At 45.8% G+C, this 144,179-nt stretch overlaps 1 protein-coding gene across 1 annotated transcript; it reads right to left on the bottom strand.

The window, feature by feature from the left end:
- Nucleotides 1-87,754: 87,754 nt before the first annotated feature.
- GPC2 (glypican 2) lies at nt 87,755-142,418 on the bottom strand. The gene is made up of 11 exons (XM_073551659.1): nt 142,309-142,418; nt 138,654-138,833; nt 138,360-138,518; nt 132,070-132,383; nt 129,322-129,402; nt 128,872-129,037; nt 111,450-111,580; nt 111,235-111,369; nt 111,021-111,157; nt 110,261-110,436; nt 87,755-93,401 (listed from the first exon to the last, which is right to left on the bottom strand). Exons 1-11 carry the CDS (start codon nt 142,355-142,357, stop codon nt 93,154-93,156), a joined length of 1,776 nt encoding a protein of 591 aa, XP_073407760.1. The 5' UTR covers nt 142,358-142,418; the 3' UTR covers nt 87,755-93,153.
- Between the last annotated feature and the right edge of the window lie 1,761 nt (nt 142,419-144,179).

The following is a 144,179-nucleotide window of genomic DNA, read 5'->3' as shown; positions in this document are numbered from 1 at the left end:
TGATTCGTGTCACCTTTTAGTACATTATTGCACTGATGGCATTGTAGACACAGAAAAGTGCCAGTCTTAGGTTTGTGGAGGAAACGCTGTGTAGAAAGATGGACCGGGCGGGTGGTACCTCTCTTACAGTAAAGACTCTGCGTCTGTATGATTAAACCTTCTTTCCTCCAGACGTAGAGGGTGCCCCCTTGTCCCCATCACAGGTCTAAGAGTAAAAAGATCATTAGAACGTCTTCGTACTGTCCCCGCATATATTTATACATTGTAATAATGTTAGGCGTCGGGTTCCTGTCGCTGCACAGCGGGAATCCTGAGCCTTACTTCTGGCGGTCTCGCATTCCTCTCCAGCCGCAGAGGAGGTTGCTCAGCAAACTCGTCGGTCCCAGCGCTCTGCCCAGACCAGCTCTGTGGTTTTGCTGCCACCTCTGGCACAGCTATGGCAATGCATGCTGCTCAGCAGCGAGATTCTCCAGGGACTAAGTCCCCATGTCGGGCCACTGAGCATGCCCATGGAGTGATCTCCCATTGGAGATCAAAGGTCACGTGCTCAGGTCCTGCTCGTGTTTGGATTGGCCCATCCGAGAAGCCAGGAAGGTCCCGGATGCTCGCGGCTATGAAAGGCTCGCATGGCCTCTCGGCTATGCGCTAGGATAGACTGTATTTTCAGACTGTGAGGAGTGAGTGATGTATGCATGTATGAATGTCTCTGGTGAATGACTCATTAAGAAACCCCTACCCTTGGTACGCATGTGTTGTACAGCCTAGCCTGCTAGCGCCCAGGCTTAGGCATAGGTAGGTCAGAGTTCGAGTCAAGCAATAGTCCTCACCAGTGTCTCAGCACGCCTCAGTGCACGTGCTCCACAGTCCTTAGCCAGCGTCTATAACGGCGATCGCGGCAGCGACGCCGAGCGCTCAGTGGGCCTAGAGGGACTCTAACCCCATGTCCTTGGGGTAGAGTTCTGTGGCTGTACACTGTGCGCTCTTTTGGCCGGGCTCTGTGAGCTAAACAGGCTCCGGCATCTACTTTCAGCGGTCGTGCGGCTCTGTGAATTAACACAATTCGCTCTTGTTCACATAAGGTGACGTAACCCACGTGTGACTGTTTTCACACCGCTTAATGCTTCCGCCATTATCTAGCAGCAGTGTACCACCTCTGCACGGTGGACCCTGGGCTGCGAACGCACCTACTACTATTTTATAATTTGGTGCGTTCCGCCAGCCCTAACAAATAAGATCACCCCTAAGCCTTCGATTTTCCAAACTAAAGTGTAATAACCTGTCTTGGTATTGCAGACCCCCCCAGTTCCCTAATAACCTTGGTCGCTCTTCTCTGCACCCGCTCCAGTTCAGCTATGTCTTTCTTATACAAGACAAGGACTGTACGCAGTATTCCAAGTGTGGTCGCACTAGTGACTTGTATAGAGGTAAAATTATGTTCTCCTCATGAGCATCTATGCCTCTTTTAATGCATCCCATTATTTTATTTGCCTTTGCAGCAGCTGCCTGACACTGGCCACTAAATGTGAGTTTGTCGTCCACCCATACACCCAGGTCTTTTTCAGTGACCGTTTTGCCCAGTGTTTTACAATTAAGCACATAATTATATATCTTGTTCGTTCTACCCAAGTGCACAACCTTACATTTATCCCCATTAAAGCTCTTTTACCATTTATCAGCCCAAACTTCTAGTTTACATAAATCCTCCTGTAATATAAAATTGAACTCTGTATTGATTACCCTGCAGAGTTTAGTATCATTTGCAAATATTGAAATTCTACTCTCTATGCCCCCTACAAGGTCATTAATAAATATGTTAAAAAGAAGCGGGCCCAATACTGACCCCTGTGGTACCCCACTGCTAACCGTGACCCAGTCTGAGTGTGCTCCATTAATAACCACTCTTTGTTTCCTATCCCTGAGCCAGCTCTTAACCCACCTACACATATTTTCCCCTATCCCCATTGTTCTCATTTTATGTATCAACCTTTTGTGTGGCACCGTATCAAAAGCTTTTGAAAAGTCCATGTACACCACGTCCACTGCATTCCCTTGGTCCAGTCCTGAACTTACCTCTTCATAAAAGCTTATCAGATTAGTCTGACAGGAACGGTCCCTTGTAAACCCATGCTGATATTGGGTTATGAGGTTATTCTTCTTGAGATCTTCAGATACTCCAGTAAAGTATCTCTTAGAAAACCCTCCAGGATTTTACCCACAGTAGAGGTTAAGCTCACTGGCCTATAATTTCCAAGTTCAGTTTTTGTCCCCTTTTTGAATATTGGCCCCACATTTGCTATACGCCAGTCCTGTGGTACAGACCCTGTTATTATGGAATCTTTAAAGATTACAAATAATCAATCAAAGTCTGTACTTAATTCCTGCAGTACTCGGGGGTGTATCCCATCCGGGCCCAGGGATTTGTCAATTTTAGTGATTTTTAGATGCCGCCGTACTTCCTGCTGGGAACATAAGTGACATTTAATGGAGAATTTTTTTTATCACTGATCATGTTATCCGTCATGGGATTTTCTTGTGCAAATACTGTTCAAAAAAGTAATTTAGCATATTGGCTTTTTCCTGCGACCCTGTCTGTCAAGAGACCCTGATCAAGTGGCGGAGGTACAAGATGCCCCTGAGGTACATCCGCCAAACCAAATAGATTGTGAAGAAGAAGGTCCTGAACAGCCATACGTAAATATATGGGAAGAACAGGTACCTGAAATGCCCGAGGAGTCTGTCCAGGTGGAGCAGACGCGTTTCCATCCTCACCTACACAACCTGATTCGACCACTCATTGTGACTCGACTACTCCTTCTGACTTACGGCGCTCTGAACGAACAACAGCCAGAATACCCCCCAACCGATACAGTCAGGACCAATTTATTTGGCAACAACTTGTCCAGAGAACAGAAGACTGCCCAGGCGTTATACAGGAGCACTCGCCCGTGGAAGGGTAAGCAAAACGAGAGAGGGGGAGTGTAGGAAGATGGACCAGGCCAGTGGTACCTCTTTTGCGCCGGTTCTGGAACCGGCGGGGCTGTCACCATTGTTGCCGTGGGAAAGCTTTCTAACCCGGACAGACCTTTTCACTGGACTGTAGAGGGCATGTCGGGATAAAAGGGATGATGCACGGGAAAGCAAGGGACTTGGCGGGAAGACAGAGTGCGCAGCAGGAGAAGGTTGGTTCACTCTCCTGTCAGCAGAGCGATACCTCAGTTGCATGCTGTATTCCCCAAGCTGATGCACGCACTGATTGTGAGCAGACACTAGCTTTGAGACCCCTCACCACTGACACCGAGAAGACTCCTCTTACCGTTTCGCTGATTGCCGAGGGCTCGCGGCCTAAGGCTGACCTGGTGCTTCACACAGAGCCGGGTAGTTTCACCTCCGCTGCCACCGATAAGCTGAGATATGCTGAGACACTGCATGTACATCAACCCGGTTATGCAGGACCACGCTTAGGAGAGCCTGGACACGGCACCTTCGTCGGGAGCCAGCTCCTCAACTATCTTCAGGAACACGCCAGAGACTTTGCTCGTCACCTACGTGGATGCCGCCGTGGGATTTCAAGCCTTCACAGCCAGGACCCTAGCAGACTAATAAGTTTACCTGTTTCATGAACCATTGTTCTTATATAGACATAATATTCACACTTGCCCCCTATTAACCCATTACCTCCCTGCGTGTAGTATTCCCTTTTAATAAACCCATTAACTCTTGTTCTGCTTCCTGCTCGTCACTCCATCCTCCTTTTCCTGCTATCTCACAGCTGCGTCTGTGTTGTACTTCTGTGACCTATGTCGGCCCTGATTAAGGAGTCCCTAAGATTGGGAGCTCACCTAAAGCAGGGTAGAAAAGTTTTTTTAAATTCAGATATGTCCGAATGTGCCGTCTGTAGTAAACTCCAATGTTTCCTGATCGTTCTGTGGACGATATATCAGTAGAGGTGATGTGTGTACGAAAGGTACACTTTTTGCATTATTCTTGGTTGTAGGAGTAGAGGGTGCCATAGACTTATGTAACAGGGCTGGAAGATATCCTCGGTCCTCAAATTTTTCACACCTCTCGTTTAGTCTCTGCCTTCCTAGTGAAGTGTCCAGGACAATTCTGTTGACTCTCCCAAATTGTGATTTGGGGATTGAATATTTCATTGCTACAGGGTGTAGGCTCTTGTAATGTAACAGACTATTTTGGTCTGTTGGTTTGGTGTAGAGGTCAGTATAGAGAGATCCCTTTGTATCCTTGAGTACCTTGGTGTCAAGAAAATTGACTTGGTGATCGTCCCTGGTCGTGGTAAAGTGCAGGCCTTCCCAGGATGTAGTAAGTTTATGGAAAAACATATCAAGAGAATCCAGTGAGCCACCCCAAATGCAAAAAAAACATCATCTATTTACCTTTTTCTTGTGATCGCATTAGAATGGAACAAAGGATCGGTATATACAATTGTATCCTCAAAATTTGCCATCTACCAGTTGGCATAGGGAGTGGCCACGTTGGATCCCATGGCCGTCCCATAAGAGGGTCCATATATGGAGATTGTAACTATCCTCCCACCTCTCTTCTTGCTCCCTCCTTGACCACTTGCAATCCAGCTTCCGGCCACATCACGCCACTGAAACTGCCCTAACTAAGGTCACCAATGACCTACTAGCCGCCAAGGCCAAACGACACTACTCTGTCCTCCTCCTCCTGGACATGTCCTCTGCCTTTGACACAGTGGACCATTCCCTATTACTACAGACCCTCTCATCTCTTGGTATCACAGACTTGGCCCTATCTTGGATTGCATCATACCTAGCAGACCAGACATTCAACGTCTACCATTCGCACACCACCTCCTCACCGCGTCCCCTATCTGTCGGAGTCCCAAAAGGTTCAGTCCTAGGGCCCCTGCTCTTCTCCGTTTACACCTTCGGCCTCGGACAGCTCATAGAATCTCATGGCTTTCAGTATCATCTCTATGCTGATGACACACAGATATGCATCTCTGGACCAGATATCACCTCCCTACTAAACAGAATCCCTCAATGTCTGTCTGCTATTTCATCCTTCTTCTCCGCTAGATTTCTAAAACTTAATATGGACAAAACAGAATTAATCATCTTTCGCCCATCTTACTTGACCCCCCAACAGACCTATCCATTAAAGTAAATTGCTGCCCACTCTCTCCAGTCCCACAAGCTCGCTGCCTCGGGGTTATCCTTGACACTGACCTCTCCTTCAAACCACATATCCAAGCCCTTTCCGCTTCCTGCCGACTTCAACTCAAAAATATTTCACGGATACGTACATTCGTCAACCAAGAATCTGCAAAAACCCTAGTCCATGCCCTCATGATCTCCCGCCTTGACTACTGCAACCTCCTGCTCTGTGGCCTCCCCTCTAACACTTTCGCACCCCTCCAATCTATTCTTAAGTCTGCTGCCCGACTAATCCACCTGTCCCCCCGCTATTCCCCGGCCTCTCCCCTCTGTCATTCCCTGCACTGGCACCCCATTACCCAAAGACTCCAGTTCAAAACCCTAACCATGACATACAAAGCCATCCACAACCTGAGTCGTCCGTACATCTGTGACCTAGTCTCCCAGTACTTACCTGCACGAAACCTCCGATCCTCACAAGATCTCCTTCTGTACTCCCCTCTTATCTCCTCTTCCCACAATCGCATACAAGATTTCTCCCGTGCATCCCCTCTACTCTGGAACTCTCTACCACAACATATCAGACTCTCGCCTACCATGGATACCTTCAAAAAGAACTTGAAGACCTACCTCTTCCGACAAGCCTACAACTTGCAGTAACCACCGATCGACCAAGCTGCTGCACGACCAGCTCTACCCTCGCCTACTGTATCCTCACCCATCCCATTGTAGATTGTGAGCCCTCGCGGGCAGGGTCCTCTCTCATCCTGTGCCAGTCGTGACTTGTATTGTTTAAGATTACTGTACTTGTATGTATTATGTATACCCCTCCTCACATGTAAAGCGCCATGGAATAAATGGCGCTATAATAATAAATAATAATAATAATAATTGTATGCTATTTCCCCTTTTCTCCCCACCCTTATGCTACCATCCAGTCATTATCAATCTAAATCTGAATGTATATATTTTATTTACTTTATTATATTTTATTTTTCATTGTAGTACACTGATGAAGGTTGTGATCTAACCGAAATGTTTGCATTATATGTACTATGCTTGGATCACATTAAATCTTATCTCTACACATTAAGGTCTGGGACCCTACTTTAGCACCAACCTACGGTTGTGCCACGTTATATATCTATACTACTATTCTACCTTTTTTTGTGAGCTCACAGTATTAATTATGTCTTGTCATACTGTATTTGCTCTTATAATGCGGAGGAAACCTCCAGCATAATTTCCAGATCTAACATACCATGTGACTTCTCGTGTGTTCATGTGCAAATGAGAATAAGGATGATCCCTCTACATTGTAACATCCCTTCAGATATTTGTAGACAGCTATTAAGTCTCCTTTTAGCCATCTTTTTTGCAAGCTAAACATTCCCAGATCCTTTAACCGTTCCTTGTAGGACATGCTTTGCAGTCCGCTCACCATCCTGGTAGCTCTTCTCTGAACTTGCTCCAGTTTTTCAATGTCTTTTTTAAAATGTAGTGCCCAGAACTGAACACAGTATTCCAGATGAGACCTGACCAAGGAGGAACAGAGGGGGATAATTACTAAACTTGATCTAGACACCTGTTTCTCTTTATACATTGTGGTGTAGTGACCACTGTGTCCGCTAGGGGGCGCTGTGTGGATGTCGCAGGACGAGAGTATAAGCATTTCCAGTGTCCTGATAGGTGTAGGATACTGAATGACCATTATGTATTTCAAGGTGGGTGGCCTTGGGATGCAGGCTCGAGTATTGATCAGCAGAGGTACTGCTGACGTTTCCGTTACAATGTGTAGCCTGTGTTTGGCTGTGTGTAATAGGACCTTTAGTGAGGTCATAGCCATGTGATCACCTGTGGGTGTGGTTATGGACCATATAAGGTCCCTGAGGTCTGGTCACGAGTGAATGCAGGGACCCGATTGGTTCATATGGAAGGTGTCGTGCAAAAGAGATGTCTGTCTTCCTGACAGCACATGTGGACGCTGTGTTTAATGGCTGCAAGTGCCTGAGAGTTCCCAGGGAGAGGGAATGAATGTCTGCAGCATGTAGAAGCAGCCATGAGGTAAAACCCTGACAGGGGATATAACTGTGCGGCTGAAAAGCCTGCGTATTGGACATTGCTAATAGAGTGAAGCTCTGTCATGGACGCTATGCCGTTTATATGAACTTTATGTTGCTGGTCATGGTTTATGATGCTTAATAAACCACATGGACTGTTATGATTTTATGGAAACCCGTGCCGGATCTGATTTATTCGCTGCCAAGCGAGTGTCCCCCAACCTGAATGATAGCGCTACCTCACAACATCCTAGAACTATGTTTGCCTTTTTTTGCTGCTTCATCACACTGTTGACTCATGTGCAGTCTGTGATCTATTAGTATACCTAAGTCTTTTTCACATGTGCTGCTGCTTAGTTCTATTCCTCCCATTCTATAGATGTAATTTTCATTTTTCTTGCCCAGATGTAGAATCTTGTATTTCTCCCTATTAAATACCATTCTATTAGTCATTGCCCATTGTTCGAACTTATCTAGATCCTTCTAAATACTTTTTCTGTTATCTCCAGTGTTAGCTGTCCCTTCTAGCTTTGCATCATCTGCAAACTTGATTAGTTAACCTCGGTTCCCTTATCGAGATCATTTATAAAAATGTTGAACACACTGGGGCCAGGACAGAGCCTTGTGGTACCCCACTTGAAACACTTTTCCAATTGGATGTGCAACCATTTATTACCACTCTTTGAGTACGATCACTGAGCCAGTTATGAATCCACCTAATCGTAACCTTGTCAATCCCATGCTTGGTCATTTTTTCAATAAAGATTGTATGAGATACTTTATCAAATGCTTTGCTGAAGTTGAGATATACTATATCTACCGCATTTCCCTGATCCACTCTGTCAGTGATTCCATCATAGAAGGAAATTAGATTAGCCTAGCATTACTTGTTTGCTACAAACCCATACTGGCCCTAGTTAATTACTGTAAAATTCAAGTACTTACATACATGCTATTTAATAATTTGTTCAAAGATCTTTCCTGGTATAGAGTTATGGTTCACTGGTCTGTAATTTCCTGGCTCAGTATTCTTTCCTATTTTGAAGATAGGGACAACATTTGCTCTTCTCCATTCTTCTGGGACTTCTCCTGTTTTCCAGGATTTTTCAAGGATTCTGGCTGGTGGTTCTGCAATTTCCTCTGCCGACTGTTTCAGTACCCCAGGATGTAATTCATCTGGACCAGGAGATTTAAATTATTTTAAATTAGCTAAGTGTTCCTTCACCATCTCTCTGTTTATGGATAGAGTTTCGGCTAGTCCTGCCCCCGCTTTTTACATTGGGTGTCAGGTCAGAAGCTACTCTTGACCAGTGGTGGACACCACGTCAGAGCAGAGACCTACGTATGCATGACACATCAGTAAGCTTAAAGAACGGACGTTTTTTCTATTTTTTCTACTTGTTCCCTATAATTACCACCATTATTTCCTGAGCTTCCGGAGCGCCATGAACTCTATATTACATTACAGATAAAGTGCAACTATTTGTCATTGATACCGAGATTATCACTTCCTATCTTCCTCATTTACAAGCCCTAGGTAGTACTGCATTTTTTTAATAACATATTGTATTCCTCCTTGGGTGAAATCTCTTATTTTAATCCACAGACTGCACTCACCTTCTTTCTTTATTTATCATTAGGACGGATCTGAGTTACAGGACACCTTCATTATTTCCGAATATTCTGAACATACCACTGCAGTCGGTTAGGCAAAAATCCTTTTCCTTTACCCTTTTTTCTCCCTCACTTATGTGCATAAGATGGAGGATAGAAATATTGTTATATGTTATAAATGTTATAATTGTATTAAGTTAAAATATTCTCCAATTTGGCATATATTATGGAGGTACCATGACACTGTTGGTATTGCCCTGTGTGATGTATATAAGGGGCATCAGTTCCTTGGACTCTCTTACCTATCCCACAGGAGGGTCCACATGTGGAGATTGTATGCTATCTCCCTTTTTCTCCCCACCCTTATGCAACCATCCAGTTATTATCAATCTAAATCAGGATGTATATATTGTCTTTACTTTATTATATTTTATTTTTCATTGTAGAACACTGATGAAGGTCGTAATTCGACCGAAACGTGTGCATTATATGTACTATGCTTGGACCACATTAAATCTTTTCTCACACATCCGTTGAGTGCCAAGTTTCCTTCTACTACACATTAAGATCTGGGACCCTACTTGAACACCAACCTATGGTTGTGCCACGTTATATATCTGCAGTATATGTGGTTTATGCACACTGGGGTTCAGAAGGGAGGGGGGCGCATTTGGATTTGGGAGCGGAGAATTTGTTGAATTTCTTTTGGGAAGCGAGACGCCATTTCGCTTTTCCAGAGGCTTTGTAATACCAGTAACTTGGAAGCCCCCTATATTTCCGTTAATAGTTGATAGCCCTGAGTGGGAACTTGCTTTTTTTTTGTGGATTGAGTTGAACCTTTTTTTAGGAACATATTACATAACGTTTGGGATCACATTTATCCGATGCTGTACACTGACCACTTATTTTGGAGTTTCCATTAAAATCTCTGAGTGACGTGATTCAGATGAAACCCCTGAGGGATCCATTCGGGTGACCATGGCAATGATCGTGATCCATGTCACACCGCGGGGTCTCCGATTTGAGGGCAGAGGAGGTGTCATTCCTCTACTGGCTCCCAGAATGCTGTGATCGTGGGAGTGCCAGGAGCACTACTCCTGGCACTTAGTGCCAAGTGTCATCTGTCAGAATCACTTGACACCTGGCGACCTGTGTGCACTCACGATCGCGATGCAGTCAAAATACGTCCCTGGTCAATAAGGCACAGGGACGTTTTCTTACTGCAAATGTCGGAAAGAGTTTAAGTAAAAAAATACATATACATGTTTGTTATCTACGTAATTGTACTGACCTGGAGAATCATTTTTAACGCATAGGGAACATGGTAAAAAATCAAACAAAAATCAGTTGTGCAAGAGCACTTTTTTTTGCTATTTCAACATACTTGGAATTTTTTTCCACCTTATCCAGTACACTACGTGGTAAAACCAATGATGTCATTCAAGAGTACAAATCATCCCACAGAAAACAAGCCCTCAGATGGCTGTCTGAATAGAAAAGTAAGAAAAAGTTATGGCTCTTGGAAGAAGGGGAAGAAAATTTTTTTTAAAAATGTAAAAAATTACCATGTAAAGAAGGGGTTAATCTCTGCATCATAAATGCAATAAGAAGCAATTAAAATGCTGTATATATTCTAGAATAGTATCAATAAAAATGACAAACAAGCCCTCACATAGATCTCAGAAAATTGCAACAAAAAATGTTTGTTTTTTTTACAAATTTCTTTTTTTTATTACTTACTGTAAATAGTGAAAAAAAACACATTACAAGTTTTCTATTGCTGTAATCATTTTCACCTGGAGAATTATTTTACTAGATCATTTCTAACCCAAAATCAATGCCATAGAAGCAAAATTCAAAAAACTACTGAAGAATTGCATTTTTTTTTTTTTTACAACATATTTGGAAATTTTACATATTTGGCATTTTACCACGCTCAAGAGTTCAGCGCTGGTCAGGCTGTGAGGCGGCGCAGCATCAGTGACACCACTGCTATTCACTGAAGCTGCAGGCCCTGGCAGCATCTCCTCATTCATCAATGGTTTACAGCTGGGGCAGTCACATCTTGGCACCATCCTGGTTGTAAACTGTATATATAACCAAAGATATGGATTACGGCATGGGACACACCGACAGATAGGTATGGTATATTGTTGGTTTGTTATTTGTTTACAGGAGATCAAGGGCGTCGCATAGATTAGCTGTAAAATAAATATGGGAAACTGTGTAGTGTTTTATTTAATTAAAATACTTTATTCTGACTATGTCTTAATTTAACCCCTTAACAACTTTTGGATTAGTAATGGATAGGTGTCTAATTGAAACCTCTCCATTACTAAGCAGTGGGCTTGATGTCACCTTACAATACAAAGGTGACATCCACCCCACAACTATTACCCCACTTGCCACCACTACAGGGCAAGTGGGAAGAGAGAGGCTAAGTTCCGGAATTGGTGCATCAGAGATGCGCCATTTCTGGGGCAGCTGGGGGAGACAATAACCATGGTCCCTTCCTAGGCTATTAATATCTGCCCCCAGTCGCTGGCTTTCCCTTTTCTAGTGTTAAAAATTGGGCGGGAGCCCACACCATTTTTTCCTCCCAAAATAATCTTTTATTAATTACATACATGTTCCCTAATTTGCACACACACACTACTAATTGTGTTGGTCACTGACATCTATATATCAAGCTATTCTGCCTCTATTTACTGTATGTAATCCTTCTCTTCTATCCTGTCAGTTCCTGTATTGAGTTTACAGAAGCCGACAAATGAATTACTGGCTAATCTTCTTTCTATCTCTCTATGAAATATAAAGACCTATATATGTGTGTGTGTCACTGACATATATATATATATAGCTGTTCTATGTGTATATACAGTATGTATTCTATCTCTTCTATTATAACCTGTTAGTGTGATTTTACTGTATAGCCATATATGAATTGCCGAGTTTTCAAAGGACACCGGTGCGTAAAAATCAGACAGCACTCACATGGTGTCAGTGCTGTGCGATTTTTTTCTTGCACCCATTGACTTCTCTTGCGGGATGTGATCCAATTTCTGATTGCAATTGCAGCATGCTGCGATTTTTTTTCCAGCCCGATCGTGATCCGATCCGAGCTGGGGAAAAAGAACGCAGATGAACACACTTATAGATTAACATTGGTCTGAATTCAATCCAATTTTATATCAGATTGAATTTGTCCGAACTCATCGCAAGTGGGCATGATCCCTAAGGGGGAAAGCACCACTAACACGTAACAAAACAGCACGTAGTTCACTGACCAAGACGTGTTTTACAGTCGGCCAAAGTAATAAATGAAATGTAAATTACTAAGATGACGAAATGAAAAGGTAATTATCTACAAAAGCAATATATAGGGGCATAGTTCATTTAAAGGGGTTGTAAAACACAGTAAAAACATTATAATCCATAGTGACATACATAGGCAGTCACGAGGTACATTGGTGCTCGACCCTATCTCCTATACTATTTAGGACAGGTCTAGATGAACCCCAGCACCATTTGATTGTAAGATAGCACTATGTGCTGGGTTAAAATTTCCCTTTATCACCTATAATTGCTGCGATCTGTGTGGAGCCATCATGTCATTGTGGTGCTCAGATCTCAGTAATAACCAGCGAACGCTCACCGGGGCTGCGAACCAGATCTGCTGCGATGAGCTCGTCCAGTACACGCAGGCTTGGACTGGCCCACAGCAGAACAGGAGAATTCTCCGGTGGGCCCCTCTGAAAGAATACTTCATTCATTATGTACAGATAAAGGCAGCAACTTATTCATTTAACAATCTACGCTGCTACGCAGTTCATTATTATATCAATTTGAGATTGAGGATATGGTCACATTTGCATGTAGCTGAAAAGTAAGGTCTATGGCACCCCAGTCCAACACTGAGTACACATCACTAAATGAAATTAGCGCCAAAGCCCTGGTGCCCGGACCCAGTGAGCGCTCACCGTTTGATACTGTGATCTGCGTGTTGCTGCAGCAATGAAGTGACATCTCTGCTCAGATCAAAGTAATTGTCCACTAAGCCTTGTATCTAATCCTATCATGTGTGATACAGTGCACAGTCACGTATCTCATCAGAAGGCAAAGAAATTGTGTTATCGCATCAATCCAGACAACAATCCCATTGGAACTGCTGCAGTTTCAAGGATCAGTCCTACAATCTCAAAGCTTACAAGATTCAAAATAGGAAATAAACACTGAAACGGGAGAAAGCTCACCACCCACAACAGAGAAAGGATAGTGTGAACAGAGACTTTGGTTTAAAAATTATTAGTCCAGTAGAAAATCTGTAGTGCTCACAGTTCGGAGTGAAGGGGATAGATTCAGGTGATAGGACAGGAGACCTAAACCGATACAATGGAATATATTGTAGAACCAGTTGTAAGGATTCAGGACTTTCCTTTGTGCCTGTTTGCCCTGATACAATATGGAGTCTTGTAACTCGCCCTGCCATGGAACTTCCTGTCTTTCCTGATTATTTAAGTCCAGGTCGTGTGCTCCTCTTTGCCTGAGTATTCTGTTGTTGTTCACTCCTGAGCTCCTGCCTGTCTGCTGGTGGACGCGCTGCTTCTGCTGCTCGTTACTTGGTGCTCTGCCTCTCCTCGTTCTGCTGCCTACAGTCCTCTGGGTGTCTCCCTGATGCTGTCTGTGCTTAACTACTGTCTGGACATCTAGTTGGAGCTATTCGCCCCTGGAACTGCTGTGGCCTGAAAAGAATCCTGACCTGACATCATCTTCTCCTCTAGGTCTGTGTTTGTATGGGCTGCTGTGCGGGACTTGTGCGGGATTTACAGCCCAAAAGGTACACATAGTGACCTTCTCTTGTTAATCCCACTCCTGTATTAAGCTGGACTTCCATGTTTAAGTGGTGCATTCCCACCGTTATGATTGCTGGACTTGTACACTTTAGTGCTGTGTGCGTGTTCATTCTTAACATTGCTGGACTGCCTCATTAAATGCGGAATGCTTACTCTCATACTTTCTGCTGGACTTCTACGTTTAGTGCCTTGTACACACCTGTGTTATATTACTGTTGGACTGGTTATATTAGCGGTCATGTCCGCTCTTCAGTTACTCTGGACATTTATATATTGAGCTGTGTTTTCGTTACAATTGCAGGTAGTGCTCTGTTAGTTTTGTTACACTTGTTAAATATACTTATTTGCATCAACTTTGGTCTCAGTGTCATATAATCCCACGCAATCAGATTCCATAGTACTCATATAATTGTTCCACCAGTAGACAGAACAATAAGTGAAAAATTATTTGCTATACTTAGAAGAGTAGTTACAACAGTACTTAAAATCAAATGCAGGAAGCAGTCCACCTTATGGCAGACGCCGAATGTGCAGACCAACCTATAGCTTTGTCAGGTGTGGACACTGACAGCAAGAGCTGTGTACGGCCCCCAGGTATATGAGCAAAGTGAGCAACAGTAGTGGTAATCCCCAAATGAACTCTCTGGCAATGTATCTATACACAGGTGCTTCTCACAAAATTAGAATATCATCAAAAAGTTAATTTATTCAGTTCTTAATACAAAAAAACTCATATATTCTATAGAGTCAGTAAAAACAGAGTAATCTATTTCACGTGTTATTTCTGCTAATGTTGATTATTATGGCTTCCAGCCAATGAAAACCCAAAAGTCATTATCTCAGTAAATAAGAATAATTAATAAAAACACCTGCAAAGGCTTTCTAAGCATTTAAAAAGGTCTCTTAGTCTTTTTCAGTAGCTCCACAATCATAGGGAAGACTGCTGACTTGACAGATGTCCAGAAGGCAGTCATTGACACACTCCATAAGGAGGGTAAGCCAAAAAAGGTCATTGCTAAAGAAGCTCCCTGTTCACAGAGGGCTGTATCCAAGCATATTAATAGAAAGTTGAGTGGAAGGAAAAAGTGAAGTAGAAAAAGGTGCACAAGAAACCAGGATAGCCGCAGCCTTGAAAGTATTGTTAAGAAAGGGCCATTGAAAACTTTGGGTGAGATTCACAAGGAGTGGACTGCTGCTGGAGTCATTGCTTCAAGACCCACCACATACAGACCTATCCAGGACATGGGCTACAAGTGTCACATTCCTTGTGTCAAGCCACTCATGACCAATGGACAAAAGAACTGGACTGTTGCTCAGTGGTCCAAGGTGTTGTTTTCAGATGAAAGTAAATTTTGCATTTCTTTTGGAAATCAAGGTTCCAGAGTCTGGAGGAAGAGTGGATGGGCCAAAATCAAAGCTGCTTGATGTCTAGTGTGAAGTTTCCACAATCAGTGATGGTTTGAGGAGCCATGTCATCTGCTGGTGTCACGATCCATTTTTGGATCTGTGTCAGATTCTGGATTCTCAGATATTATTATTATTTATTGTTATAGCGCCATTTATTCCATGGCGCTTTACATGTAAGGAGGGGTATACATAATAAAAACAAGTACAATAATGTTAAACAATACAAGTCATAACTGGTACAGGAGGAGAGAGGACCCTGCCCGCGAAGGCTCACAATCTACAAGGGATGGGTGAGAATACAGTAGGCGAGGGTAGAGCTGGTCATGCAGCGGTTTGGTCGATCGGTGGTTACTGCAGGTTATAGGCTTGTCGGAAGAGGTGGGTCTTCAGGCTCTTTTTGAAGGTTTCGATGGTAGGTGAGAGTCTGATATGTTGTGGTAGAGAGTTCCAGAGTAGGGGTGATGCACGAGAGAAATCTTGTATGCGATTGTGGGAAGAGGAGATAAGAGGGGAGTAGAGAAGGAGATCTTGTGAGGATCGGAGGTTGCGTGCAGGAAAGTACCGGGAGACGAGGTCACAGATGTATGGAGGAGACAGGTTGTGGATGGCTTTGTATGTCATGGTTAGGGTTTTGTACTGGAGTCTCTGGGCAATGGGGAGCCAGTGAAGGGATTGACAGAGGGGAGAAGCTGGGGAATAGCGGGGGGACAGGTGGATTAGTCGGGCAGCAGAGTTTAGAATAGATTGGAGGGGTGCGAGAGTGTTTGAGGGGAGGCCACTGAGCAGGAGGTTGCAGTAGTCAAGGCAAGAGATGATGAGGGCATGGACTAGGGGTTTTGCAGATTTTTGGTTGAGGAATGAACGGATTCGTGAAATATTTTTGAGTTGAAGTCGGCAGGAAGTGGAAAGGGCTTGGACATGTGGTTTGAAGGAGAGATCAGCGTCAAGGATTACCCCGAGGCAGTGAGCTTGTGGGACTGGGGAGAGTGGGCAGCCATTTACTGTAATGGATAGGTTCGTTGGGGGGGTCACGTGAGATGGGGGAAAGATGATGAATTCTGTTTTGTCCATGTTAAGTTTCAGAAATCTAGCGGAGAAGAAGGATGAACTAGTGGACAGACATTGAGGGATTCTGGTTAGTAGGGAGGTGATATCTGGTCCAGAGAAGTAGATCTGTGTGTCATCAGCATAGAGATGATACTGAAAGCCATGAGATTCTATGAGCTGTCCCAGGCCAAAGGTTTAAATGGAGAAGAGCAGGGGTCCTAGGACTGAACCTTGTGGGACTCCGACAGATAGGGGGCGAGGTGAGGAGGTGGTGTGTGAGTGGGAGACGATGAATGTACAGTCTGTTAGGTATGATGAGATCCAGGATAGGGCAAAGTCTGTGATGCCAAGGGATGAGAGGGTCTGTAATAATAGGGAATGGTCCACTGTGTCAAAGGCAGCCGACAGGTCCAGGAGGAGGAGGACAGAGTAGTGTCGCTTGCTCTTGGCGATTAAGAGGTCATTGGTGACCTTAGTAAGGGCAGTTTCAGTGGAGTGGTGTGACCGGAAGCCAGATTGTAAGCAGTCGAAGAGGGAGCAAGAAGAGAGATGGGAGGACAGTTCAAAGTAGACGTGTTGTTCCAGTAGCTTGGAGGCATAGGGGAGAAGTGATATAGGGCGATAGCTAGATACAGAGGATGGGTCAAGAGAGGGCTTTTTGAGGATAGGTGTGATGGAGGCATGTTTAAAGCTTGAGGGGAAAACACCAGTTTTTAGTGATAGGTTGAAGAGATGGGTTAGGGTTGGGATGAAGACTGTGGTGAGGTTTGGGATGAAGTGGGATGGGATCGGGTCAAGTGCACAGGTGGTGAGATGTGATCTTGAGAGTAGAGTGGAGAGTCGATCTTCTGTAATGGTGGAGAAGTTGGTTTTGGAGGTAGAGGGCTGGGAAGTCGGGAGGAAGGGCTCTGGGGGTTGTTGACCAAAACTGTCTCTGACGTTATCAATCTTCTGCTTGAAAAATGAGGCAAAGTCTTCAGCTGAGATGAGTGGGGAGGGAGGAGGTGCTGGGGGACGGAGGAGAGAATTGAAGGTGTTGAATAACTGTTTAGAGTTGTGAGATAGATGAGAAGTAGGTTTGTTTAGCTGTGGCGAGTGTGGTCTTGAAAGTAGTGAGGGACTGTTTGAATGCGATGAAGTGCTTGTTGGAGTGGAATCTTTTCCATCTGCGCTCAGCAGCCCTGGAAGTTCGCCTCAGTTCTTTGGTCAAGCTGGTGTGCCAGAGCTGTCTGTTGATTTTGCGAGCTTTGGTATGTGTAAGTGGGGCAGCAGATTCCAAAGCTACAGCTATTGTGGTGTTATATAGAGCAGCAGCGTCATCCGCATTGTGTAAGGAACTTATATCTGTGAGAGGGAGGAGGGATTCCGAGAATGAGTGTAGGTCAAGGTGTTTAAGATTTCTGCGAGAGTGTGAAAGTTTGTGGGGTGGGGATTGTAGACATGGAGTGGAGAGGGAAGAGAATGTGAGAAGGTTGTGGTCAGAGAGAGGAAGAGGTTAGTTAGAGAGGTTAGATAGGGAGCAGAGGAGGGTGAAGATGAGGTCCAGTGTGTGGCCATCTTTGTGGGTGGCTGTAGAAGACCATTGAGTGAGGCCGAAGGAGGAAGTGAGAGATAGAAGTTTAGTGGCAGCTGAGAGGGAAGTGTCAATGGGGTTTGTTGAAGTCGCCCATGATGATAGTAGGGATGTCCGTGGAAAGGAAATTAAGTAGCCAGGTGGTGAAGTGGTTAAAGAAGGTGGTGGCTGGCCCTGGGGGGCGGTAGATGACAGCCAGTTGGAGGTTGGAGGGGGAGTAGATGCGCACAGAGTGCACCTCAAAAGAAGGGAGGGTAACAGAGGGTGGCAGTGGGATTGGGGTGAAGGAGCAGGTATCTGACAGGAGAAAACCAACTCCTCCGCCATGTTTGCTGCTGGGGTGGGGGGTGTGAGAAAGGTGGAAGCCACCATATGAAAGTGCAGCAGGAGAGGCTGTGTCAGAAGGGGTGAGCCAGGTTTCGGTGATGGCGAGGAAGGAAAGTTTGGTAGTAACAAAAAGATCATGGATGTAGGAAAGCTTGTTGCAGACAGCGAGCGTTCCACAGAGCTCCTGTTAGTGGGACTGGGGAAGCGGGGGCTGGGTGAATGGGTATAAGGTTGGAGTGGTTACGGAAGGTTGTGATAGAGCGTGGATGGGAGGTAGAAATGACTGTGGGAATGTGGTGAGGAGGACCAGGATTTGGAGAGATATCACCAGCAGTGAGAAGGAGCAGAGAAAGTGTTAGCAGGTGGGAGCAGGAGAGGGCATGAGGGGGCTGTCTGTGTTTGGAGACAGAGGATTGTATGTTAAGGAACAGTTTTGAGGAGGAGGTGAGGTGGATGGGGAGGATTGAAGAAGAGATGAACAGTTCCTTACTAGGAGTAGGGATTAGGGGAATTAGCAGAAAGTGAAGGATTATAGGGGTGAAAGTGAAAACAAACAGAAACATTGTTTACAGTGACTATGTACAGTTACCTTCAGTTCCCTTCTGGTTCAATTCTGGTTTTAATTCTAAAATTTATCTTCACACTTCTAGGACACACTTCTAGGAATCACACTGCAGACTGAAGTCTATGCAGACTTGAGCTATGCAATATATGTACAACTAAGTGCAGTCAGGTGTGAAGCAGAGAGGAGTGGTCTCTGCTCATCTTGGCCAGACAATTAAGAGTGGACCAGATGCATATGATCAAGCCAGAGTAAACAAGGTCATAAATGGTCATACATCTAAACTTTTTTCCTTTCAGGCCATCGGGGGTTAATTTCAGTTTTTCCCCCTGTGGCCGCTGGTGAAATTACATGGCTGGTCGATTTGCTGAAGCAGATTGTGACCACTCCCTCCTTCCTTTAAAAGGTCACCTGAGGCATCAGCTGGTGTTGCTGATACACTTCCTTTTGAATACCAACCGTGGTCAAGACAGGAGCTGGCTGAGAGCAGTGGTGCTTCTGCTGAATGCTGATAAGATGCCTTACTCTGCTGCTCGGTGCATTGTAGCAGTGAAAGCTAAGTGTTGTTTGTCTTACCTTGTCTGTTATCTTTCCATGGTGTTATATTAGTGCAGCGTTGGGACCAGTGTCCGCACTTACCAATTCCTTATTGAGGGATAGGTGCAGGGCAAGTGAGGGCTAAGGTATCCTGCTCGGCGATAGGTTGAAAGAACCTGTATAGGGACGTCAGGGAGATCAGGGCACGTCCTTAGGAGAGTGCAGGAGGTTTCCCTTTCCCCGTCACCTATAGCAGGGCCCACCGTCGTAATTGTGTCCCCGGTGTTCCCTTGTTTGTCCAGTTGTTTTGGTGACCGACCGATCGTCGGGTCGTGTCATGCAGGGCCAGTCACATATCGTGACAGCTGGTGTAGGTCCACTGTGTTTTATAAAGACCAAAGTCAGCGCAGCCGTCTACCAGGACATTTTAGAGCACTTCATGCTTCCCTCTACCGACAAGCTTTTTGGAGATGAAAATTTAATTCTCCAGCAGGACTTGGCCCCTGTCCACACTGCCAAAATTACCAATACCTGGTGTAAAAACAACAGTGCTTGATTGTCCAGCAAACTCACCTTAACCCCATTGAGAATCTATGGAGTATTATCAAGAGGAAGATGCCAAATGCCAGAATAATGAGAGAGATAATAAGGCATTTTTATTACTTACTGCAAAGTCAAAAGTTTACATGCACTAAGATTACTATGCCTTTAAACAATTTTGGACGGCCCATATGATGATGTCATGTGTTTGGCAAAAATAGTAGAGGAGCTATGATTGTCTTTGGAGGGATATATAAAATTTCCAAACTGGGGAGAACCCGAAGTAAATCCTCACTAGAAGACCATAAAATTTAACTTTTATTTCCATTAATTAAAATAATGTATATACATACTTTATATAGCCTATGTCCCATCCATTGATGATGCCGCTAGCGCAGTGAAACATGTTGAGGGACTCTGGTGCTAAAATTTGTTGTCCTATTCTGCCAATATGTATTAGCATAGCGGGAGCTATACACTTTATAAATAAAAATTAGCAGGAACACTGCATAAAATAACTGCAGACTTTTGAGACAGATTGAGACAAAACAGTTTATACCCTTTGTCATGTGTTTGGAAGCTTATGATAGGGTTTTTGGCAACATCTGAGTTAATTAGAGACTAGTGTTGAGCATTCCGATGCTGCAAATATCGGGTATCGGCCGATATTCACTGTATCGGAATTCCAATACCGAGTACCGATATTTTTTTAATATCGGAATCTGAAGTTCCCAAAATGCAATGAGCCACTGTTGTGGCTCTGATTGGCTGCCGAAATGACGTCATCATGATGCGCCGTCAGTTCGGGCCTTCTGGGGGGTCTGTGCCGACTGTCCGGGGGTCTGTGCCGACTGCCCGGGGGTCTGTGCGGACTGTCGGGGGTCTGTAACGGCCTGCCGGGGGGCTGTGCCGGCCTGCCGGGGGGCTGTGACGACTGTCCGGGGGTCTGTGCCGACTGCCCGGGGTCTGTGCGGACTGCCGGGGGTCTGTACCGGCCTGCCGGGGGGCTGTGCCGGCCTGCCGGTGGTCTGTGCCGACTGTCCTGGGGTCTGTGCAGGCTGCGGGGGTCTGTGCAGGCATCATCCGATGGGACTACAAGTCCCATCCGGCGATGCCTGCTCCCATGACGGTGATTGACACATTAGCCAATGATGAGACAGTAGTAGTCCCATCATCCGGCTAATGTGTTGAATGTAAAAAAAAAAAAATACATACTACATGCTACATACATGCTACATACATACTACATGCATGCAACATGCATACTACATATATACCACATATATACTACATGCGTGCAACATACATATATACTACATGCAACATGCATACTACATATACACCACATGCATGCAACATGCATACTACATATATACCACATATATACTACATGCATGCAACATACATATATACTACATGCAACATACATACTACATACATACTACATATATACCACATATATACTACATGCATGCAACATACATATATACTACATGCAACATGCAACATACATACTACATACATACTACATATATACCACATATATACTACATGCATGCAACATACATATATACTACATGCAACATGCAACATGCATACTACATATATACCCAGGGCCGCCATCAGGGCATGACAGGCCTTACATGTGTATGGGGCCCGGTGATTAGGGGGGCCCGACCATGCTGGCAGCCCGATCCGCGCTGGGGCCCCCCTACATTTTATACAGGCTTTTGCAGCTTTATTTTAAATTCAGACTCAGCGCCTGCCGGGCCCCCCGGGCCCCTCGGGCAGGCCCCCCCCCGCACCATGGTCCAGCCAGCGCCGAAATCCCCCCCTGCACAATGGTCCAGCCACAGCTCCGCCCTCACCTGACCTCCACTTCCTCATTCAGTCAGTGTGCCACCTGGGACTGGGAGAGAGAGGGAGGGAGCCTCACCGCTGGAGCACAGCCAGATAACAAGGTAAGAAGAATTTTTTTTTTTTTTTTTTTTTTTTTTTGAGAGCGGCTATCCAGGGGGCCTGGGGCAGAATGCTGGACGCTGGGGCAGAATGCTGGGGGCAGAATGCTGGACGCTGGGGGCAGAATGCTGGACGCTGGGGGCAGAATGCTGGACGCTGGGGGCAGAATGCTGGATGCTGGGGGCAGAATGCTGGATGCTGGGGGCAGAATGCTGGACGCTGGGGGCAGAATGCTGGACGCTGGGGGCAGAATGCTGGATGCTGGGGGCAGAATGCTGGAGGCAGAATGCTGGACGCTGGGGGCAGAATGCTGGACGCTGGGGGCAGAATGCTGGACGCTGGGGGCAGAATGCTGGACGCTGGGGGCAGAATGCTGGAGGCAGAATGCTGGACGCTGGGGGCAGAATGCTGGACGCTGGGGGCAGAATGCTGGACGCTGGGGGCAGAATGCTGGAGGCAGAATGCTGGACGCTGGGGGCAGAATGCTGGACGCTGGGGGCAGAATGCTGGATGCTGGGGGCAGAATGCTGGAGGCAGAATGCTGGACGCTGGGGGCAGAATGCTGGGGGCAGAATGCTGGACATGGGGCAGGAATGCTGGGGGAAGAATGGACATGGGGCAGAATGCTGGACGCTGGGGGCAGAATGCTGGGGGCAGAATGCTGGATGCTGGGGGCAGAATGCTGGACGCTGGGGGCAGAATGCTGGGGGCAGAATGCTGGACGCAGAATGCTGGACGCTGGGGGCAGAATTCTGGAGGCAAAATGCTGGACGCTGGGGGCAGAATGCGGGGGGCAGAATGCTGGACGCTGGGGGCAGAATGCTGGACATGGGGCAGGAATGCTGGGGGCAGAATGGACATGGGGCAGAATGCTGCTGGACGCTGGGGGCAGAATGCTGGACGCTGGGGCAGAATGCTGGACGCTGGGCGCAGAATGCTGGGGGCAGAATGCTGGACGCTGGGGGCAGAATGCTGGGGGCAGAATGCTGGACGCTGGGGGCAGAATGCTGGGGGCAGAATGTTGGACACTGGGGGCAGAATTCTGGGGGCAGAATGCTGGACGCTGGGGGCAGAATGCTGGACGCTAGGGGCAGAATGCTGGGAGCAGAATGCTGGACACTGGGGGCAGAATGCTGGTCATGGGGCAGAATCCTGGGGGCAGAATGGACATGGGGCATAATGCTGGACGCTGGGGCAGAATGCTGGACATGGGGCATAATGCTGGACACTGGGGGCAGAATAGACATGGGGCAGAATGCTGGACGCTGGGGGCAGAATGCTGGACATGGGGCATAATGCTGGACACTGGGGGCAGAATGGACATGGGGCAGAATGCTGGACGCTGGGGACAGAATGCTGGACGCTGGTGGCAGAATGCTGGATATGAGGGCAGACTGTGAGACGGGGCAGAATGCTGGACATGGGGCAGAAGAATGCTGGACGCTGAGGCAGAATTCTGGACATGGGGCAGAATGCTCGAAGCTGGGGCAGAATGCTGGAGACTGAGGCAGAATGCTGGATGCTGCGGGCAGAATGCTGGACATGGGGGCAGGCTGTGAGCTGGGGCAGAATGTTGGACACTGCGGGCAGAATGGTGGACGCTGGGGGTAGAATGCAAGAGACTGGGGCAGAATGCTGGACATGGGGGCAGAATGTGACATTGAGACACAGGAGGGGGCAGAATGTGACAGTGAGACACAGGAGGGGGCAGAATGTGACAGTGAGACACAGGAGGGGGCAGAATGTGACAGTGAGACACAGGAGGGGGCAGAATGTGACAGTGAGACACAGGAGGGGGCAGAATGTGACAGTGAGACACAGGAGGGGGCAGAATGTGAGACACCGGGCATGATTGGAGATAGATGGAGCAGGGTCATGGGGCAGGATGGATACGATTTAGACAGATTGGTCAGGAGGGGAGATCATATGGGGCAGAATGGATACTGATGAGGGTGGGATGGGAGAACATATGGCTGAAGCCAAAAATGAGACACACGGGAGTCAGGATGGGGGATATTATTACCATAGGGGCTAATTAAGGGATATTATTACTGCAGTGATGTATTTTATTTTCTTGAGGATACTGTTGTAAATGGGGGGGGCGGTTCCTGTTACTGTGTAGAGTGATACTATGTCGCCTTTTTTTCTTCATGTGGTGTAATGTAGAAGTTGGGAAAAAATAAGTAATGTGTTCTGCAAGCGGAGCTCTAGATAACTGTGATATTTCCTGCAGAGACAAGTCCTGGCTGGAAGACGTGATGGCGATCTGTGCTGGATGAAAGATGAAAAACAAAGATGAAGGACTTCACCTAGAGACACCACTGGTGAGTTAGTGTGTTACCTGTACACTGACACTATGTACAGAGGTCCTGTGTATAATGTCACCGGTGATCACTGTGTTACCTGTACATTATATACAGAGCTCCTGTGTATAATGTCATTGATCACTATATTACCTGTACACAGACACTGCATACTAAGTACAGATCTTGTGTGTATAATGTCTCTTATGGTCATAGTATTATGTTTTTTTAATTAATGTCAGTATTGTAGTATTCAGTCTCCATGTGGTGGTAATATGTGGTCTGGATGTGGTGCAGTGGTATTTGTCCCTTGTATATTCTATTATTTGGTCACTTTGTGGTGGTAATTTGCGGTCTGTTCATGGTGCGGTGGTATTTGTTCGTTGTATGTGATATTATTCGGTCACTATGGTAGTAATATGTGGTCTGGTCATGGTATGGCCATATTTGTTCCTTGTATGTCTTATTATAGGTCACTATGTGGTGGTAATATGTGGTCTGGACATGGTGTAGCGGTATTTGTTCCTTGTATGTGATATTATTGGTCATTTTAAAAAATTGAAAAATAAAAATATACCTAAATTGTATTGCATATTTTAACAAATATTTAATAGGTTACAGTAGAGTAGGGCCTGGCCAAAAGTGTCTACCCTGTTATGGTGGCTGTTACACCGCTCCGCCATACTCACCCGGCCTCCGCTCCCACGCCGCAGTCGCCCTCCGCTCCCACGCCGCAGCCTCTCTCCACCCGACGGCCGCGGCGGTCACCTGAGACAGACCCACGACCGATGCCTTCCCTGCATGCTATGCGCATGCGCCATAGGCCGCGGCCGCGCCTCCTTCCTGCTTCTTATGCTCCGGCTGTGCCCTGACCCGGAAGCACATTTGGACCAATGGCTGACCAGACGGGGCCATATCAGGCCGCTTCCCCCTGAGGGAGGCGCCTGATCGTTGTGTTTCCTGACACTCTGGCCTCGCTCCATCGTGCACACTCTGCTCCTGCAGTTCCTGTCTCGGCTGCTCCTCACAGCAGCTTCTCAGTCCTGCTACCCGTGTTCCTGTCGTCCTACTCCAGTCCTGCCTTGTGTTCCTGCCGTCCTACTCCAGTCCTGCCTTGTGTTCCTGTCGTCCTACTCCAGTCCTGCCTTGTGTTCCTGCCGTCCTACTCCAGTCCTGCCTTGTGTTCCTGCCGTCCTACTCCAGTCCTGCCTTCACTGTTCCTGCCGTCCTACTCCAGTCCTGCCTTGTGTTCCTGCCGTCCTACTCCAGTCCTGTCTTCAGTGCTCCTGCCGTCCTACTCCAGTCTCAGTCTTACTCCGGTCCATCCTGAGCCGCCCCTCTCGGTACCGGCTACCGTGGTACTCGAACCCCTGGGCCTGCTCCTAACGGTCCCTGTATAGGGGTCGGTTCCACCTGGCAGCTCGCCCGGGGTCCCTCGGTGCCACGGTCCAGAGGGTCCACTCTCGGAGCTCCCGCTCCTGACCACCCACGCTAACAGTACGATCAGGCCATGGACTCCGCCGGTACTACGGCTGCTACCCAGAAAGAGTTGCTATTCCTACGGGAGAATCAGGGGCGCATTATGTCAATCATGAAGTCGATGGACACCCGTTTGTCGGCCTTACAGGTGGCCGATCCTGGAAATGCCACTTAGCTGGCCAGTCTCCAACAGGAGCTGGGCCAGCAGCAAGATACTCAAACCCACATTTTGTCCTACATGGCCTCCTTTGATAGTCGCTTGTCGGCCCTCCAGGCTGCCGCTGCAATGCCGACTCCTCCCCCTGCGTCTGCTGCTCATCCGACGCCCCGCCTCGCCAAGCCGCCTCGTTTCACCGGGGATCCCAAGCTCTGTAGGGGGTTCTTAAATCAGTGTAGTCTCCACTTTGAATGGCTGCCGCAGCAATATCCCTCGGACCGGGCCAAAGTGGCCTTCATCATGTCCCATCTGGAGGGAGAGGCCCTTTCTTGGGTAAACCCGCTCTGGGAACGTGACGACCCGGTCGTTTCGAGTCTCCCGGTTTTCCTGGATACGTTTCGTAAGGTTTTCGATGAGCCGGGCCGGTTAGCCTCTCTCACTGAGTCACTCTTTAACTTACACCAGGGCTCTCTCACGGTCGGACAGTACGCTATTCGCTTTCGCACTATTTCCTCTGAGCTCGGCTGGAATAATGCAGCTTTGGTGGGGGCATTCTGGCGCGGTCTTTCTAGTAAAATAAAGGATGAACTCGCTGGTCGAGATACCCCGTCCACCTTAGAGGACCTTATCTCGCTGGCTACCCGCATTGACCTGCGCTTCCTGGAGCGCGCTCGGGAGTCAGTGAGAGACAGGCGCTCCTCCAGGTCAGTTCCTCCTTTCGCTCAGTCGGCCAGCTCACGTTCAGTCGGATCTTCTTCCCTCTCTTCGGGTGAGCCCATGCAGATAGATCATCTCAGGTTGGCCGAGTTACGTCAGAGAGAGAGACGGGCACAAGGTCTGTGCCTCTATTGCGGTCATTCGTCATACTATATCCGCACCTGTCCTAAGAGACAGGGAAACGACTCCACCTAGGTCAGGTAAGAGAGGCCTTCCTAGGTGATGATGATGATTCCTCTCAACCCCTTACGATTTCTGTGCTTTTGGTTTCAGGAGGGAGGCGTGGTTCCGAGGTGGCCTACGTGGATTCGGGCTCAGCGGGTAACTTCATTCGGCCGGAAGAGGTAGACAAATACCAAATTCCTGTAGTCACTCTATCTAACCCAATTCAGATTGCCACCGTGGATGGCAAACCGCTACAGGTGACCGTCACCTTGGTCACTGAAGAGGTGGAATTGCAAATCGGAGCCTTACATCGAGAGAAGATAGCCTTTTACGTTTTACCTAAGCTCTCTCACGCCATTCTACTCGGTCTTCCATGGTTAAGGACTCATCAGCCTGTTCTCGACTGGTCTTCTGGGGAGATACTCCGCTGGGGGCACCCGTGCCAAGCTCGCTGTCTGACTCCTGTCCGCCTGGCGGCCGCTCCACGGTCACCTCCAGACCTCCCGGGGCTTCCTCCAGCTTACAGCTCCTACGCCGATGTTTTTGATAAGAAGGAAGCAGAGGTCCTCCCTCCACACCGGCCGTTTGACTGCCCAATTGAACTTGTTTCTGGTTCAACCCCCCCAAGGGGCAGAATCTACCCTCTGTCTCCCGTGGAGACCACCGCCATGTCCGAGTACGTCCAAGAGAACCTCGCCAAAGGCTTTATACGGAAATCCTCTTCGCCCGCGGGAGCCGGGTTCTTCTTCGTCAAAAAGAAGGACGGGACTCTACGGCCATGCATTGACTATAGGGGCTTGAATGAGATTACCATCAAGAACAGGTACCCTCTTCCACTCATTCCGGAACTGTTTGACCGTCTCAGAGGGGCTCGGGTCTTTACCAAGCTGGACCTCAGAGGAGCCTACAATCTGGTCCGTATCCGTGCAGGTGACGAGTGGAAGACCGCTTTCAACACTCGAGATGGCCATTACGAGTACCTGGTCATGCCCTTCGGTCTTTGCAATGCTCCTGCAGTCTTTCAAGAGTTCGTCAACGAGATCTTCCAGGATCTCTTGTACTCCTGTGTGGTCGTGTACTTAGACGACATCCTCGTCTTCTCGCCGGACCTCTCGTCCCACAGAAAGAGTGTCCGCCTGGTGCTTCAGCGTCTTCGGGAGAACCGTCTGTATGCAAAGATCGAGAAATGTCTCTTCGAACAGACCTCTCTGCCATTTCTGGGATACATTATCTCCGACGCTGGTCTAAGGATGGATCCCGAGAAGTTGTCTGCCATCCTCAAATGGCCTCGCCCCGTCGGATTAAAGGCGATACAACGATTCCTCGGGTTCGCCAACTATTACCGGCAATTTGTCTCCCACTTCTCCGCGATCACAAGACCCATTTCTGTGCTTACCCGTAAAGGGTCTACTTCCAAGGATTGGTCTCCTGAGGCAGAGGAGGCCTTTCTGTCCCTAAAACGGGCTTTCTCCACGGCTCCGGTCCTGCATCGCCCTGAGAGCGATCGACCTTTTGTACTCGAGGTGGACGCTTCCTCGACTGGTGCCGGGGCGGTGCTGTCCCAGAGAACCGCCTCCGGTCGCCTGCACCCTTGTGGCTTCTTCTCGAAGGCCTTTTCTCCATCCGAGTGTAACTACTCGATCGGTGACCGGGAACTTTTGGCCATCAAGTTGGCCTTGGAGGAATGGCGCCACCTCCTGGAAGGAGCTGTCCATCCTTTTGTCATCTTCTCGGACCACAAGAATCTGGCCTATCTCCAGTCTGCCCAGAGACTAAACCCTCGCCAGGCCAGATGGTCTTTATTTTTTGCCCGATTTGATTTCGAGCTCCGATTCCGTCCCGGCAGCAAGAATTCCAAAGCCGACGCCCTGTTCAGGGTCTTCCAACCACACGAATCCACGGAGGAACCGTCACATAGAATCATAGAATCGTAGAGTTGGAAGGGACCTCCTGGGCCATCTGGTCCAACCCCCTGCTCAAAGCAGGATTCGCTAAATCATCCCAGTCAGATGTCTGTCCAGCCTCTGTTTGAAGACTTCCATTGAAGGAGAACTCACCACTTCTCGTGGCAGCCTGTTCCACTCATTGATCACTCTAACTGTCAAAAAGTTTTTTCTAATATCTAATCTGTGTCTCCTCCCATTCAGTTTCATCCCATTGCTTCTAGTCTTTCCTTGTGCAATTGAGAATAAAGTTGATCCTTCTACAATGTGACAGCCCTTTAGATATTTGTAGACAGCTATTAAGTCTCCTCTCAGTCTTCTCTTTTGCAAACTAAACATTCCCAAATCCTGCAACCTTTCCTCATAAGACAGGGTTTGCAGACCGGTCACCATTCTGGTCGCTCTTTTTTGAACTTGCTCCAGTTTGTTGATGTCTTTTTTAAAATGTGGTGCCCAAAACTGGACACAATATTCCAGATGAGGTCTGACCAGAGAGGAGTAGAGGGAAATAATGACTTCACGTGATCTAGACTGTATGCTTCTGTTAATACATCCTAGAATTGCATTTGCCTTTTTTGCTGCTGCATCACACTGTTGACTCATATTCAGTCTGTGATCTATTAGTATACCCAAGTCTTTTTCACATGTGCTGTCACTTAGCCCTATTCCTCCCATTCTATATATGCTTTTTTCATTTTTATTGCCCAGATGTAGTACTTTGCATTTCTCCCTGTTAAAAACCATTCTGTTAGTTGCTGCCCACTTCTCCAGTTTATTTAAATCTTTTTGAATCCTCTCACTCTCTTCTCTAGTATTAGCTATCCCTCCTAGCTTTGTGTCATCAGCAAATTTAATCAGTTTACCCTCAATTCCTTCATCTAAATCGTTGATAAAGATGTTGAACAATACAGGGCCCAGGACAGAGCCCTGTGGTACCCCACTTGAGACATTCTTCCAACTGGATGTGCAGCCATTTACGACCACTCTTTGGGTCCGATCACTAAGCCAGTTATGAATCCACCTAACAGTTGCCTTGTCCATTCCATACTTAGTCATTTTTTCAATAAGGATTGTATGAGAGACTTTGTCAAATGCTTTGCTGAAGTCAAGATATACTATATCTACAGCATTTCCTTGATCCACCCAATCAGTGATACCGTCATAGAAGGAAATTAAGTTAGTCTGACATGACTTATTAGTTACAAACCCATGCTGACTCTGTTTAATCACTTCATTCTTATCCAGGTATTGACATACATGTTGTTTAATAATTTGTTCAAAGATCTTTCCTGGTATAGAAGTCAGACTCACCGGCCTATAGTTCCCTGGGTCCATATCATATCATATCATTGATCCCACTAGGATCATCACCGTGGCTCCAGTGAACTGGCTTACTCCTCCGCCTGGCAAGACGCTTGTGCCAGAGAATCTCAAGCAAAAGGTTCTTCTATGGGGGCACTCCTCCAAACTGGCCGGCCATGCCGGAACTAAGAAGACCCTTGATCTTATCAAACGTCACTACTGGTGGCCCTCACTTCGCCAAGATGTACTCGATTTTGTGGCTTCTTGTCCATCCTGTGCAAAGAACAAGGTACCACGGAGATCTCCGTCTGGCTTGTTGCTTCCGTTGCCTGTCCCTACGGTTCCTTGGGAGAACATCGCCATGGATTTCATCACCGACCTACCCTGCTCTGCGGGCTGCTCAGTCATTCTGGTGGTGGTGGATCGTTTTTCCAAGATGGCTCACTTCATCCCTCTGCCCGGTCTTCCCTCAGCGCCGGAGCTGGAAAAAAACTATTTAATTAATGGAGATTGGAAAGACTTAGTGTACATAAAAATCCCCTTAAAACACAATTTTATTAATAATCATAAAAACACACCTTCCCAGTGACGTTGAAAAAATGTCAAAAAATAAACCTAGTATAAGGTGCTGCATAGCCCTACATTAAGGCCTAACTGATACCTTCCTATCCGTGGAGGTTGGCACCCTAATAGTACGATATTGGCGCCCCCACTCAACGAGGACTATCCCTCACTTCCCTAGTGATCCCTAGTATCACAGAGAGGAAAACAATTTCAAGATAGAACAGTAATGAAAAGATCAGAATGCCCTAGGACTTATGCAGACCAAACAAATAATACAACAATAAAACATAACCCACATCATGATATCATGTGACCCACAAAAAAATAGCAGCTATTCTCACTTGGAGAGATAAACATCCTCAAATACAATCAGCAATAAATGAAAAGGTCACTTATCATGTCTCATGGGGGACCCTCAACGCGTTTCCCCGCCGTAGCGGTTCATCAGGAGGAATAGTCCTATCAAAAATATTGTTGCTGCTTCATGCCTGATACCTTCAATAATAGTGGCCACTATTATTGAAGGTATCAGGCATGAAGCAGCAACAATATTTTTATTGTTGTATTATTTGTTTGGTCTGCATAAGTCCTAGGGCATTCTGATCTTTTCATTACTGTTCTATCTTGAAATTGTTTTCCTCTCTGTGATACTAGGGATCACTAGGGAAGTGAGGGATAGTCCTCGTTGAGTGGGGGCGCCAATATCGTACTATTAGGGTGCCAACCTCCACGGATAGGAAGGTATCAGTTAGGCCTTAATGTAGGGCTATGCAGCACCTCAGCGCCGGAGCTGGCCGAGATCTTCATGCATCAAGTCTTCAGGCTTCATGGACTACCTCGACGCATTGTGTCTGACCGAGGGGTTCAGTTTACCTCCAAGTTCTGGCGTTCGCTTTGTAAGCTTATGAACGTTTCCCTCGACTTCTCCTCGGCCTACCATCCACAGTCCAACGGACAAGTAGAGCGTACCAACCAGACGCTTACGGGATACTTACGCCACTTCTCTAACGCCCACCAGAACGATTGGGTCAGCTTACTCCCCTGGGCAGAGTTCGCTTATAACAACCATGCTGGTGAGTCTTCGGCCAAGTCTCCGTTTTTCATTGTTTTTGGCAGATATCCTGGTGTCCCTCTTCCGATAACCCCTGCCTCTGAGGTACCCGCGGCCAATGCCTTGTCCTCGGAATTTTCTAAGATTTGGGCTGAGACCAACACATCACTCAAGAGATCCGCTGATCAGATGAAGAACTATGCAGACAAAAAGAGGTTGGATTCTCCTCCGTATCGTGTTGGCGACAAGGTCTGGCTCTCCTCCAAATTCGTCCGACTAAAACTGCCCTCCTACAAGTTGGGTCCACGCTACATCGGTCCGTTTGAAATTCTGGGACGTATTAACGAAGTTGCCTACAAATTGAGGTTGCCTGCTTCGCTCCGGATCCCAAACACCTTTCACGTCTCTCTCCTGAAGCCTGTGGTGCTGAATCGTTTCCATTCCTCGCTTGATCTTGGTCCTCAGCCGGTGGGTGCCGACAACGTTTTTGAAGTGCAGGACATCCTCGCTGTGAAAAGGGTTAGAGGTAGGACTTTCTTTCTCGTTGATTGGAAGGGCTTTGGTCCTGAGGAGAGATCTCGGGAGAATATTAATGCTCCCCGTATCCTCAAGAGGTTTCTTGTTAATCTCCGGGGGGGCGGCTTAGGGGAGGGGGTACTGTTACACCGCTCCGCCATACTCACCCGGCCTCCGCTCCCACGCCGCAGTCGCCCTCCGCTCCCACGCCGCAGCCTCTCTCCACCCGACGGCCGCGGCGGTCACCTGAGACAGACCCGCGACCGATGCCTTCCCTGCATGCTATGCGCATGCGCCATAGGCCGCGGCCGCGCCTCCTTCCTGCTTCTTATGCTCCGGCTGTGCCCTGACCCGGAAGCACATTTGGACCAATGGCTGACCAGACGGGGCCATATCAGGCCGCTTCCCCCTGAGGGAGGCGCCTGATCGTTGTGTTTCCTGACACTCTGGCCTCGCTCCATCGTGCACACTCTGCTCCTGCAGTTCCTGTCTCGGCTGCTCCTCACAGCAGCTTCTCAGTCCTGCTACCCGTGTTCCTGTCGTCCTACTCCAGTCCTGCCTTGTGTTCCTGCCGTCCTACTCCAGTCCTGCCTTGTGTTCCTGTCGTCCTACTCCAGTCCTGCCTTGTGTTCCTGCCGTCCTACTCCAGTCCTGCCTTCACTGTTCCTGCCGTCCTACTCCAGTCCTGCCTTGTGTTCCTGCCGTCCTACTCCAGTCCTGCCTTCACTGTTCCTGCCGTCCTACTCCAGTCCTGCCTTGTGTTCCTGCCGTCCTACTCCAGTCCTGTCTTCAGTGCTCCTGCCGTCCTACTCCAGTCTCAGTCTTACTCCGGTCCATCCTGAGCCGCCCCTCTCGGTACCGGCTACCGTGGTACTCGAACCCCTGGGCCTGCTCCTAACGGTCCCTGTATAGGGGTCGGTTCCACCTGGCAGCTCGCCCGGGGTCCCTCGGTGCCACGGTCCAGAGGGTCCACTCTCGGAGCTCCCGCTCCTGACCACCCACGCTAACAGTGGCGACTTAAAACAATCTTTTGGCCAAAGCAAAAGCTGCTGGCTATATGTGTGACCTGGTGATGGGAACTGTTAATGTGTGATAGGTGAGAAGTGGAGTTTATCCAAGAGAGCGGTGGGACTGTGGACAGTTCGAGTGGTGGAGGCGGGGCTGGATGGAGCCTGGGCGGAGTCTAAAGGGGGCCCCGAAAATTTTGCCAGTATGGGGCCCCGAAATTCCTAGTGGCAGCCCTGAATATACCACATATATACTACATGCATGCAACATACATATATACAACTTTATGGCAAAAGCTGCATGGGAAATTTCTCACACAGCAATGCCATAAAATGAGACTAGGGACTTTTTTTTACAGTGGCGGAGGAATAAAGTGCCGAAGGATACCTACCTCCCGTCATTGGTTTCCTGGAGCCCGTAGAGAACGGTAGCATCAACTGATGCTGCTGTTCTCCACGCAAGATCGTCGTGGGACACTCGTGGACGTCTGTGGATCAGGGTTTAGTATATTGGTGGTTTGTTATATTAATATTTATTCCACAGATGACAATGGCTTCAGGGATCAAAATTACAAGTGATGGTGAGTATGTACTCTATGTTATATGTACTGTATATCTATATGTATGTATTGTATGAATGTATTGTATGTAGTATATACTGTATGTATGTTGCATGCATGTAGTATATATGTAGTATATATGTAGTATGCATGTTGCATGCATGTGGTATATATGTAGTATGTATGCATGTTGCATGCATGTAGTATATATGTATGTTGCATGCATGTAGTATATATGTAGTATGCATGTGGTATATATGTAGTATGTATGTAGTATGTATGTTGCATGTAGTATATATGTAGTATATATGTATGCTGCATGCATGTAGTATATATGTAGTATGTATGTATGTTGCATGCATGTAGTATATATGTGGTATATATGTAGTATGCATGTTGCATGCATGTAGTATATATGTTGTATATATGTATGTTGCATGCATGCAGTATATATGTTGTATATATGTAGTATGCATGTTGCAAGCGTGTAGTATATATGTAAGTTGCATGCATGTAGTATATATGTAGTATGCATGTTGCATGTAGTATATATGTATGTTGCATGCATGTAGTATATATGTGGTATATATGTAGTATGCATGTTGCATGCATGTAGTATATATGTTGTATATATGTATGCTTCATGCATGTGGTATATATGTAGTATGCATGTAGTATATATGTAGTATGTATGTTGCATGCATGTAGTATATATGTAGTATATATGTAGTATGTATGTTGCATGTAGTATATATGTAGTATATATGTAGTATGCATGTTGCATGCATGTGGTATATATGTAGTATGCAAGTTGCATGCATGTAGTATATATGTAGTATGTATGTAGCCTGTATGTAGTATGTATGTAGCATGTATGTAGTATGTGTGTAGTATGTAATATTTTTTTTTTACATTCAACACATTAGCCGGATGATGGGACTACTACTGTCCCATCATTGGCTAATGTGTCAATCACCGTCATGGTAGCAGGACGATCCTGCACAGACCCCCGCAGCCTGCACAGACCCCCGGACAGTCGGCACAGACCACCGGCAGGCCGGCACAGCCCCCCGGCAGGCCGGTACAGACCCCCAACAGTCCGCACAGACCCCCGGGCAGTCGGCATAGACCCCCACAGCCTGCACTGACCCCCGGATAGTCGGCACAGACCACCGGCAGGCCGGCACAGCCCCCCGGCAGGCCGGTACAGACCCCGACAGTCCGCACAGACCCCCGGGCAGTCGGCACAGACCCCCGCAGCCTGCACAGACCCCCCGGGCAGTCGGCACAGATCACCTGCAGGCCGGCACAGCCCCCCGGCAGTCGGCACAGACCCCCGGAAGGTCCGTACACACCCCCGAGAGGCTGTACAAGGACAGAAAAGGGTTTTTCTTATTCCGATACCGGAAGTCCCATAGACTTGAATGGGACTTCCGGTATCGGAATCGGCGATACCCGATACTTTTTTCGTATCAGGCCGATACCATCCGATCCGATATTTTAGGGTATCGGATGGTATCGCTCAACACTATTAGAGACACATCTGTGGACACTGCTTATTTGTATAGCACCATGAGAAAGTCTCAAGAAATCAGCCAAGATATCAGGAAGAGAATTGTGGACTTGCACAAGTATGGCTCATCTTTGGGAACAATTTCAAGATACCTGAAGGTGCCTTTACAATTATACGCAAGTACAAACAAGATGGGAATGTCCAGCCATCATACATCAGGTTCTGTGTCCCAGAGATGAGCGTGCTTTGGTCCGACATGTGCAGATCAACCCAAGGACAAAAGCAAAAGACCGTGTGAAGATGATGGCGGGAGCTGGTAAGATTATGTCAATATCCACAGTGAAACGAGTACTGCATCAACATGGGCTGAAAGTCCACTCTGCAAGGAAGAAGCCATTACTCCAAAAGAAACATAAAAAAGCCAGAGTAATGTTTGCAAATGCACACAGGAACAAATAACTTAATTTTTTGAGACATGTCCTGTGGTCTAAGGAAACTAAAATTGATCTTTTTGGGCATAATGACCATCGTTATGTTTGGAGAAAAAAGGGAGAAGCTTGGGAACCTAAGAACACCATCCCAACTGTGAAACATGGGGGAGGCACCATGATGTTGTGGGGTTGTTTTGCTGCAGGAGGGGCTGGGGAACTTCACAAAATAAATGGCATCATGAGAAAAGATTATGTGGCAATACCGAAGCAACATCTCAAGACATCAGCCAGGAAGTTAAAGCTTGGGCGGAAATGTGTCTTCCAAATGGACAATGACCCGAAGCATACTGCCAAAATAGTAACAAAGTAGCTTAAGGATAACAATGTCAATATTTTGGAGCGGCCATCACAAAGCCCTGATCTCAATCCTACTGAAAATTTATGGGCAAAGCTGAAAAGGCCGGTGCAAGCAAGGCGACCTACAAACCGGGATCAGTTACACCAGTTTTGTCAGGAGGAATGGGCCCAAATTCCAATCAACTATTATGAAAAGCTTGTAGAAGGAGATCCCAAACGTGTGACCCAAGTCATTCAGTTTTTGGGCAATGGTACCAAATACTAATGAAATCTATAGAAACTTTTGACTTAGCAGTAATAAAAATTCCATAAAACATTCTCAATCTCTCATTATTCTGGCATGTGGCAAATATTAATAATTATGGTTATCCTAATTGACCAAAAGCGGGAAAGGTTTATTCTGATTTCATGTCAGATATTGAGAAAAACATGCAGATGTGTCTTTTTAAAGAGTGTATGTAAATTTCTGGTTTCTACTGTACCTCACTGACAATCCACTGTAGGCGCAGTTCTGTTTCTGGTGTCCTCATACAGGACGGTGTGTATGTGATGACATCATCAGGTATGTTATTATTTGGGAGGTTTGGTTTATATAGCATTTTTTAGTTCTGGTATCCTCGTTTTTATGGGTTAGTGGGTGTTTTTAATGTTTCTATCAGGATCCTGACAGCGCCGGCGTACAGCCTCCGCTGTGCAGGGACTCACCCGCACTGTAGGGACCCCTGGGGACCAGGATAGCAAGAAAGTATAGGTGCACAGGACCTTAGTGATGAAGTTTAACAAGCCGGCACAGGACCTACGGTCATGTGACTGCCAGGGGGTGGGGCTTAGCATCCTTCTTTCAGAGAAGACAGAAAACTCAGAGTCGGGCAAAAGGGAGGTCATACACAGTATGGACAGCGAGGTACAGAAGGGGTAAACAGACGGGAGGTCAGACAAAGCCAAAGGTCATACACAAGAGGGCGACGCGGTACCAAGGGGATGAGCAGAGAGAAGTCGGGTCACAAGCAGAGAGTCATACACGAGAGGTAGCGCAGTACAAGAGGGACAGGCAGAACTCGTAACAGGGACAGAACCGGATCAAAACCAAACAAACAAGCAAGATATCAGGCACAAGGCACACGTACGCACAAGGTCAACTAACTCAGCCGAGGGCAGGAGTATAACTGACACCGGACCTAGGTCCAGTGAGCATTAAATAGCCGCCCTCTGCCAGGGAGAGGCGGAATAATTAACCCCCAATCAGATCAGGACGGGCCAAAGCGAAACCCCGTCTTGGATCATGACAGTATCTATATGTTCTGTAATGATCATTTTTATCATTCATGTTCTGTCGTTTAGATCTTGCCAGTGTATTCTGTGACCTCTACATCCCCGCTTCATCTTGCAATTCTGTAAAGTCTGGAAGCATTATCGACTGTGAATTAAACACGCTTCCACCCCTTGATGGATGACTTTCATATCTATTACAGTTATATTCTGTCTAAAGAATCTCATTTGTTTTTTATATTTTCCATGGACTTATTTTTTGACTGGTCTGTCCGTGTTAATATATGTATGGTTTAGGTTTCACCTTTTTTCACTTCATAAACGTGATGTTTTTATTGCCCACTTTTTATGTCTATTGTGATAGCATATTAGCTATATAAGTTTTGTCATCTTCACTGCTAGCATTGTATCTATTGAGGAACCATTTATAGTATCACTTTTATTCCTCTATACTTGCCCACATTTTTTATATTTTATACACTCATCTCTTTATTTGTCATATTCAGTGTCATGAACATATACTGACACTTATTGTAATTATTTATGGAGCCACTTATGACATCACGTTGTTCATCTTTTTTCATTTCTATCATTATATTTAAGAGCATCAAAAAGGAGGAAACACAGCGTCTGGTGATGTCCATTGTTCAAGACTTCAGGCAGTCATTGCCAACAAAGGGTTTTCAACCAAGTACTAGAAATGAACATTTTATTTACAATTATTTAATCTGTCCAATTACTTTTGGTCCCTTTAAAAACAGGGTGGCACATGGTAAGGAGCTGAAACGCCTAAACCCTTCATCCAATTTTAATGTGGATCCCCTCAAATGAAAGCTGAAAGTCTGAACTTCAACTGCATCTGAATTGTTTTGTTTAAAATCCATTGTGGTAATGTCTAGAACCAAAATTAGGAAAATGTTGTCTCTGTCCAAATATATATGGACCTAACTGTATATATTTTCTTGATATATTTATATTATATTGTCACCAATATACATCTTGTAATTATTTATTACTTTTAGAACTCAATCATATATTTCCATTTTCACATATACATATATCAGTGGCCCTAAATGCATGTTGTTTTTGGCATTTTTTCTCAGGTAGCCTTTTACTGATCTATGTCATTTTATGCCAATAGATTCCTGTCACTTTTGCACTAATTAATATCTCATACTTACTAGCATTATCCCATTGCCTGGTGGTGCGCATGCGCCGCTGTCGTCACGCCAGACTGTCCTGCTTCTGGCATTAGGTGTTGCGTTGACTTCCGACCAGCGTCAGCTGGGTGGAATGCATGCGTTCCACCGCGGCTGGAAGTGGGAGGTCCTTTATCCAGCGGGAACGTCAGTGCCGGTTGCGCTGTTAATATCCTAGCAACCAACATTGTATGCACATTACATCACGGGGCTTTGTTCTTCAGCTGTACACAGCGGTACATCAGAACGAGGTTACATGACGTGGCGGTTTACACTCTGATTGGCTTGAGGGTTGTTTAAATAGACATTCTGCCTCTCCCATTATACACGCCCCCGGAAGAAGAATTGGCGAAACGCGCGTTGGGGTGATAGACACGTCAATCCTCTGCCTCATTAATAAGGTAAAATGATTTACACGCACTTTTACCATGCGGTTCCTTTTTCTTGCTGCTAGTTTAGGTCTCTATGTAGTTTACAAGCACTAAGACACTTTATGCATCCACTTGGAGAAAAAATTATATTATGACTGATTTTACACTTCTTTTTTGTCTCCCTATTTTTTGTCTAGCATGCATAATGAATGAGAAGGCATATAAGTAATATATACTGCCATTTATTTATTCAATTTATGAAATATTGTAGGCTTATTTTAGTGCTTTTTTCTCAAATATATGAGTATATGAAACCATTTAAGTTTATCTTTATTCTAGTGTAATAACCTGTTTATGTTGCCATCTCTTTGCTTGATGTGAGTCATCCATTAATCTATTTATATGTTTAATAAAATGATTTGTGAAATATACACTCCTCCCTTCCTCTTTATATGAAGGTATGCTGTTTTTGTGCTGTAATATGGAGTGGGACCTTGGTTTAAGGTTATTGGAGGACTAATATGTATGTTCACATACATTTTGGCAAACTGCAGTCTAGCTTCTTTATGTCTCTGTGTCAGCAGTGGGGTCCTCCTGGTTCTCCTGCAACAGCGTTTCATTTCATTCAAATGTTGACGGATAGTTTGCGCTCACACTGATGCGCCCTGAGGCTACAGGACAGCTTGAATTTCTTTGGAACTTGATTGGGGCTGCTTATCCAACATCCAGACTCTCCAGCCTAGCAACCTTTTATCATTTTTTTTCTGCCATCTATGTCCAGGGAGATTAGCTACAGTGCTATGGGTTGTAAAGTTCTTAATTATGTTGCACATGATGGACAAAGTAACACAAAGATCTCTGGAGATGGAATTGTAACCTTGAGATTGTTGATTTTTTTTTAAATTTTGGTTCTCAAATCCTCAGACAGTTCTCTTCTCCTCTTTCTGTTCTCCATCCTTAGTGTGGAACATGCAGACAAAATGCAAAGATTGAGTCAACTTCTCTCATATTTATCTGATTTCAGGTGTTATTTCCAGATTGCCCACTCCTGTTACTTGCCATAGGTGATGTAACGATTATATGGGTACTACGGAATCTGATTGCGTGGGATAATATGAAACTGAGACCAAAGTTGATGCAAATAAGTATATTTAACAAGTGTGAGAAAACTAGCAGAGCACTTCCTGCAATAGTAACGAATGCACAACTCAATATAGAAATGTCTAGAGTAACTGAATAGTGGGACGCGACCGCTAATATAACCAGTCCAACAGTAATATAATGCAGGTGTGTACAAGGCACTAAACGTAGAAGTCCAGCAGAAAGCATGTGAGAAAGCACACCGCATTTAATGAGGCAGACCAGCGATATTAAAAATGAGCACGCACACAGCACTAAAGTGAAGAAGTCCAGCATTATAGAGAAGTGGCATTAATCAGAGAAGGTCACTATGTGTACCTTTTGGGCTGAAAGTCCCGCACAAGTCCTGCACCGCAGCCCAGACATACACAGGCTTACAGGAGATGATAACGTCAGGCCACAGCAGTTCCAGGGGTGAATAGCTCCAACTAGAAGTCCAGACAGTGAAGAAGGGAAGAAGCCATTAAGGTGAAACGGCGCTGTTGGGGTCGGGCAGCGGGCATTACAAGACCAGGACACACGTCTATGAAGGTAATGAGATCTTTTTTACCAACATTGGTTTCTTTATATGTGCACTGAAGCACTTTGCTAATTTACAGGTTGGGATTTGGTTATTCACTGTTGGTTGACACCGCTGCAATATATGGGCACTATGCATATGTAAATTGATTTGCTTTTGGTCGATATCTAGTGATAGCCTTAGCCATTATAAAAATTAACTTTTGCTATGAAAAATATTCAGAATTGAGAGTCCTCAGTGGTTGAGGACCGCTGAGGACTCTCAATTCTGAATATTTTTCTATCTACTGGCTAACACGGTACAAAGATATACATCTTTTGCTATGGTAATTTTACCACTACTAGTCTTTTGTTTTTGCTCATTGTCCCCTTTTTCTTACCTGTTTGAGAGACTCCCTTTGAAATTGTTTTTTTAATGTTATAAATAAATATTCAATTTTATTCTAATTTTGCCTATGCCTCCTTATCCCCTATTTTTGATTGACTGGGGTTGATGTATAAACTATATGGCCTCTGTATGGCACTATATGGCCTTAGTATGGCACTATTTGGCCTCAGTATGGCACTTTATGGTCTCTGTATGGCACTATGTGGCCTCAGTATGGCACTATGTGGCCTCTGTAGGGCTATGTGGCCTTAGTATGGCACCATGCGGTCTCTGTATGGCACTATATAGCCTCAGTATAGCACTTTGTGACCTCAGTATGGCACTATGTGACCTCAGTATGGCACTATGTGGCCTCAGTATGGCGCTATGTGACCTCTGTATGGCACTATGTGACCTCTGTGTGGCACTATATGGCCTCAGTATGGCACTATGTGGCCTCAGTATGGCACTCTGTGGCCTCAGTATGGCACTATGTGGCCTCAGTATGGCACTCTGTGGCCATAGTATGGCACTATGTGGTCTCAGTATGGCACTATGTGGTCTCTGTAGGGCTATGTAGCCAAAGTATGGCACTCTGTGGCCTCAATATGGCACTATGTGGTCTCTGTATGGCACTATATGGCCTCAGGATGGCACTATGTGACCTCAGGATGGCACTATGTGACCTCAGTATGGCACTATGTGACCTCAGTATGGCACTATGTGGCCTCAGTATGGCACTATGTGGCCTCTGTATGGCACTATATGGCCTCAGTATGGCACTATGTGGCCTCAGTATGGCACTATGTGGTCTCTGTAGGGCTATGTGGCCATAGTATGGCACTCTGTGGCCTCAATATGGCACTATGTGGTCTCTGTATGGCACTATATGGCCTCAGTGTGGCACTATGTGGCCTCTGTATGGCACTATATGGCCTCAGTATGGCACTATGTGGCCTCTGTAGGGCTATGTGACCCTAGTATGGCACTATGTGGTCTCTGTATGGCACTATGTGGCCTCAGTATTGCACTATGTATCCTTAGAATGGCTCTACGAGGGGCATTCATTAAAGTTTTCCGCTGACCCACTTCTATTTATTGCAGGACGCTGACACTGCACGTGTGTAATGATATAAGTCTCTATAGGTTACGTGCCAATTTGCAACTCAGAACTGATAACGGTCTTGATGTTACAGGTGCTGAAGTGATGTGAGGTTTGATAATGGACCCAGTGGAATACAGAGCAGTCATCAAGTTCCTTGCTTGAAAGGCCGCACACCAAAAGGAGACGTCCGATGAGACGATAGAGGTTTATGATGATGATTCCCCAACATATGATGTAGACAAGAACTGGCGTCATCAATTCAAATGTGGTCGGATTTCGGTGCAAACAGCTCCAAGTCCAGGGAGATCACACTTTGCTATAGATGAGCACACCATCCAGGAAGTGGAGGTCGCCATTTTGGAAAATCATAGTAGCATAGTAACATAGTTAGTAAGGCTGAAAAAAGACATTAGTCCATCCAGTTCAGCCTATAAAATTCTGTCAGAATAAATCCCCAGATCTACGTCCTTCTAAAGAACCTAACAATAACTGTAAGATACAATATTGTTACGCTCCAGGAAGACATCCAGGCCTCTCTTGAACCCTTCAACTGAGTTCGCCATCACCACCTCCTCAGGCAGGGAATTCCAGATTCTCACTGCCCTAACAGTAAAGAATCCTCTTCTATGTTGGTGGAAAAACCTTCTTTCCTCCAGATGCAGAGAATGCCCCCTTGTGACCGTCACCTTCCTTGGTATAAACAGATCCTCGGAGAGATATTTGTATTGTCCCCTTATATACTTATACATGGTTATTAGATCGACCCTCAGTCGTCTTTTTTCTAGACTAAATAATCTTAATTTTGATAATCTCTCTGGGTATTGTAGTTCCCCCATGCCCTTTATTAATTTTGTTGCCCTCCTTTGTACTCGCTCTAGTTCCATTATATCCTTCCTGAGCACCGATGCCAAAAACTGCACACAGTACTCCATGTGCGGTCTAACCAGAGATTTGTACAGAGGCAGTATAATGCTCTCATCATGTGTATCCAGACCTCTTTTAATGCACCCCATGATCCTGTTTGCCTTGGCAGCTGCTGCCTGGCACTGGCTGCTCCAGATAAGTTTATCATTAACTAGGATCCCCGAGTCCTTCTCCATGTCAGATTTACCCAGTGGTTTCCCATTCAGTGTGTAATGGTGATACTGATTCCTTCTTCCCATGTGTATAACCTTACATTTATCATTGTTAAACTGCATCTGCCACCTTTCGGCCCAAGTTCCCAACTTACCCAGATCCATCTGTAGCAGAATACTATCTTCTCTTGTATTGACTGCTTTACATAGTTTTGTATCATCTGCAAATATCGATATTTTACTGTGCAAACCTTCTACCAGATCGTTAATAAATATGTTGAAGAGAATAGGTCCCAACACCGACCCCTGTGGTCCCCACTGGTCACAGCGACCCAGTAAGAGATTATACCATTTATAACCACCCTCTGCTTTCTATCACTAAGCCAGTTACTTACCCATTTATACACATTTTCCCCCAGACCCAGCATTCTCATTTTGTGTACCAACCTCTTGTGTGGCACGGGATCAAACGCTTTGGAAAAATCAAGATATACCACGTCCAATGACCCACCTTGGTCCAGTCTATAGCTTACCTCTTCGTAAAAACTGATTAGATTGGTTTGACAGGAGCGATTCCTCATAAACCCATGCTGATATGGCGTTACACAGTTATTCTTATTGAGATAATCCAGAATAACATCCCTCAGAAACCCTTCAAATATTTTACCAACAATAGAGGTTAGACTTACTGGCCTATAATTTCCAGGGTCACTTTTAGAGCCTTTTTTTGAATATTGGTACCACATTTGCTATGCGCCAGTCCTGTGGAACAGACACCGTCGCTATAGAGTCTCTAAACATAAGAAATAATGGTTTGTCTATTACATTACTTAGTTCTCTTAGCACTCGTGGGTGTATGCCATCCGGACCCAGAGATTTATCTATTTTAATCTTATTTAGCCGGTTTCGCACCTCTTCTTGGGTTAGATTGGTGACCCTTAATATAGGGTTTTCTTTGTCTCTCGGCATTTCACTTAGCATTTCATTTTCCACCGTGAATGCCGTGGAGAAGAAGGTGTTTAATATATTAGCTTTTTCCTCGTCATCTACAATCATACTTTCCTCACAATTTTTTAATGGGCCTACACTTTCACTTTTGATCCATTTACTATTGATATAGTTGAAGAACAGCTTGGGATTAGTTTTACTCTTCTTAGCAATGTGCTTCTCTGTTTCCTTTTTGGCAGCTTTAATTGTTTTTTTAGATAAAGAATTTTTCTCCTTATAGTTTTTTAGATCTTCAGTGGTGCCATCCTGCTTTAGTAGTTTAAATGCTTTCTTTTTACTGGTAATTGCCCCTCTTACTTTTTTGTTTAGCCACATTGGGTTTTTCCTATTTCTTGTCCTTTTATTCCCACAAGGTATAAACCGCTTACAGCGCCTATTTAGGATGTTCTTACACATTTCCCATTCATTATCTGTATTCTTATTTCTGAGGACATTGTCCCAGTCACCAGATTAAGGGCATCTCTAAGCTGGTCAGACTTTGCCTTCCTAAAGTTCAGTGTTTTTGTGACTCCCTGACATGTCCCCCTAGCGACAGACAAGTGAAACTGTACAATATTGTGGTCGCTATTTCCTAGATGCCCAACAACCTGCAGATTTGTTATTCTGTCAGGTCTGTTAGATAGTATTAGGTGTAAAGTGCTGCTCCTCTGGTCGGATTCTGCACCAATTGTGAAAGATAATTCTTCTTGGCTATTAGCAGAAACCTGTTGCCTTTATGGGTTTCGCAGGTCTCTGTTTCCCAGTTAATATCCGGGTAGTTAAAGTCCCCCATAACAAGGACCTCATTATGGGTTGCAGCTTCATCTATCTGCCTTAGTAGTAAACTTTCCATGATTTCTGTTATATTTGGGGGTTTGTAACAGACCCCAAAGAGAATTTTGTTACTATTTTTCCCTCCATGTATTTCGACCCATATGGACTCGACATTCTCATTCCGTTCGCTAATATCTTCCCTTAAAGTGGACTTTAGACAAGACTTTACATAAAGACAAACCCCTCCTCCTCTCTGATTTTTACGATCCTTTCTAAACAAACTGTAACCCTGTAAGTTAACTGCCCAGTCATAGCTTTCATCTAAATCGCCACGTAACCATTCGCCACCTAGCCCAAAATGTCAAGATTAGTGTGAGGTCAATGGAAAAAATCATCCAAGACCATCTTCACATGCATAAAGTATCTTCTCACTGGATTCCCCAGCTGTTCACACCTTACCAGAAGAAGGAACGAACAGAATGCTGTCAGGCTCTATTGACGATGTGCCATGGAAATCAGGAGGACTTTTTCAACATATTGATCATGTGATGTCACGTGTGACTGGATACACCACCTCCAGCAGGGCGAATTTAAACAGAGTTAAGGGAAATACCGGGGAAACCGTTAGAGGGCCCTGCAATAGGGAACGGGGACGTGGAGACCTTCTGCACTCCCCTGAGTCAGTGTCCCTACACTCCTGACGATCCCTAGGCAGGTTCCGCACCTGGCAACGAGCTGGATACCTCAAATCCCTAGCTTGCCCTGCACCTATCCCTTTCTAGTGAATTGGACGGTGCAGAAACTAATCCCACCACTGCAATAATACACACACAAGGAAAGTCACAAACAGGGAAAAACACCACTTAGCTTTGCTCTGTTGCTATTGCTCCCAGCAACAGAGTACAACACCAAAGTTCAGCTTCACCCCTGAAGCTCGACACCTGAATTCAGCTTCCGCCTGAAGCTATTACACCAGAGCTCCCCTGAGCTGCCAGGAACTCTTCTCTGTAGTTCCTTCCTTCACCAGACTTGGTTGGAAATGAGCAATAAACACCAACCGTGAGTGAGACCACCTGCTACTCCTTTATAGATAGGAGCCAGCGTATCACACCTGCTTCATTATCTCATGCAATAACACTAGCGGCCACCGGGGGCAACTGAACCAAAGTAACCAGAATGCAATGACCCTAATGGCCACCGGGGGCAAAACTAGAACTAAAACAACCACAGTGTAATGACCATAATGGCCACCGGGGGCAAAACTAACTTTAAGCAAAATCTGTCATCATCCAACCTGGATCATAACAGATCACACAGGATGAAAGCTGAGTCCATCACTATGATCCTGAGACTAAAGTCCAGTTGATGCAGTGGAAGCATCATGACTCACCACCTCCAAAGAAGGCACATGCCCAACCCTCAGCAGGAAAGGTCATGCTCACAGTATTTTCGGACTAGCACGGAGTAGTATTGATGGATTTCCTAGCAAAGGGTACCATGATCATTGGGGTATACTATGCTTCACTGCTGCAGAAATTACGGGATGCCATCAAAACCAAGAAAAATGGCATGGTCACCAAAGGTGTCCACCTTCTGCAAGACAATGCTCCAGTTCACAACTCACATGTTGCCCAAATGGAAGCATGCTCATGTGGCTTTGAAATTCTCCCACATCCCCCTTATTCACCCGACCTCGCACCATCGGACTTTCCAACAATGAAGATATTTGTGAAGGGCAAGCATTTTCCAGATGATGAGACTCTGATTTCCGAAGTCAGAATGTGACTTTTGGAGCAACCTGTCGACTTCTACAAGTGAGGTGTTTACAGTTGCTTAACGAGATGGGAGAAGTGTATGTCCCTAGGTTTAACCTACGTAGAGAATGACTAATAACTGTACTGTGCCAAGTTTCATTGCTCTCAGTCCACTGGAAGTGGGTCAGGGGAAATCTTTAAAGAGCGACCCTCATATGTGGCCTCAGTGTGGCACTTTATTGCCTCTGTGTGGCACTATGTGGCCTCAGAATTGCACTATGTGGCCTCAGAGTAGCATTTTGTGGCCTTCGTATGGCACTATGTGGCCTCAGTATTGCACTATGACTATGTGGTCTCTGTATGGCACTTTGTGGCCTCTGTATGGCATTATGTGGCCTCAGTGTGGCACTACATGGCCTCTGTATGACACTATGTGGCCTCGGTAGAGTACGGTGATGCCTCTGTATGGCCCGTGTGGCCTCAGTGTGGCACTATATGGCCTCTATATGGCACTGTGTGGCCTCTGTATGGCACTGTATGGCCACAGTATGGCAATATATGGCCTCTGTATGGCACTGTGTGGCCTCTGTATGGCACAATATGGACTTTGTTCTGAATCTGTGCTCACACAATTTGTTTGCACATGAGCACAATACACCAGTATGGGGGCACTGTATGGTGCTAAAGGCACTGACTGCAGGGAGGGCTTTATGGAACCCAGAAAAGCAGGTGATATACAGAATATTTGAAAAGAACAGGTTTTTTTTTTGTAAGATTCATAAAATACATAATTAATAACCATCATCATGGAATAATCTGACTCCTTATGATTTCAGGAAAATTCAGAAGGCAATTGGCAGAGCTCTCTCAACGGACACAAAGTCAGAAGCTGCAAGGAGCCCACTTGAAGATACTCCAGAATATTCTCCATAGACTGTGTCAAATCCCGGGTGTAGAAGTGAAAATAAATTTATTCTGCCATGTAGGTGACAACTTTTCAACCTTTTAGAAGGTCTTTATCAAGTATATCCACAGTATTAACCACAGCACATGAGGATCAGGAGAAGCAATCATCCGCTAACAGCTAAAGTCACGTCTTGAAGTCTCTTCCGACTTCCAATATTCTATGATTCCATGTTAGAGTTGGAAGAGACCTCCAGGGTCATCGTGTCCAACCCCCTGGTCATTGCAGGATTCACTAAACCATCTCAGACAGATGTCTGTCCAGCCTCTGTGTGAAGACTTCCATTAAATGAGAACTCACCACCTCTCGTGACAGCCTGTTCCACTCATTGATCACCTGACCAAGGAGGAGTAGAGGGGGATAATTACTTCACGTGATCTAGACTCTATGCTTCTCTTAATACATCCTACATCCTAGAACTGTGATTGTCTTTTTTTGCTGCTGCATCACACTGTTGACTCAGGTGCAGTCTGTGATCTATTAGTATACCCAAGTCTCTTTTACACGTTCTGTTGCTTAGTTCTATTCCTCCCATACTGTAGATGTAATTTTCGTTTTTCTTGCCCAGCAGTAGAATCTTACATGTCTCCCTGTTAAATACCATTATATTAGTTGCTGCCCATTGTTCAGGCTTATCTAGATCTTTCTAAATCCTCTCTCTGTCTTCTCTGGTGTTAGCTATCCCTCCTAGCTTTGTATTGTCTGCAAATTTGATCAGTTTACCTTCAGTTCCCTTATCTAGAGCATTTATAAAAATGTTGAACAATACTGGGGCCAGGACAGAGCCTTGTTGTACCCCACTTGAAACACTCTTCCAATTGGATGTGCAACCATTTATTACCATCCTTTGAGTAGGATCACTGAGCTAGTTATGAATCCACCTAACCATAGCCTTGTCAATCCTGTACTTTGTCATTTCTTCAATAAGGATAGTGTTAAGGGCTGGCGGAACGCACCCAATAAATAAAGATGAAATAATAGAAGAGGCGCGTTCGCAGCCCGGGCCCACTGTGCAGAGGTGACCAACGGCTGCTGAACAATGAGGGAAATGCGTGTAAGAGGAAAGCCGGACACCAGTGGGTAACCACTGAGCCAGTGCTAGCAGGCACGAGCTCCGTTACTTCACGTAACACATACCAGCCGGCAAACAACTGCAACCTGTTAGCGTCACAGGTCACGGTGGTGTGAACCACTGCTTGCAACGTGTGCAGTGTCCGCCCTGACGCACTCCACTAACCAGCCAAACAACTGTGCTGGGAAGTGAACACACGGTGCTACTGTAGCCGACGCTGCGGTAGCAGTGGCCAAGGAGGCCTATACTGGCCGACGCCCTAGGCGCTAGCGGTACAAGAGGAGCAACACTGCGGCGCAATGCAGTGTTAGAGCTAATGTGCTGCCTCTAATTCCTAACCCTAACTCATGCGTAATAACCAAGGAGGGGGGAATTATAATGCGTCAGTCACCAGGCTAATTCATCCATCATCATACATACACTAAATACATTAGCCTCAGAGTCTATCATAGCGCATGGTGGGGCGGCCTTGCAAGCCTTTTATAGCCGTTCCCTTCCGGGACCTTCCTGATCCTCCAGATGGACCAATCAGAACTGGAGAAGGACCTGAGCATGTGACTCCCGATCCCCAATGAAAGATCGGCTCAGGAGCATGCTCAGTAGACTGAAGGAAGGACTTAGACTCTGGAGTCTTTTGCTGCTGGACAGGTTGCATTGCCATAACTGGACCAGACAATGCTGGTGTGAGCAGAACGCCGGCATTGTGGAGTCTGCTGAGCAGGCTCCACTGTGGCTGGAGGGGAATGGGAGACTGCCAATGGCAAGGCTCGGGATTTGCGCTGTGCAGAACCTGGAACCCGACGCCTTACAGATAGTATGACAAACATTATCAAATGATTTGCTCAAGTCAAGATAGCTATCTACCACATTTCCTTGACCCACCCAGTCGGTGATTCCGTCATAGAAGGAAATTAAATTAGTCTGTCATGACATGTTTTCTTCAAACCCTTGCTGGCTCTGGTTAATTGCTTTATTATTATCTAAGTACTTACATACATGTTGTTTAATAATTTGTTCAAAGTTCATTCCTGGTAAAGAAGTAAGGCACACTGGCCTCTAATTTCCTGACTCCATCTTCTTTACTTTTTTAAAGATAGGGACAACATTTGCCCTTCTCCAATCTTCTGGGACTTCTCCTCATCTCCATGATTTTTCAAAAGTTCTGGCTAGTGGTTCTGCAACTTCCTCTGCTAACTCTTTCAGTACTCCAGGATGTAATTCATACAGTATGCAATCTACATTATCATCATTTTATACTGTATGCAGACAATATACACTATATACAATCTATACTATATAGACAATATACACTAGATATAACATATATTAGATATATACAAAAAATGTACAACATACTGTACATAAAATCTACACAAGTGATTTATACAATCTGTACTTTATATACAATTGACATCCTCATATTGAGCTTATGAGCATGGCTTAGTATTTGTGAATCAAGGAAATAGGAAGAAGTGCTAACAATCTTTTCCTCCTATTTGTTCTATGAACCCCGCTGAGAAGAGGATACAACAACCTTGGATGATTATGGTTTTCTGTCTAATTAGGCTTCCTGACTTCAAAGCAACATGGCCAATGTCCCAGAATCTGTGGAGCCATGTTTAAAAGATATGAAAATTGGGTTTTACGTGACAGGCGCAGGTTCTATAGATATGGGAGACACATTTTCAGTTTTGTGGTGTAGTGCTGAAGACAAAGCATTCACTTGCATTGTTGTGCGGCATGCCCTTTAGCCCAGTATTGATACTGGACAAGTGGATAAAGATGTATATGCCATGTCCCACATGTATAGGAAGCTAAAATTGATAGAAAATATTACTTTAATATCTTCCGCTGGGGATCTCATAATTTTTGATACCTGAGCCACATCTAATTTATTTATTGGTGGTAGTGGCTGGTTCCTGGTAAAAACAGGTTCTGTTCTAGAACCCAGAGGAAACCTACGTAAACACGTTGTCCTTAGTGGGAATTGAACCCAGGACTCCAGGACTGCAGTGCTGACCACTGAGCCACCAATGTCACCCACAATGTTATCAGTAATGGGCGTCCAATTGGCCTATGCTAAAGGGTTTTGGCAGACAGTTTTTTTTTTGTTATTGCAGCACTTGGTGGTGACTATACCGAAGTATGTACTGTATATGACCCCTGACGAAAGCAGACGCTGAAACACGCGTTGGGGTGGGTGCATCCAAGGGACAACTTTACTTGCATTAGGTACTAAATATAAGGATATTTTCTGTAGCGGCATGTCATATGAGCAATAATCTTTTTCAGGCAATACCATGTGAGTTATCACTGTCCCTGAATCATTTGCATATCCTGCTGCTACCTAACTCCAGGCACTATTTGCACATGCACTTTACTCACCTTATTTTCTCTCCCTGTTCACATTACTTTCACTTTATATACCTGTACATATTTGTTCTACTGCATTACATATGTCATTGCAGCAATAATTATTTAACTAGTATACTGATATTATCAGACTTTATGACTGCAATTTTGCACATAGGCATTTTACTATTTATTTAGTTTATGATATTTAACTTCCGCTGCTTTGTTCATACAATTTTATTTTTGCCTTGTCCCTTCTGTTGTGTGTCGGCTTCTCCCTGGTTATTTTTTCCTACCCCTACCTTACATTATAATGTCTATTATAGTATGAATAAAGTTATATTTCTTTCATATATTCTGGACCTTTGAATTCGTTTTTGTCCTTTGTTTCTAATCAAAGTATGTATATGTCTGTACAGGGTGGGCCATTTATATGGATACACCTAAATAAAATGGGAATGGTTGGTGATATCAGCTTCCTGTCTGTGGCACATTAGTATATGGGAGGGGGGAAACTTTTCAAGATGGGTCGTGACCATGGCGGCCATTTTGACATCGGCCATTTTGGATCCAACTTTACTTTTTCCAATGGGAAGAGGGTCATGTGACACATCAAATTTATTGAGAATTTCACAAGAAAAACAATGGTGTGCTTGGTTTTAAAGTAACTTTATTCTTTCATGAGTTACTTACAAATTTATAACCACTTATAAAATGTGTTCAAAGTGCTGCCCATTGTGTTGGATTGTCAATGCAACCCTCTTCTCCCACGCTTGACACACTGATAGCAACACCGCAGAAGAAATGCTAGCACAGGCTTCCAGTATCCGTCGTTTCAGATGCTGTACATCTCGCATCTTCACACGATAGACAATTGCCTTCAGATGACCCCCATAGATAAAAGTCTAAGGGGGTATATGTCTCTGGACGTTTACTGGTAAAGGGTGGAAACGGATGTGCATATGTCATCACTGTAAAAGTGTAAGGAGATAGACCGGACCGTGGTTACCTGCATGCCGGGTCCGGAACTAGAAAGGCTGCATCCTTTGTTTCCAGGGGAAGCCTGAGTGGGGCAGACCTTCCCCTGATGCAGGAGGGAAGGAGGAGAGAGGCAGAGCTTCCTGCTCACCGAGGAGAGCTTGGAAAGCGCGTGCAGCAGCAGGGGGATAAAAGGCAGAAGCGCGACAAAAAGGTCAGTCTGGCGCCTGCGCAGAGCAGTGCGGAGGACAGCGCAGAGAGCAGCGCGCAGAGCAGAGAATTGCTCGGTATGCTTCTTCCACCAGAAAGTACCGGTGTGGCGACAAGCTGTATAGAAATAGCCCCCCGTCGCCTGCAAAGTGGAGCCGTGCCAGCAGAGCAGAGCAGAGCCAAGCCGAGTGCCGTACCCGGCGTGATATTGAGTACCGCATACGCTCTGCCCAAGAGTGGCCGCATACTTGACAGACCCCTGCCTACAGGTTCACCACTTGTGGATGACTTTCAGCTCCCTGCTACCCTCCACACTAGGAAGTGACCCTAGTGAAGGCAGAGACTGCACTGTGAGTGTGACACAGAGAGAGAGAGAAAAAAGTGACCCTAGTGCGACACGGAGAGAGACCCTAGTGAAGGCAGAGACTGCACTGTGAGTGCGACACAGAGAGAGAGAGACAGCTAGGACAGAGCCTCGCTTTCAAAAACTTGTGTATACCGTGAAGCGAAGTCCCGTTCCTGAGGTTTCCCACACTAGACTCGGTACCGTGCTAGATTCGTTTGAGCACAGGAAATCTTCCTGCCTCCCAGAGACTTCGCCGAGACATCCCACGCTGCTGTTGTCAGTGCCACGGTTGGATCCCCGCCTGTTACAGATCTCACCAAGACATCATGTGCCGCTGTTGTCGGTGCCACCGTTGGAACCCTGAGGAGCTGCACTCAAGGAGACTATAGACTGATAAGTTTCACTCTCCCAGTTCTGCCCCATTCCTTATCCTACAATCCCTCACTCCCTGCGTGGCGTAATTTCCCCTGTAAATAAACCTGTTTAACCCTTGCTCTGCCTGCGTCCAGTCACTGCATCCTGCGTTCCTGCTTGTTACCTTACATTTTGACGTAGGCGACAGGATGCAATCTACGGGCGCAAAGGTGGCAGACCAAGCGGTTGGGGGTGTTCCAAGGGCCAGTATGCCCGCTGGAGACAATTTTGAGTAATCTCCCGAAGTTTACAGGGAGCAACGTTCTATTATGGAGCTGGACTGAGCGGGTCAGGGGAATGAGGAGGATGTATCCCATGACTCCTGCGCTAGCGGCAGAGGTTGCCCTGATGGCTCTAGACAGAGAGGCCAGGAATTCCATCATGCTACGACCTCCCCATGAGCGAGACACCTTTGACAAAGCACTGCAAATACCTGAAGAGACAAATGGAGACCCAACGAACGTAGGGGAGTTACGCACATGCTTATTTAGGCGTATTCAAAGAGAGGGGGAGACTGTGACACAGTATATGATCGCGCTACTGGAGCTACACACCACAATTCTGAAGAAAGACGGCATACCCCCCCCCCCGACATAGTGCTGCGAGACCAGGCCTGAGAGATGCGCAGCTTGGGCGGGCTTTGCTTGAGCACCTAGGAGCTCACCCGTATAATGACTTTTGCAGAAATCGGGGCAGAGGCACGCATAGGCGAGCAGGGGGTGGCAGCCTTGACAGGGATGGTCCGGTGTTGCGGAGTACCCACCCAGAACGAGGAAGAACCAAAGTGGTCCTGCGAATTGCGGCAGAGAATGAGAAGAATTTGGGAAGAAGTCGAAGCCCTGAAGGAAACCCTTGCTGCTATCCTGTAGTACAGCATCCTACCCCGAGGTAACTCACGGCTGAAGGCGGAAGAAGTCAGAGGGGAGGTGCAGAGCAGCAGAAGCACCCCAGCAGTTGTCTCAAGATTTGCTCCAAGTTTGTGGAATGAAGAGCGAAAGGAAAGATGGTATGCTTCTCGGAGAGGTCAACGATCCAGACTGAGGCGCTCGCCAGACAGGCCCAGAAGGAAGCGGGTGCTAGACGTGTGTAAGAATGAGACACCTGTCCAGAAATTGCCCTACCCAAGACAGACGACGGTGAATGTTCGCTGATTCCTCCAAAGGTCCTGCGAGTTGGAGCGAATGCTGCTGCCGCTGGGAGAAACGGTATGGCGAGAAGAGAGCAGCCGCACCCAGAGCCAGACAGAGCCACAACGTCGGGTGCCGAGAAGAGATGGAGAAGGGGTCAACTATATACGGTGAGGTGTCTGCGTTGGTCAGGGGCGTGGAGGCGAGCCCGGCGGAACTCCAACTTGGGTCTGAAGGTTCCGTTTGCGAGACTCAGCCTGAAGAAGAGAGAGCCAGATGTCCCTGAAACTCCCACTCGCATGGTTCCTGTTTGCGAGAAGGAAGAATCACTTAACTTCTCCTCTGAAGTGGACAGTTGCCAGTCGTCAGCTCAAGGGACCCTAATCCGATGGAAGACCTGCAGGGTGCCCCTGAGGTAATCCCTCCATAAACGGTGGACTATGAAGAGGAAGAAGGTCCTGAAACATTACCTCCGGCAGTTCTAGAATATGAAGAGGCGAGTCTGGTGACACTCCAAACTGGATCCAAGGGTGCCGTCCATGAAGACCAACCCGAAAAGGAAGAAGAGGTGTCTAATCGCCTGTTATGGAACCCGTAGAAAGTGAACAAGTGTCAACTGTTCCCAGTACACCCACTTCCACGATTCCCGTTTGTGAAGAGGAAGAACCACTGGCTTCGCTCAGGGCAGGCGTTAGGGGCAAGCAGACCAGGCAGTTGCCTAGGGCCCCTGCTCCTCCAGGGGCCCCCAGCTAGCGGCACATGACGCAGCCGCTATGGGGCCCCTGTGAGGCATGGGGGACCGGCTGCCCCCAGCGCCGACTCCCCCCGCTGTCGCATTGAATTATACCGACGCCATCATTCCCCGCTCTGCCTCTGACACAGCAGGTGCACGATGATGTCATCGCACACTCACTGTGCAAGGCAGTGCAGGAGACAGAATCCAGGAGCAGCGTGGGCACGAGGACAGGTGAGGATTGTGTTTTTGTTTTTTTACTATATCAGTGTGAGTACTGGACTGTGGGGCCATTCTCAGGGTGGGGGTTATATGCTATGTGGGGCTATGTTGTATACCATGTGGTGCTGGGCTATATACCATGGTGGGCTGCCTGTGCTGTAAACTATGTGGGGCTGTGCTATATACCATGGTGGGCTGTGCTATATACCATGGTGCTATGCTGTATACCATGTGGGGCTGCTGTGCTATATACCATGTGGGGCTGCTGTGCTGTATACCATGTAGGGCTGTGCTATATACCATGTGGTGCTGGCCTATATACCATGTGGGGCTGGGCTATATACCATGGTGGGCTGGGCTATATAACATGGTGGGATGGGCTATATACCATGTGGTGCTGGGCTATATACCATGTGGTGCTGGGCTATATACTATGCTGCTGTGTTATATACCTTGGGGGTACATTTTACATTATATTCTATGGGGGAGGCTGTGTTATGTAATATGGGGGGCTACATTATATTCTATGGTGAGGTGGGCTGTATTATATTCTAATTGGGGCTACATTATATTCTATGGGGGGCTGTATTATATTCTATGGTGGTGATTGCATTGTACTCTATGAGGGGGGCTACATTATAGTATATGAGGAGGCTACATTGTATTCTATGGGGGACTGCATTATATTCTATGGGGGTTAGATTATAGTGTATGGGGGCTTCATTATATTTTGAGGGGGCTACATTGTATTCTATGGAGGGGCTACATTTAATATATAAAGCTCAAGTGTGTGTGTGTATGTATGTATGTGTGTATGTCCGGGATTGGCATCCGCACCGTCGCAGCTACAGCCACAAAATTTGGCAGAGTCACACGTCTGGACCCCAAGAGTGTCCTAGGCTATGTTGTGAGGCGAAATTTTAACCCCACGCGTCCCAATTCACCAAACAATTTTGCCCCTATCTACATAATGGGGAAAAAGTGTGTGTGTATCAAGCCCCACCCCTCATTATGTCATAATGGTTGCCATGGCGACGCTGATGTCATCATAGGTTGCAAGCCCCGCTTCTCATTATGATGTCATAATGGTTGACTATGGGATGGAGGATGTGTGAGGGGTATATGGGCACTGGACTATGGGATGGAGGATATGTATGATGGGTATATGGGCACGGGACTATGGGATGGAGGATGTGTGATGGGTATATGGGCACTGGACTATGGGATGGAGGATATGTATGACGGATATATGGGCACGGGACTATGGGATGGCGGATATGTATGATAGGTACGGGACTATGGGATGGAGGATATGTATGATGGGTATATGGGCATGGGACTATGAGATGAAAGATGTGTGGTGGGTATATGGGCACTTGACTATGGGATGGTGAATATGTATGATGGGTATATGGGCATGGGACTATGGGATGGAGGATGTGTGATGGGTATATGGGCATGGGATTATGGGATGGAGGATGTGTGATGGGTATATGGGCACTCGACTATGGGATGGAGGATATGTATGATGGGTATATGGGCACGGGCCTATGGGATCGTGGATATGTATGATGGGTATATGGGCACGGGACTATGGGATGGAGGATAATTATAATTTGCTATAACTAACCACAGTGCCGGGCTCTTCAGCTAGTTATACTACATAAGGGGCTGCATTATATTCTATGGGGGGCTGCAATATACTCTATGAGGGGGCTGCAATATATTCTATGGAGGGGCTGCATTATACCATATGAGGGGAGCTTCATTATAATCTATGGGGGGGTTACATTTTATTCTGTGGAGTAGCTGCATTATACTATATGTGGGCTGCATTATACTGTATCGAGGACTATGGGGAATACATTATACAAAGAACTATGGGGTGCATTATACTATGGGAAGTGAATTGTACTACATGGATGACTATGGCAGTGCATTATACTATATGGAGCACTATGAGGAGTGTATTATACTATATGGAGGACTATAGGGAGTGTATTATACTATATGGAGGACTGAGGAGTGTGAAACTATATGGAGGACTATGGAGCACATTATATTATGTGGAGGACTATGGGGTGTAAACTGTAGATATGCTGCTGATAACATGATACTGTATGGGGACAGATTGATCCATTAGTGATGGTTCTGTCCCCATTATTCTTTCTCAGATGGTGGAAAGAGGCTGAGAAACAAGATTTGAATGATTTCAATATTGTCGATCACAATCATTTAGCATCCTGAACTCAGCGCATGTAAATACAATCAAAATGCTTCTTTGTGATGTGCAATGTGTAAGCATTTGGGGCCCCATTTTAAACTTTGCGTAGGGCCCCACTTTGCCTAAAACTGGCCCTGGCTTCGCCTTCTGAAGTGGAAAGTTTGCCACCCGACAGCCCCGGAGATCTTGACCGGTTGGAAGAAGCAAAGCAGCCGGATGAGGCAGAGAGTATGGCTGAAAAGCCATGGGAAGTGACACCCGCAGTACCCAGCGAGGACGACGAAAGGTCTGATCTGCATGGTCTTAATCCATCCGATTTCTGTCGAGATGGGAGTGCGCCTGTCAAAGAGAGGGGGTTCTTTGGAGAAGGATTGCCAGTACTTATTCCACAAACTGAGGAGTCCGAGCAAGAAGTCCCTAAGGTTTCTGAAGAAGACAAGGAAAAGGACGAACCGTCTGCTGGCAACAAACCTAAGAAAAGAAAAAGAAGAAGAAAGGTGTGAAAGTGACTGATGTTGCAGAAATATTGGATGAGACTGAAGATGTGAGAAAAGTGACTAAAGTCCCGACCACTCCACTCGAAGGTTGGAGAGACCTCTACAAGCCTTACTGAGAGAAGATGGAGCCAGAAAGCAGTTGCGAAAATTGTGGGCAGCTGTAGGCCCTCAGGTGAGCATCCTGGAGTATGACAAATCCTCGCCCGTGGAAGGGCAAGTTAAAAGAGAGGGGGAATGTAAGGAGATAAACCAGACTGTGGGTACCTGCATGCCGGGTCCGGAACTAGAAAGACTATCCTTTGTTCCCGGGGGAAGCCTGAGTCCGGCGGACCTTCCCCTGCTGCAGGAAGGAAGGAGGAGAGAGGAGGAGCATTCAGCTCACCAAGGAGAGCTGGGAAAGCACGCGCAGCAGCAGGGGGATAAAAGGCAGAAGCACGACAAAAAGGTCAGTCTGGCGTCGGCGCAGAGCAGTGCGGAGGACAGCGCAGATAGCAGAGCACAGAGCAGAGAACAGCGCCCTCTGCTTCCTCCACCAGAAAGTACCGGTGTAGCGACAGGCTGTATAGAAGGAGCCCCCGTCGACTGCAGAGTGGAGCTGTGCCACCAGAGCAGAGCCGTGCAGAGCCGTGCCAGCAGAGCAGAGCCAAGCCAAGTGCCGCACCCGGCATGATGTTGAGTACCGCACACGTTCTGCCCAAGAGTGACCGCATACTTGACAGACCCATGCATACAGGTACACCGTTTGTGGACGACCGACTAGGAGGTGACCCTGGTGAAGGCAGAGACTGCACTGTGAGTGCGACACACAGAGAGAGAGAGAGACAGACGGCTAGGATAGAGCCTCGCTTTCTAGGACTTGTGTTCACTACGGAGCGAAGTCCCATTACAGCGGTTCCCCAAACTAGACTCAGTACAGTGCTAGATACGTTTGAGCATGGGAAATCTTCCTGCCTCCCAGAGACTCTGCCGAGACGTCCTGTGCCACTGTTGTCGGTGGCACCATTGGATCCCCGCCTGTTACAGACCTCACCGAGACGTCACGTGCCACTGTTGTGGGTGCCACTGTTGGAACCCTGAGGAGCTGCACACAAGAAGACTACAGACTAAGTTTCACCTCTTTATTACTGAACTTTCATTCGTCTCTCACATACCCTGCCACTCTCCCAGTTCTGCCTCATACCGTAACATCATCCTACAATCCCGCACTCCCTGCGTGGAGTACATTCCCCGGTAAATAAACCTGTTTAACCCTTGCTCTGCCTGCGTCCCATCACTGCATCTCGCATTCCAGCTTGTTACCTTACAAAAGCACCCAATAACCTGCCTGTCACGGTTCCACCCCTCAGTGTGCTTGGGATGCAATTATTGACAGCTCAGCAGTCAAATCTGGTACTGGGGTGTGCTGAAGCTGTCAGTACTTTGATTGATAGCTCAGTGGTTCAGTCTGGTGCAGTTGTCAGTGTGTTGATAAACAGCTGGGCCGTCCAATCTGAGATTGGGAGGTGCTGGCTGTTTCCAGGTGTTTATTATACCATGTGATTGCCGGGCTAATTAACTGGGCTGTTACTCCCAGACCTCTGCCAGATGTACATTCAGCTACTGTTTGGTTTGTCCTCTCTGTGTCTTGCGTTCTGTTGGTAGATTGTTTGTTCCTTGACCTTGGATCTCGTTCTGACCATCTGTCTTTTTAACCCCTTCTGCTCTGATCTGTTATCCTGCTGGTATTCTGACCCCGGAAAGTTACCTGAAAAAACCGTTGTCTCTGCCTTCTGTTTATGACATACCTTCCTTTTGACTTTGGAACTTTTGAACACTCTGCTTCACGTGAGTAGTGACTAACGTCACATTACGTCTGGCCTACATGTTTTTCTTTTTTACTGGAGCATGCTCACACACTCTGTGACCAGGTGGTGAATTTGACGAAGATAACTCAGGATCTGGCTAAGGAAATCCAGAGACTGGGGACATCACAATATCAGTTGCAGGGTCAGAGAACTAATTTGATCTTAGAGTGGCTTACAATTTGATACGCATCCGATCATGACCATGCATACAACTGACACATGGACAAGCGCTTGTGGGCAGGGACACTACATTTCCCTGAAGGCACATTGGGTGAACATTGCGAAGGCTGCGGCTAAGTCTTATGTGCTCCCGATGCCAAGGATTGCTGGCCATACTTCTATCCCAATGTGAAGCGAAAAAAGAAGAAATATGCAGCACTCACCGATATAGCTGAAAAAACTGTGCGTCTTTATTTCACATAAATTCCATCAAATGTGTGGACATGCAGGACGTTAGAGGAATGCTAGGGGAGGGAGGTGCCAGACAACGGCCGTTTCGCGATTACTCGCTTCTACGGGTCCAGGTGAGGGAATTAGCTAATGGTCATTCCCTTTATAGAATCACAGACCTTACTAATTAACATACATAACAAGTTGTGAAACAAACATTTACAAAAAAATATATAGTTATACAATATACAGTACAGAGTGCAAGATACTAGTAAAGAATAAATCTTTCCATATCGATTTACAAGATAATCTATATTTTTACAATATCATAGGAAGATTAGAATCTAAATAACTTTACATACAATTTTTTATATATAACATATTTTATAAAAATATACCCTATGCCTTTATTAAATGAAGCATATGAAAGGGTAAAAAAAATTTCTCCAATGGATTTATTAAAGGAAAGGACTAAAAAATTAAATAGTGTAGTCAAACCTACAAAAAAATTTAATTTTTGTTTCAAACATAGTGCAATGGATAGAGCAATACATGCAGCAGTGAGAAAACACTGGCATCTCATTGATGCAGAAAAATTATATTATTTATCTGAATTATATACCGCAATACTTCAGATAAATAGCTCCGTCTGGTAATGTGGTGATTTGTGTGCCCTAGTATGCCGTTCATCTGTTTGCTCTTTGCTGGGACCATACTTCTATCCATCTCATCATTCACTCCCTCCTTCTCCTCCTCATCCTCCATCTCCGATGTGCCATCTCAGAACATGTCGTCCACATCCAGTGGCGGATTAAGTGGACTATGGGCCCGGGGCTGTTCATAAAACCTGGGCCCCTGTACCCCCCTTCCCACCTGAGCGCTGCGGTCCCCGTGCGGGAATTGACAGCCGTACGGACCGCAGCACTTGGTTTGCTGCGGGTCCATACGGAAAACCCGCCACCATTCCACCACGTGTGGACATGGCCTAAAAAGACGTTGCACATAAGCTGTAGGCCTACGGCCAATACGCACAAAATCGCCCAACGTGATCCTGGCCATAGGGGATCCACTTTAATGTCCCCACTTTAATTTGAAGTCCCCTTACTTCATCCATTGCAGTCCCCTATCACCCACTCACTTCATCTGCAGTGCCGCTTCATCATTTGCAGCCCCTTATCCCCCCTTCCATTTTATCATGTGCAGTCCCCTTCCCCCCCAACTTCATGTGCAGCCCCACTCCCCCATCATCATGTGCAGTTAATTTTACCCCCACATCATGTGCAGTCCCCCTTACCCCCAATTCATCATGTGCAGTCCCCCTTACCCCCAATTCATCATGTGCAGTCCCCCTTACCCCCAATTCATCATGTGCAGTCCCACTTACCCCTTAATTCATCATGTGCAGTCCCACTTACCCCTTAATTCATCATGTGCAGTCCCACTTACCCCTTAATTCATCATGTGCAGTCCCCCTTATCCCCCACTTCATCATGTGCAGCCCCACTTATCCCCCACTTCATCATGTGCAGCCCCACTCACCCCCCCTTCATCATGTGCAGCCCCACTCACCCCCCTTCATCTTGTGAAGCCCCCACTCATCCCCCCTTCATCCTGTGAAGCCCCCACTCATCCCCCCTTCATCCTGTACAACCCCAGTCACCCCCCTTCATCATATACAGCCCCCAGTCACCCCCCGTCATCATATACAGCCCCCAGTCACCCCCCGTCATCATATACAGCCCCCAGTCACCCCCCCGTCATCATATACAGCCCCCAGTCACCCCCCCTTCATCATATACAGCCCCCAGTCACCCCCCCTTCATCATATACAGCCCCCAGTCACCCCCCCCTTCATCATATACAGCCCCCAGTCACCCCCCCTTCATCATATACAGCCCCAGTCACCCCCCTTCATCATATACAGCCCCCAGTCACCCCCTTCATCATATACAGCCCCCAGTCACCCCCCCTTCATCATATACAGCCCCCAGTCACCCCCCTTCATCATATAGAGCCCCCAGTCACCCCCCCTTCATCATATACAGCCCCTAGTCACCCCCCTTCATCATATACAGGCCCCAGTCACCCCCCCTTCATTGTGTACAGCCCCCACTCACCCCCTCCCCCATTTAATTCATTTTATAAATAAAAAAAAATAAAAAAAGTTCCCCATACTTATCTCACAGCCGGCTCGCTCCCCAGCAGCGCCTCTGCTTTCAGCATCCTCCGGGACATGTCGGCGCGTGCACGATGACGTCATCGCGCACGCCCGACATCTGACCCGGAAGTACAGCCGGAGCTGAGCAGCCGTCAAGGTGACGGCCGTGCACAGCTCCCGGCCCCTCATAGAATGTGACGCGGGCGGCTGTCTGCTGCCGGCGGCGTCACAGCACAGGGCACGGCCGGCCCTGTACAGGTGCTGGGAGAGCGGTCCGGGGGGCATTTGCCTCTCTGCCACCCGGCTCAGCCCGCCCCTGCCCCTGGGTCCCCAAAAAACCTTGGGCCCGGGGCGACCTCCCCATCCGCCCCTATTAAGATCCGCCATTGTCCACATCAGTCGGATCTGGAAGCTGTGCAGCACTGCCACAGTGAGGCGGCAACAGGCTCTGCTGAAGCCAATTTGTCTAGGAGACAGGTCACACACCACGGCAAAGATACTTAAAGGAATAACAGACCAGAGAGATTTGTGGTTTTGGCCGCTGAACCTCCAACAGGCATGGTTGTCTGTAATAATGGCTGTAACCTGTTGGTGGCTGTGAAGTTTGGCAAGCTCACACGCATACCATGCTTGGTACATATGCTCAACTTGGTAATTCAGCAGTTTATGAAAACATACCCAGATTTGCCAGACCTTATGGTCAAGGTATGCCACGTCAGCGCCCATTTCAGCAAGTCAGCTACAGCTGCCACCTGTTACGGTACTGCAGCACAGGACTAGGGTAGGAGGAGGAAAACTGACCCTGCACTGTGACTAGGCTGACACCCCACGATGGAGTGGGCGACCCATTCCTTGCGAATAGACCCACCGACGATCCTAGGTTAATCTCAAGTGAAGACCTATAGATAGGGGGTCCCTGAAAGATCTAAGGACTGGGTTTAAAAAACGGGTCACCTCCTAATAGAAAACAAAGAGAAGGCTGCTGAAAAAAACTGAAAACAAAAACTAAGACTTGCAGAATCGGAGGTCCCAGCGCTGCACTAATTTAACACACAGAAGGCAAAGCAAAGCTCCAAGCCAGAACTCAAGCGGATTAACACTGTTGTTTAGCAAGGAATGGGAGACAGGTGCAGGTTAATAAAGGTTGATACAATCACCTGACCCAAAACAAACCGAGCACCAGAGGAAAAAGACCAGCAGCCAGAACACTACAAGAAAATGGCGGATAGTCACAAACTGAACAGATTCTAACACCACCGCTCTGGCATTGCTGCAGCAACGCATGCAAGTGCCAGCTCACTGACTGGTGTGAGACAAGGTTTTGAGAGAAGAGGCCAGTGGTTGAGTACCAGCTCCAACACGTCTGTCGGTATTATAGTCAGCCTCCGCACATAACTGAAGAGTGGGCATGGATGTCTGACATTTGTGCGATTCTCCAAGACTTTGAGGACTCCACAAAGATGGTGAGCAGCGATAACGCCATAGTCAGCACAGCGATCCCGCTTCTGTGCCTACTTAAACTGTGGCTGCTCACAATTAAACATGAAGCTTTGCATGCAGGCCAGGTGGGGAAGGAGAAAGACATAACACAGAGAGATTGTAGCCAGCCCAGCCTCATTTCATCTGCTCAGCATGGATTGGGTAACAATGAGATGATGGACATAGAGGAGGAAGAAGAGGAGGAACAGGAGCTGGTGACTAGCACCACAGAGGATAGTAGCTGCACAACCTTCGTCCTGTCTCTCCTACGTGGATAGGCTGGGGATGGAAATGAGTAGGAGGAGATAGAGAGTCGTAATCATGGTGAAAACAGGGAAGAGTTTGCTTTATGGAGCTTGGCACATGTGGCCAATTTTATATATTGACGAAGCCTCTGGGTGAAACGTGCGTTGGGGTAGGTGGACCAGGACGCATGTACTAAATCCCCTTTCACTGACTTACCATCTTTTGTGTAAGTACTTACCTTATGCATTTTTTCACTAAATTATTTAGTACCAGTCATGACACTTGTTATTTAACTTGGATTATTACATTGATGGGGTCCTTTGCCCTACTTGGAATCACGTTTTCATACGTGGATTTGTCAATTTTATATACTGCTGCCTTTTCCGTGACCTTTGTGTTACATTCTTTTTGGCCAAAAAAAAAAAGTGTACTGGTTGTTTATCCTGATAGACCAACACTAAAACAAGAACATTGTATCTCTTCTTCCTGAGCTGGAGAGATCTTGTAAAATGATGCTATACGAGAAGGCCATTGTGGAAAATATATTGAAACAATTCCCATCAGACAACTTTAGCGGCTGAGGACAAGCTTCCTTTCCCAACCAAGGAGGGGAGGCCAGGGAGACACACATCAGAGAGGGGTACACTCTCAAAAGCGTGGGCCTATTTCATGACACCAGTCCAGCGCCCAGGCCCTGATGATCGGGTATTTTTGACAAGGAGGGAAAGATTTTAAAGATCGTCAAGCAATACCTGGCCGACCAAACCAGTGTACTCCCTAATTCCTTTGCGACTGCTAACTATTGGGTCTCAAACTTGGACAGCTGGCATGAGCTGTCCCTCTATGCCTTGGAGTTTTTGTGCTGCCCTGCCACTAACGTCTCGTTTGAGCAGGTTTTTAGTGCCACAAGTCGGGACATCACAGAGAGGCACTTTGCCTGTCAACAGAGAATGCAGACAGGCTCACTTTCATAAAGATAAATAAAGCCTGGATTAGCCCACATTTTTCCAGACTACTAGGTGACAGCAGCACATAAAGTGTAATATTCAATTTTTCATGAGGCCCACCAGTTGTTGCCTTTCAGGGTTCTATGGATGACCTTCACCATAATTTCTGTCTGGCTTTTGTAGCGCTGCGCCTACTGAGTGTATTGGGGGACACTCGCTTGGCACAGGATTAACGTAGACAGGCACAGTTTTGCACATAAAACAGTCTATATCGGTTTATTTTACACAGCATAAATCACACGGTAGGCCCTGTTGCATGTCACAGGCCTATCACCATCCATAATATTTCAACATATGGCTTTTCCTTGCAGTCCCTAAACACGCTTGACCTCTCTGTCCAGTGACTGTGGGCGACCGCACGCCAAACAGTTCCTTAACGTTAATAAAACAATACAAGCACCAACAGTCTGTGGAGGTACTTTACAGGTGCTCCTGCTCCAGACACCGACTCCTTGTCAGTTCTCTCCCCAACGCAGGGCCGTCACAGACTCTGCTCACACATGGCCTCAGAGGGTGCTATTCAGGGATCCGATCTTACAGCCAGGACCTCCCAACACACCGGCCTCCAGGTCCATGGCCTCACCGTGTGTTCTTCAGGAAGTTAGCAGCTCCCAACACACAGGCCTTCCAGGACCTTGCATTGTGACCACTCAGGTTCAAAACACATGCCCATGTAACCAGACCTCAGTCACATTATATATCCCAAACCACCCCCATATGTGGGCGGTGTATGTGTGGTGCCCCTGAGGCTTCAGTCGCCACAGAGGTACTGCACCTTCTCCTAAGGTGTGGTGCCCCACCATCCAGGTAGGGTGGGAACTCCTTTTCACATTCCAACACCTGCACCCCACACACAGGATAGTTCAGCAGGAACCCATCCATGCTTTATGCTGGAAAGGTCTTGGGATGCTTTTTGTGGTCCCTGGCTTCGTAACACGGGAAGTGCTGGGGAGGCGGGTGGAGTTAGATATAAAAGAGAGGGAAGGTGTAGGATTTCAGGTCAGTCTGACAGAGGTGGAGTAGGAGAGGACAGCCACTCGGTGAGGAGTGGGGATCCCTGGAAGAAGGGATGGAGGAAGGAGTGCTGCAGCTGCCCCAGTGAACTGGGCCAGCTGGCACGGGAAGGAAGAGAAGGAGAAAGAGACGTAGACTGGAGACTACAGATTCCATAAGAGAGATAGAACAGATCGGAACGAAGGAGAATAGAAGGACGGTGGGAAGCAAGTTGAGAAAGAGAGAGAACCCTTCCAGTCCAGAGAGCGCAAAGGCCGGGGCCCGGTCCCCGAGGTTGATTGGATCTTTATGTCCGGCAACAGACACCGGAGGAGTAGTGAGCCACTAACGCCTTACTCCCATCATAGACTTGGGACACAACAGCACTTGGATAGTGAGCCGGGACGCAGAGAGGAGTCCCCGAAGCAGGCCACAGCTGTCTGTCATTCAAGTAGAGACTAGAAACACCTAAAGAGAGGCATTCCAGGGTAACTAAGTCCTGGAGTGCTTCGCACCTAAAGGCGCATTGGAAGAGTCGTTCAGTAAGGTACATGTTGGCGGAGTGTGGAGGGGAGAATCCTATCCGGCCTGGAGGTTGGCTGGGGCCCTGACCTGAAGAACACAGTGCGGAGGCAGGCAGTTGTGTGAACTGCAAACAGTGAGTAAAGCTTTGGAACCGCATACTCTGGTGTCCTCCAGTTATTCCAGCACCGCTACACCTGGGTACCTGCACCTATACCATTCTGCGCCTCTCCTCATCCATTGCACCTACACTGCCCTGGGACTACAGCTCCACCTGTGGGGAGCTACACCATCTTTGCTGCACCACACCACCAGTCCCAGCGGATCTGCACGCAGTGTTGGCTCAACATCTTACTTGCCAAACACCACGGGTGGCGTCACAAACTATTCTATAACACTATTAACATCACCGCCATTGATATTGGGCGCCCAGGGCCTCGGACCGGGTCACCACTGCTGTGACACATCCCCCTGACACCGGCCCGGTATCGAGTACCCCGCTGCCCTGGGTGTGAGGGGCGACCCATATGTGTGGCTAGTCGATCCCGTCCAGCTCTCCCACAAGCCATATAAGCCTCCCTTATAGGTAAATAAACTCATGGACAACAAGTCCCAGCACAACATCATTTTTGGGCTTACAGCGCAGAGGACCTCTGCGATACATACCGGCCATTTACAATCATGCCGGTCACAGTTTCACCACTACAATCAAGGAAACACCCACATGCATATCCTGAGGAGCACATACAGCACCCCCTAGCTGTAACAGGGGTCACTGCATCACACTTTGCACATTCGGCAAAGCTTTTTTGACTGTATAAGTACATCAACTACGCTTTCAAAATATTTTAATTCAAACATTTTTTATTGATTCATTGACTCATCCATACAGTTTAACATGGCTATTGTTGCATTACAGTGGTATGTAAAATGTACAAAAAGCGTAGAAAAACATATCAGGACTAGATTACTAATCCATACAGTATTATGTGCTTTCTGTCACATTTTAGTGGTATATACCAGAGGAAAAAAGCATTTCAAAAATTTGCTTGTTTGTTCACATTTTTTACCTATAAACTATTCCGTGTTCTGGGGTACATTTTTGTGATATATAACACTCAAAAAATGTTAAAAAATTTTGATGGGTACATTTCTAAGCCATACAGTATTACGTGTTCTTGGGTAAATTTCGTTGGTATACAGTATAACTCAAGAAACTTGTTCAAAATGTATTGGTATTATATCGCTCACCCATAGGGTATCATATCTTCTTGGGTACATTTAGTTGCTATACAAGCCTCAAAAAACTTGTTCAAAATTTATCAGTAATATATTGCTCATCTATAGACTATTCTGTGGTCTGGAGCACATTTCGATGGTATACACCCCTCAAAAAACTTGTTCACAAGTTTATCGGTATTATATTGCTCACCTATAGCATATTACATATTTTTGGGTAGATTATGTTGCTATATATGCCTCAAAAAATTGTTCAAAAATTTGGGCTGTGTGAACACGTTTCAGATTTGGTGCTTTTTTGTCTTGTTTTTTCTACGTGGATTTGTGGCAAAACCTGATGCCCTCAAAGTGAATGAGAAACCTGAAGTGTCATGCACACGTTGAGTATTTTTGACTTGCAGATTTGGTGCAGAAAATAATCTGCAGCATGTCAATTCTCTGTGCTTTTTGCCCTGTATTTTTCACCATTCACTCAATCAAAAACGCGCGTTTTTGCAGCTGCGTTTTTCTTGCCAAGAGATGTAGAAATGGTGCAGAAATTTTACTCATCGGTATTATATTGCTCACCCATAGACTATTCCATGGTCTGGAGGACATTTCCTTGGTATAAAACCCTTAAATATGCATAGCCTTTATGAGTCTAGGACGACCAATACATGACAATGTGACGAGCAAGCAGAATGTGTATGAGGCCTCCATTAGGTCTAAAGGCCCTTTTACATTTAGCGATGCACCAGCGATCCAACCAGAGATCCGACCCGGTCAGGATCGCTGGTGCATCGCTAAATGATCGCTAGTGAGCTTTCATACAGAAAGATCTCACAGCGATGCAGCAGCGACGCAGCGCACGATACTTACCATTCACACACAGCGATCCTGCGTCCTCCCGCCCGCCTCCACGCGTCGCTGGACGTCACAGCAGGAAGCCCAGCAGGAAGCAGACGACGAGAAATGGAGCCGGACATTCTCGCGCGATCAGCGATGAGCAGCGGGGGAGCCGGTCGCTGGTAAGTATCACACATAGCGATATCGCTAGCAATATCGCTATGACGTCACAAAACCAGTGACGTTATAGCGATATTGCTAGCGATATCGCTTAGTGTAAAACCCCCTTAATACAGGGTGTATCTGAGTCCCTTATTTTGGCAGTTCTTGCTTCTTTTATAACACAGGTCAACGAAAAAAATTTTTTTTTCTGGTGTCCAAAATATTTTAATGAATTTGGGGTATTTTTGGGGTGCTGATTCTGAATATGTCATCAGTTTTGCCAGATTGGCTCAAGTTTTTGAGATTTTTGGTATCTTATTTATAGCACTTGTTGGTAAATGCGACGCATCATCTCATTAATTTCTTTGGATTAGTACTTGAACTGAGCAGTTCTCAATATAGTTTTGTGTTAATTAGTGTTCTAAAAGTTTGTTCATAGCTTGATTTTTGCACTAACTTTATGTTGTTGTCTGTTTTCCAGTGAAAAGCATGAACTCATCATGAAGAAGTTGTCTTAACGATCCAGACTCATTCTGTTACATTTGTGGTGAATATACACTGCCAAAACATAGAAGAAACATAACAGACTTCGTAAAAAAAGTGTATTTTGCCTATTTTGGGGTTATGCTTGGGGACCAAGACAAGTTTTGGGCACCACACATAGTGTGCAAAGCATGTATCGAATTATTACGAAAATGGAGCAAAGGACAAAGAAAAAGCTTCAAATTTGGTGTTCCAATGGTGTGGAGAGAGCCAAAAAATCATCATGATGACTGTTATTTCTGTGCAGTGCAAGTGCAAGGATTCAATAAGCATAAGAAACGAAAATGGGAGTAACATGGAATCTGCAAGAAGGCCTGTCCCTCATTGTGAAGATGTGCCTGTACCTGTGTTTACCATAAATAACAGTCATCATGATGATTTTTTGGCTCTCTCCACACCATTGGAACACCAAATTTGAAGCTTTTTCTTTGTCCTTTGCTCCATTTTCGTAATAATTCGATACATGCTTTGCACACTATGTGTGGTGCCCAAAACTTGTCTTGGTCCCCAAGCATAACCCCAAAATAGGCAAAATACACTTTTTTTACGAAGTCTGTTATGTTTCTTCTATGTTTTGGCAGTGTGTATTCACCACAAATGTAACAGAATGAGTCTGGATCGTTAAGACAACTTCTTCATGATGAGTTCATGCTTTTCACTGGAAAACAGACAACAACATAAAGTTAGTGCAAAAATCAAGCTATGAACAAACTTTTAGAACACTAATTAACACAAAACTATATTGAGAACTGCTCAGTTCAAGTACTAATCCAAAGAAATTAATGAGATGATGCGTCGCATTTACCAACAAGTGCTATAAATAAGATACCAAAAATCTCAAAAACTTGAGCCAATCTGGCAAAACTGATGACATATTCAGAATCAGCACCCCAAAAATACCCTAAATTCGATGAAATATCTTTGGCACCAAAAATGCTGTTGACCAGTGTAATTGAAACTGAAATTTCCTATTTTTTAAGCAAGAAAAAAAATCAGTTTTGGTTTACTTAAATTATATTTTTTAACATCCTTTTTACATTTTACCTTATATATGTCTCTATGCAGGACAAAATGTTTAACATTTTTTTTTCCTGTTTAATGCAATAGGTTTGGAATGTTTTATTGTCAGTCCTTAAAGTGGAGTAAAAGTGTGACACCATTGTTCTCATCAGCGATCTGGCAGTCAGAGATAGTTACAGGCAGGGTCGGACTGGCTTGCCAAGGTATGGAGGAAATCCCCAGTGGGCTCTTGCAGTGGACCAGATAGATGGTGGTGGGAAGAAGATGGACCTGTAGAGGACGCCGCCCAGCACCGGGAGCGCAGGCAGGTAAGAGGAATCTTTTTTTTTATTTCTCTCTGTGCATGAGGCCAGGACAATGGCTATGTGGGGGAGCCAGGATGGATATACGGGAAGCCAGGTGGGGATGGGAGCAGGACAACAGACATCCAGGATGGATATATGCAGTTGCAGGACAAGGAACATATGGGAGACAAGATGGATATATGGGGGGCCAGGATAGATATAGGAAGGAGGGGGGGTGCAGGACAAGGGACATATGGGTACCAGTATGGATAGCTAGGGGGCAGGATGGATATCTGGGGGCCAGGCTGGACAAGGGACATTGGGTGCCAGGCTGGGTGAGATTATTAAATAAAGGGGGCCAGGATGAGGGGCTTAATTACTTTTTGGGGGCCAGAATGGAACAAAAGGGAACAAAAGGGAGGTCCTGTTACTGTGCAGAGTGGCACTATGTTACTTTTTTCTTCATCTGACGTGTAGAGGTTGGGGAAAAAGTGGGGAATGTGCTCTGCAAGCGATCAGCTATTGATGACTCTGTGCTACTTTTTGCAAAGACGAGTCCTAGTTGAAAAAAGTGATGGTGATTTGTGCTGGATGAGGAAGAAAAGCGAAGATGTAGGACTTTAACTACAGACGTGGTGAGTCAGTGTATTACATGTACCTGCACACTATTCATTATAAACTGTGTACAGATCTCCAGTGTATAATCTCACTGGTGATCAATGTATTACCTGTACACTATACACTATATACACAGCTAGTATATATAATGTCACTGGTGATCACTGTATTACCTGTACACTGACACTATATATAGAACTCCTGTGTATAATGTCACTGGTGATCATTGTATTACCTGTACACTATATACAGAGCTCCTGTGCATAATGTCACTGGTGATCACTGTATTACCTGTACACTGTACACTATATACAGAGCTCTGGGGAATGTCACTGGTGATCGCTGTATTACCTGTACACTTTACACTATATACAGAGCTAGTATGGATTATGTCACTGGTGATCAATGTATTACTTTCAAACTGACACTATATACAGAGCTCCTCTGTATAAGGTCACTGGTGATCACTGTATTATCTGTATACTATACACTATATAGAGCTCCTGTGTATAATGTCAGTGGTGATCACTGTATTATCTGTACACTAAACACTATATACGGAGCTCCTGTGTGAAATGTCAGTGGTGTTCATAACAGTGTTCTTAGTATTGTGGTTTTTATTCATGATCAGTATTGTAGTATTCAATCACTATGTGGTGGTAATTTGTGGTCTGATCAAGGTGTGGCAGTATTTGTCCCTTGTATGTGGTATTATTTGGTCACTATGTGGTGGAATATGTAGTCTAGTTATGGTGTGGCAGTATTTCTCCTTGTATGTGGTATCATCTGGTCACTATATGTTGGTTATATGTGGTATTATTAAGTCACAATGTGGCCTGTTCACGGTGTGGTGTGTTCCTAGTATGTGGTATTATTCGATCACTATGTGGTCTGGTCATGGTGTGATGGTATTTCTTCCATGTATGTGGCATTATTGGTCTTGGTATAGTGGATAGTTTTGTGTATGGCGGTCATTTATTCTCTCTGATATTAAATAGGAGAAGATTCTTTATTTCTTTATTTCAATTAGAGATTAGATATGTGGGGGGCGTGGCCTAGCAGCATGTGTGGAGGACGTGTGCCTGCAGAGCTCCCGCATGTCCTAGTTAATTACTGCTGCTAAATCCCCACTGCACAAGCTGGTAATTACCTGTGGAGAGGCCCTGGGGACTGGTGGAGGTCCTAGGGCCATCATGGGAGCATTCCTGGCGTGCAACATGCCGAAAAAAGGTCAAAGGAGGATCGCAGGAGAGATGGCCGCTGGTTCCCAAGATGGCACTGCCGCTTCAGCGCATGCTTTGGCAGATGCAGAAGCTGATAGTGCAGCTAGAAATAGAGAAGTAGCGGCTTGTCTGCAGCGATTTGCCCGAGTGGAGAAGGAATCTCCTCAAACAGCTGGAGAAGATCCAGGCATCGGAGGAGAAGATACAGAGCAAGGGATGAGTGAAGAGGGGGAGGAGACTGAGAGTGCTGGAGGGCAGAGGAACCAGGAGGCTCTGGCTAGCTGGGGAGAACTGGTGGAGCAAAATAAGAAACAGCTGACAGCGCTGAAGCTGCAGGTTCCTTCTGAACCCACTATAAAAGAAGTGCTGGTGGCTGTTATGCAATGTGGATCAGCCATTACTAATGTGCTCACTCAGCTGGGCTTTCTACAGGAGTCAATGCAGAATGTAAAATATGATCTCCACACAGTTAAGGACAGAACTGGGCAATTAGAAAAAAGACTTGGTGTGGTGGAAAATACAGTCTCTAACTCTGCGCAGCATAATAAGGAGCTCAAAAAAGATCTTGCTGCTGTATGGAATAAAATGGACGACCTGGAAAACAGGTCCAGGCGCAATAATGTCCGTATTGTCGGAGTACCGGAGCGCTGCAAGGGCAAAAACCCTACTACTTTTATCGAAGCCTGGATAAAGGAAAAAGTTGGGCCAGACAATCTGACTCACTTGTATGCGGTGGAGCGCGTTCATAGGGCCCCGGCTCGTCCCGCTCCCCCTGGCCATCCACCAAGACCCATCCTGGCTAAAATACTTCACTACAGAGACAGGGACAGTATTCTTCGGTTCTCAAGAGACCACCCTGATCTAACTATTGATGGTACTAGAGTTTCATTCTATCCGGATTTTTTACCGAAAGTGCAAAAAATGAGAGCTCAATTTGTTGATATTAAAAAACGACTGAGGGCCCTTGACCTCAAGTACTCTATGATCTTCCCTGCCAAATTGCGGGTAGAAGTTGGGAACAAATCTCATTTTTTTCTGGAAGCTACAGAGGCAGCTGAATGGTTGGATCTGAACGAACAACATCTAAGAAGGAAGGTGGAGGACTGTGGTGAAGAAACATGAATCTTTTGGACGTTCTGGATGTTTTGAGCTGTTCCTGTGTCTAGATGGTTGCTTTGTGCTGTGGGGCATTATCCTGAAATATGTGGGGGGCGAGATAGGAACTAAAGCGCCCGGTATTTGGCTTTATACATTTTAAGGGGGATAACATTGTCCTTCTTTGTGATGGGCCTAATACAGTTGAGAGTTACGTTGGGATGTGTTATTAGGGGGGAGGGAGGGAATGGGGGGGTGTTAGGTCCTTTGATAGGTGCACATATGTCCAAAGGTATTTAGCTAAGTGTGACGTTCAGGAGTAGACAACGTCCTGGAGTGGACCCTCTGGGTCGCGGATCCGGAGCCCCTGGGCCGAGCACGCCAGGTGATAACCGACCCCTATACAGGGATCGTTAGGGGCAGGACCGCAGGGGTCAGACCCGCGACAGCCGGGACCAAGAGGGACTGCTCAAGGACAAATAAGAATGCAGCCGGGCTGGGATGCAAGGTGGAGACTAGTCCACCTGAGCAGGGGGTACCAGAGGAGGAAGGAAACCGAGAGGAGCAGCAGGAGATAGGCACTGTTGGCGAGGGAAGACAGAAGTGGAGGACCAGAGGCAGGAGAATCAGAAGACGGGGAACCAGTAACACCAGGAACAGGCAAGGGACTATAACACCAGACGCTAGGCAGAAGGTAGCAAGGGCTAAACTAGGAGAAGGCAGGCAGGAGGGATGGCAAGGGACGGACACCGAGACAAGGAAGACAGGGACTAGGAACAAACTAGGCTAGAGGGCTATAGAAGCACTATAGCGGCCAGAATAGTGCAGGGACACCACACGATTACCAGGCGCCTTCCCCTTAGGGAAGACGCCTGAAATACCTTTAAACCCGGAAGTGGATCACCACGGCCCTGCCCCTCAGCGACGCCCCCCGCTGTGTGAAGAGAGCGGTCGGGCGCGCACCCGCGGCCTAAGGGAGGCGCCCGGGAATGCAGCAGAACGGGAGGGAGGACGGGAAGAGGCCCGGGAGGAGAAGCACAGGTGAGACTGGGCTGCGGCGGGTGCCGCCGCAGATGGAATATCAGCGGGCATGGCCGCCGATGTTACACAAAGATTAATTGGATATTGTTGTTTAAATTTAAAAATACCAATTATGGGGGACGTTAAAATTCTTAGCTGGAATGTTAGAGGGATGAAATCCCCAGTAAAAAGACAGGCGATTTTTTCTTTTATTATGGACCGCAAACCAACTGTAATTTGCTTGCAAGAGACGCACCTTACACGTGAAACACTTAATATTCTGGATAAAAGGTGGATAGTGGCGGGGTATCATGCTACATATTCCCAGTACTCTAGAGTTGTCAGCATACTAATTAGACGGGGTGCTCAATTTTCATGTAATCGGGTGGTGGTAGATGAAGAGGGGTGATTTGTTCTTTTGTATTGTACGTTGTCTGCGGTCACGATGATACTCATATCTATATATATTCCTCTGCCATATAGTAGCAAAATCATATATAAAATCTTAACTATTTTGAGAGATTTTCCAGGAGTCCCATATTTAGTGGTGGGTGATTTTAACAACATTTTGGATGCCCATTGGGATAGAGGTAATCATGCACCTATAAAACCGGAAGGCAACTGCACACCATCCGGGGCGCTCCTGCGCAAACTAGCCTTAACTGATCTGTGGAGATGCAGGAATCCTGTGGTATATCAGTACTCATGTTTTTCCTCTACTTTTTCCTCCTTGTCTCGTATCGACTTGGCTCTGGGCGACAGTCTCATACTGGGGAAAATTATGAATGTTGAATATCTATCGAGGACGGTGTCGGACCATTCGCCCATCTATTATAATTAAAGGAGATAATAATATGTCACGAGATAGGCCGCTTTGGTGTTTAAATCCGTTTTGGCTACAACTAGTGGACAAGACTGATTCATTCACGTCTGAATTACAGGAATTTCTGGGGCTTAATGAGAACTCGGCCTCTAGTCCGGTGGTTTGGGAGTCTCTGAAGGCATATTTGCGTGGAATGTTCATACGTGAGATTTCAGTCTAGTTCTAGAATAAAATCCAAACTTTTGCTCCAGGAATTGGAAGATGCAGAGCGGGCTTTTTCAATACAGGTCACCCCCAGTGCACAACAGAGACTTAAAGATGCTCAGTTGCGAGTAACCAAAATGTCTCTGGAAGTGGCAGTGCAGAAACGTATGTTCCCATCGACCCAATTCTTTGAAAATGCAGAAAGTGTGGGGCACCTACTCTCAGTTATAACGTCAGCACAAAAGGGGTCATCGTTCATACCTGGGCTCAGTGGTGAAAATGGGACACTTGTTACTGATGCGCCGGGAATCCTGGGAGTTTTGGGGGCCTTCTTTACTAACCTGTATTCCTCTCTTTCTGGGGCTTCCGCGGAAGATCTTGAGGATTTTTTGGGATTAGCTAAGCTCTCACGACTCTCTGACGCAGACAGAAATTTTCTGGACGAACCCCTGGGTTTGGATGAGCTTGAGGAGGCCTTGAGCACTATGTCTAATGACAAGGCACCGGGGGTGGAAGTCTATAAAAAATATAAGTTGGTATTACTCCTACTGCTGCTGACTACACTTAATGATAGTCTTGGACTTGGGGTCCTCCCGCCATCCATGCGGGAAGCTATTATTACTGTCTTATCGAAAAAAGATAAGGATCCCACCCTCCCGGCCTCGTACAGGCCAATTTCCCTTCTGACAGTAGACATCAAATTATTAGCAAAGATACTGGCCACTCGTCTTTCGAAGGTAGTGGAATCTTTAGTACACCCGGATCAAACGGGATTTATGCCTTGTAAGTCAACGGCCCTAAATATTAGAAGATTATTTCTTAACATGCAGGTGGGGCGGATAATGTGGGGAGGAGGGCGGTCCTGTCTCTTGATGCTGCTAAGGCATTTGACAGCGTGGAGTGGAAATACCTTTTTGCCACACTTCAATGCATGGGTTTCGGTCCAGGCTTCATTGGTTGGATTAAGCTTCTGTACTCTGCACCATTGGCAAGAGTGCGGGCGAACGGATTGCTGTCTGGGCCCTTCCCTCTTCACAGGGGTACGAGGCAGGGCTGTCCTCTATCTCCGCTGCTCTTTGCCCTGGCGGTGGAGCCCTTGGCTTCGAGGATAAGACTAAACCCGGAAATTGAAGGATTTAGGTATGGGGCATTGGAGGAGAAAGTGGCTCTTTATGCAGATGATATTCCTTTGTTCTTAGCCGACCCTGACAGATCACTGAACAGTGCAATGTCACTTCTTACCTCATTTGGAGCTGTCTCAGGACTAGTTTTAAACTGGGAAAAGTCTGCTATTCTCCCATTAGACCCAACTGTGATCAGAGTTCCACAAGTGCCGGTGGTGTCGTGCCTTAAATACCTGGGTATTAATGTATATAATAATATACCAGACTATGAGCGTTTAAATCTCTCACCGCTTGTAGCTAAGATTAAACAAAAGATTAAGGCATGGGCTAAGTTACATCTGTCAATGGTGGGGAGAGTGAATCTGTTGAAAATGGTGATTATGCCACAACTTTTGTATGTTCTTCATAACTCCCCGACTTGGCTTCCTCAAAATAGGTTCTTTAAAATTAATGCACTATTCAGGGAACTTATTTGGCTAAAAAAGGGTGCGAGGATCAAGTTAGAACACTTACAAAGGGGTAAGGAGGAGGGAGGGCTGGCATTGCCTAACCCTTGGTTATATTTTTTATCTTCTCAGTGTCAGCATCTAGCAGGGGGATCGGAAGACGCATTTGTGGAGATGGGGGGAGGTCGAGGGATTCTCCAGTTTCTTGGGCGTCGGGGACCTCTATTGTCTAAGTTGGAGGCGAATAAATTCAGACCTTGGATAGCTAAACTTCCGACGGTAATGCTTTTGGTTAAGGTGTGGGGTAAGATCAAAAGTTTAAGAGGAATTGCTGGGTTCGCGAGGTATGCTCCCATATGGGATAATCCACATTTGCCGCAATTGAGGACATTGAAAGGGTTCACGCAGTGGCGACGTGTGGGTATCTGGTGGCTTGCACAGCTGATAGATGGGGGGGTCTTCAAATCATTCGATGACATGCAAAGAGATTTCCCACTTCAACACTCTACATTCTACCAGTATTTACAGGTGAGGCATGCTTATACAATGCAGACCCGCATGCACCCTATTATTATACATCACGATGCTGTAATGGATAGGCTCGGTCTGCTGACATCCACGAGAGGATTGATTTATTTTGTGTATGGGGAACTCCTTTCAAAGGTGCTATTAGGTCACCCGATAACGGCGCTAATGAAATGGGAACAACAAGTAGGTGGGATTTTGGCAGACCAATGGGAATCAATAATGCAAATGATCCCTAAGTTGTCCCTTAGTGAGCCCAGTCGTCTGTCCCAACTATACATCCTCTACAGGGTTTATAGAACTCCAAAGTGGTTGTTTGATTTGGGTTTGAGATCGGATTCAAAATGTCCCAAATGTGCCCTTGACAATATGGATATTCTACATATGCTCTGGACGTGTCCGTGCATACAGATATTTTGGATTATGGTTCTTAACTTAATATATGTAGCCACTGAGCAGGACATTCCCAGAGATCCCACTGTCTGTGTACTGGGATGTGTGGAGGAGGTGAGGGGTGACGATCATCTACAAACATCAGTTGCTAGAATGCTCTTTATTGCTAGGAAACTAATAGCGTATCACTGGATCTCGGATAAAGTCACCACACGGAAAGTATATGTAAATAAGCTTAACCTTACATTGTGCAGAGAGAAGGCCATTTATCTTAAATGAGGAAGGCCGGCAATGTTTGAAAAAATTTTGGGCAGGATGGTTGAACATTCCAGGTTTATTGTCTGTAAATTTGTTATCGTAACAACATGTTCATGATACTCTGAATATGATTTATGTGTACATTATCATACTATGCGACTTGGGATGTGTGCCTTATCTATGCATGCTTTGTATCTATTTTGGTATAACATAGCATTGGACCAGGGAACGGGATGGGGGTGGTGGTAGGGAATGTGGTAAGGAATGTGGTGTACTTTGAAATAAGTGATGTTATGTTTTAAAAATTTCAATAAAAAATATCTGATTAAAAAAAAGAGATTAGATACTTGGATCACCGGCAAAAATGAAGGTGGAAGTCCCAAATGAATGAATAGAGCTACAGTCAAACATCTCACCTGCCACTGCATTTTAAAATGAGGATAAGTGTCCTATTAAGGATAATACTTCCTCATTCTTCCGATCGGTGCAGTTTCTAATGGTCGGACCTAAGTGATCACCTATCCTGTAGAGCCTATGGATCAGTGATAACTTGTTTTAACAAAATAACTCCTTTAATGTAAACTACTGTAATTATATATCCCAGTTATGGTGGCGCACCGAGAATGAGCAGGAGCCACTTCTGTTTTACAGTCAATGCTCCACTATAACAGGGATAACTGCTTACAGATATTCACATATAGCTGTAGGGTGGGCCACAGATCCCAGTCCAACCCTGCTCCCAGGTGTCTTCCCCATGCTGTTCTCCTTGCATTCAGCACTTTTCCCATCCATTTAAACATTTTTACTGCCCCCTCCCCCCAGACCTCTTTGTAGGGTCTGCCGGAAAAATGCTCGGCTTTCCCATGGACTCTCATTGTACTCATTACTCAAAACGAGCATGCGAGTATTAGGAATTGCTCGGTTAGAACAACGAGCACCTGAGCATTTTAGTGCTCGCTCATCGCTTCTACATTATACAGTGGGGAAAAAAAGTATTTAGTCAGTCAGCAATAGTGCAAGTTCCACCACTTAAAAAGATGAGAGGCGTCTGTAATTTACATCATAGGTAGACCTCAACTATGGGAGACAAACTGAGAAAAAAAAATCCAGAAAATCACATTGTCTGTTTTTTTTTTCATTTTATTTGCATATTATGGTGGAAAATAAGTATTTGGTCAGAAACAAAATTTCATCTCAATACTTTGTGATATATCCTTTGTTGGCAATGACAGAGGTCAAACGTTTTCTGTAAGTCTTCACAAGGTTGCCACACACTGTTGTTGGTATGTTGGCCCATTCCTCCATGCAGATCTCCTCTAGAGCAGTGATGTTTTTGGCTTTTCGCTTGGCAACACGGTCTTTCAACTCCCTCCAAAGGTTTTCTATAGGGTTGAGATCTGGAGACTGGCTAGGCCACTCCAGGACCTTGAAATGCTTCTTACGAAGCCACTCCTTCGTTGCCCTGGCGGTGTGCTTTGGATCATTGTCATGTTGAAAGACCCAGCCACGTTTCATCTTCAATGCCCTCGCTGATGGAAGGAGGTTTGCACTCAAAATCTCACGATACATGGCCCCATTCATTCTTTCATGTACCCGGATCAGTCGTCCTGGCCCCTTTGCAGAGAAACAGCCCCAAAGCATGATGTTTCCACCACCATGCTTTACAGTAGGTATGGTGTTTGATGGATGCAACTCAGTATTCTTTTTCCTCCAAACACGACAAGTTGTGTTTCTACCAAACAGTTCCAGTTTGGTTTCATCAGACCATAGGACATTCTCCCAAAACTCCTCTGGATCATCCAAATGCTCTCTAGCAAACTTCAGACGGGCCCGGACATGTACAGGCTTAAGCAGTGGGACACGTCTGGCACTGCAGGATCTGAGTCCATGGTGGCGTAGTGTGTTACTTATGGTAGGCCTTGTTACATTGGTCCCAGCTCTCTGCAGTTCATTCACTAGGTCCCCCCGCGTGGTTCTGGGATTTTTGCTCACCGTTCTTGTGATCATTCTGACTCCACGGGGTGGGATTTTGCGTGGAGCACCAGATCGAGGGAGATTATCAGTGGTCTTGTATGTCTTCCATTTTCTAATTATTGCTCCCACAGTTGATTTCTTCACTCCAAGCTGGTTGGCTATTGCAGATTCAGTCTTCCCAGCCTGGTGCAGGGCTACAATTTTGTTTCTGGTGTCCTTTGACAGCTCTTTGGTCTTCACCATAGTGGAGTTTGGAGTCAGACTGTTTGAGGGTGTGCACAGGTGTCTTTTTATACTGATAACAAGTTTAAACAGGTGCCATTACTACAGGTAATGAGTGGAGGAAAGAGGAGACTCTTAAAGAAGAAGTTACAGGTCTGTGAGAGCCAGAAATCTTGATTGCTTGTTTCTGACCAAATACTTATTTTCCACCATAATATGCAAATAAAATGAAAACAAAACAGACAATGTGATTTTCTGGATTTTTTTTTCTCAGTTTGTCTCCCATAGTTGAGGTCTACCTATGATGTAAATTACAGACGCCTCTCATCTTTTTAAGTGGTGGAACTTGCACTATTGCTGACTGACTAAATACTTTTTTTCCCCACTGTATAATTTAGGTAGAACAAAACTAGAGCAGAATGGGAGAAGTTTCTCAAAGTGAACTACATGATCTCTGCTCTTATTATTCTGGAGTCAATTGGAAAATTATTCAAATAAATATCTAAAATTTCAGTGATATACAAATTTATAAATACAAAAATTGCTCACGTGTCTCTTCATATTTTTTATCTTCTCTCTTTCAATTCTCCAGAATTATCTCCTTTTTATACTAATTTCTTCCTCGTTCTCCATCTAGATGTCATTCTCTTTGTCCACATCCTTCTCTTCCTCGAAGTTAGCCTCCTCATTCACCACTACCTCCGCCTCCTTGACGATAACCAGCTCTCTCCATCTCCTCCTCTGATATTATCCTTCTCATTCGCCACCATTTCCTTCTCCTCCTCTATGTTATCTTCTTGATTCTAAACCTCATTCACCACCTTCACCACCTTCTCCTCCTCCTGATTCTCCATCTCCTTCTCTTCCTCGATTCTGTCCTCCACTCTGTTCATCACATTCTTCTCTTCCTTAAAGTTATCCTCCTCTCTTCTCCACCTCTTCCTTTCATTTCTTGATATTATCCTCCTATTGATCCTTCTCCTCCTCAGTATTATCCTTCTCTTTATCCACCATCTCATTCTCCTTCTCAATGTAATCCTTCTCTTTCTCTATCACATCGTTCTTTTCCATGATGTTATCCTCCTGATTCTTCACCTTATTCTCTTCTCAACAATAATCTTCTCATTCTCCACCAACTCCTTCTTGATGTTATCTTCCTCTGTATCCACAACCTCCTCAAAGTTATCCCAATCTCTGTCCATCACCTCCTTCTTCTTACCGATGTTATCCTTCTCTTTCTCAACCACCTCCTTTTCCTCCTCCACCTCCTTCTCCTCCTCGATGTTATCCTCCTGAATGTCGACCACCTTCTTCTCTTCCTCACTGTTATCCTTCTCATTCTCCAAAACCTTCTTCTCCTCAATGCTATTTTCCCCTATATCCACCATCTCCTTCACCTCCTCGATGTTATCCTTCTCTTTCTCCATGTATTCATTCTGGAGTCTGAGCCACGTGCAGAAATCCCAGCTTCAGCTGCTATCACTGAGGTTATTAATGGTCATCTGAGGAAGGTTCCGCTGCTGAATACACTTGGGCAAATCATCAAGGTCAGCTGCTGGCAGCTCCTGTGTGATCACTGACCAATGACTTCCCCGATGTCCTTGATGGGAGACGAGTCTGGAGACGCTGCAGCCACAGGAGCAGGTTTAGGCCACGCAGGTTTCTCACAGTCATAAGGGGAACATGCAGCCTGGGGTTGTCCAGTTGAAAAATGGCTCCTGGGACACTACTGGTTCCACGACCAAATCAATGTAACGCCAACCAGTTAATGCACCTGCAATAAAAACTAGAGAGGTCTGGCTACTGTACATTATGCTCCCCACACCATAATCCTGGTAGTTGTTCCCTTGCAAAGGCCTCTTTCTGGCATTGTCCATGTGGTCCTAAGATCAACCTACAGTTATCATTGCGTCCAAGAAAAAAGAAAACTCATCGCTGAAGAGGACAGACCTCCATTACAACCTTCATACATGTTTTGCTCTGCATCACGATAGCCTTTGAGAGCCGTGGAGTGAGATCAACGAAAAGTCCTTCACAAGGAAATGTCGGTGACCAGAAAAATGCCCAAGGAAAATTGCCCACAAGAAAATTGCCCACACAGAAAATTGACTACATAGAAAATTGCCAATTGCATCATCACAACGTTTCAGATCTATGATATTTGAGGTGCAAGGTGAGGATGTTCACATGATATGTGAAAAATGCCCACAGAAAATTGCCCACAGACATGAATACCCACAGGAAAACAGTAGCGAGTTATAGGTGAGATGCTCTGCAAGACAGAGAGTAGCATAGATCTATAGGTTAAATGCTCTGCAGGACAGGGGGATAGTATACATGTATAGGTGAGATGCTCTGCAGAGCTGGAGAATAATATACAATTATAGGTGAGATGCTCTGCAGGACAGAGAATAGTATAGAATTATAGGTTAAATGCTCTGCAGGATCGGGGATAGTATACAGGTATAGGTGAGATGCTCAGCAGGGCAGGAGAATAATATACAATTATAGGTGAGATGCTCTGCAGGACAGAGAATAGTATAGAATTATAGGTTAAATGCTCTGCAGGATCGGGGATAGTATACAGGTATAGGTGAGATGCTCTGCAGGGCAGGAGAATAATATAGAATTCTAGGTGAGATGCTCTGCAGGACAGAGAATAGTATAGAATTATAGGTTAAATGCTCTGCAGGATCGGGGATAGTATACAGGTATAGGTGAGATGCTCTGCAGGGCAGGAGAATAATATAGAATTCTAGGTGAGATGCTCTGCAGCACATTTGCTTCTGCTTTTTGAGGGCAGGAGTCATGATAATGTTCTGTTGGTTCTTGAACTACGCTGTCATCTTTTGTTTTGAGAATTGAATGGCACTCTGAAGAGCGATGCAGTCGGCATCTTCAAGTCACCGCTGCGCTGATAGTATGAAATGCAAGATATTCAAACCCCAAGTAAATCATAACGTTGTTGTTCCTCTGGCTAGAATACTTTAGATGAACTCAAAATACACTTTTATTGAAAAGAAATTAAAAAATATAGGGATAGAGCTATTAAAGTACATGCTTTAACAAGCCAAAACACAATTGGCTGGCACCGCAGGAAAGTCATTGTTCACTGGGGTTGGACCAAAAGGAATGACAGGATTGCCAATTGGAAACAATGGGGGTGGGGAACATGTGAATAATGTCAACAAGGAAAGCCCGGTGACTTCCATGGGCTCCATTGAAATACAATACAGCACAACACAGGCAGCAAAGCAAATGCAGGATGGATTTCACCACAGGTCTCTGGGCCCAGCTTACTTCTCCCGGTTCTACAGGTTCGGTTCACTCACACCTAGTCCCAGAGGACAGATTCTGTTCTTACGCGCTGTCAGTCCACGCTCAGTGTGGTGTGTATGGGCCTAGAGACCCTTCATCATACCCATTCTGCATTTTCTTTCATCCTATGCCTGCCTACACCTGCAGTATATGTGTGTGATACATAACTATGTAGGAGCCATTCACTCTTAGGCTATGTGCCACGTATGCAGAAAATTCCTGACAAAAAAACGGACTCCTTCCCAGAAAACGCGCGTTTTTGACGCAATTTTTGCCGCAATTTTTTTCCGGAGCATCCCCAGTCTCATAGAATATAGTTAGAAATGCGGATTTTTCAGCAAAATTAATGAGCATGCTGTGTTTTTTACCGCAATGCGCTTTTTTCACGTAAAAAAAGCGCATCAATATGCACAAAAAGTGCGGAATTCATTCAAATGAATGAGATGCTTCTTGTAAGCATTTTTTTTAAGCGTTTTTGCCAGTAAAAACGCTTACGTGTACACACACCCTTACTCTTGGTAGTCATAAGTGGACAGGGAAGGAAGTGCAGGCGCCAGATTCACTGCCACTGAAATCAATGGGAGAGCGGCGCTGCTCTGGCACTTCCAGCTCCTGTGTTGGTCAGTGACATCACTATGGAGACACATGGGTCAGTGGGTGCTCTTGTCTGCTGACCTGGCTGTCTTTCGAGAGCCCGCAAAAACCAGGGCTCATCCCACTGATCACCCGCACTCGATCTCCACTGGTAGAAGACTACTCATTCACCAACAGAAAAAAACAGAGGTGCAACGATTGTTTTGAAGGCCATGAGCAGGCACGGGGGTACAGATGCCTGCTTCTGCTGGATCTCTGTCCTCACTGAAGACGCAGATCCAGATGACATGCATGGTGTTGCAGAGACTCGTCGGGTCCCTGCACTGCGATACATGCTGCACTGCAACATATGCAGTGGCTGTGAGCTGACGCCGGCGGTGCAGCCACAGGGAGCGGCGCATGACAATGGCGCACACTCCGATGTCAGCTGCCGGGCTGTGCGGTGGATACAAAAGACACTGGGTGACGTGGGAGCAGAGGAAAGGTGAGTAGAATGTTTTTGTTTTTAATTATGCATTAGGGGCAGAACGGGGACACATACACTAGGATTGGGGACCATGTAAACCAGGATGGGGACATATATACCAGGAAGTGGGCATATATACCAGGACGGAGACCATTTGGACCATACATACCAGGATGGGGACCATATATACCAGCATTGGGACATATACTGCATGCCAGGATGCGGACATATTCACCAGGATTATGGGCATATATACCAGGATGGGGGACATTTTACTACAGAATGAAAGGGGCAATTCATAAGTCTTTATAGAATTTAGAACACTACAGGGGCCCATACATCTGACCAATGTGTGTGTGTGGGGGGGGCAGGTCCAAATTTGGCACTGGGGCCCATCGGACTTCAGTTACACTACATTTTCAGCAAGTACACAAGGTGGTACAAGTGGCAGAATCTCACCATTCTGCTGTGCCTTCTGGGCTTCCAGGAACATCTATCTCTGCCAGCAGCTCCCTGCTTTTGGTGGGCTCCCACTGAGATGATAATGTATTAGATGTGACCTGCAGTCCCATGTAACTCCACAGATAACACAGTGATACTTTTGTGAGTACTGATAGCAGTGATGGCTCCTCTGGACCACACTGCTTCTGGTTCTGCTTGTGCTGCTGTTTTGGGCTGGTGGGAGGAGTAAGGCAGAATCAGTGAGAGATGAGAGCAGACTATATCTATTGCTGATAATGACAGACTGCTACAAACACAGATCTTCATTTTTGCAGTTTTGCACTAGATCAACTGTAAATCACAAGTTAATCACATATCATGTGAACATCCTCACCTTGCACCTCAAAAATCTTGGATCTTAAACTTTTTGATGCTGCAATTGGCAATTTTCTGTGTGGGCAATTTTCCTGTGGGCATTTTTCAGGGAACCGGAAATGTCACACCGGTCTTACTGCTGTCAGTCTGGTTTGGGGTGGCAAAATGTATTCAATATAGCAGGAATGACATTATCAGTACAGTGTCTGACTTGTAAAGGCTGGAGGCCCTTTCAGGGTTGGGGACCTCAGGCCATTGCTCAGTTTTGCCCTCCCTAATGTTGGCTCTGCCTGTAATTTTGGTGGTATTTTCCTAAAAACTACCCATACCAAGGCAAAAAATGTCTGAGCCGCTAGCAGTAGCAGCACCACCTGGCAGCAGCCGTCCCAGCACTAATACAGGTCGCACTTGGCTAATTTGCCTTTAACAATCCAACTGATATGGTTTGGGATGATGGATGCGGAGTGAAAGTAAGCAGCCGACAAGAGCTCTGAACCTCCGGGAACTCCTTCAGGACTATTGGAAGCAGGTTCCAGGTGACTACATGATGAAGCTGTCAGCTTTCAGCTGGGGCCAAATTACAGCTGCCGTTCTCTATGGAGAATGGAGGAGTGAAGAACAAAGAAAACAAAGCTAGATAGATGTGAGGAGCAAAGCAAAAGAGATAGATGATGAGCCTGCTTTCTAGTAAGTGTTTTATAATCAGAGTGGAAGGGGTGTATTCTGAACAATCTAAGATGTAATATACAGGGGCTTCTCACAAAATCAGAATATCATCAAAAAGTTAACTTATTTCAGTTCTTCGAAACAAAAAGTGAGTCTCCTACATTCTATAGAGTCATTACACACAGAGTGATCTATTTCACGTGTTTATTTCTGGTAATGTTGATGATTATGGCTTACAGACAATGAAAGCCCAAAAGTCATTATCTCAGTAAATTAGAATACTTTATAACACCAGCTTGAAAAAGGATTTTAAAATCAGAAATGTTGTCCTACTGAAATGTATGATCAGTAAATGCCCTCAATACTTGGTCGGGGCTCCTTATGCATCAATTACTGCATCAATGCGGCGTGGCATGGAGGCGATCAGCCTGTGGCACTGCTGAGGAGTTATGGAAGCCCAGGTTGCTTTGATAGCAGCCTTCAGCTCGTCTACATTGTTGGGTCTGGTGTCTCTCATCTTCCTCTTGACAATACTCCATAGATTCTCTATGGGGTTAAGGTCAGGTGAGTTTGCTGCCAATCAAGCACAGTGATACTGTTGTGTGTAAACCAGGTATTGGTACTTTTGGCAGTGTGGACAGGGGCCAAGTCCTGCAGGAGAATGAAATTTCCATCTTCAAAAAGCTTGTCGGCAGGGGGAGCATGAAGAGCTCTAAAATATCCTGGTAGACGGCTGCGCTGACTTTGGTCTTGATAAAACACAGTGGACCTACACCAGCAGATGACATGGCCTCCCCAAACCATCACTGAATGTGGAAACTCCACACAAGACCTCCAGCAGCTTGGATTGTGGCCTCTCCACTCTTCTTCCAGACCTTGATTTCCAAATGAAATGCAAAATTTACTTTCATCTGAAAACAACACCTTGGACCACTGAGCAACAGTCCAGTTCTTTTTCTCCTTGGCCCAGGTAAGACACTTCTGGCGTTGTCTATTGGTCATGAGTCGGTGACACAAGGAATGCGACACTTGTAGCCCTTGTCCTGGAGACGTCTGTGTGTAGTGGCTCTTGAAGCAATGACTCCAGCAGCAGTCCACTCCTTGTGAATCTCCCCCAAAATTTTGAATGGCTTTTTCTTAACAATCCTTTCCAGGCTGCAGTTATCCAGGTTGCTTGTGCACCTTTTTCTACCTCACTTTTTCCTTCCACTCAACCTTCCATTAATATCCTTGGATACAGAACTCTGTGAACAGCCGGCTTCTTTAGCAATGACCTTTTGTGGCTTCTCCTCCTTGTGGAGAGTGTCAGTGACTGCCTTCTGGACATCTGTCAGGTCAGCAGTCTTCCCCATGATTGTGGAGCCTACTGAAACAGACTAAGGGACCTTTATAAAAGCTTAGGAAACATTTGCAGGTGACTTTTGCTAATTATTCTAATTTACTTAGATAATGACTTTTGGGCTTTCATTGGCTGTAAGCCATAATCATCAACATTAACAGATATAAACACGTGAAATAGATCACTCGGTGTGTAATGACTATAGAATAGAGGAGAGTCACTTTTTGTATTGAACTGAAATAAATTCACTTTTTGATGATATTCTAATTTTGTGAGAAGCCACTGTACATTCCAGGTGTTTGTATACTACTTGTTTCCATATTGTGCTCTTTGTGATTTTGCCGCCTTCAGTCTGAGTCTTCAATGTGCACACTCCAATAAGAACAAGGAAACCACTATACGAACAGTTGTGTCCAGACTCAATACTGAAAATACCAAGCAGAAAAGTTGTACATTTTCTATAATGAATTATGTCACTGCAGGATTTTCACAAATGGGAGAAAGAAATCAAAAATAGAAACGTAAAAAAAAAATCATATAAATGAAATTTTTATTTAAAAAAATGTCCAGGTATCAAATGAAACCGGAGAACGTCCCAGCATTTTTAAAAAATATATAGAAATTTGAACAGAATTATTAAATTACCGTACAAACAATAAAACGAGATCGATCTATTTACATGAATGTCGGAAATAAATAGGTAAATAAAAAACAAAAGTTTTAGGGATTTTCCACTTTTGGAAGCCCCCGGTGATCAGAATCAGGGGAATGTATCTTTCTCTATACACCCTTCTCGCCTGTATCTCCCAACTTCTGATCCCAAAACCCCAGAAATATGAAGGATTTGGGTGGAGTAAAGCCAAAAACATACATTCAGCCGTCTCTGGCCTGGAATGGGCCCGTGAACACGGACACTGCAATGTTTTTTGAGCCTTGCATGTTCTGGCCGACTAAGGGGTATTCCCATCTCCAAGTAGTAGGTGTAATAATATTAGTATGAGCAAATATCTCCAATTAGAAATGTAGTATAGTTCTCCTGATTAGCTACAGTATGTCGCTTACTCTATGTGCAGGGCATTACAGTAGCTTAGGTATCCATGGTTACGACCACTCATATAGTGGCAGTAAGTAAGTTAATTAGATGGCAGTGGTAGTAACTATGGATACCTAAGCTACTGCAATGCTCGGGACATGCGGCAAACTACATAGCGAATCAGAAGAACTACACTACATTTCTAATTGGAGGTATTTGCTAATATTATTATTATTATTACACCTACTACATATTGGGATAGGATCTTGGATATGGAAATACCCCTTTAAGCCTCTACTCCAGTCACACCCAAAGTTGCATCAAAAATTTTCCTGAGTGCCAACTGGAATGTGCAGATTTATAGACGACTGATCAATAAAGACGGGGGATGAATCAGCTGTATTTCTAATATGGCCATTGAGGGGTCGGGTTAATAATTTATAAGAGGATTTTGTCCAAAAGTAGAAAACCCCTTTACAATCTGTCCGTCCCTATAAAATCCTTTATAACATGTTCATTACAAAACTGGAATGTAACACTGGCAGTAAAAAGGTACAATAGTAAAAAGTGGAATAAATACCTTTTATCCTGCCTCCTCGTATCTCATGGGTGAAGGGTCCCCCATATACACCTTATAAAGAAGACTGTGATCGTCAGGCAGAGTGTCCAGAGCACCCTCACTGACAGCTGAGGCTGACTGACAGCAGTCACTGCCATTCCCCTGACTGTCAGCTACGGCTGACTGACAGCAGTCTCTGCCATTCCCCTGACTGACAGCTGCGGATGACTGACAGCCGTCTCTGCCATTCCCCTGACTGACAGCTGCGGATGACTGACAGCAGTCACTGCCATTCCGCTGACTGACAGCAGTCATTGCCATTCCGCTGACTGACAGCTGAGGCTGACTGACAGCCGTCTCTGCCATTCCCCTGACTGACAGCTGCGGATGACTGACAGCAGTCACTGCCATTCCGCTGACTGACAGCAGTCATTGCCATTCCCCTGACTGACAGCTGAGGCTGACTGACAGCAGTCTCTGCCATTCCCCTGACTGACAGCTGCAGCTGACAGAGCAGTCGCTGCCATTCCCCTGACTGACAGCAGTCACTGCCATTCCCCTGACTGACACATGTGGCTGACTGACAGCAGTCACTGCCATTCCCCTGACTGACAGCTGCAGCTGACTAACAGCAGTCATTGCCATTCCCCTGACTGACAGCTGAGGCTGACTGACAGCAGTCTCTGCCATTCCCCTGACTAACAGCTGCAGCTGACAGAGCAGTCACTGCCATTCCCCTGACTGACACCTGTGGCTGGCTGACAGCAGTCACTGCCATTCCCGTGTGAATAATAAAGTAACTTGGCACTCAACTGAATGATCCTTTTTGAAAATAAGTTTTTATTGTGGCAGTCACAAAGGACGTTTCGGCCTACAATTGACAGCTGAGGCTGACTGACAGCAGTCACTGCCATTCCCCTGACTGACAGCAGTCACTGCCATTCCGCTGACTGACAGCTGCGGCTGACTGACAACAGTCACTGCCATTCCCCTGACTGAAAGCTGCAGCTGACTAACAGCAGTCATTGCCATTCCCCTGACTGACAGCTGAGGCTGACTGACAGCAGTCTCTACCATTCCCCTGGCTGACAGCTGCAGCTGACAGAGTAGTCACTGCCATTCTCATGACTGACAGCAGTCATTGCCATTCCCCTGACTGACACCTGCGGCTGACTGACAGCAGTCACTGCCATTCCCCTGACTGTCAGCTGCGGATGACTGACAGCAGTCACTGCCATTCCCATGACTGACACTGTGCCATTAGTCAGATGTTTCCACCAATAAATGTAGATGAAGATTCCCAGTAAGATGTCCTGGACGTCATGGGTCTATTTTGTCTCTGGTGGGGTTTTGTAACCCTAGACAACCAGGAATATTAGACTTTACCCCATAAATATCTGACACAACCTGGAATAATAGATAATCACCCTAGACCATCAGGAATACAAGAAATTACCAACTAAGTCATCCTAAACTTCAGGGATATTAAGAATTTAACCCCAAATACTCCAAGACCAAGAAAAGTAGACCATAAAGGATTTTTGATATTAACCAGAAAACTACTCTATACCTTCAGGGATACTAGATAATAAATTTGAAAGCCCTAAAGCATCATAGACTACCAAGAATATTTAGATTTGGACCCCTGACCATCCTACACTATTAAGGAGAGTGGATTTCAATGGCAGTCCCTACTCTAGACCAGCTGGGTTGTTTGGTATTAATTGTAAAATCATTATAAACCAACAGTGATAATAAATATTACATGTGAAATCCCTCCAGATCTTCATGAATATTGGCTTTTGACCCGTTAATCACCCTACAGCCCCATATACGTAAAACCTTTCTAACCCACCAGGGATAATAAATATTACATGTGAAATCCCTCCAGAACTTCAAAAATATTAATTTTCACCCCTTAATCACCCTAGACCACCATAAACACTAAGTATTACCCATACACCTCTAGACATTCAAAAATATTAACACTTTTATCACCCTAGTCCACGATGGATACAAGATATTAAACAAGAAACCCATCCAGACGCCTAGGCCTTCGAGGGTAATATAGGATAATGGATTCACTGCTAATCCCTTAATCATTCTGGACCACCAGGGATACTAAGTATTAAAAGCAAAACTACTATACACCACTAGAGATATTAGGTAGCAACTGCAAAACACTCTAAGCCACCAAGGATACTACATTTTAAATCGCTTTTTACGTTCTAAACCACTCAAGACCCTCAAGAATAATAAATTTAGACCCCTGATCATCCAATACTACCAAGGATAATGGATTTCAATAGTAATCCCTAGTCCAGACCAGCAGAGATACTAGCTAATACCCATTAAACTACGCTAAACTGCCAGGGGCATTAGGTATTGTCGAATAAATCAGCCTAAAATATTAGATTCATGGAAAAAGAATCTATACAGATCGTATCACTGTAGACCATCAGGGATACTAGGTATTTACAGCAAAACCCCTCTAGACCACCAGGGATATTACAGGAAAGAGTATATGAGACAGGACCACCCTCAAGCGTACATCTCCTCTAAATGAATCATGGTCTTAGCAGCATTTCAGAAATACTGATTCTTTAACATTCATATAAACGGACAAGAGAAAAAAAAATCTACATTAAAAAAGCTGTCAGTCTAATTAACAATTCCTTGCTGTAAAACAGAAAGTAACAGGATTTTAGCTTCTGATCTTTACATAGTTGTATCCAGTGACAGCAAGCAGAAAATAACGAGATGAATGGAAACACAAAGTCTATTAGAAACTCTCTGCTTCCATCATACAACGATTACCCATTAGGACGGGACTACAATGTCACCCTGGCTCCAACACACATCGCCTTTAGCTGATGGCCACATGGCACTAATACAGATGTGAATGTGGCTGCAGAAGTGAGAGCGAGCTGCTGTGACAGCAAGGGATGGAACAGATGAGAGAGCGAGCTGCTGTGACAGCAAGGGATGGAACAGATGAGAGAGCGAGCTGCTGTGACAGCAAGGGATGGAACAGATGAGAGAGCGAGCTGCTGTGACAGCGAGAGATGGAACAGATGAGAGAGCGAGCTGCTGTGACAGCGAGAGATGGAACAGATGAGAGAGCAAGCTGCTGTGACAGCAAGGGATGGAACAGATGAGAGAGCGAGCTGCTGTGACAGCAAGGGATGGAGCAGATGAGAGAGCGAGCTGCTGTGACAGCAAGGGATGGAACAGATGAGAGAGCGAGCTGCTGTGACAGCGAGAGATGGAACAGATGAGAGAGCGAGCTGCTGTGACAGCGAGAGATGGAACAGATGAGAGAGCAAGCTGCTGTGACAGCAAGGGATGGAACAGATGAGAGAGCGAGCTTCTGTGAAAGCAAGGGATGGAACAGATGAGAGAGCGAGCTGCTGTGACAGCAAGAGATGGAACAGATGAGAGAGCGAGCTGCTGTGACAGCAAGGGATGGAACAGATGAGAGAGCGAGCTGCTGTGACAGCAAGGGATGGAACAGATGAGAGAGCGAGCTGCTGTGACAGCGAGAGATGGAACAGATGAGAGAGCGAGCTGCTGTGACAGCAAGGGATGGAACAGATGAGAGAGCGAGCTGCTGTGACAGCGAGAGATGGAACAGATGAGAGAGCGAGCTGCTGTGACAGCAAGGGATGGAGCACATGAGAGAACGAGCTGCTGTGACAGCGAGAGATGGAGCAGATGAAAGAGTGAGCTGTTATGACAGCGAGAGATGGCACAAATGTGAAAGCGAACTGCTGTGGCAGCGAGAGATGGAGAAGATGTGAAAGCGAGCTGGAGCAGATGAGGGAGCGAGCTGCTGTGACAGCGAGAGATGGAGCAGATTAGAGTGATCTGTTGTGACAGCGAGAGATGGAGCACATGAGAGGGCAAGCTGCAGTGACAGCGAGAGATGGAGCAGATGAGAGAGCTGTTGTGACAGCGAGAGTTGGAGCAGGTGAGAGCGCAAGCTGCTATGACAGTGAGAGATAGAGAAGATGAGAGAGCGAGCTGCTGTGGCAGTGAGAGATAGAGAAGATGAGAGAGCGAGCTGCTGTGGCAGTGAGAGATAGAGAAGATGAGAGAGCGAGCTGCTGTGGCAGTGAGAGATAGAGAAGATGAGAGAGCGAGCTGCTGTGGCAGTGAGAGATGGAACAGATGCGATTATGGTGCGATGTGACGATGCCATAGTGCAATCTTTAGCTGAGTAACGTGTGTCGCAGCCAGTGTGCTCGTGTAACCCTGCGCTTATGTACAGAAAACCTGAAACCACAGTCAGTTGTAGTTCCCGATCTCATGCAGCTCAGGACAGAACCAGATATCTGCAATCACACAGGTACTACAAGTCCTGCCATTACCGCCATGAGGATGATGATATATGGGGAAGAACCAGGCAGTCCAGCCCCAACGTTGTACCTATTCCCACCCCTCCTGCCGCCCCTCCCTCTGCCGCCTGCACCCCTCGTCTTGTCTTTGCTGGGTCGCTCCTTTCTTTCTCCACCGCCTTCCTGGACTTTGATAGCAGGTTTCTCTGTTACAGGGTCCACTTCGCCTGAGCCCCCACTGCCTTCATCATCTAACAGAGAAAGGAAGAACATACAAACGTTACACTATTTTACAACACAATACAACCAGTATATTACGCTGTATATCAATATATGTTTGTATGCTACATACAGTTTATTGTGGTATCAATATACTACATATGAAATCATAGAGAGCGATGTGGAAAAAGAAAATGTTTTAAATACTTTTTTCTCAACAGTGTTCACACAGGAAAAGGATTTTCCAGGGGAAATGCAGAGTGATAATGTAAACTCCCCATTAAGTATTACCTGCCTAACCCAGGAAGAAGTGCAGAACCGCCTTAGTAAGATTAAAATTGACAAATCACCAGGCCCTGATGGCATTCACCCTCGGGTATTAAGGGAGTTAAGTAATGTGATAGACAGGCCTCTATTGCTTAGATTTAAAGACTCCATAGAAACAGGGTCTGTTCCTTTTGATTGGCGGCAAGCAAATGTGGTACCAATATTCAAAAAGGGGTGTAAAAGGGAACCTGGAAACTATAGGCCGGTAAGCTTAACATCTGTTGTGGGTAAAATTTTTGAAGGGTTTCTAAGGGATACCATTATGGAATATATCAATGTTAATAAATGTTTAACTCCATATCAGGATGGATTTATGAAGGATCGCTCCTGTCAGACTAACCTGATCAGCTTCTATGAGGATGTAAGCTCTCAAATGGACCCAGGAGAATCATTGGATGTCATTTATCTCGACTTCTCTAAAGCATTTGACACTGTCCCACATAAAAGATTGGTAAGTAAGATGAGAAAGCTTGGGCTAGGGGAAAATGTGTGTAGATGGGTAGGTAGCTGGCTTAGTGATAGAAAACAAAGAGTGGTTATTAATGGGGCATCCTCAGATTGGGCCAGGGTTACTAGTGGGGGACCACAGGGTTCTGTACTGGGCCCCCTACTATTTAATATATTTATTAATGATCTAGTGGATGGCTTACACAGTAAAATATCAGTATTTGCAGATGATACAAAACTATGTAAGGTAGTTAACACAAAGGAGGACAGTTTGCAACTACAGACAGATTTGAGTAAATTGGAGAATTGGGCTGAAAAATGGCAAATGAGGTTTAACACAGATAAGTGTAAGGTTATGCACATGGGAAGGAGAAACAGATGCTACAATTACTTACCAAATGGGAAACTGCTGGGGAAATCAGACATGGAAAAAGACTTAGGCATCTTAGTCAATAAGAAGCTAAACTGGAGTGCCCAGTGTCAGGCAGCTGCCACCAAAGCAAATAGGGTCATGGGATGCATTAGAAGAGGTCTGGGGACACGAGATGAAAACATAATTCTCCCTCTGTGCAAATCACTCGTCAGACCACACTTGGAGTATTGTGTGCAATTTTGGACGCCGGTGCTCAAGAAAGACATTACTGAACTTGAAAGGGTTCAAAGGCGGGCTACTAAAATGATAAATGGAGTTGGTTCACTAGAATACCCAGAAAGGTTATCAAAATTAGGTCTATTTACTCTAGAAAAGAGAAGACTTAGGGGAGACTTAATATATACAGTATGTACAAGTATATCAAAATGAAATACAGAGATCTCTCCAATGAACTGTTTGTACCAAGGACTGTGACAAGAACAAGGGGACATTCTCTTCGTTTGGAGGAAAGACAATTTCTGCACCAGCATAGAAGAGGGTTCTTCACGGTAAGAGCAGTGAGTCTCTGGAATTCTCTTCCTGAGGAAGTGGTGATGGCCAACTCACTGAATGAATTTAAGAAAGGAATGGATGCTTTTCTTGTGAGTACCAGTATAGAAAGTTACGAATAACAGAATATTATAGGTAGATGGTTGACCCAGCTTAGGGGAAGGAATTTTTTTCCCTATGGAGAAAATTGGCTTCTACTCTGTGGGTTTTGTGCCTTCCCCAGGATCAACAATGCAGAACAGCTGCACTAAAAATAGGCTGAACTAGATGGACATAAGGTCTTCCTTCAGCCTTCAAAACTATGTTACATACAGTTTATTGTGGTTTATACAGTATATACACAGTATATAGCAGTATACACAGGTAGTCAAAATTGTTGGTACCCCCCGTTTAATGACAGAAAACCCACAATGGTGACAGAAATAACTTGAATCTGACAAAAGTAATAATAAATAAAAATCTATGAAAATGAACAAATTAAAGTCAGACATTGCTTTTCAGCCATGCGTCCACAGAATTTAAAAAAAATAAAACTCATGAAATAGGCCTGGACAGAAATGATGGTACCCCTGAAAATAATGTGACAAAAGGGACATGATAAATCACGGTGTGTTCACTAATTAGCATCACAGGTGTCTACAGTCTTGGAATCAGTGAGTGGCATGTATAGAGGCTACAGATACTCACTGTGCTGTTTGGTGACATGGTGTGTATCACACTCAGCATGGACCAGAGGAAGCGAAGGAAAGAGTTGTCTCAGGAGATTAGAAAGAAATTATAGACAAACATGTTACAGGTAAAAGTTATAAGACCATCTCCAAGCAGCTTGATGTTCTTGTGACTAGAGCTGCACATATTATTCAGAAATGTAAGCTCCATGGGACTGTAGCCAACCTCCCTGGTCGTGGCCGCAGGAGGAAAATGGATGACAAATCAAAGAGATGGATAATACGAATGGTAACAAATGAGCCCAGAAAAAGTTCTAAACAGATTAAAGGTGAACTTCAAGCTCAAGGAACATCAGTGTCAGATCGCACCTTCCGTCGTTGTATGAGCCAAAGTGGACTTCATGGGAGACGACCAAGGAGGACACCATCGTTGAAATAAACAGGATTTTGGTTGCTTACAGTAAAATCTGTTTCTCAGAGTCTTCATTGTGGGTCACAGAAACCGTGGGTGTGTGCTGCTGTCACTAGGAGGTTGACACTATGCATGAAAAAAATGTTAACTCCGCCTCCGCAGTATACACCCCTCCAACCGGCTGTACGACAATCATTTAGTGAAAAAGCAGTAGGAGGAGACATTATCATGTAAGTCATCATATATTCATTGTGAAGGGTTAAAACTAAAATCAGAGCTGAAGTTTCATTTCTCCATTTCTCTGAAGGTTTTGTTTCTCCATTTTTGTTGCTGTAAGATACTTTTTTGTAATTAGGATGAAAAAGTTCAGGCTGTCATGAAACCAGACTGTTCCCATCAGGTGCAAGATAAGGGAACCGGGGGTGTAGAACTCTGAAGAATATGCCATTATACTACTTTCTATGCTATTTGGATATGGACATATATGCAGTTTCCAGTTTTCTTGCAATATTATTGGCTTATAAAGTGAAATGATGCTATTGGTAGTTGAGAACGTGGTGGGGTGATTCTTGGGTGGAATCATATAGAGGTGCAGTCCCATTGGGGGCCCAGTGCTCGAACCGTACCTTATAAGGGACGGACACCCCGGATTGACCAGTGATTGTGACTCTCTTTATAGTCAAAATATCCTGAAATTCTGATCACTGTTAGAGTCAGGCGTGGTGAGTGATCGAAGACTGGGTAGGATACGTAACTCAGGTATATATAGATATATATAACCAGAGGTGTCCGGAGGGATAGTCTGAGACACCCTCCTCCTTTCACTGAGTACCGTGTTGAATTTTGGGTATCCCAGAGAGTGATTATTGTCCCTGTGGAACAGACGGAAACGGCCGCTTTAAAATCATGGGAGGGCGCTGTGTCCCCCAATGAAGACTCTGAGAAACAGATTTTACAGTAAGCAACCAAAATCCTGATTTCTCTTTCGTCTCATTGGGGGACACAGAAACCGTGGGACGTCCAAAAGCAGTCCCTGGGGTGGGAAAAGACAGAAACTTCCTTCAGGCCGGAGAACTCACCACTGCCGCCTGCAAGATTCTTCTGCCTAGGCTGGCGTCCACTGAAGCATAGGTATGAACCTTATAGAACCTTGAAAGGGTATGCACAGACAACCATGTGGCAGAATTGCACAACTGCATGGCTGATGCCCTGTTGTGTGCCGCCCAGGAGGCCCCCACCGCCCGCGTTGAATGGGCCTTGACCCCAGCAGGGGACACCCTGTCCTTCACCCGGTAGGCTTCCAGAATTGCCATTTTGATCCAGCGGGCAATTGTCGCCTTAGAGGCCATCAGGCCTCTTCTCACCCCACTGGGGATAACAAAGAGCGAGTCCGCCTTCCTGAAGGGAGCGGTCCTGGCCAGATAGATCCTTATCGCCCTGACCAGGTCTAGCTTATTCAAAGAATGCTTCAGAGGATGGGTTGGAGCGGGACAAAATGACGGAAGGATTATATCCTCGTTCAGGTGGAAGGCCGATACCACCTTGGGAAGAAAGTTAGGAGGAGGCCACAAAACAACCTTGTCCTGGTGCATAATTAGGAATGGAGGGCGAAAGGACAATGCCGCCAATTCTGGAACCCGCCTAATAGAGGTGATGGCTACGAGAAATACCACTTTCCAGGACAACAAAGACATGGGAGCTTCTTGGAGGGGATTGAAGGGTGAACCTGTCAAGGCTTCCAAGACCAAGTTAATTTCCCATGGAGCCACAGGGGATCTGTAAGGAGGGGCCGCATGTGCCACTCCTTGCAGAAAGGTCTTAACCTGTAAGTGGGAGGCCAAATTTCTTTGAAAAAGAATAGAGAGAGCAGATACCTGGTCTTTCAAGGAACTTAGGGCGAAACCACCATCTAACCCTGCCTGGAGAAAGGCTAGGACATATGGCAGGGAACAGGGCATAGATGTGATGAGATTAGACTCACACCAGCCAAAATAGGCCTTCCAGGCTCGATAATAGACCCTGGAAGAGGAAGGCTTCCTAGCCTGAATCATTGCATTAATGACTCGGTCCAAAAAACCTGCTGCTCTCAGTATTGTGGTTTCAACGGCCATGCCGCCAAATTGAGCAACCGAGAATTCGGGTGGTAAAACAGCCCCTGAGCCAGGAGATCTGGTCTGTCGGGGAGTCTCCAGGGGGTGCCTGTGAGAAGATTGATAATTTCTACGAACCAGGCCCTCCTGGGCCATTACAGGGCGATCAATATGACCAGCACCCCTTCCGCCTTGATCTTCTTTAGCAGTCTGGGCAGGAGAGGAAGGGGAGGGAACAGGTAAGGGAGTCTGAACTGTGTCCAGGGAATGACCAGCGCGTCGACCCCTATTGCTAGAGGATCGCTGTATCTTGAGACAAACTGTTGGACCCTCCTGTTCTGTCGCGATGCCAAGAGGTCCACATCTGGAGTCCCCCATAGCTGGCATATCTGACGGAACACGTCCTGGTGTAAGGACCATTCCCCTGCCCCGAGCCCCTCCCAACTGAGGAAGTCGGCGGCCGTGTTGTCTGTGCCGGGAATGTAAACTGCCGAAATTGCCGGAATTGCGGTTTCTGCCCAGTTGAAGATTCTGGATACCTCGGCCAGTGCCCGGGGGACTTCTGGTTCCCCCTTGGTGATTGATGTATGCCACCACCGTGGCATTGTCCATTTGAATCCGGACTGGCTGGTTGTTGAGGTATCTTTCCCAATGTAGAAGTGCTAGAAAGACTGCCCTCAGTTCTAGAATATTGATTGATAGTGAGGATTCTTGCCTCGACCATCGTCCCTGGACCGTCAGGTGGCGGAATACCGCACCCCAGCCCAGGAGACTGGCATCTGTAGTTACAACCTGCCAGTGGACAGGGGGAAAAACCCGACCAAGATGAACAAGGGGGAGGTCAGCCACCACTTGAGGGACTCCCTGGTCTGAATGGAAGGGAGGAAGGGGCGATCCAGCGAAGAAATGGACCTATCCCACTGAAGGAGGATGTTCCTCTGCAGTATCCTGGAACGGAATAGGGCAAATTGTATTGCCTCTGAAGCTGCCACCATCCTTCCCAGGACTCTCATGGCAGCGCAAAAGGATAGAAGCCGGAAATTCAACAGAGAGCTAATTCCCTGCTGGAGGGTAATCCACTTTCTTTCTGGGAGAAAGACCCTCGAGCAGCGAGTGTCGATTATCATCCCTAAGAATTCTAGGCGATGCATTGGCGTTAGGTGGGAATTCTCCCTATTTATGATCCTACCAAACCGGGACAGCGTGTTTAAAACTACTGCTAGATTTTCCTGGGCCTGAGCGAAGGAGGGTGCCTTGACGAGAATATCGTCGAGATATGGTACCAATATTATGCCTCTGACCCTTAATATAGCAACCATCGCTGCCATAATCTTTGTAAAAATTCTGGGGGCTGTTGCCAGCCCAAATAGCAGGGCCACAAACTGGAAATGCTGCTTTTGGACAGCAAAACGCAGAAACCTCTGATGTCCCTGAAAAATGGGGACGTGTGGGTAGGCGTCCCGGATATCTATGGAACATAGGAATTCCTGATCCTCCATAGACGTAATTACCAACCAAATCGATTCCATCCTGAAATGGCGTAAGCGGACCCATCTATTTAGCCTTTTGAGGTCTAGTATGGGACAAACTGAGCTATCCTTTTTCAGTATCACATACAGGTTTGAGTAAAAGCCGGTAAAACGTTCCTGCTCAGGAATGGGAACGATTACTCCTGCGTTGAGGAGAGAGTTGATTGCTGCAAAAAAACCTAGAGCCATAGCAGCGTCTTTTGGTGGCTGCGATAGAAAGAAGCGATCTCGCGGAAGCGCGTTGAAGTCTATCTTGCATCCGGTTGATACTACCTCCTTTACCCAGATATCCTCTACTGAATTCTGCCAGACATCTCTGAAGAGGAGAAGGCAGCCTCCTAGTCTGGGAGAGGTAATGGAAAGTGAGTTGGACTCCCTGCTGGCGTCAGGCTGAAGTGGCTCTGCCCGGCCCTAACCTGGTAGCTATGCTGTTGTAACTGCGGGAATGCCATGACGGGGTGGCCCGAAATGATACCTTCCTCCTATCTCTCGGTGTTTGCGACCTCTGCGGGCCCTGAGCATAAGTGTCTGTCGCTGGGGTATGGCGAAAGGGCTGAGCCCTATGTTTGAAAACATATCGACGAGGCTTGGCCTGATGGAGAAGGGAGCTTGTACCCCCCGTTGTATCCTTAATGATTTGATCTAACATTGACCCAAAGAGCCGGGTGCCCTGAAACGGCAGATTGGTCAATGATTTCTTTGAAGACAAATCAGCCTGCCAAGCCTTTAGCCAGACCATCCGCCGGAGGGCTACCATGTTACTGGATGCTTGAGCTGCGCAAGACACAGCATCCAGGGCTGCTGATACCATATACCTCCCGGCATGAGAAATTTGATCTGCGAACTCCGCTAGTTCTGCTGGTGGGGCCCCAGCCAATATGCCCTGTCTAAGCTGTTTGTCCCATTCTGTAACAGACTTAGCTACCCAGGCTGAGGCGAAGGCTGGAAACAATGTAGCGGCTGCTGCCTCAAAGGTGGATTTTGTCAGGGATTCTATCATCCTATCATTGGGATCTTTTAGGGCTGCCCCACTGGCGAGCGGGAGGACTGTATTGGTAGCGAGTCTGGACACTGGTGGGTCCACCGAAGGGGAGGCGGTCCAGTTGGCGGTGAGATCTGGAGGGAAGTTATATAGGATCCCAAAACGACTTCCTCTCTGAAACCACCTGGTTGGGTTCTCCCTTTCCCTGGCCAACACTTCCTCAAAATCCTTGTGGGAGGCGAAGACCCTAGAGGGGGACTTATGACGCTTAAATGAGAAAACCTGATCATTAGGTTTTGATGTGGCGTCCCCAGTGTTAAAGGTCTCATTGACTGCGGCAATGAGGCCCTGAACCATATCCTTGACCTGGGACTGTTCTGGCCCGTACTAAGAACCCTCCTCTGAGTGTGTCTCTCTGATAATGCCTCGCCTGATTCTGGGGATGAGGACCGGGAGGAGGCAGACGGCCAGAGGAATTCTGGCGGTGAGATGGAGTGAGAAGGGGACCTGGGTTGGTGGTCCAGTCTAAACCTTTTACGGCCCCTAGAAGGCCCAAAAGGAGGCTCCTTTGGTGCTCCTGTGTCTACTGGAGTCTGAAGTGGCAATCTGTTAAGCACTGCTACCAAGGTCTGTGATACCATGGTAAGGTCGGCCACCGACTTAGATAAGGAAGAGGCCCATCCTGGACACTCGCTGTCTCCCGTGGCAATGGATGGCCCCTGCGCGGCAGGCAAGATGGCTTCCTCCTGCTACAGGGGTAATATGGGAGCACTGACAGGCAAAACGCGGGGGGCTGCACCTGCTCTCTAGCGTAGGTGACACCGTAGGTCTGTTGCAATCTGAGCAGAGTGGCGAGCACTGACCTGAAGGAAGCCTGAAATTGCATTTGGTACATACAAAATATTTGACCAAGGTCACTGAAGCGGATGAGGAGGAGGAGCGGGACTGCTCTCCCTTGGGCATACTGACAGGTTTTACCTGGTGCCGAACGTCGGGGATAGAAAGCGGAGTGAGGAAGCAACCTGTAGTGCAGTACTCACATACCCACGACCTGTGTCCCCGCCGCAGCTGCCGCCCGAAGGCTGATGAGGGAGAGAGAGAGAGCGAGGTGAACAGCCCTGCCGCTGCCTAGAAGCCTTATGAAATCCCCGCCCAGAAGTGGTGGGCGGGGCCCTGCTGCGGCCTCCTGGAGCACCAAGATGGCGCTGGTACAGGAAGAGGAAGCCGGGGGGCGAAGCCTGCCAGGAGCCGGAATCTGGCGTCGGTCGTGCTGGGCTCCTGCTGGAGCCCAGGGCCATAACGCTGCCACGGGAGAAGGCTGGAACCGCGCTGCACCGCGTGCTTGAAAGTGTTGGCTCTTAACATAAGTATAGAACCCTGGGCTGTAAGCCCGAGCTGATAACAGCGGTCACATTCAGCCAGAGCGACTGGTGAGCAGATCATACAACGCTGCAGCCTCTTACCTCCAGTTCACCCCGTAACAGGGGTCGGTTATCTGCATGAAAAGATTGCTGTCCCAAACCTTTTCTGCAGGGCGTCTCTCTCGATCATCAGGCTCTGATGGGCGAGTAATGGGAGACGAAGGTCAGGACCAGGAGCTGTCACCTGAACACGAGTCCTGTGTTAGGGGATAGGGTCCTGCCCGTGGGATTCATGAGGATACGGGGTGGCAGTACACGCCGTACTCATGATCCCGGTGTGGGAATACAGATGTAGCAAATCTACTCTGTATCCCTTCATGGTTACCTGAAAAGGAACGACTGCGAGAGACATCTGTCCACCTCCTGCTGACACTAAGCAAAACTGATTGTCCTACAGCCGGTCGGAGGGGTGTATACTGCAGAGGTGGAGTTAATATTTTTTTCATGCATAGTGTCAACCTCCTAGTGACAGCAGCACACACCCACGGTTTCTGTGTCCCCCAATGAGACAAAAGAGAAAAATCATGAAAAGCCAGACTGGAGTTTGCCAAAGTATATGTTGACAAGCCACAAAGCTTCTGGGAGAAAGTCCTATGGACAGATGAGATAAAAATTGAACTTTTTCACAAGGCACATCAGCACTATGCTCACACAGCGAAAAATGAAGCATATCAAGAAAAGAACACTGTCCCTACTGTGAAACATGGAGGAGGCTCTGTTATGTTCTGCAGCTGCTTTGCTGTATCTGGCACAGGGTGTCTAGAATCTGTTCAGGGTACAATGAAATCTCAAGACTCTCAAGGGATTCTAGAGAGAAATGTGTTGCCCAGTGTCAGAAAGCTTGGTTTCAGTCGCAGGTCATGGGTCTTTCAACAGGATAATGACCCAAAACACACAGCTAAAAACACGCAAGAATGGCTAAGAGGAAAATATTGGACTATTCTGAAGTGGCCTTCTATGACCTAAATCCTATTGAGCATCTTTGGAAAGAGCTGAAACATACCGCCTGGAAAAGGCAACCTTCAAACACTGGAGCAGTTTGCTCTTGAGGAGTGGGCCAAAATACCTGTCGAGAGGTGCAGAAGTCTCATTGACAGTTACAGGAATCGTTTGATTGCATCGATTGCCTCAAAAGGTTGTGCAATAAAATATTAAGTTAAGGGAACCATCATTTCTGTCCAGGCCTATTTCATGAGTTTTATTTTTTAAAAATTCTGTGGAAGCATGGCTGAAAAGCAATGTCTGACTTTCATTTGTTCATTTTCATAGATTTTTGAATTTGTCAGATTCAACTTATTTCTGTGACCATTGTGGGTTTTTCTGTCATTAAACGAGCAGAACCAACAATTTTGACTACGTGTGTATATCAGTACATTACATACAGTTTATGGCGATCTAATACAGTATACTTCATACAGTATATAGCAGTACATGACATTCAGTAATAGTAGGGTTTATATTAGTATACGGTATATAGCATATGATATATTACAGTATACTACATGCAGTATGGTATAAATATGACAGTAAATATCAGTATGCTACACTATATTATGGATCTATTACAGTATATATGCATATACTATATATAGTATGGTATATATAATATACAGTATATTATGATATATATCAGTACATTACATACAGTATATCTCAGTATACTACATATAGGATATTCCAATATATAGTATGGTATATATCAGTATATTTACAGTACATATCAGTATTCTACATACAGAATATATCATTATATTACAATATAAATCTGCATATGGTATATAGTATACGGTATTTTACATGCAGTATATATCAGTATACTATGTACAGTATATTACGGTATATATCAGTACACTACATGCAGTATATTACATTATATATCCGTATACTATGTACAGTATAGTATGGTATGTATCAAGGGTAAACAAAAGGGGCAGCAGTCAAATGGTTGGTGTGCTTATTTAAATAAGTAAAAATAAATTAATGAAGTGGAATAAAAAAATAATACAAATAATAATAGTGAAAGCACCACACACACACAAGCATAAAATAGGCTTAAAAAACCTGAGAAACCACGAAAAACTACAAAGAGTTGTGCAGCCAAAATAAGTACATATAAATATAAGTTTTTTTGAAATAATTACAATTAATAAAAGACAAGTGCATTCAAATAAGGGTAACACAAGAGGGTGACAGAACACAGAAGGAGGAAAATGGTAGATAACAAATATGTATAAAATGTATGACAAAGTGACCAATGAATCAGGAAAGGGAAAGAAGTACAGTAATGAGGAAAGAGGATGGCAGGCCAGTCAAAAGTAAAAAAAATATATATATACCATGTGAATCACATGGAGTAAATAAATAAATGGAACAAGTGTTCAGCAAAGTGAAACCACATTGGTGGAACAATAAAAACAAGTATGAAAAACCACTTTATCCATAACTTCCTTCTGCTGGAATGGCGTCAGCCCCAACGCATGTTTTGGCGCCATTCCAGCAGGAGAACAGGCGAAGGCTTGTGCCCAAATGTGTACTGGAGCTGGCGCCATTCCATACGGTATAAGAACAATATATATATATATTTGTTTAAAATACAAAGGAAATGTGTCATCTTTAACTTTAGGCCTTTTAGACATAATTTCATCTTGAACTTGCATAACTGTTAACAAAAAAAATAATTTTTTGACTAGTGTGCCAAAACTTTTACATGCTACTGTATATCAGTTTACTATATACAGTATATTACGGTATATTTCTCTATTCTTCATGCAGTATATTACAGTATTTATCAGCATACTACATACAATAGATTACAGTATAGATCTTGACGTTTGGTAGAGCGGCTTAGTATACTTTTTTTGCAAAAAAAGTATCAACCAAATACCCTGTTTTGTTATCATCTTTTTACTAGCACTTGCTCTTTACTGTTACTTTTTTACAACAGAGTATTTGTATATGTTTGTTATACTGTGTGTACTATATTATGGTATATTTCAGTATACTACATGCAGTATATTACAGTATTTATCAGCATACTACATACAGTGCATGGCCCATGTGTTTATATTCAATTGGTTTCTTGTTTTTGCAAGATTAGGGAGGTTTCCACCCCTCCCTTGTGGGCCATGCATGTCTTACACAGCATGTCCACATCGGATATTACTTTTCTGAATCCTGCTCATATAGGTACCATACACATGGTCAGGTTTTAAATACATCAGTATTTTTATACGTTTGTTTTACTGTTTTTTTCTGTGTTTCAGTCTTTTGGTGGTGTGAACACTGTCCTACAGACTTGTTCATTGTGTGCATGGCCCATATGTTTATATACAGTAGATTACAGTATATCAGTATACTATATACAGTATATTACAGCATTTATCAGTATGCCAGATGCAGCATATCACATATATTATCAGTGTACCATATGCAGTATATTATGGTATACACTCACTGGCCACTTTATTAGGTACACCATGATAGTAACGGGTTGGACCCCCTTTTACCTTCAGAACTGCCTCAATTCTTCGTGGCAGAGATTCAACAAGGTGCTGGAAGCATTCCTCAGAGATTTTGGACCATATTGACATGATGGCATCACACAGTTGGCGCAGATTTGTCGGCTGCACATCCCTGATGCGAATCTCCCGTTCCACCACATCCCAAAGATGCTCTATTGGATTGAGATCTGGTGACTGAGGAGGCCATTTGAGTACAGTGAACTCATTGTCATGTTCAAGAAACCAATCTGAGATGATTCGAGCTTTATGACATGGCGCATTATCCTGCTGAAAGTAGCCATCAGATGTTGGGTACATTGTGGTCATAAAGGGATGGACATGGTCAGCAACAATACTCAGGTAAGCTGTGGCGTTGCAACGATGCTCAATTGGTACCAAGGGGCCCAAAGAGTGCCAAGAAAAAATTCCCCACACCATGACACCACCACCACCAGCCTGAACCGTTGATACAAGGCTGGATGGATCCATGCTTTCATGTTGTTTACGCCAAATTCTGACCCTACCATCCGAATGTCGCAGCAGAAATCGAGACTCATCAGACCAGGCAACGTTTTTCCAATCTTCTACTGTCCAATTTCGATGAGCTTGTGCAAATTGTAGCCTCAGTTTCCTGTTCTTAGCTGAGAGGAGTGGTACCCAGTGTGGTCTTCTGCTGCTGTAGCCCATCTGCCTCAAAGTTCGACGCACTGTGCGTTCAGAGATGCTCTTCTGCCTACCTTGGTTGTAACGGGTGGCAATTTGAGTCACTGTTGCCTTTCTATCAGCTCGAACCAGTATGCCCATTCTCCTCTGACCTCTGGCATCAACAAGGCATTTCCGGCCACAGAACTGCCGCTCACTGGATTTTTTTTCTTTTTCGGACCATTCTCTGTAAACCCTAGAGATGGTTGTGCGTGAAAATCCCAGTAGATCAGCAGTTTCTGAAATACTCAGACCAGCCCTTCTGGCACCAACAATCATGCCACGTTCAAAGGCACTCAAATCACCTTTCTTCCCCATACTGATGCTCGGTTTGAACTGCAGGAGATTGTCTTGACCATGTCTACATGCCTAAATGCACTGAGTTGCCGCCATGTGATTGGCTGATTAGAAATTAAGTCTTAACACACAGTTGGACAGGTGTACCTAATAAAGTGGCCAGTGAGTGTATATATCAGTATACTATATACAGTAAATTACGGTATATATCAGTATACTAGATATAGTATATCATGGTATATATCAGCATGCTACAGTCTATTATAGTATATATCAGTATACTATATACAGTAAATTATGGTATATACAGTTGTGGCCAAAAGTATTGACACCCCTGCAATTCTGTCAGATAATACTCAGTTTCTTCCTGAAAATGATTGCAAACACAAATTCTTTGGTATTATCTTCATTTAATTTGTCTTAAATGAAAAAACACAAAAAGAATTGTCCTAAAGCCAAATTGGATATAATTCCACACCAAACATAAAAAAGAGGGTGGACAAAAGTATTGGCACTGTTCGAAAAATCATGTGATGCTTCTCTAATTTGTGTAATTAACAGCACCTGTAACTTACCTGTGGCACCTAACAGGTGTTGGCAATAACTAAATCACACTTGCAGCCAGTTGACATGGATTAAAGTTGACTCAACCTCTGTCCTGTGTCCTTGTGTGTACCACATTGAGCATGGAGAAAAGAAAGAAGACCAAAGAACTGTCTGAGGACTTGAGAAACCAAATTGTGAGGAAGCATGAGTAATCTCAAGGCTACAAGTCCATCTCCAAAGACCAGAATGTTCCTGTGTCTACCGTGCGCAGTGTCATCAAAAAGTTTAAAGCTCATGGCACTGTGGCTAACCTCCCTAGATGTGGACGGAAAAGAAAAATTGACAAGAGATTTCAACGCAAGATTGTGCGGATGTTGGATAAAGAACCTCGACTAACATCCAAACAAGTTCAAGCTGCCCTGCAGTCCGAGGGTACAACAGTGTCAACCCGTACTATCCGTCGGCGTCTGAATGAAAAGGGACTGTATGGTAGGAGACCCAGGAAGACCCCACTTCTTACCCCGAGACATAAAAAAGCCAGGCTGGAGTTTGCCAAAACTTACCCGAAAAAGCCTAAAATGTTTTGGAAGAATGTTCTCTGGTCAGATGAGGCAAAAGTAGAGCTTTTTGGGCAAAGGCATCAACATAGCGTTTACAGGAGAAAAAAAGAGGCATTCAAAGAAAAGAACAAGGTCCCTACAGTCAAACATGGCGGAGGTTCCCTGATGTTTTGGGGTTGCTTTGCTGCCTCTAGCACTGGACTGCTTGACCGTGTGCATGGCATTATGAAGTCAGAAGACTACCAGCAAATTTTGCAGCATAATGTAGGGCCCAGTGTGAGAAAGCTGGGTCTCCCTCAGAGGTCATGGGTCTTCCAGCAGGACAATGACCCAAAACACACTTCAAAAAGCACTAGAAAATGGTTTGAGAGAAAGCACTGGAGACTTCTAAGGTGGCCAGCAATGAGTCCAGACCTGAATCCCATAGAACACCTGTGTAGAGATCTAAAAATGGCAGTTTGGAGAAGGCACCCTTCTAATATCAGGGACCTGGAGCAGTTTGCCAGAGAAGAATGGTCTAAAATTCCAGCAGAGCATTGCAAGAAACTCATTGATGGTTACCGGAAGCGGTTGGTCGCAGTTATTTTGGCTAAAGGTTGTGCAACCAAGTATTAGGTTGAGGGTGCCAATACTTTTGTCTGGCCCATTTTTGGAGTTTTGCTTGAAATGATCAATGTTTTGCTTTTTGCTTCATTCTCTTTTGTGTTTTTTCATTTAAGACAAATTAAATGAAGATAATAATACCAAAGAATTTGTGTTTGCAATCATTTTCAGGAAGAAACTGAGTATTATCTGACAGAATTGCAGGGGTGTCAATACTTTTGGCCACAACTGTATCAATATACTAGATATAGTATATAATGTTATATATCAGCATACTACAGTCTATTATAGTATATATCAGTATACTATATACAGTAAATTATGATATATATCAATATACTAGATACAGTATATCATGGTATATATCAGCATACTACAGTCTATTACAGTATATATCAGTATACTATATACAGTATATTACAGTATATATCGATATACTGTACTATACACAGTATAGCATGGTATATATCAATATACTACACAGTATATTACAGTATATATTAGTATACTATATACAGTATCAGTATACTATATACAGTATATCACAGTATATATCGATATACTATACACAGTATAGCATGGTATATATCAATATACTACACAGTATATTACAGTATATATCAGTATACTATACACAATATATTATGGTATATACCGTATCAGTATACTATATACAATATATTACAGCCCCCCCGAGGAAGCCCACGCGAAACGCGTGTCGGGGCTTCCCTGGACACACATTGACAGGCGAGATGGGTAAGTGGAGTCCCCTCTGAGCTTTGTTTGTGGTTTTGAAGGTGCACCTTTTTTGACTAAGGGTTCAGTGTGAGTTTTGTATACTCTTCCCTGATATAGTCTGTCTCCTTCATAGACAATTAACATGCTTATTGCATCTTACATGCACTTTGCAGCTAGGCTCTTATGGCTCATTGAGGATGAGGGGCTCATCACCTCTTTCTGCTGTCCCAGCCTGTTTATTTCCAGTGTTTAGGCATTGTGTCCATCACACTTTAGCTCGCTACGTACCTTGTCCTTGATAAGCTGTTTATATTACGAACTCTTATGATTTTTGTTACCGTTTGCATATTTTTGCTTTTGAATAAAAATTGTTACACTTTCATACATATTTTAGGTATTTATCTTTCTTTCTTTTTTGGACTATTACTCCGTGTTCTTGTGTAGGTTTGGAGTATATTACGACATATAGCAGTATACTACATGAAGTATTTTATGGTATATATTAGTACACTACATGCTGTATATGACATTGTATATGACATTATATATCAGTCTACTATATACAGTATAGCATGGTATATATCAGTATACTAAACACAGTATATTAATAGCAAAAGGAAATCCAGCAAAGGGCGGAGGTTGCTAAAAAAATCTTATTTTTTTAATTTTATTAAAATCATTTAGCTAATAACAAATTCTGTCCAGCACTGTATTACACTTATGAAACAAGATCCACGCGTTTCGACTAAAGACTATAAATAAGTCGCAAGTCGAAACGCGTTGATCTTGTTTCATAAGTGTAATACAGTGCTGGACAGAATATGATAGCTACATGATTTTATTTGCTTGGAATAAAAATAATAAAATAAATTTTTAGCGACCTCCGTCCTTCGCTGGATTTCCTTTTCCTTTTGGATTCTCTGTTTTGGCTGCCTCACCCCTATCCCTGCGAGGCATTGGTTTACAACTGGGAGGATACACACTTGTGCTGGTAAGCTGACTTTTTCTATATTTCTCCTACACTGTATATTACGGTATATATCAGTATGCCACATGCAGCATATTAGTGTATATATCAGTGTACTATATGCAGTATATTACATGATAGAGCGCTTATCTGTAGCATACAGGAGGCGGTAACACTTACAGGGCTCCTGCGTCTCGCTGTCCTTCCCGCTGTATGCTGCTCGCAGTTTGCTCCTCACCACGCGGAGCTGCAGCCCCAGCTGACGGGTTCTAGGATCTGGAGGCGACATTGGTAGCTCCACCTCCGGGTTATTGATCTGATTAACAACGCCATCACCTGTTACCTGTGGGAGATACCTGGGGATTCACAATATGGAGAGAAATATCAGCAAAAACGAAGTTTAATAAAAAGTATTTAACTTTTTGATATAGTAGATTCCCCCCAGCTATAGAGCTAAAGATGTAAAATGTTTGATCCAGTGCTCGTACTACGTTGGCCCAGCTGGTGTTTCTGTTGGCCGTGGCCGCAGAGGTCACATGTAGCACCACTGGCATCATGGCTCCCCTCACTGACCGGTGATGCCAGTTGTATGGCGTGTGACTGCTGCGGTCACTGGAGCATCAGCTCAGGATCTGCAGGGGTAAAGAAGAGATAACAGCACAGGGTTAACTGCTTCAAATTATAACATTCTGGCAGTCTACAGTCACCACTAGGGGGAGCCCATGCCATGATCTTAAATATTTATATAAAAAAAATGTTTTCAAAGTACTTGAAAAAAATATATAAAAAAGTTTGATTCAGCCCCTCCCCAATTTTCATAAAAAACAAAAATGAAATCAGCATATTTAGTATCATCGCTTCTGTAAAATGTGTTTCTATCGGATTATTAATGGACACACATCAGTCTGACAACCACCGGGTCACGTTGGTCATTGCTCACCTTCCTCGGGTTTGTCCGTTCCAACACCGGTCCTGGTTACTGAGACCGGCCGACACCCGGTGATCCGAACACAGAGACAGAGGGAGGAGTTTCCAGAGACCGCGCAGTTGTCGGAGTTTTGAGACCACGTCTGACACCTGGGCAGAAGAAAATGCCACATAAAGGAGTACAATGGGCAGATAATTGGCGGCTATGGCAGACCCTTCTTCCTCACCAGTCTGTCGATGTTGGTGCCGGCCGCTGAGGTGGGCTTCTCCTCGTTGCTGTACACATGAAACGTCCTCCTTGGCTCTTGCTGAGGGGAGCGTTTGGTTCGGGAGGGACGCGGGGTACCACATGACTGGAAGATCTGTACAAAGACACTGTGATCACTTGTACTGAGGACACAGGAGGCCGAGTGCATTCTTCCATATCACTAGGGAGAAGTACCTGAGCCGTGAGCTGGACGCTCTCCTCCTGCACGGTCATTATTCCCTCCGAAATCTTCACTGAGATGGACTCGGTGGCGAGTTCCACGTTGAACGGTCCGGTGAGACGCTCAGCCACTTCCTGCAGCCCATCTACAAGGAGACACAGGGCAGCGACACTACAACATGCTGTATAATAAGAATCAATATTCACAAAAAAACCCATTGTAAACAGAGATTTCTGTTCTGGCTCACACATAGAGCGCAGTGTGATCCAGCTAGTCAGAATCGCCGTCACGTGACGTGAAGACTGGAGTGGCACTGAATGCCGGAGAAGATGGCGATCGGTAACCATATTAATACACTTATCAGTACACTACATATTGTAGTGCAGCGGTGTCCTCACTGTGCAGTGAAGAGGCAGTGACCCAGGGGAGTTCAAAGTAATTCACAGGTTTAATGTGCCAAAACTTGCAAACAAACAAACGTTATCCTCCGGATTGCAGCCAGGAAACAAGACAGTCCGTAAATGCATCCGTTTGCTGAGGGCGACTGCACCACTGTATAATGCTGTGGGGTACCAGGAGTTCACTCTGCTTGGTGCTGTGTTCCCTCACACAGGCTGAGCTTTTGCAGAGCCATCTGCTCTGCACCTTGCAAGCTCCAACCCTCTCCTGCAGGGTTTTTTGGGGTTTTTTTTAACAAGGAATGTGTGGCCATAGGCAACATGGAAACACGGCTGGGAAGGAAACGGGCAGCTCCACTACCATCCTGTAATCTGTTTAAAAAATAAAAGCCCATGGCAGGTTCTCCGAAATCTGTCTTGGACAAATAGCTTGCCCAAGACGAACACTCCTTTTTTTTCACTGCAATCACAGCTATGCCTGTAACTACAATGCACTCCCGCGGCCTCAATATGCTACTGTGTGCATCCTGGGGGACACATAGCGACCCTTGCAAATAACACCGGTTGCTGCCTCACAATATAGATTCACACAGGTCCCCTGGTGTAAGTAAATATATCATAAATAAATCATTCACATCCTACAATAAAAAGTATAAAAATCAGAAAAAAAGTCAGATTGCATTTTTATGTCGCTACTTCTTGATGGAAAGTGGGATCCAGGCCGGAAAATAAATAAACCGATACACTAAGTGAGGAAAGCAATTAGAGGATAGCTATAAGCCGTAATAAATACTATGTGTGTTACCACAGGAGTATTTTATAACCCCGCTGCTCCCTGGGGACAGATATATTGTAAATTAAATATCTAAAGCCGACAATATCAGATCCGACATACCTCAGCGGCCAGGCAAGACTCTGTTCACTTTATCGTCTGAGTTTTTGTTTCTATGTAATGGAGAATATTACGGGGTGGTGGGCTCTACCCTCCCTCCAACTTTTATAAAAATCCACTTTTATGTCAATAGCAGTGATGGACACAGGACCGTTGGACATCTAAAAGCAGCCCCAATAGGTGAGAAAACACAAGAAGTGACAATATGGACCGTCTAGCCGCCAGCGGGATGTGGTACCCTACCTCCTAAACTGGCATCTGTAGAAGACATTAGGCAGCATATGTGGAAACGGAGGAAGTTGTTGATGGGGGCCCAGGAACAGCCTTAAAGGCCTGACATGCAAAGGCCTGATGCCTGATTTCCTAGGAGGCCCTGACCACCCTAGTAGAATGTATAGTGACCCAAAAGGATGGTGGCTTGCCCTTGGCCTTATTGGGTTCCACATAACAGATATGATGCGTATGGAAATGGCCTTTACGTGGTCTATCAGGGATCACAAAGACAATCGGAACAGCAAAGAAAAAGATTCCAATTAAGGGATAGACCACAATGGGTCTTTCTAGATACAGACAGTGGAGGGAATGTTTGCAGAGGCGAGACTGGCTGTAGATGGCCAAAGAAGAGGAGGGTGATGTCCTCATTGGAAGTTAGGGGTCACCTTGTCATAAGGAAAACAAGGAAGAACAAGAAAACAAGGAAGAAACAATAATAATAATAAATTTTATTTCTATAGCGCCGACATATTCCGCAGCACTTTACATTTCAGAGGGGACTTGTACAGACAATAGACATTACAGCATAACAATAATCACATAGATCATAACAGATACCAAGAGGAATGAGGGCCCTGCTCGCAAGCTTACAGTCTATGAGGAAAAAAGGGGGACACAAAAGGTGGGTGGCAACAGTTGCCCTGATTGTATGGACCAGCCATAATGTTAAGTGTGTAACAGTACAGACACAGAGGGCTAATGGATGCATAAAGCATGTGGGAACATGATGCGGGGAAACTGGTTGTGGTAAAAACTTTTGGCTGTGCCACATAGGGATAGATTAGGTTAATGTGTTGAGGCTGTAGGCCAGTCTGAATAAATGAGTTTTCAGGGCACGTTTAAAATTGTGGGGATTGGGGACTAATCGTATTGACCTGGGAAGTGCATTCCAAAGAATTGGCGCAGCACGTGTAGTCTTGTAGACGGAGTGGGAGGTTCTGATTATTGAGGATCCTAACCTCAGGTCATCAGCAGAATGGAGGGCACGGGTAGGATGGTATACTGAAACAAGGGAGGAGATATAGGGTGGTGCTGAGCCATGAATAGCTTTTTGGGTGAGGGTAATAAGTTTGTACTGGATTCTGGAGTGGATGGGTAGCCAGTGTAATGACTGGCACAAGGTAGAGGCATCGGTGTAACGATTGGCGAGGAATATGATCCTGGCAGCAGCATTCAAGACAGATTGGAGGGGGGAGAGTTTGGTAAGAGGGAGACCGATTAGAAGAGAGTTACAATAGTCGAGACGAGATTGAATAAGAGAAACAGTAAGAGTTTTTGCGGAGTCAAAAGCAAGAAAAGGTCGAATTCTCGAAATGTTTTTGAGGTGCAAAAACCATCGCAGGAAAAAGCGGCCAGTACAAATACCAAACTTATGGAGGTTTATGCCACAGTTCACGAAAAGAGCTTTGTTGAGATGCTGCGGAGAGGCTCAAAGGAGACTCTTGGAGAACAGACAGAACAAGGAAAAGGTTCCAAAGCTCCTGTGGATGCCTGAAGAACTGGAGTAATAATTTACTTCCTGAAGAAAGGTCTTGTGCCTGTTTGTGTGAAAGCCAGCGTATGACAGAAATGAATGGATAGCACAGAAAAAAATCTTTCCAAGAACCTGAGGGAGAGGCCTCCATATAGACTGGAGTCAAGGAGGAAGAATCCTAGGAACAGAAAGAAGATTTGGATGGAAGTCCCTCTGTTCACAACAAAGAAGGAACAGTAAGTATGGCGATAAACTGTACTTTATGTGCCCTCAGAATGATTTGGATAACCAAGTCAGAGGGACCTAACAGATTTCAGAACATCATCAACAAATGCAGTGGTTTGAAGAGACGTGGGATAGAATATGGGTCCTTGAGAAGAAGGTAAGGGTAAGAAGGTAGAGGCTAAGAAGCACCTGCAACTAACGATAACGCAGGAATACCATGCCACACAACACGAATCCAGAGTCATCAGGATTGCTGGAATGCCCTCTGCCTTGCCCCGCTTGAGAACATGGGAAAGCAGCAGAAAAGGAGGGAAAAATAGGGTAGCGGTGTCTAGTGCACACATGTCAAACTATGGCCCGTGGACCAAATCTGGTTTCCATGGTGAGTGTATCAGGCCCGCGACGCCAGGTGCCCCCCACACATCAGGCATCGCACTTTCAACTGGATCGGTATCTTAGATGCAGATACAGTAAAAAGCAACTATGAAAGAGGGAGCCGTCAGCTGACGCTCTCAGCAATAATTCTCCCTCTGCGCCTGATGTCTCAGTGCTGCGGGAGTGATGTCACTACAATGTGCCCACTGTGACGAGCAGTACGAAGGCCCAGAGCGCTCACTGTTGAGACCGGGGCAGCGAGTGACCGGGGAGAGGTGAGTATTGTTTTTTTTAATGTAGGGTCATTATTCTTTATGAAGTACTATGTGGGGCTATTATTCTCTATGGAAGGCATTGCAGGGCACATTATACTGCATGGAGGACTATGTAGGGTCATTTTACTGTATGGGGGACTATGTGGGGCGCATTGTACTATATGGAGGGCTGTGGAGGGATCACAGTTGTGTAATCATACGGTGATGGTGTTACCATACTTTTCTGGGGGGAGGGGTGTATAATAGGGTTATAATATTTGACAGGGAGTTTTATTGACATCATACTTTATTTTCTGTATTATTCAAGGTTTTTGTCCTTTATTATTACATATTTAAATTAGGCCATCGTGCCATATGCTTTTAATGCTCTTACATAACGTATTATGTAAGTATGCCCCATTTGTGATTAGGTGTTTATCTTATACTAAGATCTATTGATTAAAATGTACTTTGTTCGTAGGACAATGCCTCTACGTTTGTTTCCATATGAAAAGGTTCATCTTATATTTGATAAGAAAAAGGTTGGATGATGACAGTTAAAGGCACATGTAACCTTTTTTTCTTTTAGCTGTGTTTTTGCCCCCGGTGGCCATTGGGATTATTGCACTGTGGTGTCCTTTGTTCTGTTTGCCCCCGGTGGTGGTGAGCGTCATTGCACTCTGTTTCTTTAGTTTAGTGCACATACATGATTGTAATGCAGGTGTGATTGTTGGCTCTGCTATAAAAGAAGAGTCACAGGTGTTGCAATCAGGGTTGGTGATAGTATTCATTTCCAACCATCCCTGGTGGAGGAAGGAGCTGGAGAGAGCTCCTTGCAGCACGGTCAGAGCCCTGGTGTGGAAGGAGTCAGAGGGGATTTCCTTGCAGCTCTGACAGAGCTTGGTGGCAGCGTTTCAGCAGGAGAGCTGCATTCTGGTGGTGGACTCTGTTGCCAGGAGCTAGTGCAACAGAGTAAAGCTAAGTAGTGTTTCCCTGTTTGTGCCTTTCCTTTATGTGTGTTTCAGTGCAGTGGTGGGATTAGTCTCTGCACCGGCCATTTCACTAGAAAGGGGTAGGTGCAGGGCGAGCTAGGGTTTAAAAGTATCCTGAGCGGCGCCCGGTGCGGAACCGGCCTAGGGATCGGTAGGAGTGTAGTGACACTGACTCAGGGGAGTGCAGGAGGTCTCCACGTCACCGTTCTCTATCGCAGGGCCCACCATTGTAATTGTTTCCCTGGTGTATCCCCTTATTATTTAAATTCGCCCTGCTGGAGGCGGTGTATCCGGTTTTACGTGTATTTCTGAAATTCGCCTGCTGGAGGCGGGTTTATCCGGATCCACGTCTTGTTATTTAAATTCGCCTTACTGGAGGCAGTGTATCCAGGGTCGCGTGTGTCATATAAATTCGCCCTGCAGGAGGCGGTGTGTCAGGTCACACTTAACCATTACAAAAACTTTCTGAATTGTAGACATTTTTTTAATAAACATCAAGAATGGCCCGTAAGTTTGCCCAAGTTTTTAATTGCATATTTGAATTTGACATCCCTGGTCTAGTGCAAGGACCTTAGGACCTAGCAATGTAGGAAAGACCTAGTGATGAAGGTGGGACGTGAAGAGGTTCACCTCAAGGATGCCCCAAAAGGACATTACTGACTGAGGAGATATGGGAGGAGAATCACTCCCCTGGATCCGGAGTCTCTTTTCTCAGAAAAGTCTCCGGCCATGGGACATGGAGAACTTTGCAGAGAAGAGTCTTGGTGGTTCCCTTCCCCCGCTGAAGGATCTGGTGACCCTCCATGGAGTGTACATGAGGGAGGACCACTGAAAGAAAGAGAGATAAGATGGGTCTCATTTCTAGTAGGATGATCTGGGGGTGGGCTTCCATCAGAGACAAAGGACCAGGATAAGAGAACTAGACAGCGCCTGGATTTCTCCAGTCTCATGTTCCATCCAAGGCAGAACCAAGCTCAACCTTGCTTAGCTTCCAAGTATCGGTAAGTGTGGACTGGATTAGCACAGTTAGGCTGCTGGTTGTGATGGTCAAACACTCCTCCTGAGTCTGCAAGACTCATGTTGGTTGTCACCTGCCATTGAATTGAAAAGAATGATCTGCCAGAAACAGAGGGGAGGCCAACAACCACCAAGAAGGCCTCTCCTGCATGGAGCATAAAAGTGGATACGACGATTAAGGAGTCCACTGATATGTTTCAGATGCAGCATGAATAACACCATCCACAAGGAGGCAGATGAATAGGGAAGACCTTCTCTGGTGGCTAAAAAAACCCCACTCGGGTGTTGAAAGCCATGTTCAAAAATTCCATGAGCTGGGATGACATGAATCCAGATTTCTGATGGCTGATTGCTTAACCAAAAAAAAAAACAAAAAAACAAGGAATCCCTGAAAATTTTGACACTGGACAGATTCTGCTCATTGTACCAAGCCTTCACCAAAATATAGTCCAAAAGATGCCACTTCTCTGGCATGGAGTAGCGTAGTCAGGGTGAAGAGGCTGGACAGACATGTGTCTGGGATGATTTAGTGAATCCTACTTTGAGCAGGGGGTTGGACCAGATGGCCCAGGAGCAGGGCCGTATCTAGGGGGGGGCAGCCGGGGCAGTTGCCCCGGGCGCAGCCAGCAGGGGGGCGCAGTCGGGCCGCCTAATGCAGCGGTCCGCAGTGTCTCCCCCCGGCGGCTGCGTTCTGCCGCCCCCCCCGGCCTGGGAGTCGGCGGTTCTCTGTGTCAGCTGTCAAGCTGACAGCCAGCGCAGAGAAGGAGCGCGTGCCGGCTCCCAGGGAACAATTGTACTGGCGTCTATACAGACGCCAGTACAAATGAAGCTCTGACCGCCGGGCCAGAGCGACGTCAGCATCGTGATCAGGTCATGTGATCACGCTGCTGACGTCACTCCCCGGCGCCCAAAGCAAACGCTGGTGTTAAGTGTGCTCCACTGTGGAGCTGAAGAACCACCAAAGATGGGAGATGAGGGGGAGTTAATGAGTGGAGATGGGGGGGATTTGTAGAGGGGATGGCGGTTAAAGTGTGGGGGTATTTAGAGTGGGGATGGGGGTTAATGTGTGTGGGGGTTAATGAGTGGGGATGCCATGGGGTTAATGTGTGGGGGGATTTGGACTGGAGATGGGGGTTATTTAATGTGATGGGGGTTAATGAGTGGGGATTGGGTTAATGTGTGCGGGGGTTAATGAATGGGGATGGGGGTTAATGTGTGGGGGCGTTAATGAGTGGGGATGGGGTTCAATGTGTGTGGGGGTTAATGAATGGGGATGGGGGTTAATGAGTGGGGAAGGGGGTTAATGTGGGGATGGGGGTCAATGTGTGTGGGGGTTAATGAATGGGGATGGGGTTAATGTGGGGATGGGGTTAATGAGTGGGGATGGGGTCAATGTGTGTGGGGGTTAATGAATGGGGATGGGGGTTAATGTGTGGGGGCGTTAATGAGTGGGGATGGGGGTTAATGTGGGGATGGGGGTCAATGTGTGTGGGGGTTAATGAATGGGGATGGGGGTTAATGTGTGGGGGTATTTGGAGTGGGGGTGGGGGTATTTGGAGTGCTGATGGGGGTTAATGAGTGGGGATTGGGTTAATGTGTGGGGGGATTTGGAGTGGGGATGGGGGGTACTTAATGTGTGTGGGGGATTGAGGATGGGGGATTTAATGTGTGGGGAGATTTGAGGACACAAAATAAAGAGTATGTATGAGGAAACAGTATGGGGGATTGGTGCAGACAGTATGCATGCGAATGGGTTAATGTAAGTGGACACAGTATGGGCAGTCAGGGATATGTGTGAGCAGACAGTATAGAGAGTGAGGGGGTAAATATATGAGGAGACAGTATGGTGAACAGGTGGGATGCTAGAGGGGAATAGTGTGAGGTGACAGTATATTGCAGATATTTTTATTTAGGAGCATTATAATGACACTTCTATCTTTAAGGGCATCGTGTGGAGATTTGCTGCAGAAGACCGGAGAAGATGGAAGTCTACAGAGACGAGATGTGGATGAGAAAACTCATCATGGGGTCTAGAAGAAAAGGAGAACGACTGCAGAGACGACGTCATCTATAAGGTACCTGGATGTAAATGTTATTTGTGATACTGACTTATTCTCATGTTTTTATTTGTTAGGAACATTAACCCCTTCCTGACATCAGACGTACTATCCCGTCCATGGGGCCCGGGCCCCTATGCCCATGGACGGGATAGTACGTCTACCGCGATCAGCGGCGCCCACGTGGTGAGCGCCGCTGATCGCGGCCGGGAGTCAGCTGATTATCACAGCTGACACCCGGCACTATGTGTCAGGGGCGGTCACGGACCGCCCCCGACACGTTAACCCCTTGCACACCGCGATCAAACATGATCGCGGTGTACCGGGAGTTAAAGGGAAGCATCGGCAGGGAGGGGGCTCCCTCCGTGCTTCCCTGAGCCCCCCACGGCAGCGCAATGTGCAGCGCTGCTGCGGGGGGCTCCTATCCTCCAGGCCCCCGAATCCAAGATGGCGACGGGGGCCTTCGGGGACCTGAGGAAGCTGGCTTCCTCAGTGCCTGCAAAGCGCAGGCAAGAGGAAGTCTGCTTCAATGCCTGTGACAGATTGCTGATCTGTCACAGTGATCTGTGATGTGACAGATCAGCGATCTGTCACAGGACAGTGATGTCCCACCTGGGACTATGTAATAAAGTAAAAAAAAAATTAAATAAAAATGTAAAAATAAATTTAAAAAAAATCGCCAAATAAATTAGTAAAAAAAAAAAAAAATATTCCCCAATAAATTCATTTTTTGAAAATAATAAAAAAAAAAACAATAAAAGTACACATATTAGGTATCGCCGCGTCCGTAATGACCCGCCCTATAAAACTGTCCCATTAGTTAACCCTTTTAGCGAACCCCTTAAAAAATAAAAATAAAAAACGAAGCAAAAAATAATGATTTATTATCATACCGCCAAACAAAAAGTGTAATAACGCGCGATCAAAAAGACGCATATAAATATCCATGGTACCGCTGAAAACGTCATCTTGTCCCGCAAAAAACGAGCCGCCACACAGCATCATCAGCGAAAAAATAAAAAGTTATAGCTCGCAGAATAAAGCGATGCAAAAATAATTATTTTTTATATAAAATAGTTTTCATTGCATAAAACCGACAAAAACATAAAAAAACGACCTAAATGAGGTATCGCTGTAACCGTACTGACCCGAAGAATAAAACCGCTTTATCGATTTTACCGCACGCGGAACGGTGTAAACGCACCCCCCCAAAAGAAATTCATGAAACGCTGGTTTTTGTTCATTCTGCCTACCAAAAATAGGAATAAAAAGCGATCAAAAAATGTCACGTGCCCGAAAATGGTACCAATAAAAACGTCAACTCGTCCCGCAAAAAATAAGACCTCACATGACTCAGTGGGTCAAAATACGGAAAAATTATAGCTCTCAATATGTGGTGATGCAAAAACTATTTTACAATAAAAAGCGTCTTTTAGCGTGTGACAGCCGCCAAACATAAAAACCGCCATAAATAGTAAGTCAAACCCCCCGTTATCACCCCCTTAGTTAGGGAAAAATAATAAAACTAAAAAAAAAGTATTTATCTCCATTTTCCCGTTAGGGTAAGGCTGTGTGCACACGCTGCGGATTAGGTGCGGATTCATCCGCGCGGATTTTGTAAAATCCGCAGGTGAAACCGCAGGTCAAAAAACCTGCGGTTTTACCTGCAAATTGCTCTGCGGTTTTGTCCTGCGGTTTTTCATCTCCTCATTAGAGGAGATGGCAAACCGCAGGAGAATCCGCAGAAAGAATTGACATGTCAATTCTTTCTGCGGATTGAAAACCGCAAATAATCCGCGCGGAAAATTCCGCACCGTCTGCACTGCGGTTTTTGATTCCCATAGGGAATCATGGTACTGGGGTCCGCAGCAGCCAAAACCGCTGCGGAACTGCAGCAAAATCCGCAGCGTGTGCACACAGCCTTAGGGTTAGGGCTAGGGTTAGGGCTAGGGTTAGGGCTAGGGTTAGGGCTCAGATTAGAGTTAGGGGTGTGTTGGGGTTAGGGTTGGAGTTATAATTGGGGGTTTCCACTGTTTGGGCACATCAGGGGCTCTCCAAATGCAACATGGCGTCTGATCTCAATTCCAGCCAATTCTGAGTTGAAAAAGTCAAATGGTGCTCCTTCCCTTCCAAGCTCTGCCATGCGCCCAAACAGTGTTTTACCCCCACATGTAGGGTATCAGCCTACTCAGGACAAATTGCAAAACAATTTTTGGGGTCCAATTTCTCCTGTTACCCTTAGAAAAATAAAAAATTGGGGGCAAAAATATCATTTTTGTGGAAAAAAATGATTTTTTTATTTTCACGTCCGAGTGTTATAAACTTCTGTGAAGCACTTGGGGGTTCAAAGTGCTCACCACACATCTAGATAAGTTCCGTGGGGGGTCTAGTGTCCAAAATGGGGTCACTTGTGGGGAGTTTCAATAGTTTAGGTACATCAGGGGCTCTCCAAACGCACATGACACCCGCAGACCATTCCATCAAAGTCTGCATTCCAAAACGTCACTGCTTCCCTTCCGAGCCCCGACGTGTGTCCATACAGTAGTTTTCTCCCACATATGGGGTGTCAGCGTACTCAGGCCAAATTGGACAACAACTTTTGGGGTCCAATTTCTCCTGTTACCCTTGGGAAAATGAAAAAATTGGGGACTAATTGATCATGTTTCTGGAAAAAATACGATTTTTTTATTTTCATGCCCTGGCATTATAAACTTCTGTGAAGCCCTTGGGGGTTCAAAGTGCTCACCTCACATCTAGATAAGTTCCTTAGTGGGTCTAGTTTTCAAAATGGGGTCATTTGTGGGGGGTTTCCACTGTTTAGGTACATTAGGGGCTCTCCAAAGGCAACATGACACTCGCAGACCATTCCATCAAAGTCTGCATAACAAAACGTCACTACTTCCCTTCCGAGCCCCGACCTGTGCCCATACAGTAGTTTTCTCCCACATATGGGGTATCAGCATACTCAGGACAAATTGGATAACAACTTTTGGGGTCCAATTTCTCCTGGTACCCTTTGGAAAATAAAAAAATGGTGACTAAAAGATCATGTTTGTGGAAAAAATATGAATTTTTTATTTTCACGCCCGGGCGTTATAAACTTCTGTGAAGCACTGGGGGGGTTCAAAGTGCTCACCACACATCTAGATAAGTTCCTTGGGGGGTCTAGTTTACAAAATGGTGTCATTTGTGGGGGGTTTCCACTGTTTAGGTACATTAGGGGCTCTCCAAAGGCAACATGACACCCGCAGACCATTCCATCAAAGTCTGCATTCCAAAACGTCACTACTTCCCTTCCGAGCCCCGACGTGTGCCCATAAAGTAGTTTTCTCCCACATATGGGGTATCAGCATACTCAGGACAAATTGGACAACAACTTTTGGGGTCCAATTTCTCCTGGTACCCTTGGGAAAATAAAAAAATGGTGACTAAAAGATCATGTTTGTGGAAAAAATACGAATTATTTATTTTCACGCCCGGGCATTATAAACTTCTGTGAAGCACTGGGGGGGTCAAAGTGCTCACCACACATCTAGATAAGTTCCTTAGGGGGTCTAGTTTCCAAAATGGTGTCATTTGTGGGGGGTTTCCACTGTTTTGGTACATCAGGGGTTTTCCAAAAGCGACATGGTGTCCGATCTCAATTCCAGCCAAAAACGTCAAATGGCGCTGCTTCCCTTCCGAGCTCTGCCATGCGCCCAAATAGTGGTTTACCCCCACATGTGGGGTATCAGCGTACTCAGAACAAATTGCACAATAACTTTTACGGTCCTGTTACCCTTGGAAAAATAAGAATTGAGGGTGAAAAGATCATTTTTGTGGAAAAAATATGATTTTTTAATTGTATGGCTTTATGTTATAAACTTCTGTGAAGCCCATGGGGGTTCAAAGTTCTCACCACACATCTAGATAAGTTCCTTAGGGGGTCTAGTTTCCAAAATGGTGTCATTTGTGGGGGTTTCCACTGTTTTGGTACATCAGGGGTTTTCCAAATGCGACATGGTGTCCGATCTCAATTCCAGCCAAAAACGTCAAATGGCATTGCTTCCCTTCCGAGCTCTGCCATGCGCCCAAATAGTGGTTTACCCCCACATGTGGGGTATCAGCGTACTCAGGACAAATTGCACAATAACTTTTAGGGTCCTGTTACCCTTGGGAAAATAAAAATTGGGGTGAAAAGATCATTTTTGTGGAAAAAATATGATTTTTTAATTGTACCGCTGTACGTTATAAACTTCTGTAAAGCCCTTGTGGGTTCAAAGTTCTCACCACATATCTAGATAAGTTCCTTGGGGGGTCTAGTTTCCAAAATGGGGTCACTTGTAGGGGGTTTCCACTGTTTAGGTACATCAGGGACTCTCCAAACGTGACATGGCGTCCGATCTGAATTCCAGCCAATTTTGCATTGAAAAAGTCAAACGGCGCTCCTTCAATTCTGAGCTCTGCCATGCGCCGAAACAGTCGTTCCCCCCCACAAATCAGGTATCAGCGTACTCAGGACAAATTGCACAATAACTTTTGCAGTCCAATTTCTCCTGTTACCCTTGGTAAAATAAAAAAAATTGAACCTGGAGTATTTTTTTTGTGAAAAAAAGTTAGATGTTCATTTCTTTTTAAATATTCAAAAAAATTCCTGTGACGCACCTAATGGGTTAATAAACTTCTTGAATGTGGTTTTGAGCACCTTAAGGGGTTCAGTTTTTAGAATGGTGTCACTTTTGGGTATTTTCTATCATATAGACCCCTCAAAGTGGCTTCAAATGTGATGTGGTCCTAAAAATAAAATGGTGTTGTAAAAATGAGAAATCGCTGGTCAACTTTTAACCCTTATAACTTCCTAACAAAAAAAAATTTTGGTTCCAAAATTGTGCTGATGTAAAGTAAACATGTGGGAAATGTTACTTATCAAGTTTTTTGTGTGCCGTATCTCTGTGATTTAAGGGCATAAAAATTCAAAGTTGGAAAATTGCGAAATTTTCAAAATTTTTGCCAAATTTCCATTTTTTTCACAAATAAACGCAAGTTATTTGAATGAAATTTTACCACTAACATGAAGTACAATATGTCACGAGAAAACAATGTCAGAATCACCGGGATCCATGGAAGCGTTCCAGAGTTATGACCTCATAAAGGTACAGTGGTCAGAATTGTAAAAATTGGCCCGGTCATGAACGTGCAAACCACCCTTGGGGGTGAAGGGGTTAAAGGAGTTGTCCAGGTTTGTGCTGAGTCTGCAGACATTCTATGTGACTGCAGACTTCTGAATTCTCACAGTGCGCACTGAATGCTGTTAGGATTCTCTCATGCCGGTAATTTACATACATGCGGTCACATGCTGACTAGACATGTGTGGCCTCACTCAATGAAAATGAACAGAGCGAGGCCGGGCACGTCTAGTCGGAATGTGGCCAGAAGTATATAAATCACATACGTGTGCTGACATGACTGTACATCGGCCAGGGAGAATCCTAAAAGTGTGCAGTGCATTCGTTGTGAGAATTCAGAAGCTGCAATGTCAGGATTCAGCTCTGAAAGTTCCAGTGTCATCACATAGACACTTCACTCATGTGCGATTTTCATAGGTATGGTCCTGTGACAACGAGCTTCTCTTCCTGCTTCTCTCAGTTTTTTACTGAACATTGAGAGCATTAGGAAGAGCAGATCGCAGGTACATGGCTAAGTGTGCAAGTCGCATATGTACTTGGCGGGGGGGGGGGGGTGCGCCGAACCGAATTCTTGCCCCGGGTGCCAGAAAGCCTAGATACGCCTCTGCCCAGGAGATCCCTTCCAACTCTACCATTCCATGATCCTATGAAGAACCTGAGGGCTGTTGAAAGTCTAAAGTACAGGTCAATAAACTAAAAATAAAAAAAAACAACTCCAAAGGGAGGAAAATCCTGGTGAAACTCAAGGAGATGGATATGTGAAGATACATATTGTTTAAGCCTACTGAAAAGATGAATTCTCCTATTACCAGTGATGTAACAATAGACCAGAGGGAGTCCATTCAACATCTTCATACCCGTGATAATTAGCTGAGCCTTTTCTATTCCAAGATGGTCTTCTAAGCTGTCTTTCTTTGGGACTGTGAAAAGGTTGAAATAACATGCCTGAAAACCGTTCCATATCTGTAGTTGATGGCTCCGAAAAATGCGAGAGCAAAAGGTAGAACCTTGAGAGGAGGTGAAGTAATTAAATTATTCCTCAGCAGGGTTTTGAAGGCTGTGTTAACTGCTTTGTAGCTGAGATATACCATTTGCCTCACCCAAGCAGCACTTTTTTTAACCATTCAAATCTCTTTGAGGAATAGAAGATGTCTCTTCACCTGAAAGGGTGATGTAAGAGAGAAAAGATCTCCATAAAGTAGTGCAAGGTTATAAGGCAGTCTTTTCAGAAAGGTTTAAGCCCAAATGAGGGCTGCCGGTAGATGTAGGGACAGCTCATAGTTGGCTGAGAATATGTGTGGTTTTGGGGGCAGATAACTCTCATACTGTGTGACATGCTTGTTGATGTCTTGGTGTCTCCAAAGCGCTTGTCTCCCTAAGGATGTCAAGGAGAAGATGTGAGGATGTGTGATAGAAACCACAAGCTCTACTCCATAAACACTCACAGGTGAGCTTGGCTGGGAAGTGCTCCACAGACCTCACCCGTTCAGGGACACTTGGGTATTGAGGGAGACCAGGGTGGGAGGTTTAGGCACTAGGACAGATTGAGCATGCTAACCGCAAGGTAAATGTTTGTCACTGTGCGAACAAAAGAAGTATGTAACCAGTGTGGTGACGGCTGTCTATGGAGTCTTCCCAGGAAAAAGACATAAGCACTTGGAAAAAAACAGTATAAATAAGCTCAGAAGGGTGCCCACTAGTACTAGAAAGTATAGGATCCAGAAAGCCATAGTATGTGTCCCTCAAATGGCGCCGATGGTGGAGAGTCGGCTATATCTTCTGTATGGATGCAACCTGCGAGTTGTAGAAGGGAAGGTGGCCAGGACAGGCAAGAAAACCCCAGAAGATTGTACCTGCAAGCACAGCTTGGGGTCCGCGACAGAGCTTACTGGGGGAGGTGATAGCCTGCTCTCTGATCCCCTTACCCATAAGGTGGGAGGCAGGCTGGGGGAGGTGCCAGGATGTGCTGAGCGCAGGAGAAACTTGCGGCCTAGCTGCATGAAAAAAACGGGCTTCGTTTAGTGAGGCTTCCCAGCCACGAGACACTCAGAGGCCAGAAAAAGGCGCCACCATTCAAAGAAGATGAGGTGGACTCAAAGGGGCCATTGCAACCATTAGTGACCCCAAGGAAAAGGTGCAAAAAAAGAGCCAAAAGATTGACAATACCTGCAAAAAGAGGCAAAAGAAGAAAAAAATGGCAGCCAAAAGGGGCTGAAGACAGGGAAGAAAGCCCAGGGGGGGAAAGAAGGGAAGCCCCTGATGATATAAGCCAGATATTCCTTTATAGAGCTTGATTTAGGTCCCTATTCAACGTGCCATTATGACTATTACTACCTACATGGATTACATAGTTTTACAATAATCTCTTTAAGTAGTGGTCCCCTTCTTACACAAAGACTTCCTCAAGTAAAATTAAGATATGGTTATACTACATTCATAGCCAAAAGTGTAGGCACCCTTGAAATTGTTCCAGAAAATGAAGTGTTTTCCCCAGAAAATTATTGCAATTCACGCTTTGTTATACACGTTATTTCCTTTCTGTGTACTGGAACAATAAAATAAAACTGAGAAAAAAAGGCAATTGGACATAATTTCATACAAAAACGAAAAAATGTTGGCATCTTTCCGAAAATGTAGACAAACAACTTTGTTTCAAGCATGAGATGCTCATTCAAACTCACCTGTGGCAAGCAACAGGTGTGATCAATATGAAATTCACACATGAAACCAGATAACAGGGGAGAAGTTGACTCAATCTTTGCATTGTGTGTCTGTGTTTGCCACACTACGCACGGAGAACAGAAAGAGAAGAGAACTGTCTGAGGACTTTAGAACCAAAATTGCTGAAAAATATCAACATCCTCAAGGTTACAAGTCCATCTCTAGAGATCTTGTTGTTCCTTTTTCCATGTGCGCAACATAATCAAATAGTTTACAACCCATGGCACTATAGCTAATCTCATTGGACGTGAATGACAGAGAAAAATTGATGAAAGGTTGTAACACAGGATAGTACAGATGGTGGTAAGCATCCCCAATCAAGTTCCAAAGAAATTTAAGCCATCCTGCAAGCTCAGAGTGCATCAATACCAGTGTGAACCATCTGTAAACATTTGTATGAAATTAAGCACTATGGCAGGAGACCCAGGAGGACCGCATTGCTGAGACAGAGACATAAAAAGCTATACTGCAGTTAGCCAAAATGTACATGAGTATGCCAAAACCCTTCTGGGAACACGTCTTGTGGATAGATGAGACCAAGATAGCGCTTTTTTGGTAAAGAACAAAATTTCACTGTTTATCAAGAACAATATGAGACCTACAAAGAAAAGAACACTGTACCTACAGTAAGATATGGTGGAGGTTCAAAGTTGTTTTGGGGTTGTTTTGCTGCCTCTGGTACTAGGTGCCTTGACTGTGTTCAAGGCATCATGAAATCTGAAAATTTCCAAAGGATTTGGGGTTGTAATGTGAGTGTCAGAAAGCTGGGTATGTGTCTTAGGTCATGGTGCTTCCAGCAGGACAATGACCCCAAGCATGCTTCAAGAAGCACCCAGAAATATATGGAAACAAAGCCCTGGCAGCAATGATTCCGTATCTGAATCCCATTGAACACCTGTGGAGAGATCTTAAAATTGCTTTTGGGAGAAGGGGTCTTCAAATATGAGAGACCTGGAGCAGTTTACAAATGAAGAGTGATCCAAAATTTCAGGTGAGGGGTGTAAGAAGCTTGTCGATGGTTATCGGAAGCAATTGATTGCAATGGGTGCGCAACCAAATATTAAGTTGAGGGTGCCAACAATTTTGTCCAGCCCATTTTTGATGTTTTGTATGAAATTAGATCCGATTTGCCTTTTTTCACTTTTTTTGTGTTGTTCCAGTACACACAATGGAAATAAACATGTCTATAACAAAACATGTAATAACAATAATTTCCTTGGAGAAATACATAATTTTCTGGAACACTTTCAAGGGTGTCAACACTTTCGTCCATGACTGAACCTCCCGCACTGGCGCAGTTCCAACAATATTGGCGTCAGGTGTCCTGGTGCTCGTGACATTATGTGAAAGCTACAGTCTGTCAGCTGCCATTGATGCGTTGCTTCGCTCATACTTCCCAAATATGAAACTTGGATGTCCTGGTAAAGTGTGAGAGCTGCAGCCAATTAAGGACCACTGATTGACTGCAGCACTCACGTATCATATCTGAGAGCCGCTGCCGACATCGCAGGAATTGTGGAGATGTGGAGGAAAGTATAAGCATTTACGAAGGGTTATCTAAGTAGAAGTAACTCCTTTAAAAATAACACTCACCAACCAAACTGTTCCAGTCGGCATCCATGTCTGCCTGGTGGGCAAGGCAGCCCTTCATGACGTTTAGACATAGGCCGTGACATGGCAGCAGGCCGGTGTGACCTCTGCATAACGGGCAATACCACATCCGCATGGCGGCTCGAAGACAATCAGGAGGAGGCACGGTCTAGAGAGAGGAGTGAGGGAAGTATCAGGTCAAAATCTGTGCCAAGAAATGCAGAGCGGCAAAAATGTTAGGTCATACCCTTAACCACATCCAATTACCAGTTCATCTTCCCCTGGCCGAATAAAGAAAATGTTAGAAAGTGATGAATGAAAGTTCATAAAGCTGAGATCTGGGGAGCTCAGGAACTCAGTGGTGACGACCCTACGAACAGCACCTGATCTCTGCACTTTCTGACCTTTGTGTGAGAATTAGGAGCGGTCTGGTGTAATCAGCCGCTGTTGTACCTTGGTTGCCCTGCTGATGATGTCACTTGCCGTTGCCAGTCCTTGGACCAGTGTCCTGGCTGCTCCCAGTGCTCGTGTGACCTGAAGAAGATGGATAATGATAGTTATAGTAACCTCCTATAGAAGAGTCATGTTGGGCTTTAAAGGAGTATTCTCATCTCCAAGATCCTATCCCAATATGTACAGTCATGGCCAAAAGTTTTGAGAATGACACAAATATTAATTTTTACAAAGGCTACTGCTTCATTTTTTCTAATGGCAATTTGCATATACTCCAGAATGTTATAAAGAGTGATCAGCTTAACAGCAATTACTTGCAAAGTCAATATTTGCCTAGAAAATGAACTTTATCCCCCAAAACACATTTCAACATCATTGCAGCCCTGCCTTAAAAGGACCAGCTAACATCGTTTCAGTGATTGCTCCATTAACACAGGGTGTGGGTGTTGATGAGGACAGGGATGGAGATCAATCTGTCATGATTAAGTAAGAATGACACCACTGGACACTTTAAACGGAGGCTGGTGCTTGGCATCATTGTTTCTCTTCTATTAACCATGGTTATTTCTAAAGAAACACGTGCAGTCATCATTGCACTGCACAAAAATGGCCTAACAGGGAAGAGTATCGCAGCTAGAAAGATTGCACCTCAGTCAACAATCTACCGCATCATCAAGAACTTCAAGGAGAGAGGTTCCCTTGTTGCCAAAAAGGCTCCAGGGTGCCCAAGAAAGACCAGCAAGCGCCAAGACCGTCTCTTAAAAGTGTTTCAGCTGCGGGATTGGGCTACCAGCAGTGCAGAGCTTGCTCAGGAATGGCAGCAGGCAGGTGTGAGTGCATCTGCACGCACTGTGAGGCGGAGACTCTTGGAGCAAGGCCTGGTCTCAAGGAGGGCAGCAAAGAAGCCACTTCTCTCCAGGAAAAACATCATGGACAGACTGATATTCTGCAAGAGGTACAGGGAGTCGACTGCTGAGGACTGGGGTAAAGTCATTTTCTCTGATGAATCCCCTTTTCGATTGTTTGGGACATCTGGAAAACGGCTTATTCGGAGAAGACCAGGTGAGCGCTACCACCAGTCTTGTCTCATGCCAACTGTCAAGCATCCTGAAACCATTCATGTGTGGGGTTGCTTCTCAGCGAAGGGAATGGGCTCTCTCTCAGTCTTGCCTAAAAACACAGCCATGAATAAAGAATGGTACCAGAATGTCCTCCAAGAGCAACTTCTCCCAACCGTCCAAGAGCAGTTTGGCGATCAACAATGCCTTTTTCAACATGATGGAGCACCTTGCCATAAAGCAAAGGTGATAACTAAATGGCTCAGGGAACAAAACATAGAGATTTTGGGACCATGGCCTGGAAACTCCCCAGATCTTAATCCCATTGAGAACTTGTGGTCAATCATCAAGAGACGGGTGGACAAACAAAAACCTTCAAATTCAGACAAAATAAAAGCATTGATTTTGCAAGAATGGACTGCTATCAGTCAGGATTTGATCCAGAAGTTGATTGAGAGAATGCCAGGGAGAATTGCTGAGGTCCTGAAGAAGAAGGGTCAACACTGCAAATATTGACTTGCTGCATTAACTCATTCTAACTGTCAATATAACCTTTTGCTACTCATAATATGATTGCAATTATATTTCTGTATGTGATAAAAACATCTGACAAACACACATAAAAACCAGAGGCCAGCAGATCATGTGAAAATATAATATTTGTGTCATTCTCAAAACTTTTGGCCATGACTGTAGCAGGTGTAATAATAATATTAGCAAATACCTCCAATTAGTAATGTAATACTGTTCTGATTCGTTATGTGCTTACCCCATGTGCAGGGCATTGCAGTAGATTAGATATCCATGGTTACGACCACTGATACACTGACAGTGAATTCTTAGTGGTCGTAACCATGGATACCTAAGTTACGGTAATCAACATAGTGAATAAGAAGAACTACACTACATTTCTAATGGGAGGTATTTGCTAATAATGTTATTATTACACCTACTACATACTGGGATAAGATCTTGGACATGGGAATACCCCGTGTTATTCACAAATTTACGACATACTCACACTCTGATGGATGCCATACCCGCTCTAATCTTAAGAATAGGACCCCACCCTACTTGGTTGTTTCTCTCTGTTCACTTCTATGGGAATCCTGTACATAGCAGAGCAACACTGCTTGGCTAACATCAGACCTCCCATAGAAGTGAATGAACGGTGAAGTGACAACACAAGGGCTTCCCACTGTTTGACCGCTTAGACGCTGTGCTCGTTATTGATGGTAGCATTTAAGGGTTAAACTTTTGCACCTGACATCCACCAATGTAAGAGAGGGGCTAAATTTGTAAGATGTTAGCGGGCTTACTGTCAGGTCTGTTGTGAGGGTAATACTTGGAGTATAGAGAGCGTTGGGTCTTTTCTAGGTACCCAGGGCTGACTGCATAGGGATCCTCCAGTCCCTCGAGTCATTGAAAAACCAAGTAACCAGATGGAGGGGGGCTGATCCCTGGTTAATCTTAACCATGGCGACCAAAAGGTTAAACAGTGCAGATTGGAGGTTTATTAGCGCCCGCTCAGGGGGGTGTAGGACACGGATTCAGACGTTGCTGAAGTCGCAGTGTAACCCTGATCTTGGAGATCTTTAAAAACTGTATTTTGGATTGAATTTTTGCAGGAAAGTTTTGGTAAATCTGGCAAAAAGGGATATTTATTATATGAGAACTTTCTCCACCAAACCTGTATCCGAAGCCTCCGTGGGATGTCTCCGAAGGGCCTGAGCTCCTCGGCTCTCCGGCCGGCGCACTCCATGTAGTCCGCACTCAGCTCATAATGGGGGAGCAGCAGCCGCAGCGTCCGCTCCAAAAGTGCAGCCCAAAACTCGGAGAGTGCCTCGGCCAGCCGGCTCGCTCCTCCTCCCATATAGTAAGCTCGCAGCTCTGAGAAGAGAGTGCTGAAGAGTGCGGCATTCTGGGAGTAAAGATGTCCGTAAGAGAGCGCAAACATGGCGGAGAGAGAGTTCTCCGAAGAGTCAAGAAGTGCGAGGAAAAACTCTGCAAAAAAAAGTAAAATAATGATGAGCAGTTGACAATTAGCAGGGGGTCCATCTTGACTTGTAGATGATGCAGATTTCTCTGAGGACTTGGAGGGATCCACAGCAAAATCCACAACACGTGTGGTCCGATGAGACTGTGACATCCACAGTGAACTCAATCCGGAAAATCCACTTGTGACCGGCATGAGACGTGAAATGTGTGAGTAAAAAATGTCATCCATTCTGCCGCTTCCCTGCTTACAATTGCTACACTGAAAATCTGCAACTTGTATGCCAGGTGTGGACGTAAAGTTAGATCTGTGCCAAGTGAACAGTACCGCAAATTCCCCGAGCAACAGTGTCATGCAATCCACAAATATTAGCACCTATGTATGCAAAACATATCGCCATACTCTGCTGAATAGTGCCAAGATAACAGCAGCACATGGTCCCCAGATACAGCCCACATAACAGTGCCGACAATGTCAGGGCCCATATAACAGTGCCGACCATATCAGGGCCCATATAACAGTGCCGACCATATCAGGGCCCACATAACAGTGCCGACCATATCAGTGCCCACATATCAGTGCCCATATAACAGTGCCGACCATATCAGGGCCCATATAACAGTGCCGACAATGTCAGGGCCCATATAACAGTGCCGACCATATCAGTGCCCATATAACAGTGCCGACCATATCAGTGCCCATATAACAGTGCCGACCATATCAGGGCCCACATAACAGTGCCGACCATATCAGGGCCCATATAACAGTGCCGACCATATCAGTGCCCATATAACAGTGCCGACCATATCAGTGCCCATATAACAGTGCCGACCATATCAGGGCCCACATAACAGTGCCGACCATATCAGTGCCCACATATCAGTGCCCATATAACAGTGCCGACCATATCAGGGCCCATATAACAGTGCCGACAATGTCAGGGCCCATATAACAGTGCCGACCATATCAGTGCCCATATAACAGTGCCGACCATATCAGGGCCCATATAACAGTGCCGACCATATCAGGGCCCATATAACAGTGCCGACCATATCAGTGCCCATATAACAGTGCCGACCATATCAGGGCCCACATAACAGTGCCGACCATATCAGTGCCCACATATCAGTGCCCATATAACAGTGCCGACCATATCAGGGCCCATATAACAGTGCCGACAATGTCAGGGCCCATATAACAGTGCCGACCATATCAGTGCCCATATAACAGTGCCGACCATATCAGTGCCCATATAACAGTGCCGACCATATCAGGGCCCACATAACAGTGCCGACCATATCAGGGCCCATATAACAGTGCCGACCATATCAGTGCCCATATAACAGTGCCGACCATATCAGGGCCCACATAACAGTGCCGACCATATCAGTGCCCACATATCAGTGCCGACCATATCAGGGCCCATATAACAGTGCCGACCATATCAGGGCCCATATAACAGTGCCGACCATATCAGGGCCCATATAACAGTGCCGACCATATCAGGGCCCACATAACAGTGCCGACCATATCAGTGCCCACATATCAGTGCCGACCATATCAGGGCCCATATAACAGTGCCGACCATATCAGGGCCCATATAACAGTGCCGACCATATCAGTGCCCACATATCAGTGCCGACCATATCAGTGCCCACATAACAGTGCCGACCATATCAGGGCCCATATAACAGTGCCGACCATATCAGTGCCCACATATCAGTGCCGACCATATCAGGGCCCATATAACAGTGCCGACCATATCAGGGCCCATATAACAGTGCCGACCATATCAGTGCCCACATATCAGTGCCGACCATATCAGGGCCCATATAACAGTGCCGACCATATCAGGGCCCATATAACAGTGCCGACCATATCAGGGCCCATATAACAGTGCCCACATAACAGTGCCGACCATATCAGGGCCCATATAACAGTGCCGACCATATCAGGGCCCACATAACAGTGCCCACATAACAGTGCCGACCATATCAGGGCCCACATAACAGAGCCGACCATATCAGGGCCCACATAACAGTGCTGACCATATCAGGGCCCATATAACAGTGCCGACCATATCAGGGCCCACATAACAGTGCCCACATAACAGTGCTGACCATATCAGGGCCCACATAACAGAGCCGACCATATCAGGGCCCACATAACAGTGCCGACCATATCAGGGTCCATATAACAGTGCCGACCATATCAGGGCCCATATAACAGTGCCCACATAACAGTGCCGACCATATCAGGGCCCACATAACAATGCTGACCATATCAGGGCCCACATAACAGTGCCGACCATATCAGGGCCCACATAACAGTGCCGACCATATCAGGGCCCATATAACAGTGCCGACCATATCAGGGCCCATATAACAGAGCCGACCATATCAGGGCCCACATAACAGTGCGCGCCATATCAGTGCCCACATAACAGTGCCGACCATATCAGGGCCCACATAACAGTGCCGACCATATCAGTGCCCATATAACAGAGCCGACCATATCAGTGCCCACATAACAGAGCCGACCATATCAGTGCCCACATAACAGTGCCGACCATATCAGTGCCCACATAACAGTGCCGACCATATCAGGGCCCACATAACAGTGCCGACCATATCAGGGCCCATATAACAGTGCCGACCATATCAGTGCCCACATAACAGTGCCGACCATATCAGGGCCCACATAACAGTGCCGACCATATCAGTGCCCATATAACAGAGCCGACCATATCAGTGCCCACATAACAGAGCCAACCATATCAGGGCCCATATAACAGTGCCGACCATATCAGTGCCCACATAACAGTGCCGACCATATCAGTGCCCATATAACAGTGCCGACCATATCAGGGCCCACATAACAGTGCCGACCATATCAGGGCCCACATAACAGTGCCGACCATATCAGTGCCCACATAAAAGTGCCGACCATATCAGGGCCCATATAACAGAGCCGACCATATCAGTGCCCACATAACAGTGCCGACCATATCAGGGCCCACATAATAGTGCCGACCATATCAGTGCCCACATAAAAGTGCCGACCATATCAGGGCCCATATAACAGAGCCGACCATATCAGGGCCCACATAACAGTGCGCGCCATATCAGTGCCCACATAACAGTGCCGACCATATCAGGGCCCACATAACAGTGCCGACCATATCAGTGCCCATATAACAGAGCCGACCATATCAGTGCCCACATAACAGAGCCGACCATATCAGGGCCCATATAACAGTGCCGACCATATCAGGGCACATATAACAGTGCCGACTATATCAGGGCACATATAACAGTGCCAACCATATCAGGGCCCATATAACAGTGCCGACCATATCAGGGTTCACATATCAGTGCCGACCATATCAGTGCCCATATAACAGTGCCGACCAAATCAGGGCCCATATAACAGTGCTGACAATGTCAGGGCCCATATAACAGTGCCGACCATATCAGGGCCCACATAACAGTGCCGACCATATCAGTGCCCATATAACAGTGCCGACCATATCAGGGCCCACATAACAGTGCGCGCCATATCAGGGCCCACATAACAGTGCCGACCATATCAGGGCCCATATAGCAGTGCCGACCATATCAGGGCGCATATAACAGTGCCGACCATATCAGGGCCCATATAACAGTGCCGACCATATCAGGGCCCATATAACAGTGCCGACCATATCAGGGCCCATATAACAGTGCCAATCATATCAGAGCCCACATAACAGTGCCGTCCATATCAGGGCCCACATAACAGTGCCGACCATATCAGGGCCCATATAACAGTGCCGACCATATCAGGGCCCACATAACAGTGCCGACCATATCAGGGCCCATATAACAGTGCCGACCATATCAGGGCCCATATAACAGTGCCAATCATATCAGAGCCCATATAACAGTGCCGACCATATCAGGGCCCACATAACAGTGCCGACCATATCAGGGCCCATATAACAGTGCCGACCATATCAGGGCCCACATATCAGTGCCGACCATATCAGGGCCCATATAACAGTGCCGACGATATCAGGACCCATATAACAGTGTCGACCATATCAGGGCCCACAGAACAGTGCCAATCATATCAGAGCCCACATATCAGTGCCGACAATATCAGGGCCCATATAACAGTGCCGACCATATCAGGGCCCATATAACAGTGCCAATCATATCAGAGCCCATATAACAGTGCCGACCATATCAGGACCCACATAACAGTGCCGACCATATCAGTGCCCACATAACAGTGCCGACCATATCAGGGCCCATATAACAGTGCCGACCATATCAGTGCCCACATAACAGTGCCGACCATATCAGGGCCCACATAACAGTGCCGACCATATCAGGGCCCACATAACAGAGCCGACCATATCAGTGCCCACATAACAGTGCCGACCATATCAGGGCCCATATAACAGTGCCGACCATATCAGGACCCACATAACAGTGCCGACCATATCAGTGCCCACATAACAGTGCCGACCATATCAGTGCCCACATAACAGTGCCGACCATATCAGAGCCCACATAACAGAGCCGACCATATCAGTGCCCACATAACAGTGCCGACCATATCAGTGCCCACATAACAGTGTCGACCATATCAGGGCACATATAACAGTGCCGACTATATCAGGGCACATATAACAGTGACAACCATATCAGGGCCCATATAACAGTGCCGACCATATCAGGGCCCACATATCAGTGCCGACCATATCAGGGCCCACATAACAGTGCGCGCCATATCAGTGCCCATATAACAGAGCCGACCATATCAGGGCCCACATAACAGTGTGCGCCATATCAGGGCCCATATAACAGAGCCGACCATATCAGGGCCCACATAACAGTGCCGACCATATCAGTGCCCATAAAACAGAGCCGACCATATCAGGGCCCATATAACAGTGCCGACCATATCAGTGCCCATATAAGAGAGCCGACCATATCAGTGCCCACATAACAGTGCCGACCATATCAGGACCCATATAACAGTGCCGACTATATCAGGGCCCATATAACAGTGCCGACCATATCAGGGCCCATATAACAGTGCCAATCATATCAGAGCCCATATAACAGTGCCGACCATATCAGGGCCCACATAACAGTGCCGACCATATCAGGGCCCATATAACAGTGCCGACCATATCAGGGCCCACATATCAGTGCCGACCATATCAGGGCCCATATAACAGTGTCGACCATATCAGGGCCCATAGAACAGTGCCAATCATATCAGAGCCCATATAACAGTGCCGACCATATCAGGGCCCACATATCAGTGCCGACAATATCAGGGCCCATATAACAGTGCCGACCATATCAGGGCCCATATAACAGTGCCAATCATATCAGAGCCCATATAACAGTGCGACCATATCAGGGCCCACATAACAGTGCCGACCATATCAGGGCCCACATAACAGTGCCGACTATATCAGGGCACATATAACAGTGCCGACCATATCAGTGCCCATATAACAGTGTCGACATATCAGGGCCCACATAACAGTGCCGACCATATCAGGGCCCACGTAACAGTGTCGACCATATCAGGGCCCACATAACAGTGCCGACCATATCAGGGCCCACATATCAGTGTCCACATAACAGTGCCGAGTCGACCATATCAGGGCCTATATATCAGTGCCGACAATATCAGTGCCCATATAACATTCCCGACCATATCAGGGCCCATATAACAGTGCCGACAATATCAGTGCCCATATAACATTCCCGACCATATCAGGGCCCATATAACAGTGCCGACAATATCAAGGCCCATATAACAGTGCCGACCATATCAGGGCCTATATAACAGTGCCGACAATATCAGTGCACATATAACAGTTCTGACCATATTAATGCCCATATGCCAAAGCCGACATCCAGTGTATTACACTAATGGCAGTTTAGGTAAAGCTTTATGTAAGAGACGTCCACACTCACCCTGGAACCTCTTCCTCGCCTTGGTTAACACTCCGGTGGGATAGCTGACGGTCTCATTGACAATGCGAGCCAGATCCCTGACACTCTCCTCACTCAGCCGCTGCTCGGTCTCACTGGGACAACACGTGTACTCCTGAGGACATATCCGGAGATGTTCCCCTACAGAACAAAGGTAAAATGCATCATCATATGTACTATATTGTCAGAAATCCTACACGTCTACCCTTATAAGGACAGATCCTGCGTCCATACAGCATATATAATAATAACAGGACATATAAGTGGCTGATGTACCGGATATTGGGGTCCGGACCTCCGGGATGTCACTCAGGCCCCTGTCTCTAAGCTCCCGGGCAGCATCCACACAACTTCGCACTTCATTAGCCCCGGCATTGAGGATTAGGATAGCAGTCAGGAAGAAAAGGACAAGCCTGTATCCGAGCATGACGGCTGGGGTCTCTGTACAGGAGACGTCTGCAGAATATGATATGAAAGTAGCAATATAGACATTACAGTGCAGAGTGGTCCGATGTACAGAAATGGCGCCTTTATATGGGAAACATACGACGGATAAACTAAGAGTACAGAGAGGATAGAGAAAAGAATAATATACAAAGATAAAGTCGCCCTAAGAGCTTCAATCAGCCTTATACAAAAGATACAGGAACATACAGTTGTGGCCAAAAGTATTGACACCCCTGCAATTCTGTCAGATAATACTCAGTTTCTTCCTGAAAATGATTGCAAACACAAATTCTTTGGTATTATTATCTTCATTTAATTTGTCTTAAATGAAAAAACACAAAAAGAATTGTCCTAAAGCCAAATTGGATATAATTCCACACCAAACATAAAAAAGAGGGTGGACAAAAGTATTGGCACTGTTCAAAAAATCATGTGATGCTTCTCTAATTTGTGTAATTAACAGCACCTGTAACTTACCTGTGGCACCTAACAGGTGTTGACAATAACTAAATCACACTTGCAGCCAGTTGACAATGATTAAAGTTGACTCAACCTCTGTCCTGTGTCCTTGTGTGTACCACATTGAGCATGGAGAAAAGAAAGAAGACCAAAGAACTGTCTGAGGACTTGAGAAACCATCTTGTGAGGAAGCATGAGCAATCTCAAGGCTACAAGTCCATCTCCAAAGACCTGAATGTTCCTGTGTCTACCGTGCGCAGTGTCATCAAGATGTTTAAAGCCCATGGCACTGTGGCTAACCTCCCTAGATGTGGACGGAAAAGAAAAATTGACAAGAGATTTCAACGCAAGATTGTGCGGATGTTGGATAAAGAACCTCGACTAACATCCAAACAAGTTCAAGCTGCCCTGCAGTCCGAGGGTACAACAGTGTCAACCCGTACTATCCGTCGGCGTCTGAATGAAAAGGGACTGTATGGTAGGAGACCTAGGAAGACCCCACTTCTTACCCCGAGACATAAAAAAGCCAGGCTGCAGTTTGCCAAAACTTACCTGAAAAAGCCTAAAACGTTTTGGAAGAATGTTCTCGGGTCAAATGAGACAAAAGTAGAGCTTTTTGGGCAAAGGCATCAACATAGAGTTTACAGGAGAAAAAAAGAGGCATTCAAAGAAAAGAACACGGTCCCTACAGTCAAACATGGCGGAGGTTCCCTGACGTTTTGGGGTTGCTTTGCTGCCTCTGGCACTGGACTGCATGGCATTATGAAGTCAGAAGACTACCAACAAATTTTGCAGCATAATGTAGTGCCCAGTGTGAGAAAGCTGGGTCTCCCTCAGAGGTCATAGGTCTTCCAGCAGGACAATGACCCAAAACACACTTCAAAAAGCACTAGAAAATGGTTTGAAAGCACTGGAGACTTCTAAGGTGGCCAGCAATGAGTCCAGACCTGAATCCCATAGAACACCTGTGGAGAGATCTAACAATGGCAGTTTGGAGAAGGCACCCTTCAAATATCAGGGACCTGGAGTAGTTTGCCAAAGAAGAATGGTCTAAAATTCCAGCAGAGCATTGTAAGAAACTCATTGATGGTTACTGGAAGCGGTTGGTCGCAGTTATTTTGGCTAAAGGTTGTGCAACCAAGTATTAGGCTGAGGGTGCCAATACTTTTGTCTGGCCCATTTTTGGAGTTTTGTGTGATATGATCAACGTTTTGCTTTTTGCTTCATTGTCTTTTGTGTTTTTTCCATTTAAATGAAGATAATAATACCAAAGAATTTGTGTTTGCAATCATTTTCAGGAAGAAACTGAGTATTATCTGACAGAATTGCAGGGGTGTCAATACTTTTGGCCACAACTGTATATAGATGCAGTACAGGAAGGTACATAGATACAGCTTATAGACCTATGGAGTAATTACAACACCAAGAAGGAAAAGTAGTGGTGGAATGAAGGAATTCACCAGATGGAGATGTTACTGATCAGCAAATGATGAAAAAATTGAGACATTATTAGAAGATCTCAATTTCTTCAGTCTGGAGTCTGAGCCACGTGCAGAAATCCCGGTACTTCCAGCCGCGGCTGCTATCACTCAGGTTATTAATGGCTGTCCGAGGAAGGTTCTGCCACTGAATGTACAAATCATCAAGATCCGTTGCTGGCAGCTCCTTTGTAATCACCAACCAATGACATCTCTAATGTGCTCGATGGGAGACAAGTCCGGAGACGCTGCAGCCATGGGAGCTGGTTTAGGCCACACAGGCTGCTCACAGTAGCTCCATGTAACATGTAGCCTGGGGTTGTCGTGTAGAAAAATAGCTCCTGGGACACTGTAGAGGAATGGCCGCCCCATTGGTTCCACCACCTAATCAATGTAATGCTGAGCTGTTAGTGCATCGGGAATGGAGACTAGAGGGTCCGGGCACCGTACATTATACCACCCCACACCGTAATCCTGGGAGTAGGACCGGTGTGACGTTCCCTTGCAAAGGACCTACTGCCAGGATTATACTATGTGTGGTGGCATAATATGGACAGTATCAATATTTAGGGACAGTATGGCAAAGTGGGGAGACACTGGGTCCGGACACACAGATACATAGGGAAAGTGTAGAGATATACAGTATGAAGACAGTGTAGCGATATATATTGGGGCAGGATAAAGATATGTAGGGGCGGTGTAGAGACATATGGTCACAGTATGGATGTATGGGGGTCATGTAGAAATAGGTAGAGTTTACATATATTTAGGTACAGTATATAGATATATAGGGACAATATAGACATATAGGGGTGGTATAGATATATGGGCAATATAGAAGTATAGGGGCAGTATAGAGGTATATAGGGATAATATAGAGATATAGGGGCAGTATAGAGATATATAGGGGCAATAAAGAGATATGGGGCAATATATAGGTATATTGGGGCATTACAGTAATATATAGGGACAATATAGCGATATAGGGTCAGTATAGAGATATATAGGGGCAATATCGAGATATAGGGACAATATACAGATATATAAGGACAATATAGAGATATAGGGGCAATATACAGATATAGGGGCGGTATAGCGATATAGCGTCAGCATAGTAATATAGAAAGACAGAGTAGAGATATATGTGGAGAGAACAGCTGTATATGGGGCAGTATTCTGAAATATATATATGTATACAGTGACAGTATAACCATGTATGGAGAGACTTGTGAGCAGCATAATGAGGACACAGCACAGATAAGGAAACCTTGAAAGAATATAAAGCAAAGGAAAGAGAAAGTGTCCAGACCATACACAGCCCTGACCTCAGTGACAGACATAGGGGTGTATATATATATATATATATATACACTGTATATTTACACACAGATCCAGTAACACAGGTGACTATGGAGCTGTCTACACCATACACAGATGTATGGATGGATGCTCCCTGTACTGGAGGTATATACAGAGGAGAGCAGCACACACACAGCACAGCACAGCCCCCTATACACACAGACATATAGCCGGCATACATTACATACAGGGCAGCCAGGTACAGAGCACAGCACAGACCAGACCCCGGCGCTGCATCAGCTGGAAGACAAAGAGGCTGTGCGCCGCCCCGCGGTCCTACCGCCGCCGGCTGCTGCTGACTCACTGTATGGTGGGCACAGGCAGGGGGCGTGCACAGGGGAGGGCAGAGCCCACCCAGACATCACTGATCTATACCTCAGCCCAGGCTGCAGGAAATCACCAGGAGTGATTGATATGATGTAAGCAGATAGCTAGAGACAGAGAAGATAGAACAGGCAGATACATACTGTATATCTATATATATTTTGTTCCCCTCCTGGTTTTGGCAGTGATATCAGTACAGCTAGCAGAGGGTGCCGCCTCCTCTTCTTGTTGGGTCCATCAGTCACTCTGTGGGGTTGAGCATTGATCGACATGTCAGTGCAGAGCAGTACAATCCGTACATCATTGGTCGGGTCACAGCCGTGGTGACCGGAGCTGGAAAACAATCGCGTCGTCTGACCCACATAACGATCACCATAAAAAAAAAGAATAACAAAAATGATCAACATTTCATAAAATTTTACACTTTTATTCACAAATTTATGACATTTCTATATAGCCTCAATAGGCCACTTATTTCTCCAGACTACTGCCCTGAAACAGCTTCTGGGGGAAATCCTGACTGATGACCACCCAATTCTTGTCTCATCAAGGCTCAAAGTTTATCACAACCAACTTCTGAGTCTTTGACATTTTCTGAGGATAAACCAATACAATTGACACCTGGGTCAATTCCTGGATCTAAAATGTGATTGTTTTGCTCACCAAGCCCCTTAGTTATCATTTTTGCCTTGTGACTTGATGCTGTAACCAAATATCATACAGCAAACAATGGATTCACCGTGCAGTCTGCAGTGTAATACTCTAATAACAGTGCGTAATGCTTACAGCAGGCGATGGGGTTAGCCAGCAGATCTCAAAAGCAGCAGATGCAAGAGGGAGAATCAACAGCAGTTTACAGAGTGTCACGCTCACCTCCTCCCCGGCGCCTGGCACGCTCACCTCCCCGGCTCTAGCCCGCTCTGCAGCGTCTGCGGCCGCTATCTCGACCGCCGCTGTCCCTGCTACCTCTGCCCGGGCTCCTGTCACTGCCGCTCCATCTGCCGATGCCGCGGCTCCACCGCTTGCGGCGCCTTTGGTCCCCACCGCCTCCCGTGCCTCCACACCGCCTGGGGCTCTCCGGCGCGTCCGGTCCTCTCGCTCCGCCCCCTCATCTGGCACCTGTCAATCATCCTTCCTGCGGCCGGCCCCTGCTCCTTCACACAGGCGTACAGCTAGATACGCCCCCTAGACCTGGCGTCCTATCTCCTGGCCCCATGGTACAGCTGCACTCTGACCCGGAAGTTCACCAGCGTGCCCTATATCAGGCAGCCTCACCCTATGCTCACTGACTGACTATCTTTTGTGATATCGGGTCCACGCGCTCCTGTGTTCCTCTTCGTCTCTGCGCTGTGTACCACTCCGTGGCCTCCGCTGGTCTTCCTGTTTGTGACTTTCCTGTGTTCCCTCCTAGATCCAGTCCATTCCTGCCTCCGTCTTCCTGCTCCTGTGTCTCATCCTGTACCGGTTCCTGCCGCCCGCCATTGCCAGTCACGTCTGCCGTCCACCGTCGTTCCCGCAGTCTCAGTAGCCATCCCTGTGGCCGTCGCCATCTCCCATCTGGTCGCCTGCACCTCCCTGCCTGCATACTCACCCGGCTGTTCCCAGGTATCAGCTTCCGCGGCAATAGTCTCCCTTGGGTCTGCCCCTAACGCTCCCTGTGGTCCACCTGGTCAGCTCGCCCGAGGGAGGTTCGTCGTCGCGGTCCTGAGGGTTCACTCTGGAGGTCCCCAGTCTC

Source organism: Dendrobates tinctorius, unplaced genomic scaffold (genome assembly GCF_039654945.1).
Source record: "Dendrobates tinctorius isolate UK_male_01 unplaced genomic scaffold, ASM3965494v1 ptg000178l, whole genome shotgun sequence".
NCBI classification, from domain to species: Eukaryota; Metazoa; Chordata; class Amphibia; order Anura; family Dendrobatidae; genus Dendrobates; species Dendrobates tinctorius.
Note: the sequence above shows the minus strand (reverse complement) of the source record. Positions and strands in the feature narration are given on the sequence as shown.

Excerpts from the sequence above, each read along its gene's own strand:
- GPC2 (XM_073551659.1), bottom strand. The coding sequence starts at position 142,357 with ATGCAGCGCCGGGGTCTGGTCTGTGCTGTGCTCTGTACCTGGCTGCCC. Across the intron at positions 132,384-138,359 it reads GGCGAGGAAGAGGTTCCAGG|AGTTTTTCCTCGCACTTCTT; the intron begins GTGAGTGTGGAC and ends TTTTTTTTGCAG. Across the intron at positions 129,403-132,069 it reads CACGGAGGCTTCGGATACAG|GTCACACGAGCACTGGGAGC; the intron begins GTTTGGTGGAGA and ends CATCTTCTTCAG.